This window comes from Trichosurus vulpecula, chromosome 6, assembly GCF_011100635.1.
Source record: "Trichosurus vulpecula isolate mTriVul1 chromosome 6, mTriVul1.pri, whole genome shotgun sequence".
NCBI lineage: Eukaryota > Metazoa > Chordata > Mammalia > Diprotodontia > Phalangeridae > Trichosurus > Trichosurus vulpecula.
In genome coordinates, this window is record NC_050578.1 from 275571674 (window position 1) to 275706098 (window position 134425).

At 56.0% G+C, this 134425-nt stretch overlaps 9 protein-coding genes across 13 annotated transcripts; 5 read left to right on the forward strand and 4 right to left on the reverse strand.

Moving 5' to 3' along the window:
• The first annotated feature begins 6284 nt into the window (after positions 1-6284).
• ZNRD2 (zinc ribbon domain containing 2) lies at positions 6285-8287 on the forward strand. The gene is made up of 4 exons (XM_036765689.1): positions 6285-6370; positions 6520-6671; positions 7468-7552; positions 7838-8287. The coding sequence occupies exons 1-4, from the start codon at positions 6352-6354 to the stop codon at positions 8185-8187; spliced, it is 606 nt and encodes a 201-aa protein (XP_036621584.1). The 5' UTR covers positions 6285-6351; the 3' UTR covers positions 8188-8287.
• Positions 8288-9563: 1276 nt separating this feature from the next.
• On the forward strand, positions 9564-11373 carry FAM89B (family with sequence similarity 89 member B). The gene is made up of 2 exons (XM_036765690.1): positions 9564-9982; positions 10275-11373. Exons 1-2 carry the CDS (start codon positions 9719-9721, stop codon positions 10548-10550), a joined length of 540 nt encoding a protein of 179 aa, XP_036621585.1. The 5' UTR covers positions 9564-9718; the 3' UTR covers positions 10551-11373.
• A 2233-nt stretch (positions 11374-13606) lies between these two features.
• Positions 13607-47175, forward strand: EHBP1L1 (EH domain binding protein 1 like 1). 4 transcript variants are annotated; one of them, XM_036763554.1, is made up of 19 exons: positions 13607-14086; positions 17199-17256; positions 17416-17511; positions 18860-18913; positions 19624-19802; positions 20197-20339; positions 20573-20608; positions 20692-20772; positions 20886-20974; positions 26580-26722; positions 27078-27126; positions 27700-28566; positions 39017-39068; positions 39330-39403; positions 40308-40431; positions 41470-41569; positions 43567-43640; positions 45676-45790; positions 46129-47175. In XM_036763554.1, exons 1-19 carry the CDS (start codon positions 13983-13985, stop codon positions 46226-46228), a joined length of 2538 nt encoding a protein of 845 aa, XP_036619449.1. In that variant the 5' UTR covers positions 13607-13982; the 3' UTR covers positions 46229-47175. The 4 variants fall into 4 exon arrangements, with proteins under 4 accessions (XP_036619449.1, XP_036619450.1, XP_036619447.1 ...); XM_036763555.1 differs by lacking the exon at positions 20573-20608; XM_036763552.1 differs by lacking the exons at positions 13607-14086; positions 17199-17256; positions 17416-17511; ... (4 more) ...; positions 20692-20772; positions 20886-20974 and adding an exon at positions 23612-25849.
• KCNK7 (potassium two pore domain channel subfamily K member 7) lies at positions 46399-51704 on the reverse strand. Its single transcript, XM_036765303.1, has 4 exons — positions 51395-51704; positions 49217-49609; positions 47990-48239; positions 46399-46729 (listed from the first exon to the last, which is right to left on the reverse strand). The coding sequence occupies exons 1-4, from the start codon at positions 51702-51704 to the stop codon at positions 46399-46401; spliced, it is 1284 nt and encodes a 427-aa protein (XP_036621198.1).
• A 1896-nt stretch (positions 51705-53600) lies between these two features.
• On the reverse strand, positions 53601-66111 carry MAP3K11 (mitogen-activated protein kinase kinase kinase 11). Its single transcript, XM_036764630.1, has 10 exons — positions 65066-66111; positions 59927-60107; positions 59695-59843; positions 59393-59568; positions 58410-58653; positions 58005-58118; positions 57535-57670; positions 57355-57446; positions 55431-55790; positions 53601-54852 (listed from the first exon to the last, which is right to left on the reverse strand). Exons 1-10 carry the CDS (start codon positions 65766-65768, stop codon positions 54512-54514), a joined length of 2496 nt encoding a protein of 831 aa, XP_036620525.1. The 5' UTR covers positions 65769-66111; the 3' UTR covers positions 53601-54511.
• On the reverse strand, positions 65803-66774 carry LOC118855219 (collagen alpha-1(III) chain-like). Its single transcript, XM_036765304.1, has 2 exons — positions 66644-66774; positions 65803-66478 (listed from the first exon to the last, which is right to left on the reverse strand). The coding sequence occupies exons 1-2, from the start codon at positions 66772-66774 to the stop codon at positions 65803-65805; spliced, it is 807 nt and encodes a 268-aa protein (XP_036621199.1).
• Positions 66775-68080: 1306 nt separating this feature from the next.
• Positions 68081-86890, forward strand: PCNX3 (pecanex 3). The gene is given in 36 exon segments (XM_036763366.1): positions 68081-68233; positions 68981-69168; positions 69258-69357; positions 69515-69554; positions 69690-69785; positions 69879-70567; positions 70569-71046; positions 71206-71332; positions 71412-71587; positions 71891-71987; positions 72519-72654; positions 72988-73148; positions 73706-73859; positions 74047-74079; positions 74322-74493; positions 74586-74696; positions 74844-74935; positions 75081-75190; positions 75327-75432; positions 75766-75858; positions 76291-76441; positions 77739-77883; positions 78074-78251; positions 78759-78867; positions 79100-79229; positions 79672-79730; positions 79825-80040; positions 81283-81536; positions 83023-83253; positions 83503-83606; positions 83712-83859; positions 83941-84171; positions 85188-85462; positions 85545-85672; positions 85922-86271; positions 86361-86890. Coding segments are annotated over 36 exon segments (6222 nt in total). The 3' UTR covers positions 86562-86890.
• A 1009-nt stretch (positions 86891-87899) lies between these two features.
• Positions 87900-101465, forward strand: SIPA1 (signal-induced proliferation-associated 1). The gene is made up of 16 exons (XM_036764797.1): positions 87900-87987; positions 91115-92101; positions 92709-92839; positions 92930-93106; positions 93759-93933; positions 96925-97028; positions 97331-97488; positions 97727-98309; positions 98502-98776; positions 99161-99388; positions 99554-99665; positions 99775-99892; positions 99982-100083; positions 100357-100411; positions 100653-100731; positions 100819-101465. The coding sequence occupies exons 2-16, from the start codon at positions 91432-91434 to the stop codon at positions 100954-100956; spliced, it is 3105 nt and encodes a 1034-aa protein (XP_036620692.1). The 5' UTR covers positions 87900-87987; positions 91115-91431; the 3' UTR covers positions 100957-101465.
• Positions 101466-105603: 4138 nt separating this feature from the next.
• On the reverse strand, positions 105604-119905 carry RELA (RELA proto-oncogene, NF-kB subunit). Of its 2 annotated transcripts, none has more exons than XM_036764056.1 (11): positions 119498-119905; positions 119299-119325; positions 119026-119177; positions 118651-118799; positions 118285-118376; positions 117122-117253; positions 113188-113292; positions 112875-113087; positions 107468-107548; positions 107303-107386; positions 105604-106914 (listed from the first exon to the last, which is right to left on the reverse strand). In XM_036764056.1, exons 1-11 carry the CDS (start codon positions 119502-119504, stop codon positions 106319-106321), a joined length of 1638 nt encoding a protein of 545 aa, XP_036619951.1. In that variant the 5' UTR covers positions 119505-119905; the 3' UTR covers positions 105604-106318. The 2 variants fall into 2 exon arrangements, with proteins under 2 accessions (XP_036619951.1, XP_036619952.1); XM_036764057.1 differs by having other exon boundaries at positions 107303-107383; positions 119498-119895.
• Between the last annotated feature and the right edge of the window lie 14520 nt (positions 119906-134425).

A 134425-nucleotide genomic window follows, 5' to 3' on the forward strand; every position in this document is an offset into this window, starting at 1 on the left:
GGCCAGATTTCAACTTAGGAAGATGAGGCTTCCTGACTCTAGGCCCAGCACCACAAAGCTGCCCCTCAAGAGTTATGGGGAGTGAAGGGAATGATAACGGACTTGGAAACAGAAGATCTGGCATCAGATCCCACTTCTGACATTTAAAGCTACGTGTGACCCTGGACATGCCATTGTACTTCTCAGGAGCTCAGACAGCTCCCGAAGATTTCTCTATATAGTCATAGTGATGCCCGCAGAGTTTCCCACCGTGGGAAAAATCACACACAGATCTTTTACCCATTCTAACTTTTAAAAAGTAATAACAAAACTGTCCAGGTCTCCTTCTGGTTTGTTTTTTAACCTATCATAGATTTTTCTGGATTTCAATGAACATTTACAAAGCGCCCACTCCGTGCTAGCCAATGTGGCTAGTGGAGAGAGGTGCATTTGGACCTGGGCTCAGAAGGCCCAGGATTCTGTCCTGATTCTGACACTTGCTAGCTCTGTGACCCTGGACAAATCACTTAGCCTCTCTGGGATGCAGTTTCCCCATCTGTCAAACAGGAAAAATTCTCCCACTTACCTCCTGGTTCTGGGCTCCCACAGACTAGATGTGATCTCAGGGCCCTTTAGCATCTCTGTAGCTTTTTATCCCTCCCTCCTCCAGCACACAGTTCCCAGTCCCCAAGCTAGCACTTATTGAAAATAAGGAACACTTATATAGTATAAAGCAGGCTTTATTTCTACCCATGGAAAAGGTAATACTCAGGAAACACTCAGCCCATGAGTTCTCCTTGGGAGGGAGCTGATGGGGTCCTAGGAGGGCAATCCTTAGCTCTGATCCCCTCCTCCCCCTGTACAGTCCTCATTTTTACAGTAGGACAAACCAAGGTCCAAAGACGCCAGGCAGTGGTATAATTGGGATTTGAACCCGGGCTCTCTGACTCCAGGTGCAGGTTGGTTCCGTTCTACCATGATAGGTGTAATCACCAGGATTAGACCTAGACACAAATAACCACAGTGGGAGAGAAAATATGGGAGGGGGGTGTCATTAGGAGTGCATGCCAAAGCATTGTCTCAGACTGAACGGCACCTGAACCTTCCAACATGCTCCTTGTTGAAAGTTCCCCAACGTAGGATTGTCTCTTCTCTTGGGGATGTTGACAAGGGCAGGGTTTTCTGGCTCAGAAGATTTCAGGAGCGACCCGGACCCAACTGAAGGTACCCTGAAATCCACAGGGAGTCCCATCATCTCGTACAGAGAAGGAAGACTGTCTGAAATGGAAAAGGGGAAAAACTCTTGTAGGAATAAGAATAGAAATATGTATACCTTTTATAGTCATATACATACACACATATGCATACACACACATATATGGAATGGAGGAATTGGGGTTTGGGGGTTGTAGCTATCACATGAAAGGAAATCACTCACTTCACAAATGCTGACTGTACCCCTGTCTCCAGGCCAGGTCCCATGAGGACTCAGTCTAAGGCCTTGAAGAAGTTTGCAATCACTCTGGCACAAAGATGTAACTAGGACAGGACAAATGGGACTTTGTCCCAGGGCACTGACCTGAGGTAGAGGTGACCGCCATCCTCAAAGGCCTTCTTCACTAGCCTAAAGTGTAGCTGCGCCTAGAGGCCTGTGGAATGCTGACCCCCTCTTGTGATCTGATCTCCTCACCGCCCTACGCCCCGGGTTATAAAGACTGAGCTCCCCAGTGGACAGCTGTCCCTTATCTGAACCTATGGTCAAACTGACCTCTGTCCCTCTGTCCCTAGCTCCTCTCCCACCCTTAGCTCTTTTATCTCAGGTGAAATAAGACCTTTAGAAGATAGATTTAGAACTGGAAGGACCCTTCGAGACCCCTACCGCAATCCCCTCATTTTACAGAGAAGGAAATGGAAGCGAAGCGGACCCATCAGAATTCCAGCACTGGCTCTTCCACTTCCCAGATGGGGGGCCTGGGCGGACTTGTTCCCTGTGGACAGGAGCCTCGGTTCCTTCATCTGTAAAGTGGAGATAACAGCATTTGTGTAATTGTGAGCATGAAAGGCCTCCCATTCCAGAGCCTTGGAGGAGAGAAGGATCTCTGGAAGGAGCTAAGGATCTTTAGCCCAGACAAGAAGAGAAGACATGAATACATAATCAGACAATGACTTGTCAGAGGGAAGAGCAATTGGCCCCAGAAGGCACCTGGGCCGGGGACCCACAAATGGCTTAACTGTTGGTTATGTCTAAAACCGAAATGAGCTACTACGGCAGGTAGTGAGCTACCCGTCACTTCACTTCCAGGGGAGCCTGGATAACCACTTAGGAACATATGTGGGGAATTCTCAGGCAAGATACAGGTCAGACTGAATGCCTCTGAGGTTACATCCAGCTCTGCAATTCTGTCATTTCCTCCTGGGCCCTGTAGGATGAGGTTAGTTTGGGCAGGAAGGAGGGAAGGCAGTCTCTTGGCTGGGGCAGGGGGTGGGGTGTAAACAAATGACCTGACATCTGGGGGACTATAAGAAGACCTGTTTCACTTGAGTGGAGAATTCTATTTAAAAACAATTAGATTTTGAGTTCTAAATTTTCTCCCTCTCCCTCCCCACCCCCTCCCTAAGGTGGTGTGCAATCTGATATAGGCTCCACTTAGACATTCATATTAAACATATTTCCACATTAGTCATGATGTAAAGAAGAATTAGAACCAAAGGGGAAAACCATGAGAAAAAAGAAACAAAAACGAACACAAAAAAGAGAGTAAACAGTCTGCTTCGCTCTGCACTCAGACTCCAGGGTTCTTTCTCTGCATGTGGACGGCATTTTCCATTGTGAGTCTTTTGGAGTTGTCTTAGATCTTTGCATTGCTGAGAAGAGCTAAGTCCTTGCACGATGGCTGTTACTGCGTCCAGTGTTCTGGTTCTGCTCACTTCACTCAGCATCAGTTCATGTAAGTCTTCCCAGGTTTTTCTGAAGTCCCCTGCTCATCATTTCTTATGGAACAACAGTATTCCATCACATTCACGTACCATGACTTGTTCAGCCATTCCTCAATGGATGGGCATCCCCTCAATTTCCAATTCTTGGCCACCACAAAAAGAGCTGCTAGAAATATTATATAATATAATTATATAAGGTAATATAAATACATACGGGTTCCTTTCCCACTTCTGTGATCTCTTTGGGACACAGTCGGGTCAAAGGGTATGCACAGTTTTATAGCCCTTTGGGCAGAGTTCCAAATTGTTCTCCAGAATGGTTGAATCAGCTCACCCCTGAGTGGAGAATTCTTACAAACAGAATTGGGGAGTCAGATTGGGTGGTGCAGAATTGCGGCTGGTTGTGAATGCCAGGTCAGGTCCACCTCATTTAGACTTTGAGTTGAGGGCCTCAAGGGGTGGGGGGACAGAAAGCCCTCAGACCAGCCCTTGGCCTCCTGGCCAAACCCCTTAGGACTGGACTGTTTGGGGGGGCCTGGGGGAAGGGGGCTAGGTAGAAGCAGTGGACAGACTGGCTGAGGCCCAGGTGGGGCAGACATCTGAATCTCAGCCAGAAGGAATATCTAGGCCTGGAGATTTCTTCTTCAATCTCCCCTCATACTTCTGGGGTAGAAGGTCAGGACCAATGAGAGAGAACAGGGAAGAACAAAATCACAGACATGCATGTAAACCTTCTATGACCCCCATCTTTCTTTTTCCTTTTACTGTGAATTAGGAATTCCCACTGGGAAGCCAGCTTCTCTAGTATCCAAGTTGGCTTCTCAGTGTGAAAGTCAGAGGATCTGGAATCCCAGTTTGGAGAACACCTAGAGTCAAATCATGTTAACTCTAGTAGTGGGAGCATTTATTAAGTGCTTACTGTGTGCCGGGCACTATGCCAATGTCTGGGTGTACAAAGAGAGAACCAACCCCCGGTCCCTGCCTGTAAGGAGCCCCCGTTCTAATGGCAGCAGTAAGGATTCGGGATTTGCCGTCAGGCCTGGATCTGAATTCTGGCTCTGCTGAGGGATGAGCTGTATGGCCTTGGCCAAGTCATTCCACTCCCAGCCTTCATTTTCCCAAGCTTACGGATCAGTAAGGACAAGAACATTTGCTGTCCTTATAGCAAAGGGTCATCGTGAGGAAAGTTCTGGAGGCCTTGACAAGGTCTGGCAGGTGACATCAAGCCAGAATGGCTTCAGGTGGGCCAGTGACAGAGGCCTGGATCTGTTGTCCAGGGAGGTTCAACATTGCCAGGTTGGGATCAGGAGAGCAAGATGTTTGGCTGCCAACCACAATGTCTCTGTCAGGGAAAGGAGGCCCTACATCCATGAAGTCATAGATTCTGGAGGTATTATTATAATTATTTTAAATTTTATCAATTTTTTTTGTTTTTATTGAACAGTATTTCCACCTATAAGAAACCCTCCTCCTGGGAGAATTCCTTTGCAACAAATGTAATGCCTAGGAGCACCCCCTCTCCAACTCTCAGGAGAAGTCTCCCAGAGAAGGCTACCCTAGGTTCAAGATACTCCTGGGTCTGCATCCACTAAAACCGTAGTTCTTGAGCCCCTAGCAATGTATCCAGCTTTATTAATCAGCCAGGAGACACAATGTATTCTAAGCAAATGCATTTAATGACATAGTATAGTAAGAAAAGCAGCTACAAGGCATTCTCCCTCATAAACCCATCGAAACATACCATCAGTGGGAAAAATGGATACAGATGGAGAACGCATGTGGAGAGGCACAAGCGTATGGAACAGCTGTGGTCAAGACACATATCTGGAGGGGCAACTCGTGCCAACAAAGCTGTAGAGTATTGTCATCTAGTGATGTCACTGTATTGCTCCTGCCCTGGATCATCTCCACCAGAAATGCACAGCCCTACTCGGTACACTTCTCTGGGGCTTCAGCTGAAGTCCTTGGCTCCAGGGCCTCCTAGCTTTTCCTCATGAGAAGAGTGGGCTCTATGGCACTCTTTTAGTTCAAGGCCCAAAGAGGCTTAAAAAAGGTGGCTATCTAGAACAGCAGCCAACTGCATAAAGAGGGGAAAAGAAAGACATCAGTTTTTCCCCTTGTGAGTGACCAGTTAAGGTTGCCCTCTAGTCTTGGCACAAAGGACTCTGTCTCTGGCAGGAGATTCTCCGCCTCAGGTGCCACACTTTTAAGAACAAAGAGCAGACACATTCCTAAGTACCTAGTGCCCTCAGGCTCAGGTCTGTCCCTTTGAAACTTTCTGGCTGAACTTCGGTCTCCTTGGGCAACCTCATCCTAGCCCAGGATGCACATTCCCAGCTCTTCCAAGAACTTACTTAGAAGCGCCTCATCCTTTCAAGGGCTACTCACCCAACAACTGCCACGACATTCCGGGGTCCCAGGGCCTCCCACTTTTACAATTCCAATATCCTTCTGCTCTCCAGTATAGGGGTGGGGTGGGGAGGGAAGCTACCCCCTCGTCTCTCTCCCCAGGCCTTCGATGTGGCTTTGAGTTCATCCTCACAGTAGAACCTCCCCCACCAAAACAACAGTGAAGAAAAGCAACCGCTCCATGACCACCTGTGAGAGGGCCTGGAGCAGCCCATGCCCCCCAGGCCTGGGGGAACACTGGAGGAAGGGCCAGGCGGGGCCAGGAGAATGGTGACTAGCCCTGCGGAGGCATCAGCTAGGTGGGCTTCACGGCAGCAGAGTGGGGGGGAACAGTGTAGGATCCCTGCTTTGCAGAGGGGGAAACCGAGGCTCAGAGAGGGCAGGGCACACTGGGCAGGGCCCCTCCCAGAATAGGTACGTGTCAAAGGGAGGATTTAAATCAGGTCTCCCGGACTACAAACCCAGAGCTTCCCCTTCCACTTTATACAGCAGCTCGAAAGCTGTCCATTTAACAGAAGGGGAAACTGAGGCTCGGAGAGGGCAGGGGACTTGCCCAGGATCATCAGACTCCAAGTTCAGCGATGTATACACCAGGCCAAGCTGCCGCTAGATCAAGGCACCCATTTTGCGTAGGAGGCTGTCGAGCTTCCGGCGGCGGTGGAATTAGAACGCCCTTCTCCGCACCGCTCTCGGGCTCTAGAACCAGCCGTTTTCCTTGGGGGCGGGGCTTAGCGACGCGGAGGCACCACGTGGCTAGGTCTCCGTGGCAACGCCTCAGCGCGTCCCAACCTCCCTCCCTCCGGGAGAATCCCCTCCTCCTTCCTTTCCAGCCCCGCGAGAGGGCAGGAACCGTCGGGCCCGGGCGGCTCCGGAAGCGCGCCCCGCCCTCGCCCCGCCCCCTCGCAGCCGCCAGTGGACCATCGGGTAATGACGTCACTTCCAGAGCCGAGGAACGAGCCCAGTGGCCGCGGCGCCGGCGCTTGCGTCACTTCCGGCGCGGTGTTTGTCAGGGGCGGCAACGGCGACATGGCTCTGAACGGAGCAGGTGGGACCGGGCCGGGCCGGGCCGAGGGTGGGCCCCGGGGAGGAGCGCAGGCCCAGGGCCGGGGGCCGCGGAGCCGGCCGGGGCGGGGGGAGCGCAGGGCGCCGGCGGGCCGGGCCTGCTCACCCGCCCCGGGGGCTCTGCGTCCACAGAGGCCGGCGAAGCGGACTGGGAGCCGCCCTCCGAGGCCGAGACCAAGGTGCTGCAGGCGCGACGCGAGCGGCAGGATCGCATCTCCCGCCTCATGGGCGACTACCTGCTGTGTGGCTACCGCATGCTGGGAGACACGTGCCAGGACTGCGGGGTGCGTGGCCGGGCCCGGGCCCCTCATTCGCTCGTGGGTGCCGCGGCGGGGGCGGGGCGGGGGAGGGCGGGAAGGACGGCGAGCGTGCTTAGTGTAAATACAGAGCACGAGGAAATTAGAAATTTGGAAGGGAAATTGGGGGGATCCCGCGGGCTTCCTTATAGGAGGTGACGTTAAGCTGAGCTTTGATCAAAGCTCTAGTGCTGCCTGCCGAGGCTTTGGGGAGCCCGGGCAAAGCTGGTGGCCAGAAGGTCCCACTTTCCCCTCTTTCTGCCTCGGTGTACCCCCTTCTCACCCCCGCCTCTTAGAATCCCCAGCTCCCTTCACAGCCCAGCCCTGGTGCTACCAGCTCAGCGCTCCGAGGTCCAGTGGAAGGGGAGCTGGGATCAGTTTCCACCTTAGCTACTTAGTATCTCTGTGGCGTTGGGTCACCTCTCCCCTCTCTGGGCCTCAGTTTCCTCATGTGTTGGAGAAGAGATGATGACTTCTTCATCCTCCCCTGGTTCTTAGTACTCTATCCCTGTAATATTTGTATGTTTATGTGTGTGTACCCTTTACCAGTCTTTTCTGGGAATCTGACGAGATACAACAATTGGGTCCAGGTGGTTGTCAGCAGATGTGGGGAGGGACCTTAGACTATTGCACACCAGAGCTGGGAGCTTCCTTAGAGTTAGGGGATCACGCTGTCACATTCGAGAGTTCATGGAGCACTAGGAGCAAACAGGCCTAGCGGGGGAAGAGGACTTCCCTAGGACCACACAGAGAGTGGTGGACCTATCTTTGACTTTCTTTCCAGACCATTTTACTCCAAGACAAACAGCGAAAAACTTACTGTGTAGCTTGTCAGGAGCTGAATTCAGATGTGGACAAAGATAACCCAGGTGAGGGGGTCCTGGGGATCCTTAGGGTGAGAGAAGGTCAGAGCCTCTGATGTGGGTATCCCAGAGATCGAGAAGATGCTATTTCTGGGTCAGGAAAGCTAAGGTGATCAAGGGGATGACTCATCAAGTCTGATTCTGGAGTACTGTAGGCAGGGCTGTTTCCTTTCCTATTGTGAGGGAGTCAAGGGGGCTGAGAAAAATGGGGTGATCAGCCCCAATCTGGGGGAGCAGCCCCATAGGGATAATGCTCTGTCAGTCTCCCCTGTGATGTCCTCTTCCTTTTAGCTCTGAATGCCCAGGCTGCTCTCTCCCAAGCCCGTGAACACCAGCTAGCATCCTCAGAGCTCCCCACTGCTTCTCGACCAGCCCCACAGCCCCCTGTCCCCCGGCCAGAGCACTGTGAGGGGGCAGCTGCTGGGCTCAGGGCTGCCCAGGGGCCTTCTTCTGCCTTGGCTCCCACAGCATCTCTGGCCCCAGATGTCCTGGCAGCATCACAGTCAGCTTTGCTTCAGAAACTCGCATGGGCCTCAGGGGAACTGGGCCCCAGCACCTCTTTGGAAGGAAGCATCCAGCTCTGCACTCTGATCCGGGTCTGTGCTGAAGCTCTGCAGGGTATCCGCCAGCTGCAACAGTGAGGGGGCCTGGGAAAGAAGGGCCCCAGGGTGTTGGACTTGTCTAGCGTATGGGTCCAGGATTTATTATGAATAGCTGCAAGAGAAAGGCACAGAAAACATCCTTGCCCTACTGTGTGGTTTGTTCCTTCTCCCTTCTGCCTCAATCCGCCTGTGTCCTGCCGAGCTGCAGCCTCCTTCCTCTGCCTCTCCAATCTGGATGGCGCAGCCTCTAGTGGAAAGGCCCTTTGGCTTGGAATCACAAGGCCTGTGGTTGGCTGCGTTCGAAGCTTTGCTCTTGTGTGACCAGTCATTTTGATTCTGGGCCTCAGTTACCTCACGGGTTAAATGACAGCTCAGATTTGATGATCTCTGGAGGTTCATCCCTGCCCAGAATCTTCTTTCCCATTGTCCCTTTCCTGTTGGAGGTATCCTGGCATACTTGTGCTGGTGTAGGAGATGAAGCAGGAGATGCCCCAGTGGTCTTTAAAGGAAGGGAGAGAAGCCAGGGGGAAACCAGCCCCTGCATGCCCTGGCCCTGTGTCTAACTTTCCTAGGCTTAGAGGGTACTGCTGTAGTGGATGAGGAAACAGACAGAGGGAGATTTTTGACTTGCTGGAGGTTACATAGCCAATGAAAAGGCAAATTGGGGGTAAGATCGAGGGGGAATCTAGGTGATGAAAACAAGATATAAATACTGCCCACCCTCCCCAAGAAAAGGGGCCAGCGTGTGAAAGCAGGCTCCAAGTTTGCACTACTGTGCCAATAGCCCTGGGGATGTGGGTCAGCAGGGCCCCAGATCGGGGTCCAAACTTGCCTTTGGAAAATGAAGGGGGAGCACGACGAACCTAAGGTGGGACAGGCCTCCAGGAACCATGGAGTCCAAATTCAGCCCAGAACAGGATGCCCACATTTTAATGGACGGGGCTCCTGGCTGGAGAGCCCGGTTAGCCCGCCCTCTCACGGTGCAGATGAGCTAAATGGCTCGGCGTGTGTTTTCAGCGTCCTGCAGACCCCTCAAGGGTCGGGCCCCTGGAAGACTTGGGTGAGGCAGCGCTTTGCAAAGATAAAACCCGAGCTGGCCAGGGTTAAGGGCGGGTACCCGTTTGTATCCGAAGCAGTGAGGGCACGAGGGGCTCTGCCGAGCCCCCCTCCATCCCGCCTCCCTCTGTGTCTCCTCCCACCTTAAAGGAGCGGTGTCCTTTTTCCCCTTCTCCCTGTTGGCCCTTCCTTAGGACCTTCCCAAGAAGATTGGAGCTTGGGTGAATTCCCCTCGTTCTTCCCTACCGCCCCACGCTTGCCCCCTGCCGCATCGCAGTACTGTGGGGAGTCCCTCGGACTGTCCGTTTTCCTTTTACGAGAGGCTCCGCCTCCTTGGCCGAGGGGAGGGGGCGCAGGGTGGGGCTTCTCCGGAGTCGAACAAAGCCGGCACTGAGTGGGGCAGCGGCGCCCGGGCCGGGGCCGGGGCCGGGCGGCCAGAGGAGAAGGAGGGCAAGTGGGGGCACATTTTCTCCCCGGCCCGGGGCCCTCCTCGTCGGCCCCCCGCGTCGCGCCCATGAACGGGTTGCCGGGGGGGCCTGCGCCCGCACCCGCGCCCTTGGGCTGCCCGCTGGAGGGGCTTCCGCCGCTGCCTCGGGGTCTCAGCGGCCTCCTCAACTCGAGCGGGGGCTCGTGGAGGGACCTGGAGCGCGTCTACAGCCAGCGGAACCGCATCCAAGACGAGCTGAGCCGGGCTGGCCGCGCCCCTGAGGGACCCTCGCAGCCCCCGCGCCGCCCCGCCAACCTGGACTCGGCGCTGGCAGTGCTGCGGAAGGAGATGGTGCGGGGCAGCCCGGGAAAGGGAGGATGGCGGGGGAAGGACTGGGATGATGGGAAAGCAGGATGGACGGCCGGGATGTGCTGGGATGGGGTGGTTGGGAGGGGGCGGGGTGGGAAGGGCCGGGATGGGGAGGCAGAATGGCCTAGGGTTGCTGTGATGGGGTGCAGGGATCGAGATGGCCCAAAAGAACTGCGGAGGGGAAACCAGGACGGCCTGGAGATAGGCATGATGTCCGGGGGAAGAAGAGGGCATCGCACCTGCTAGAATGCCCACTGGGGTCCTTCCTCCCCAGGTGGGCCTTCGCCAGCTTGACATGTCCCTGCTGTGCCAGCTCTGCTCCCTACACGAGTCCATCCAAGACTACAAGCACCTGTGCCAAGACATGAGCCTCTGCCAGGACATGTCCTCATCTCTGCACTCAGACAGCTCCTACCCTCCGGACACCGGCTTCTCTGATGATGAGGATGAGCCACCGGACTGCAGCCTGCCCCGGGACCCGCCCCCTCTCCGAGTCCCCCAAACTCACAATTCCCGGGACAAGTGGCTGCAGGACTCATTCAGTCTGTGAGGATGCCCAGTCCTGGTGCCCTCTGGAGGCCCATCGAGGCCAGGCTCCACCGGCGGAGCCAGGGCCTAACCTGTTCTGTCTCCCCTAACATAGTGCCTGGCAGGTACACACACACATACACACTCACACACTCTCTCTCTCTTTCTCTCTATCTCTCTCTCTCTCCCTCCCTCCCCCTGAGCCCTCTGATCTCTCACTGTGCTAGATACTGGGAATGGCTAGGGCCCAAAGGTGGGAGAAGCTGGTTTCTCTACTTTCTCTTTCAGTTGCCTCTCTCTCAGGAAAGATACTGACTTGCTGGAGATCCAGGCTCTGATTTATTTCCCACTCACTCCTAGCCCCAGCCATTGGTGGATTCACCCCATCCACCCCCATGCCCTTCTCCTCTGCTGCCCTTCAAGGGCTCCCAGGTAAGCTCAGCTCTTCTAAGGCCCCTCACTTGGGCAAGGGAAGAAGCATCTGAGGGACCTTCATTCTTGGCACCTCAGACAGACCCCAAGAGCCTCTCCTGCCACCAACAGTCAGCTCGGCTTGGGATCCAAAAGGAAGCTAGCTGGCTCTGCTGTGGGGGCAAATAGCAGAACAGCACCATAACCCATTTAATGCTGCTCTGCTGGGAGTAGCATCCAGCAAGCTGTGGGATCATATATAGTGCTGGCTTGGCTATTGGGCAAGACCTGCCCCTCCCCTGCACCCAAGGTCGGCCTTGCTCCCCACCTGGTAATGGGGAAGGTTGGGGCTCAGGACTATACCCAATATTTAACATGGTGGGGCCTCAGCCCTGGGACCCTGCAAAGAAATAAATGGCTCTTGTCTCTGCTCAGTTCTCGTCTTCTGTAAGCTAGGAATGGGAAGAGGTCTGTCGGGACAATGGGGATGAACTGTAGTATATCCTTCTACCAGCAGGTGGGGCTGGAGGAGCACAGCAGGGTGGGGGCTCTCAAGTTGCTTATGACTAGCGGTGTGTGCTACTTGCCAGGCCTGTGTGTGCAAAGCCTTGGCCTGGGAGTCTGGAGGGCTGGGCTCAGATCCCTGTTCTGCCCCTAACGGGATGGTGGGAGCCAAGAAGACCTTTCCCCTCCCTAGGCCCCCCATTTCCTCTAATGTAAAAACGAGTGCCTTCTGGCTAAATTTGACCCCATCTGGAGCTAAGGGGGATGGGGGTGGGGAGGAAGGGGAAGGAACCGTCCATCTTGAGGAGAGAAACTTTCCACCCAGTCTGGGGGTGGAGTTGAAGCTTTAGCTGGGGCTCCTGCTGGGGCAGGAAATGAGAAGGCTACACTCCCAGACCCATCTTTGGGGATGTTCCCCTGGGGAGGAAGGGAGGGAGGAAGGAACCAGCTGAGGGGGCCTTTTTCCCCACCCTATCCCCATCCAAGAAAGGACAGCTAGATTGCCAAGCTGCAGAGGGACCTTGGGGGAAGCCCAGCTCGCTGAGAAGAGGGCAGAACTATGCACTTATGGGAGGGGAGGGGGATGGGGAGTGAGAAGCTTGCCGATACTTAAAATAATACATTCCAAACTCCTTTCTCATTCTGGTCCCTCGTCAAACATTACAGCTCATGAAGTTTCCGAGTTCTCAGAAGTCTGCACAGTTCAACAGTCCCACAGCTGAGCCACACCCAGCTTGGGAACCTCCCCCCTCCCCACACACACACACCAAGAAACAGTGCTGAAGCCCAGCTAGATTTGCCACAAACATTACTGCCCCCCACCCCCACCCCCCAAGTCTTTACACAAACACCACCGGTGACAGAGCTCAGCATTGGCTCTCCAAGCAGATCAAATTAACTCGGGTGAATAGAATAGAGACTGACCAGCAATAACAACTGACATCTTTATATACTCTTTTCTTTAGGCCTTCTGTGGTAGGTTCCAAGGGTAGCAGGGTCCCCATTTTACAGACGAGAAAACTGAGTCTTTAGGGAGATTAATTAACTTGCCCAAGCTCACACACCAAGTGAGTGTCAGAAGCAGGGTTTGATCTCACTACTATCTCACCTCTCTCGGTCTGGATTCTCTTTGGCCAACATGTTACTGTACTCATTCTATGTGTGCAGGGAGCAGGTACCCAATCCATCCATCCCTTCCTCCTCTCCTTAGGGTGTCCACATCATTCTACACTTCCACCTCCTCCCCATCCCCCAGGATAGGGATGGGGATCCTGCCTGAGATTTCCCTTGTAGGGAATTCCCATCTGAGGAAACTCCCTTCACTGATGCAGGTAGGCACCTTCCATGCAACTCTTCCAGTAAGAGATTGCTTGTTCCCTTAGCTCACCAAAAGCTGCAGTCACTTGCCCAGGGCCATCCAAGCAGTAAGTGGCAGAGGCCAGAACCCAGGTTGTTGGCTCTAGGGCAATCTAGCCACTAGACCAGACTTGAACCTCTCAAGGCCACCTGAGCAGTGGGAGATTCACACAAAGTGCCAATCCACAGGAAGCCTACGGGGTGATTCACAGGTGTGACAACCAGCCAAGCACACCCACTTTTCTGCAGACCTCTCCCCTCTTCACAGACACGCAGTCCCTCCCGACTCAGTTCCAGCACAGGATGCCATCCTGTACCCCAGGCACGTCCTAACAACCTCTGGCAAAATGGACAGAAATGACACCGAGCGCAGCTTGCCCTCCAGAATCGCACACGCTCAGCGCCCTCGGTCAACCCCTCCTGCTGGTCTCACTCGGCACTGGGCAGACCCCAGGCAGTCAGTCCCCTCCCGAGCCCACCTCCCAGCGCAGGCAGAGCCCCTTAGGGGTCCCATGACCCCCACTTCGGGGAAGCCCGTACCTGGGCCCGCGCCCACGAGGGAACGAGGGAGCGCACTGGCCACCTCTGACAGCCTGCACCCCCTCCCAGGCCCGGCTACCCGCCTGCCCGCCTGCCCGCCTGCCCGCCCGCAGAATTTACACCACACCTCCCGGCCTCTCCCCTCCTTCTCCTCCTCAGCCTCCCAGGCTTCCAGGTCCCAGGGCCAGGCTCCCCCTCCCCCCCCCCCCCGCCCTGCCCCACCCCCTTCCCCGCCCTCCTTCCGTGGAGGGGGGGGTGCGGCTCCAGGAAACCGGCGCCCAGTCCGCTCACTCCGAGTGTCCCTCAGCTACCCTGGCGCGCGCCCCCAACCCAGCCAGGCGCTCCCAAACTTGAGTCAGAGCAGAGCTCGGTCCGGACTTCGTCCCAGCTGCCCAAGACTAGACTGGACGGGACGGGATCGGACGGGACTAGACCCGACCGAAGCGTACACTCAGGACTGAGACCCAGGACTGTCGGGCCGCGGACTTTGAGACACCAGCCCCTGAGGGGTGAGGGGCAGAGAGTGACCAGGCGCATCCACTCACCCAGCCCGGCCTATGGTACCCGGGATGGAGCCCCGGGGCCCGGTGCGGGCTGCTGACAACTGCGTCTGAGGGGAGGGAGTCAGGGAGGGGGAGAGGCCATGACCTCGGTGTGGAAGCGGCTCCAGCGCGTGGGTAAACGCGCCGCCAAGTTCCATTTCGTGGCGTGTTATCAGGAGCTGGTGGTGGAGTGCACCAAGAAATGGTGAGTGAGGGTATTGAGTGCATGTGTGAGCAGTGTGGTCGGGAGGGACCCACTCCTGCCTTGCCCCTACACACGCACCCCGTGCCCCCTCCCCAGGCTGGCACTGCCCCCTCTCTCTCTGCCCTCACTTTATGTCCCATGCTTCAGCCCCTGGATGCCCTCACTCTGTGCCCTCTCCCCAAGCTAGCCCTTCTCCCCTTCCCCTCCTTAGTGTGTGTGGGGGAGGGGAGAGGGCCCATCCTTACAGCTCAGGGGTCTGTCAGTCAGGGTTAGGTCCTCATAAATGGGGTTCAAAGGAGAGGAAACAGGCTTGAGGAAGGGGACATTTGAAGGGAGGTCCTTATGGAGAACAGGGCTATTCAGTCTAGCATGTGCCCAGCTGCCTTCCAGATGAGGGGAGACAGGGGTTGGCAACTCTGGCCTGCTCTTGCTCCTCAGAACAAGGGCATGGGGGGAGGTGAAAACCCCCAGAACTCCGCAGAACTCTACCTCACTTCTTAAGCCATGCCCCAGCCCTCTGACTTCTTCCTATCATTTTGGCCACAGAAATCCAGCCATCTCTCCGTCCTTTCCTTTGATAGGAATGAGGATTGGTTCAGGGTGCGGCTAGGAAGCAGGAATGGCAAATCTCTGGGGGTCTGGGCTGAAGGGGGGTTGCTGGGTAGCCAAGAATTAAGATCAGAGGAAGGGACGGAGAGCTCCTTTCCCAGCTCTTTCCCCAGGCAGAGAAGGAGCAGAAATGGGGCAAAGATGCCTGGCAGGGCAGGGAGCCATGAGGCTGTGAGATTTCTCTGAAATGCCCTTAAAAGGGGAAACTGAGACCATAGGGAGGTGGGGGAAGAGGAGGAGACCATAAGCTTAAAGGGGACTGGAGAGAGTTTTAGAGGAGGAGGAGGAGGAGGCGGAGGGAAGTGAAGAGCTTTGAACCCCGGGGGGGGGGGGGGGGGACAGAAGCGGAAAAAGGAACCAGCAGCCCAGAGTAAGGGGAAAGGCCCTGAGGAAAGGAGGAGAGAAGGAAGAACAAGAGGGCCAGAGCTCCAAGGGGAAGGGAGCGGGGCAGGGCTCCCATGAGCAGGCCTCAGCCTGCCTCAAGATCCCCTGTGCCATCTCTCTGACTGGGGCCCTCTCATCCTGTGGTCTGGGTGCCCCAGCCCAAAGCAGGGCCAGGTGGCTTCCTGGCAGCCAGCGCCCTCCAGCTGCTTCTTGTCCCCTCGTCATACCCTAAATATACCCTAGGCAGCCCGGGTGTCAGCTTCCCCACCGGAGCCAGGATTAAGGCTGCAGCTGCCGGTACCCTCTCTTCCCATCCTGCCCCTCCATAGGGCTAAAATTAGGCTCTGGAGTACAAGGGGCCTAGGAGGGTGTTGGGTGGGGGGCAGTGCAGGCAGGGCAGAGGAGAGCTAACTCACAAGAGAGACTTGCTCCTTGCTGGCCTGAGAATGTCCCCATCCCCACCACGTAATGACTGTAATTCTGGCTGAGTCACTTCTTCTCTGAACCTCGGTTTTGTGCAGGGATACTGGGAGTATGGTGGAACTGATGCTGAGCAAGGGGCCAGGCCAAGGGCAGAGCGGCCCTGGGGCTGGGCAGAGCCCTGCGTGGGTCTGAGATGTTAGTCCGGATTATTGACTCAGGAGGCATCGGGGCCCTCCTGGAGCAGAGCTTAGGGGTGTCACTTGTCTGTTCCTACCCTGGGGAACCAGCCTAGAGGTCAAAGGATCAGAGGATGTCTGAGCTAGAAGGAACTGTGATCTCAAGTGGCTGATGAGGAAACCGAGGCCACAAGAAGGGCGGAGATTCCTCCAGAGTCACGCAGGCAGGACTTGGACAGAGGCTCCAGACCTTTCTGAGTTTGGGTCTTGCTCTTATCACTGTATGCTCCATATCCACTGTAATACCCCCTACAGGCCATTCTAACACCTGCCTAAGGGTGTGTGCGGAGATGGAGAGTCAGCTAGGGACTGGAGGGGGGAAGAGGCAGGGCTTTGTCGGGTGGTAGCAAAGCCTGCCAGCCTCGGGCTGGGTAAAGAAGCTGAGAGCCCTGCTGGGTGGGCTGAAAGGCAGAGAGAATGGCACCTGCTTGTATCAGCTGGCTGGTCCCTTCGCCCATTCCTGCTTGGCGGTGCCCCAGCCTGAGTCAGCCCAGCTCCACCCTTCAAGGGCCAACAACCACTGCCCCAGCCCTCTCACCTGCCCCCAGCTGAACTTGCCAAACAGAGGCTGCTTCCCTTTGAGAAGCCTTTTCTCTTCTCCCAGAGATGATGGGCATCTAACTTTTCTGCTGCTGAGTTAGGTTCAAAGACCTCCCTCCTCAGTCTGAGGCCCCCCACCTTCTAGCTTTGTCTCATTTTACCCCCCTCCACACACTCGATGTTCTTGCCAAACTGCTCTCCCACACACACATGCCCCCAATTTTCCCACCTCTCTGTGTTTGCTCAGGCTGTGCCTACCTCTCCATCTTTACTGAATCCTTAACAACTCAAATGTCACCTCCTCCTTCCCTGATTCTTGCCCCACCCCCACCTTATAATGCCACAAAGGCAGGGACTGTTTCTTGTCCAAACCTGGCCTCTCCTCTGCGCCCTGAGCACAGTAGGCACCAAGTTTGTAAAATGGAGGAATGTAAGGGGTCAGGACAGAGAATTCTCTTTCCTTCTCTCCTGCAACCAAAGTAGGGAGTCACTTCCCTCTTCTCCAGGAAGAGCCCCTTCCTGGGCTGTTTCTGTGCCATAGTGAGTGGGGCATGAAGCTGAGCAGAATATGAGAAAGGCTAGGCCCAGGCCATCCTTCTCTCTTCTTCTGCCTGTCCCTGTGTGCTGTGGGCTTCTCTCTGGGCCCCAACCTGGTTCCTGCCTCTGTCTGTGGCTGTCTGTGTATCTGCCTGCCTGTCCTCTGCCAGTTCTCTCACTTCCACCCCCTTCTCTTTCTACACTTTGCCCTACTGCCCCCAAGCTCCACCCTACCCTAGGGCCTCCACCCTACAACTGTGCCCCGAGATAAGGGAACCAGCTGCCTGATCCTTCCCTCTTATGATGGTTGGAGGGTGAGCAGGGCATGGGGGGCAGCCCCACCAAGCTTCCTCCCTTTCTCTTTGCTTGGTCCATGCCCACAGGCAGCCAGACAAGCTGGTGGTGGTTTGGACTCGGAGGAACCGACGCATCTGCTCCAAGGTAAGGCTCCCAAGACCCAGGGGTAAACCAGGCTTCCCATTTCTAGATGAGTCTGCATTGCTTCATGGTGCTTGGGTGGGAGACCTGAGAGTTGGAGGGAGAGGCAGGGTTAGGGAGGGAGATCAGAGCTACTCTGGGGGCTCAGAAATCTTTCCACAGGCCCACAGCTGGCAGCCCGGGATCCAGAACCCTTACCGGGGCATGGTGGTGTGGATGGTTCCAGAGAATGTGGATATCTCTGTGACACTGTATCGGGTGAGCCCCCAGCCCTGCGCCCACTCACCCCAGGCATCTAGGCCGGCAGTAATATGGGACCCCAATAGGAGATGGTCAAGGATCTGACACAGCCCTGATGGGGGCATCCAGGAGGCAACAGTGATCCTGACTGAGCTCAACAAGGATTTATGAAGCACTTACTGTATACAGAGCCCTGAGTTGTGATAAGACACAGAACCAGGCTGAATAGGCTCAGCGTCCAGTGGACAAAAAGAATTCTGATTCTTTTTTGGGATTCAGATCTCTGATTTCTGCAGGATAGGAAATTCCCTGCACCAATTAAGGAAGAAAGGGAGGGAGGAAGAGAGGGAAGGAGAAAAGGAGAGAGGGAAAGAGGGAAGGAGTGAGGGAGGGAGAGAGGGAAGGAGAAAGGAAGGGAGGGAGGAAGAAAGGGAGGGAAGGAGGACTTATTAAGTGTCTTAAATTCCTCTTAATCAAATCCCTTCTATGTGCAGGGGGCGGGGCGGTGGGGGGGGGGGGCTGTGCAAAGCACTTTACAAATATGATTTCATTTGCTATCCAAGTCTTTGCCCTTTCATCTTAGATAGATTTGCCCTGCATCACCCCTCCCATGGCAGACAGGATTAGAACCCAAGTCTTCATGACTCCAGAGCTGCCCACTGAGCCTCTCTGCTTCTCATCATTGCCATCACTGACTGTTCCCATTGAACAATTCCATTTTACAAAATCTTTGACCCCAATAGTAACAATCATGATAATGGCTCTAGGATTTTATGGATTCTAAAGCACTTAATTACCTCCCAACCATCCCGGGAGATAAGTGTGTGGGGACTATTTTCCTCATTTGACAGAAAGGGACACTGAGGCGCAGAGCCCTTAGAGCCGGTATCACACACCCCCTGGTCTTGAGCCAGAATGGGACCGCTCTCCTCTTTAAATGTTTCCTTTTGTTTTTCCAAAAATCATTTCCTTTGACCTGTCACCCATCTCCCAGCCCTGAACCCTATCTTCTAACAAAAAATTTTTTTTTTGCAAAAGAATCAATCCCAGTGCCCTCATCTGAGAGTCTACAAAATATTCCGCGCCCGTAGTCCCCCACCTCTGTACGGGGGGAGGCAAGCTTGTTCCATCTCGAGGTCCCCAGAATGGAGACTGGTCATTGACAGTAGCCTAGATTCTTCAAACTGAAGTGCCACTCGGTATTGTGAGGAGTGTGCCACATGGCACTCTTCCCTCTATCTCTGTCTCTTCCTGAGCCCTCAGCTCAGCTCCCTCCCGCTCACCCAGAGCCCAAAGCCCCTGGTCCCTTCCCTACCTCCTCTTTCACTGCTCCTGGCCCCTTATTCTGGCTCCTAACCACCCGCAGGACCCCCACGTGGAGCAGTATGAGGCCAAGGAATGGACGTTCGTCATCGAGAATGTGAGTGGAAGAATCTGGAGTTTGTTGGTTTTTATGTTACTGTATTTATAGCATATCATTCAATCCAGCTCCCCCAAATTAGCTGGCTGCTGTGTGTGAGATGCATTACTGGGTGCTGAGGAGTCCCTGCCCTCAGGGAGCTTCTGTTCTACTAGGTTACTAAACAGCCAAGTTCATAGATTTGGAGTCGAGATGGACCTCAGAGACCATCTGGCCCAACCCTCATTTTACCGAAGGGGAGACTGAGGCAGGAAGGTGAAGTGACTTACAGAGGACGCTGGTTGTCCTCATGGCCGCAGAGCCAGAAGAGCCCTCACAGAGTATTTGTCCCCTGTTCATTTTCAGATGAAGGAAATGAGGCCCACAGGGGCCCTGTGACTTGCTCAAGGTCATGCAGCTAGTCCCCGAATGCAGATCCTGCCGTCAGGGAGCTGGTCACCATGTTTCCCGGACCCCCTCCTCTGGTGTCCATCACGTCTGGCCAGGGGGTGGGGGGAGGCTTGGTCAGCTGGCACCAGCTCTCACTCATCCCGCCAAGCTGGATGGGTCCATAAGGGTCCAGACACACTGGACTGTGACCTTGTAACCAGCTTCGGTCGGTCTTTGGATCACTTTTCAGAGGAGGTAAACGGTGATGTGGGAGCTCCGATGATCTCACTCAGGTGTGGGTAGGCCCGTCTCTGATGTCAAGTCCATCCCTTCTCTCCCAGGAGTCCAAGGGGCAGCGCAAGGTGCTGGCCACTGCAGATGTGGACCTGTCCCGCTACGCAGGGCCTGTCCCGTCCCAGGTACCCCTTCGGTTGAAATTAAAGCCGAAATCGGTGAAAGTACTGAATGCGGAGCTGAGCCTGACCCTGTCCGGGGTCTTGGTCAGGGAAGGCCGAGCCACGTGAGTGCCTTTCCCATGGTCTCCATTCCCTTCCCACCTCGCTTCAATGCATTCAATTCAGCAGGAATTATTAAACGCCCGCTACGTGCCAGGCCCTGGGGGTACAAAAACAAAAATGAACCGAAATGCCCTCAGCGAGCTTCCGTTCTAGTGGGGAGACAATCCTACACAATATGTGCAATCCCAGCGGAGCGTTAACAATCGGGGACCCTCGGGAAAGCCGCCCCCTCCCCCTCATGCGGATGACAGTATTTAAGTGGAACCTGGAAACGCCCACGGGGCACAGGGCGTAGCCTATGCCAAGGCACGTGGAAGGTAGCTGGCACGTGGGCCTGTTTTTGACAGCGTGAGAGTGGGGGAAGGGAAGGTGTGATGACCGGTTTCTGGCCCTCAGGGATGATGACATGCAGAGTCTGGCCAGCCTGATGAGTGTGAAGCCCAGCGATGTGGGGAACCTGGAGGATTTTGCTGAGAGTGACGAAGAAGATGCCGTGGGACAGGGGGCCCCTGAGGCCCGGGCCAGGCTGGCCCAGCCAGGTGGGGTCTGGGAGAGGGCCCGAGTCCGAGTGGGGGCTGAGCTGCTCCTTCTAGCCTTATGGGATCCCTTGGCACAAGGAGCCGTGCTGGGACCTTATGGACCCTCCAGGCCACTCTGGGCCCGGCTCTTCACCCTTTGGGCTGGCCTGGTCCTTCTTTCCCACTCTTTCACTGCTGTCTCTGTCTTGGTTTCTACTCTGCTCTCTCTCTTGGTGTCTCCTCCATCTCTGTAGGTCGGGCTGCAGCCCTGAGGTCAGGGCATTTCCCAGGTATGACCTCAGCTCTCTCTTTGGGGTGGAGGGGCTGGTCTCCTGAGCTGCTCTCATGATCCGACCCCCTGTGCCACCCACAGATCCATCCCGGGAGCTGAACACTGTGTGTGAGGAGGATGAAGGAGGGCGGTCTGGCTCTGGGGCCATCTCCAGGAAGGGAGGTGAGGCCGGGTGGGTGCCCCCCACCCCCAGCTCCAGGAAGCTGGGGCCCTGCTTGCGTGCAGGTGGCTGGGGGGCTGAGCTGCCTTCCTCATTCCGACCCTTCCTTTGGCAGCGGCAGCCTCTGCCCACCCTGCTGTCCTGGCCCAACCTGGCCAGGCTCCGCTGGAGGAGGGTGGCGTTAAGGAGCCTAGCCCAGCCGCTGTAAGTGCCCCTGCCCCTGCCCCTGCGCCCCCTCTCAGGGCTTCCCGGGGCCAGGGGCACAGGGGGCATCGAGGCCTGCCGAGCCTGGGGGGCCAGCCCAGGGATGAGACGGAAGCAGCCGGGGGAAGGATGGGCACTGAGGCCCAGCCGCTCCAGGGACCCGCTTGGGAGATGAGGTGAGGGCTCTGAAGAGAAAATGGTCAACGTCAGAGAAGGGAGCAGGATGGCCACGTGGTGGGAGGGCATGGGGTGATAACGAGGCTCCTTGCTCATAAGCTTCGGTCCCTTTGGACCTGGAAGGGATCCTGAGGCCATGAATCCAACCTGCCCATTTAACAGACGAGCCCAGGGGCTCAGAGTGGGTCCTCTCTGCCTCTCACCCAGGCTCCTTCTCCACCCCCTCCCCCTCTTGCTACGCTACTCTGACCCTTCCAGGAAGTGCAGTTCACCCAGATCACTTCCCTCTTAGCTGGGCTTTGGTGCCAGCCCCCTCTCTAGGCTCTCTTGCCCCTCCTTCTCTGCCCCTCCCTGCTTCCTTCTCTGTGTCTCAACTGGTTTCAAGTGGGAAGTTCTGGGCCCTGGGGTGGGGGGAGGCTGATTTCAGGGTGGGCCTGAAGGGCCAGACCCTCCCCCCATACAGACTCTGAAACTTTGTTCCATCCTGTCTCCCCCAGGTCCCCATGGCAACCCCTCAAGGATTCTCCCATCCCAGCCCCCCGGCTCAGGAGAGTGGCCACTGCCCCCCTGTACCCAGCCCCTCCAACCAACAATGAGGAAGCCCCAGGGGACCCCCCAGGGGAGCAGGCAGGGCTCATAGGAGAGGGAGCCCATCAGCTAGAGCTCGGAGCAGGGAAGAGAGACCAAGGGAGCAACCAAACCAAGGATACTCCCCAGAAGGGAGGAGGAGGAGAAGAGGAAGGAGTGCCCCCCCAGGAGGGTGGAGGGGCCTGGGAGAGGGACAGAACTGGGCAGGCAGCTGTGAGTGCTGAGAACCAGGAGATGGGGCGAGGAGTAGGGGAGGTCCAGAGCCAAGGGCTGAGGGCTGGGGAGGGGGCTGAAGCCAGAGAGGAGGAAGAGGAGGCTGGGAGGGGGCCAGAGGCCAGAGGGGGAGCACTGGAGGAGGCAGCAGAGAAGTCTGGGAGGGGGCCCCAGGCCAGAGGGCCAGAGGCCAAGGAGGCAGCAGACGCCACAGAGGAGGCTGGGAGGGGGCCAAAGGCCCCCACAGGGGCCCAGAGGGAGGGCCCTTATGAGGTCCCCCATGAAGCAACTTCAGGCCAAGAAATTAGGAGGCTGGAGGTTAGGGAAGCAGAGGAGCAAGTAAACAAGCCTAGAGTCCAGGCTCCTGGCCCTGCAGAACCCCAAAGGCCTGGCCAGCATCGTCCAGCTCAGAATGAGAGCCCCGAGGTCCCCAATCTTGTCCATGGAACTGGGCCTGGGGTTGAGGTAGGAGCTACCAGGGACCCTGAGGAGCTTCCCGTGGGCATAGCTTCAGGACAGGAGGACAGTGGGAGAGCAGAGGAGAGGGGCCAAGAGGGGACAGGGGCTCTGGGGGGCCCTACCACGGGAGCTGAAGGCACCATGGCCCAGGTGAGCAAGAGTGGCGCTCATCCAGGAAGCAGGGACAGATGGGTGCATGGGGCCGGGGCCGGGCTAACAGGGACTCTGAGGGGCCAGGAGGAGATTGGGGTCGCAGTAGTGGGGAGTCCCAGAACAGGGCCTGAGGTGGTGGGGATTAAGGAAGCGGGGGCTGGGACGAGGGAGGCAGAATTCTGGATATTGGGGAATAGGGAGATAGGAGCGGAGAGACTGAGGACGAAGGAGACACAATCTGGGGTGTCAGAGACCAAAGAGACAGAGATTGGGGTTCAGGCATTTGAGATAGTGGGTGCTAAGGCTTTAGAAATTGGGGTGCTGGTGACTGAGGAGACAAGGGCAGAGATTTTGGCACCTGGTACATTGGGGGCTGAGGAGATGGAAGCTGGGGTCCTGGGGACTAAGGAGACAGAATCTGGGGTACTGGGGGCAAACAAGACAGAATCTGGGGTATTGGGGGAGAACGAGACAGAATCTGGAGTACTGGGGGCGAATGAGACAGAATCTGGGGTGTCGGGGGAGAACAAGACAGAATCTGAGGTACTAGGGATGAATGAGACAGAGTCTGGGGTGCTGGGGGCTAAGGAGACAGAATCTGGGGTGTTGGGGGAGAACAAGACAGAATCTGAGGTACTAGGGATGAATGAGACAGAGTCTGGGGTGCTGGGGGCTAAGGAGACAGAATCTGGGGTACTGGGGGCAAACGAGGCAGAATCTGGGGTACTGGGGATGAAGGAGACAGAATCTGGGGTACTGAAGGCAAATGAGAAAAAATCTGGGGTGTTGGGGGAGAACGAGACAGAATCTGGAGTACTGGGGGCAAATGAGACAGAATCTGGGGTGTTGGGGGAGAACGAGGCAGAATCTGAGGTACTAGGGATGAATGAGACAGAATCTGGGGTGCTGGAGGCAAATGAGACAGAATCTGGGGTGCTGGGGACAAAGGAGATAGAATCTGGGGTGCTGGGGGTGAACGAGACAGAATCTGGGGTACTGGGGGCAAATGAGACAGAATCTGGGGTGCTGGGGGCTAAGGAGACAGAATCTGGGGTGCTGGAGGCAAATGAGACAGAATCTGGGGTTCTGGGGACAAAGGAGATAGAATCTGGGGTGCTGGGGGTGAATGAGACAGAATCTGGGGTACTAGGGATGAATGAGACAGAGTCTGGGGTGCTGGGGGCTAAGGAAACAGAATCTGGGGTGCTGGGGACAAAAGAGATAGAATCTGGGGTGCTGGGGGTGAATGAGACAGAATCTGGGGTACTAGGGATGAATGAGACAGAATCTGGGGTGCTGGAGGCAAATGAGACAGAATCTGGGGTGCTGGGGACAAAGGAGATAGAATCTGGGGTGCTGGGGGTGAACGAGACAGAATCTGGGGTACTAGGGATGAATGAGACAGAGTCTGGGGTGCTGGGGGCTAAGGAGACAGAATCTGGGGTGCTGGGGGTGAACGAGACAGAATCTGGGGTACTAGGGATGAACGAGACAGAGTCTGGGGTACTAGGGATGAACGAGACAGAGTCTGGGGTGCTGGGGGCAAATGAGGCAGAATCTGGGGTACTAGGGATGAATGAGACAGAGTCTGGGGTGCTGGGGGCTAAGGAGATAGAATCTGGGGTGCTGGGGGTGAACGAGACAGAATCTGGGGTACTAGGGATGAACGAGACAGAGTCTGGGGTGCTGGGGGCAAATGAGGCAGAATCTGGGGTACTAGGGATGAATGAGACAGAGTCTGGGGTGCTGGGGGCTAAGGAGATAGAATCTGGGGTGCTGGGGGTGAACGAGACAGAATCTGGGGTGCTAGGGATGAATGAGACAGAGTCTGGGGTGCTGGGGGCAAATGAGACAGAATCTGGGGTGCTGGGGACAAAGGAGATAGAATCTGGGGTGCTGGGGGTGAACGAGACAGAATCTGGGGTACTAGGGATGAACGAGACAGAGTCTGGGGTGCTGGGGGCAAATGAGGCAGAATCTGGGGTACTAGGGATGAATGAGACAGAGTCTGGGGTGCTGGGGGCTAAGGAGATAGAATCTGGGGTGCTGGGGGTGAACGAGACAGAATCTGGGGTGCTAGGGATGAATGAGACAGAGTCTGGGGTGCTGGGGGCAAATGAGACAGAATCTGGGGTGCTGGGGACAAAGGAGATAGAATCTGGGGTACTGGGGGTGAACGAGACAGAATCTGGGGTACTAGGGATGAATGAGACAGAGTCGGGGGTGCTGGAGGCAAATGAGACAGAATCTGGGGTGCTGGGGACAAAAGAGATAGAATCTGGGGTGCTGGGGGTGAATGAGACAGAATCTGGGGTACTAGGGATGAATGAGACAGAATCTGGGGTGCTGGAGGCAAATGAGACAGAATCTGGGGTGCTGGGGACAAAGGAGATAGAATCTGGGGTGCTGGGGGTGAACGAGACAGAATCTGGGGTACTAGGGATGAATGAGACAGAGTCTGGGGTGCTGGGGGCTAAGGAGACAGAATCTGGGGTACTGGTGGTGAACGAGACAGAATCTGGGGTACTAGGGATGAATGAGACAGAGTCTGGGGTGCTGGGGGCAAATGAGGCAGAATCTGGGGTACTAGGGGTGAATGAGACAGAGTCTGGGGTGCTGGGAGCAAATGAGACAGAATCTGGGGTATCAAAGGCCCAGGAGACAGAAATTGAAATTGAGGCACTTGATCTAGTGAGGATTAAGGCTATAGAAACTGGAATATTGGGGACTGAGGAGACAGGAGCTGGGCTGCTGGAGAATGAGGAAACAGCTGGGATATTGGGGACCAAGAAGGCAGAACCTGGTGGATTAGAAAATGAAGAGATAGGAACTGAGATATTGGCACTTGAGATGCTGGAGACCACAGACACATGTGAGATATTGGGCAGTGGAGAGGCAGGGGCTGGGATCTTGGGGTTGGAGGAGATATTGGGGACGGAGGAGACAGAGGCTAGGATTTTGATGTCTAGAAAGGCGGCATCAGCTGGGCCAGTGACTGGGTGGGCACTCTTGGGTTCGGGGGAGGAGTCAGAAGCAGAGCCAGAATCTGAGGGGTCTATCCAGGAGCCAAGTCCAGCCCGAGCAGGTGGGGGGGCTGGGGAAGAAGCCCCCATGGCCACAGCCACCAGCTACCCTTGGGTGGCCCCAGCTTCAGTGCAGGAGGAGGGGGAGGCCCGGGGCTCCCCTGCCTTCTCTACACCAACACCCCCCAGCCAAGAATGGCCTGAAGAAGACAGGAGGCCTCAGGGCTGGGGGGGAGGCCCGGAGCCTCCCCTGGGCACCAAGGTAGGGACAGTGGCCCCCATGAGCCCTCCTGGCCTGCTGCTTTTTCACTAACCCCCCAAGATCAGGATGTTTGGGGCAAAAGCTGAGCTAACTGGAGAGAATGACTCATGCATGGACGGGATGGGAGAAGAGGTGCAGGCCACCTCTGGCATGTTGCCCCTTCCTCCAGGTCTGAGCTTGCCTGAGAAGCAGGGAAGCAAAGGGTCTCCTTCAGGCTTCGAGGTCTTACCTCTGCCCCTCTTGGTCCTCCCCAGTGTGGACCAGCATGGCATGGATGGGGAGCCTGGCACCTTGACACTGGGTGGCCTTCTGGGTACGGGCTGCTGGTGGCCTTTGCCACTGACTGGGGAGTGGGTCCAGCCTCTTGGGTCAGCTTCCCTGATGCCTTTAGGCCTAGCACATCTGTGCTGGTGACTGAGGGCCCGGTGCTTGGCACCAGTAAAGGATGGGAGGTTCCTTTTGTTGTCCCTGCCCTGGGAGAAAACGATGATCCGCAGAGGTCAGTGGCAGGTCTTCCGTGTAGGTCCTGGACAAGTAGGCTGCCAGGAGCTCCAGGGCTGGGGTCAGTTGGCAGGAGACCTGTTCCCAGGTGGTGCCAATGCTGAGCTTTCTTCTATGTGGTGGGTTGGGAGGTCCTGAACCAGGAGCTGGACCTGCAGACCAGTACCCTGGCCACTCCCGGTCTCCAGCCCTCAGGCGGCTTCTTCTCTCTCTCCCTCCTCACTCTCAGGTCAGCTCCAGCCAGTCCCTGCTTGAGTGGTGCCAGGAGGTCACAGCGGGTTACCCAGGTGTCCGTGTTACCAACTTCACCACGTCATGGCGCAATGGGCTGGCTTTCTGTGCCATCCTGCACTATTTCCATCCAGACAAGATGTGAGAGGCCGGGCACCCAGAAGGGCAGGAAGGCAGGCTTGGGTGGAGAGAATGTTGGCAAGCAGGGAGGGGAACTTGCTTGAATCCTGGCTCAAACGCCCACTGGCCTTGTGATCATGAGCACATGCCATCTCCCTCTGGGCCTCAGTTTCCTCATCTGTAAAATGGAGTTAGACATCTTTGCCCTTTCCACAGTGTCTCTCAGAGGGGTGACATGGGGAAGGCGCTTCGTGGGCCATAAGTGATTCTGTCCTTGTGCTGGGGGTGGAGAGGGCAGAGGGTGGGGGAGAGCAGGTAGGCCAGGCAGCCTGCCCCTGACCTCTCTAACTCTGAGCTTGGCTTTCTGGCCCTGCAGTGACTTTGGAGCCTTGGACCCCCAGAATATCAAACAGAACAACAAACAGGTGTGTATGATGGGGGAGGGGAGCTCAGGTGGATGAGCCAGGGGTGGGGGGCAGTATTGTCCAGTGAAGAGAGCCCTGGATTAAGAGCCAGAGGACCTGGGTTCAAATCCTTCCTCAGCCACTTGCTACCAGGCTGATTGTGGACAAATCCCTTCACGTGCCAAGGTCTCATCTCTTCACCTCTAAAATGAGGGAGGTGGGCTGTATTAGAGCAGGACTCCTGTGGCCATCCAGCTCACCCTGCCTCCTTCTGCAGATGGCCCAGGGAGAGCCCTTGCCTAGGGTCAGAGCCCAGGGCCTTTCTTCCAAATCCGACACTCTCCCTACTGTTCTGCTGCAGCTCCTCATCCTGAGGACAGCGTGTTGGTATCTAGGCAGAGAGCGTGGTGTTTCTGCTAGGGGAGTTCCTGTGGGCCCAGAAATCCCCTGGGTGGTGGTTTGGAGAAAAAATCCCCACCTCCGGTCACTGGGAAGTTTGGGGACTGTTGTTGGAGACAGGGCAAGAGCTCCCCTGGTGGCGGCCAGTAGGCTCAGTCTGGTCCTGCTTACTGCCCACGCCCTTCGCTCCCCCAGGCTTTCGATGGCTTTGCAGCCCTGGGTGTCTCGAGGCTTCTGGAGCCTGCAGATATGGTGCTCTTGGCCGTCCCCGACAAACTGATCGTGATGACCTACCTGTGTCAGATCCGGGACTTCTGCACGGGCCAGGAACTGCAGCTGGTACAAGTAGAGGGCGGAGGCCGGGGCAGCACCTACAGGGTGGGCGGCCCTGAGCCTGAGCTGCCCGAGGCCCTGGGCTCCAGCCACCTGGCCCAGCGCCTTCGAGAGCGTGGCGGGGACGTGGCAGGGGCTGCCCCCACCAGGGAAGTCAGAGGCGAAGCTGGAATCCTGGCTGGCGGGGATGAGACAGATGGCAGAGATGATGCCAACTCAGGTCCCTCGAAGGATCCTGCGAAAGCTGCTGGGAGGCAGCTGAAGGAAGAGGAGGGTAAGGCCAGCCTTCACATTGAGAGCCCAGGGGCTGGAGCAACCACAAAGAGCTCAGGACAGGAGTCTAATGGGGACACAAAGGAGTCCAGGATGGGGGCCCCTCTTGCCCTAAAGGATGCTGAAATGGATGCCACCAAGGCCAAGAAGGATGCTGGGAGCCAGGAAGCCAGCAGCTTGGAGGATGCCAGAGCCAGGCCTGAAGGCCCCGTGGTCAGGACCAGGACGCCATCCCCAGCTGACGGGTTGATGAATGGGACAGGGCCTGGTGCAGTCAGACTAAGGCGACCCTCGCTGAATGGGGAGGCTGGCATGGGGCCCATCCCCCCTCCTCGGGCCCATGGCTCCTTCTCCCACATTCGGGATGCTGACTTGCTGAAGAAGAGGCGCTCAAGGCTTCGGAGCAGCTCTTCCTTCTCTGTGGATGACGCTGACTCAGGGGTCCCGGGGCCCTCGGTGAGTTGGGCTGGGAAGGGGCAAGTTTCACAGAGAGGGTGGGAAATGAAGCCCAGTAATTCATCTATGTATGTATATGTGTGTGTGTGTGTGTCTGTGTCTGTGTCTGTCTGTGTGTCTGTGTGTGTTTGTGTGTGTAGCTATCTGTTTATATATATGGACATACAGACGTGCCACTAGACCATGGTTCACTTAGGGTCACAGCTGGAAGGCACTTGGAGACCACCTAGTCCAGCCCATTTTACAGGTGATAAATGAGGCCTAGACAATTTAAGCGACGCAGGTTGTATAATTAGGGGTTTGAACCCAGGACTTATGATTTTAGAGTCAATGCTCTCTTGCCAGCCCCACACAATTTCCATGCCCATTGTCCAAGATCATCACAATAGCCCTGAGGGGCAAGCAGAGCGCAAGTATCCTTATTTATCAGGTGAAAAAAACTGCGAGTTCAAGGTCACGAATAGCTAAGTGATGTAGTCAGGATTCAAATCTAGGTTTTCTAATTCCTTTAATTAATTAATTTTTCCACCATCCTTCACATCCAGTAATGGGATGGGGTGCATGTGGCTGATAGGATAGTGACAACCTACCTGGTGGGGGTTCTTCCATTATCTCTTCCTTCACATTCACCCGAGGGAGTGGCCCTCGAGAAGGTGGGAGATGCTGAGAACCAATGAAAGATGAGAAATGAGAAGCTCGTGGGGAGCAGGCTACCACGGACTTCTCAAATCAGACTTTGAAAGCCTGGCAGAGCCAGAGCTCCCGGACTGTTGGAGAGGACCAGTGTCTTAGTGGACAGCAGGCTCAGTGTGGGTCTGCCGTGAGACAGGCAACCAGAATATGGAGAGGGACGGAGCTCCCAGGAGGAGGGAGGCCATAGACAATATGTAGACAAGGGGCCTGCCTGGTTCTGTTTGTCCCCCAAGGGCAGGACCAGGAATGAAGAATGGCATGAACATCCATCCTGGTGATTCTAGAACCATCTTAGAAAGGATCGGCTGCCCAGGGAGAGAGTGAGCACTGCCTCACTGGAGGTATTCAAGGAGAGGTGTTCATTCAGGATGTTGCAGAGGGATTCTGGTTCAGGGACAGGGACATCCCTTCCTACTTGGGGGCCCTGTGATTTGGTGAGGAGGATGGGGAAGATTGCCATCCCACGGGGTGCACAGAGGAGCGAGCCCTGGGCCGGGGGCTGGGCAACCTAAGGTCCTACCACCTTCTGTGGGGTCTCAGCTTCCTCACCTGTAAAATGATTGGGGGGGGGGTGATAAGCTCCCTGCCCCCACCTCTCTCACTTACATTCTAAACGGGACCATTCTTGTGGGAGTTAACTTATGAGGGCCCGAGGCCAGGACGATGTAGCCGGAAAGTCAGTGTTTCTGAATGTATGCCTCCGGCAGACTGGCACCCAGTGCCAGGCACTGGCTTCGGGGAGCAGGGGCAGTAGAAAGCTTAGGTGAGACACGAGCCCTGCCCTCGAGGAGCTTATAATCTAAAGTTCCCAGGGGAAAAGCTCCAAGGGCTTGGTGGCCCTCAAGGTCAGTGTGAGTCAGTGTGGGATGTGGAAGCCAAGAACTCACTGTAATCCCTGGAGGAATTAGGAGAGCTGAGTGTCCAAGACGAGGGAAGGGGCTGCCCTCCTCCCTCTGCCCTTGTAAACTCTGGGCTGCAGGGTCATGGAGGGTCCTGGGGCCGCAGCTTGGGCAGAGCCAAAGGACATCTAGAAGAGACAGACCAAGTTGGTGACGGAGCCAGAGGTCACTCCCTACGAGGGTCAGTTAAAGGCCCAAAAGCCAGAAAGCCCAGAAAAGAGGAGGCTGGTTGGGGGGTGGGGGGAGCTGGCAGCTGGGAAGCCATAGCAGTAAGGAGGCAGATTTCAGTTTGATGGTGAAAACTCTCCGGAACGATTTAGGAAGAATTAGGAAGAATCGTCCAGAAGTGGAAAAAGCTGTCTTGGGAGGAGGCGGGCTCCCTCCCATGGGAGACCGTCGAGCCTGGCTCTAGAACTGGAAAGGACCTGAGGGTCTTCCTGTCCAGCTCCCTCGTTCTACAGGGGAAGACACTGAGACTGGGAGACAAATGACTTACCCAGGGTGACATAGGTGATGAGATTTGAATTCAGGTCCTCCAAACCCACTGTATCAGATTGCTTCCCATACTCAAGCAAAGGCTGGATGGCCATTTGTTGGCTGTGTAGTCTGGTGTAATTTGGACTAGACACGTCGAAGGTCTCATCCCGTGCAGAGACTGTGGAATCCTGTGCCTTTGAGCCAATAACCACAACAGGCCTTCAGTCAGGGGCTTAGAACAAGGCCATGGGAGCCTCCCCTGAGGAAGAATCATTGGTGATCCTTGAGGGCAGCGGCTGTCTTTTGCCTCTTTGTATCCTGGGCAATTAGCACAGTGCCTGGCTGGTAGTCTGTGCTGAATAAATGTCTGTCTGTTAGGTGATTGGTGTGAAATGTGGCAGTCATCCTGGGGATCCCTCAAACAGTAATGCCCCAAATGACTCTTAGAACAGGGAATGTCAGAGCCGAGAGGGGCCTGAGGACCTAGAATGTCAGAGGTGGCATGCCCCTCTCTAGTCCCTCGTTATCCCATCTGGACAACGGATCTGGCATTCCATGGTCTAAGGCCCCTCCCAACCCTGACATTCCATGTTCTAAGGGCCCTCCTAGCCCTGATATTCCACGGTCTAAGGCCCCTCCCAGCTCTGACATTCTCTGTTCTAAGGGCCCTCTTAGTCCTGATATTTCATGTTCTAAAGGCCCTCCTAGCTCTGTCATTCCCTGTTCTAAAGCCACTCTCACCTCCAACATTCCATGTTCTTTGATCTAAGGCCTGTCCCAGCTCTGCCATTCCATATTCTCTTCTCTAAAGTATGCTCCGGTTCTGACTTTCCATGTTCTAAGATCCCTTCTAGCTTGGACATTCTATGTCCTATGTTCTAAGACCCCTCCCAGTTCCGACATTTTCTGTTCTCTGCTCTAAGATGTGCCACAGATCTGACATTCTGTGTTCTAAGATCTCTTCCAGCTGCGGCTTGTGTTCTAAGGCCCTTCCCACCATGTTCTTTCAGTTAGTCAGCTAACAGTTATTAAGCTACTTTGTCCTGGACACTGTTCTAAGTGAGCCTAGAGCACTTTTCAATATTCTAAGCTGTCCCCCAGCTCTGACATTCCCTGTTCCAAGCTCCCTCCACCCCCAGCTCTGACATTCAAGTCAACAGCATCTGTTTTCCAAGGTCCATTCTGCATTCTCTATCCCTTGGCCCTCGTAGCCCCAAGATGTCCCACTATGGGAGCTTACAGGGTGTGGCCAGACATCTTGGGGTGTGGACCTTTAGAGCTGTGGGAGTCAGCAGGTGGGGAGAACCACTTTGTTAGAGAGGGAGGTGTTAGGAGGCAGGCCGTGGTGGCGTGGAGGGAGCTCAGGCCAGGCCCAGAGTCAGAGCCTGAGTGCAGAGGAAGGAAGGGCAGGGCAGGTGGCTGGGAGCTAAATTGGGTGACTCAGGGCTGGACCTCAGAGACAAACGGGGACTTCCCAGCGAATGGAAATTGGGCCTGGCCAGCAGGGTGATGGGTGGCAGGGGAACCTGGCAGGGAGAGAGCAAAGCAGATGCAATAGGGCCTCGATTTAAAGGGACCCAATGTCTGGGAATCCGGATTTAAGGAAAAGCAAGTCAAGGCTGATTGTTTGGTTTGTAGAAGTCTTTACCCCATGGAAGGAGCCCCACCGGAGTCACTCTGGGGAGTCGGCCCTCTCCCCACATCCCGAAGCGGATTTGGGTGACTCCTCCAAGTCTGGACTTACTCACACAGCCCATTTCCTAGTGCCAGGGAGGGAGCACCGAGCTTGCTGTAGCAGAGGGAAGAGGAGCTGGGTTCGAAGGCTGAGCATCGCCCCCTTACCCCCTGCCCAGCTCCTTTTTTTATAAGAGGATGGGGTTATATTCTTTAGGTGGTCTCCAAGACTTAGCCTCCTATTAGGGAAGGCAAGGTTTGCCTTGGAGAAGACAGCTCTTTTCAAAGTCCCTTATCAAGCATGTGAACCCTTTTCGGGCCTGGTCCAGTTTCGCTGGGACAATGTAGAGTGCACGAAGGGAGGGGGTCCCCTGGAATAAAATAGAACACGGCGTATTCTACAAGGAGCTAGGGAGTGATGGGGACAAAGATGGAACCTGGACAAGTTGCCCTAGCAAGCAAGCTGGAGAGATCAAGGGAGGCTTCTTGGGCAAGGTGGCATCTGAGCTTGGCCTGAGAGAAAGAGAAAGGTCATAGACTCCTAGACCTGGGGCTGGAAAAGGACCTCAGGGCTTTCTGAGGCAAAGTGCCTCATTTTTCAGGGGCACCCAGGTAGCGCTGCAGTGCAGAGCACCAGGCCTGGAGTCGGGAGGAGTTCAAACCTGGCCTCAGACACATACTAACTGTGTGACCCTGGGCAAGTCACTTAACCCTGTTTGCCTCAAGTTTCCAGTGGGGTCACAAAGAGTCAAACAGCCTCATTTTACAGATGAGGAAACTGAGGCCCAGAGAGGTGAAAGAGCTTTCCACACAGCTCATAATTGGCAGAGCTGGTATCAGGCCAGTTTTTTTTTATTCCGAATCCACTACCAGAGCGCATTTTTTGGACGTGAGACTCTTTAAAATATCTTTTTTCGGGGAGGGGGAATTTTTATATTTTATTTTTCCAATGACACGCAAAAACAATTTTTAACATTTGTTCTTTAAACTTATGAGTTCCAAATTCACTGCCTCTCTTCCTCCCCTCCCTCTTCCTTGAGAAGGGGGGTGATAGTGTTTGGGCGCATTTGGATGTCTATGCAGTGTTCTATACCCATAGGCCCCCACCTGTGCAACGAAGGGAGGGAGGTACATTTTCGCCCATCTTCCATTGCCCCCCAGCCAAACTCCCTCATTATCACCCTTGGATTTGGCATCGTTGCTCTCTCCACCAACGCTGTCCTCATCGCCGTGTACGTTGTCTTTCTGGTTCTGCTCACCTTAGCCTGCATCGGTTCATAGAAATCTTCCCATGCCTCCTTGAGCTCCTCCTGCTCATCGTTTCTTCCAGTGCATTCCATTCCTGTACCACCCCTGTTTAACCGTCCCCATTGATCGATATCTACTTGGTTCCCAGGTCTCTGAGTCCCAAACAAGGTGACACTCTGAATATCCTGGTGTGTCTTTCTTTCTGTCCCTTGGGGCATCTGCCTCGTATTGGGATGTCTGCGTTGAAGGGTTCGAGTAGGTTACCTGATTTTTAGGCCTAGTTCCAAATGGCTTTCCATGTGGTTGGGTGGATTGACAGGCCCCCGGAAGTAGCATCTTTGTGGTTGTATCAGCTTGGGGCTTTTGAGGAGCCCTGTCTTCACCCACCCCTCCTCCCAAGGCCAAGGCTATGGGAAAGAGGCTGAAGAGGAGCCCAATCAGGGCGGGGAAGGAAGCCATCCAGAACTTTAGAAGAAGTGGGATGTCTCCCAGGCTGGTAGCCCAGTGACTTGCATTCTGAGATCTGGAAGGTCCAGGGAGGAATTGGGAACCGTCTGAGTATCAGTTCCTTTTTCCTTGAATTTGTAGCAAGTCTGAGGCCTTGAGCCACAACAACGTTGAGCCACAGTCCCATGGACCACAAGGGCAACGCCGGCCAGGGTGCCCCACCCCCAACCCGAGGCCGCCCATTGGCCAACCTTGGGCTGTGAGGCCAGTCTAATAGCCTGGGAGCGTCTGCCTAGACTGGTGACTTCCACACATTCAGCGCATACACCCAATAATTATTAAGTACCTAGTCCGTGCAAGTCTCTGTGCTCGGCCGTGGGGGGAGTTAGCTAAGTTAGCTAAGCTGGACATGATAGAGCCTCCATACAGTCTAGCATAGACCCAGGCAGCCCAATATCACATGCTCAACACCTTAGGTAGGGGCAGACAAGCTGGTAATGTGAGGGTTGTACCCAGATAATCAGGGAAGGTTTCCTGAAGGGGGTGACATTTGAGTTGGACTTTGAAAAATGAGTAGGAACTGAACCTTCCAGGCAGAGAGCACAGTGTCAGCAACGTCTTGGAGGGGAGACGTGAATGGCACGTTCTGAGAACAGTAAGGAGGCTAGCTTGGCAGAAGTGTGGAGTGAGTGGTGGTGGTGATTGAGATCGGGCTTGAGAGGCTGGGTGGTGCTGGCTGGGAGGGGGCTTTACAGACCACCAGAGAGGCTGGATGGGCAGTAGGGAGCCCCGGAGGATGGTTGATCTGTCCAGAGACACAGATGGAGTCAGGAGTGTTTTGACAATAATTTACAGGATGGGTCGGACAGGGGGGTCTGTTAGTCCAGCTGGTAATGAGGGGGCTGGCTAGAGATGGAATCTGGAGGACTCGGCGGCCAGTCGGAGGAGGAAAGAGCCCAAGATGGCAGTGATGCTGCAGAGACAGCTGCCGACTGGACAGAGAACCAGGTTTGGAGCCCAGGGGCCTGAAGCCAGGCTCTGCCTCTGCAGCATCCTGACTGTGTGAGCCTGAGGCAGCCCAGACAAGAGACAAAGAGCCAGGGCTGGTCCTCTTTGGAAGAGGGAACCTCTTTACCAGGAGAGGCCTGGAACAAGGAAATCATGGGCGGGGGGGAACCTCAGCCCCAATGTGTACATTACACTTTATGCTAGAGGAGAGGGGAGGGGAGGGGAGGAGAGCAGGGGAGAGGAGAAGGGGAGAGAGAGACAGAGACAGAGAGAGACAGAGAGACAGAGACAGAGACAGAGCTAGCTAAGTCTGTCTCAGTTTCCCCAACTTTGAAATGGGGGTAATAACCCCTTCTTGTGAGGATCACATGAAATAATGTTTCTAAAACATTTAGGGCAGTGCCTGGCACTTAGTAGGTGCTTAATAAATGCAGCTATTTACTATGACAATGACCCTGTGAGGTAAATTAACAGACATCATTATCTCCAACCCACTGGGGATCTGCAGTAATCAGCCACAAACTCATTACAAGGCCGTCCCCTTAACTTCTGCTGCTTCTTCTCTCAAAGGAGCCCCTTGGGCCCGAGAAGGCCTGAGATTCCTATCAGCTCCTCCACTCCCTGTTCTGTGGGCGAAGGGTCCCTTCTCAGCTCTGGCATTCTGGGCCCAGTGCTCTAAGGCCCTGCCCAGCTCCAACACACAATGCCTGGGCTGGAGAGGGTGGGTGATTCCAGGTGATTGTGTAAAGACCTCATTGTTAAAGAAGCATTGGCCCTGTGAATGTTAAGGAGGCCTCACCCAGGTCTGGCAGCTGACTTTCTCAATGGCTCTACTGGCACTGGAATGCCAGAGACCAGGAAAAACCCACCAACAGCTAAGGGGCAGCCACAGACTAGGCTTCGGAGGGTGGAAGAAGTGAGACTGACCCCCGCAGGAGCCCAGGCATTCAGCCCCCAAGGCATCCTCCAGCCTCCCCACCTCTGGGGCATCCCAGCATCCAGCTTAGAGGGATGAGGCGCAGCCTTGGAGATGGAGTCTGGTTCCCATGAAAGCAGAGACTGTCCAGGCTGGGAGGAACCTTGAAGCCGACTGGGCTAGGACTAGGGACCGGGATTTCCTTGGTTTGGGAAGTTCGGGGTGAGCAGACGCCCTTTACCCCTTCAGACAGGCACTTTTAGAGCATTATCCTGAGCGCTGAAGGATGAAATTACTTGTTCACGGTCTCTCCCCAGTGTGTGCCGAAGGCAAGACTCAAACGTGGGTCTTCTTGTCTTCAAAACCAGCCTTCTTCTGGAACACAGAACATGGAATGGCAGAGCTGGGAGAGACCTTAGAACATGGAATGGCAGAGCTGGGAGAGACCTTAGAACATGGAATGGCATCCAGCTCCCTGATGCACAGAGGAGGAGCATGGGTCAGAAAGGAAGGACTGGCCAGCCCTTGGTGCCTCAGGTGCTCAGATCTCCTGACTCCCGAGGGCAGTGTTCTTTGAACCTCAGTTTCTTTGCCGGGTCAGCCGCCTCCTTGCATGCTCCTGGTCTCCCAGACAGCTTTGCCAGGTCTCTCTGTGGCGGGCTGCTTCTGAGGCCCTGGCCTTCTAGAGGCAAGGCTGGGTTCTCTCCAGGCCCCACTCCTCAGTCACAGTCCAGGGGAACAGTTCCACATTAAGGGCCAACTCTGTGCCCAGCCTTTCTTTAAGAACTGAGGTCACCAAGACAAACAGGAGATGACCCCTGCCCCAGGAGTTCACACTTACTAACTCTTCCAAACTCAGTTTCCCCATCCATTAAATGAAGGTGATAACTTAATTACCTGCCCACACCCAGGGCTGTCTGAGAATGTAAGTGAGCTAACAGCCCTTTGCAATCTCTGCTATTATGACTGCTGTCCTGGGTCACATGAGGAGGAAGCCAAAGATCTGGCATTTGAACCCAGTCCTCTGACTCTATATTGCCACTGGGTGTAGCAGAGAGATCCTGAGACCAGGAGGAATCTGGTCCTGCCTCAGCTCCCCATAACTCAACCATCGGCATTCTCTCCCTCAAGGTGGCTCGCCTGTCAAGACAAACTGAGATAAAGGATCTGGGAAAGTATCCCTTGGGCCTTCTGCAGGGGCTGGGGCAGAGAGCTCCTCCATATTCTCAGCAGCAGGGAAGCCAGGCTCCATGGACTCAGCTCTGACCCAGACACCCTGCCCTCCTGTGTGTGGGTATGGGGGGCAGATAGCAGCCTGGGGGCTCTGGGTCGTCCAATGGGCCAGCCTTGCCCAGCATGGGAGAGGCCTTGGTGGGTGCCTTCTGACCCTGGGGGACCTCCATCTTCTCTTGGTCTGTTATAACTACATCCTAATATCTCTGTAAGAGATGGCAATGGGGGTGGCAGGGGTGGTCAGGGTAATCTGGGAGAGACAGAATTGGGATCCTGGGAAACAGAAGGGCCGGCCCAAGAGCAGACGGGCTAATAAGTGGTTAAGATGCCTGGCGGGAGCCAATGTTATCGCCCCGAAAAGTCCTATTTTGGGAGCTGGCAGATCCAGTTGGGAGGCTGTCAGGCTCCCGGGCAGATTCTTTATCATCTGGGCTGAGGGCCATGTTGCAGAGATGAGGTGGTGCCTGAGGGAGCAGGCGTTGAGCTCAGGCCGAGGCCCAGGAGAAGGCAGAGAAGATGCATGGCCAGCCTGGCCTCTCAGCCCTGTGGCCCCTTGGGCTAGCAGAAAGCTGGGACTTTGGGCCTTTCCTGGGCTTCGGTTTTCCATTTGTGATTGGTGCCTAGAGTGGATGATCTCTAAGGCCTCTCAATTCTGACAGTCTGCTCTGTGTTCTCTGAAATTCCGTGTTGCAAAATCTCTCCAAGGTTGAACAGTCTCTGATTTTTATGAAATGTCAGGCTGACCCAGGATATCCTCAGAGACACATTTGGAAATACTTCCCTTCTTCTGCACAAAATCGAGCCCCTGAACTAACTTGCCCCTCGCGGCTCTGTCGCTGCCTTGGGCAGATCACTTCCTCCCGGCCTGTTTGCTTCTCTGTAAAACGGAGCAGCCTGTTAGCTGCCTCCCAAGACTCTCATTCTAGCATAGAGCTGGCATGGAGGTTGGGGAGGGAGAAGACGACCCAAGAGACAAGGCCTCCCCAGACCAGGACAGAGGCTCAGATGGCCCAGAGTGAGGTGGAGGCAGCCCTGATGGGCTGGACCTTGGGTCAACTGCCCAGCTCCCCAGAGCCACAGACAGGCTCTATACCAGTAGTGTTTAATGTGCTTGCTGAATGAATACTCCACAGTGTGAATGACCCACCCTTACCAAGTTAATTGTCCCAAGAAATCTTGGAGGTTTCTTGGAAGGTGTGCACTCTAACCCTACCCCCATTTTATAGCCAAGAACACTGAGTCCCAGGTGGCAGTGATAAGCCCAGGTCCAGTAGGGGTCCTGGCCTCTTTCCACGTCCCTAGCTGCTTCCCCTGTCCAGGCTGGAGCCAGAGCTACCTCCTGGAAAGGCTGAGGTCAATTTGTAGAAGAGAGAATCAAGAGAGGCCGTGGAGGGGGGGCAAGAATATTTGGGGCCCCTCGACCTGAGGGCTCCCAGTCCAGTCCCATCTCCATCACAGCCCTCCGCCTCCTCTGTCTCAGAGAAAGCCTTGGATAACAGCTCCTATCAGAAAAGAGAGTTTTGGGGTGAAAAGGTTTGATCCTTCCTATAACCACCTTGTGAGAGAGATTGTACCAAGAGGCCCTTCTAACACTTCCTAGCCGGCTGCCTTGAGTAATACCCTTCCTCTCGGCGACTCAGTCTCCTCCTCTGTAAATTGGGAATAATGATCTTTGCTCGCGCGCTAACCACATGCTAGACCTGCCTTTCTCTGGGCCTCACCTGTAAAATGAGGGGGGACAGCTGGGGTAGATGACCCTGTAGGTGCTTTTTCAGCTCCAGATCTAGAACCCCATGACTCCCTTCTGTCCTCAGCCATTTCTGCCTTTCACCAGGACCCACTTCTTTGTCCACAGGAGACCTCAGCTCCAGATTTTGCCTCTGTCTCTGCCAGCCAGAAGCCCGCCGGTAAGCCTGGGGCTCATGATGCCAGGGAGGGCCTGAGGGATGGGGGAAGAGGCACAGTGCCAGCTCCTGGACCCAACATCCCTAGTGGTCATCCCAGCCTCATACACACTGTCTGTCGCCCACAAACATAAGCTACTGAGATCCTCACTTCATAAGATGGAGTCCCCTCCTGGTCTCCCCAGGCTTCAGGGAGAGATAGGGAGCTCCCTTCAGCCCCTGGGACATCAGGGCAAATGCATTCAAGGTGACCTCTGTTTCCAGACGTGACCCCTCCTGTGGAGGAATCATCGCCAAATCCTGGTTCCAACAACAGCCCTGGCGAGGAGCCTGGGATGGTGAGGAGGGCTGGGTCAGGAGGGAGGGCAGGGGCACAGGAAAAGGAAGGTTCAGGGGTGCCCAGCCCCAAAGCCTAGCTCCCATGTGAGGGTAGGGTAGTGTATTTAAAGGAGGCCATATCTGAAAGGCAGCATTGTGTGGAGGAGAGACAGAGAGACCTAGACATAAAGACACTGAGAGAGACAGAGAGGGAGACAGAGACAGAGAGAATGAGAGAGACAGGAGGGAAGAGAGAGAGAATGAGAGAAAAAGAGAGGAGAGTGACAGACAGAAACAGAGAGAGAGAAGAGAGACAGAGACAGAGAGAATGAGAGAGACAGGAGAGAAGAGAGAGAATGAGAGAGAAGGAGAGGAGAGTGACAGAGACAGAAACAGAGAGGAGACAGAAAGAGAGAGAGAGAGAGAGAGAGAGAAGGTGACAGAGCAGAGACAGAGGGAGGGAGAAAGAGACAGAGAGAATGAGAGAGAGAAACAGAGTCAGAGAGACAGACAGAGAATGAGAGAGACAAGAGAGAGACAAAGAGACAGACAGGTAGACAGACAGACAGACAGACTGAGCCAAACAGAGAGATCCTCAGGAAGCCGTGGGTTCAGGTCCTGCCTCTGACATCCACTGGCTGTGTGACCCTGAATAAATCACTCCACCTCTCACTGCTCTGGGTAGCTAAGAAAAGGAGCTGAGAAGGTGTCCCTTGCATGGGTAGAGAGTCTCCTTGCCTGAGAGCTCCCTGTCTGCTCTCCAGAGGACGCCAGTCATCTGAGAGCTGGAGATGCACCGAGGACCCTGGTCTGGGGGAGGGATGAGGGGCCCCCGGAGCATGGGGGCCCCCCACTGTGCAGAGAGCAGCAGGCCTGCATGTCCCCCCATCCAAGGCTAAGCACCTTCCCTACCCCACCCCTCAGCAGCGATTCCAGGACACAAGTCAGTATGTGTGCGCTGAGTTACAAGCCCTGGAACAGGAGCAGAGACAGATCGATGGGCGGGCAGCCGAGGTGGAGACCCAGCTGCGGAGACTCATGGAGACAGGTGCTGGCAGGGCCCCTCCTGGGGGCCTGCTGTCCCACCCCAAGACCCTCCCCCTCCCCAAGGGGGCCTCAAAGGGAGGGATTCTTCTAGACCAGAGGACACCCACGGCCCCTCCAAACTCTGACATTCCCATTCTAGGCTGTAGGGCCCCATGTTCTCAGTTCCTAGGTACCTTCCATCACTGCTAGGCTGTAGGGTCTCTGGTCTCTATTCCAAGGCACCTTGAACTTCTGACATTTCCTATTCTAGGTTCTGAGGAATTCTAGGCTCTGCCTTGTGCTCTGCCCTCCATGCTGCCCCCTGGTGCCCAGCAGCGGAATGCTAGGCCTGCAATCACAGGGCTGGCTGGCTTCTCTCCCCCTACTTTGATTCATTCAACGACTATACAACAAATGATTCTTGAGCACCTACTGCGTGCAGAGCCTTACTGGCACTAGAGGAGATACACAGTTTCATAAGCCAGTTCCTTCCATCAAGGAGCTTACGTTATTTTCTGACTATAATCAAGGGGTTGCTGATAAATGTTTAACAACTAGCTCTCCTTCCCTAAAAAAAAAAAAGTACACAACACACTTTTAAGTTTAATCTGCTTTATTAACATTTCCTAACATATCTAGAGATAAAAAACGGTAAATCGAACCCACATTTGTAGTTTTTGCCAATTTCCAAGGTGTAATGCGCTCTCACTGAAAATTTGACAATCATCTCCCAGTATGAGCTGGCTCAGGCACACCCCTGATACAACTTACAATCCTGCAGCATCATCAAGGCTTTGCCAGCTGAGGGAGGCTTTGAATTGAGCTTTAAAGGAACCTCAGGAATCTAACAGAAGAGTCAGGGGAGGAAGGCATCCCAGGCAGGGGAATGGTAGAAAGGGCAAGCAAAGTCACGGAGGTGGGAGAACTTAAGTTGCCATGTGTAGCCACTATACTGGACACAGGGCAAGAGGGAAGGCTCTTCATCCCTACCCTCAGGCAGCTTCCAGTCGAGGGTGCATCTGCTCTTCTGGGCAGTTCCACAAACCTGTCCCCATTCCAGGTGCCGACAAGCTGCGGGAGGAGGTGCTGATCCAGGAGTGGTTCACGCTGGTGAACAAGAAGAATGCACTGATCCGGAGGCAGGACCAGCTCCAGCTCCTGTGAGCCCCACCCCCAGGGGGAGGGGGTAGATGAGTTAGTCGAGGCTCCTTCCCTTCTCCAAGCACCTACTGTGTGCTAGGGGTCCCCAGCCAGGCTACACGGGGGCACAGCCCAAGATGCCTGGGTGACCTACTGGGCTCAGTCCTAGGCAACGCAAGAAAGGAAGGGGGGGGAGGGGGAGAGAAGGAAGGAAAGGAGGGAGGGAGAAGAGAAGGAAGGGAGGGAGGGAAAGAGAGAGGAAGGAAGGGAGGGAGGAAGGGAGGAGGGAAGGGACACTGCTAAGCCAGAGGGTCCTGAGGAGGGCAATCAGCATGGGGAAGGGCCTCAAGTCTTTGTTGATGAGGATTGCTGGAAGGTACTGGCCGCCCCCCTCCTCCCAGTAGCTGTCCACAAGGGTTTGAAGGGGGATGAATTGTACTTGACCTACTTGGGGGGGGGGAAGAATTACCATGGCTGGGAGCTGCGTGGGGGGCGGAAAGGATCTGGTGGACCAGCTTATCAGGCATCTTCTGCGGATGGACTCCTGCTACTAGGGAGCAGGGAGAGGAGTGAGTAGAGAGCCTAGAGACAAGGAGGTGGCAGTGGAAACAGGAAGACCTGAATTCAAATCCAGCCTCAGACACTTCTGAGTTGCTTTGAGCCTAGGCAAGTCATTTAACCTATTTGCCTCAGTTTTCCGCATCAGTAAAATGGGGTCAGATGTGATTGAAGGACTGAACAGTGACACCAAAATGAGGTTAATAATAACCCCTGCCTTCCAGAGTTGTTGTGAGGACCCAATGAGGTAATATGGGTAAAGTCCCTTCCCTACCCCTTTATCCGGAGCACCCGGGTTCAAGTCCTGCTTCTGACGATTATTGGCAGCTCTTGTGTGAAATTAGATAGGAGGCGAGACCTGCGCTGAGTGGGACACGACTGCACAACCTCTAACTTGGAATTCAGCATCTTTCCTTCTCGTTACTCTGCCTCTCATTATTATAACTGTCTCCCAGACCAGATGATAGAAACCACGGACACGCCTCACTGCCCTCCCCGTTAGAGAATAAGCTCACTGAGGGCGGGATCGGCGTCTCAGTTCATTTGCTTGTCTAGTGCCTGGCTCATAGTAGGGCCAGGGATCCACCCAGAGCCAGAGCTCCAGGATGAGGAAACTCCCTCCACCAGCGCAGGTCTCGCCTCCTATCTAACTCCTCGTGGAGTTAGATAGGCCCCAGGCTCATATCCAGGCTCTTAATACCGGCCTCCATGAGGTTTGCAAAGCTCAGTACCGACGTGACCTTATTGTGAGGGAGGTGCTATGATTGTCTACATTGTGGGGAGACTGAGGCTGGAGGAAGGGTTGAGTGACTTGCCCAGGGTCACATAGCTAGCTAGTAGGTCTCTGAGGTGTGATTCGAACTCAGGTCTTTTGGACTCCAAGTCCTTTCAAGTGTAGCGCTCACCCGGCTGTATTTACTCCATGTGTGACTCTAGACAAGGAGCCTTCCCCCTCTGAGCTGGACTAGGGATAGGCAAGGGAGGGGCCCCCAGGGCAGGTAAACCTTCTTTTTAATAAAACTTAGATGAATGGATATATTTCGAAGGGTGGGAAATTCTGTGCCCATCCCACAGAAGCATGTCTGTTCAGTGATAAAGGGGCACATCGTACAGTGAGCAACAGATCGTTAATAGTAATGGCTTCCATTTATTCAGCCTTAATGAGTGGAGATTTAGGGACCTTACAGATTATTCCCCATTTTACAGAACAGAACGTTCAGGCTGAGAGGGGAGTGACTTGTCTAGGGACTCAGAAGCATTCCCTCCAGACCCTGCAGAAGATGCCCAACTGCTTGTCCTGACCACCCTTTGTCTGCCCCCCCACTGGCCCCCACTCCCTCGGGCCCCATTACCACCACCCTGAGACATGACAGGAGCCTGGGGGGCTTGGAGGTCTCTGGCACAGCCCGGGGAGATCAGGTGAGCCCCCAGGAGCTGATGCCCCTTCCTCCTGTTGCAGGATAGAAGAGCAAGATCTAGAGAGACGGTTTGAGCTCCTGAGCCGAGAGCTGAGGGCCATGATGGCCATTGAAGGTAAAGCAGTGGGAGATGGAAATGGGCATGGCCTAGGGCTCACACACAACCGCCCCTTCTCACCCCTTCTGCCTCTCATCTCTCCCTTTCAACGTACCTTCTTCCTAAGGCCCGGCTCTGAGAGGTCCACTCTTGCTCAGAAACCTCCAGTGGCTTTCCACTGACCCTTGGACAAAGCCTGGCAGTGAGGGCATGCCACCGCTTCAGTCTGAAGTCATTCTACTCCCTGTCACAGTCAGTCTGCACTCCAGCCAAATGGGTCCACTTGGCTGGTTCCCAATCAGTCAGAGACCATTTATTAAGATCCTACTATGTGCCAGGCCCTGGGCTAATCTCCAGAGAGACAAAGGAAGGTCAAAGACAGTCCCTGCTCTTAAGGAGCTCAGTCTAATGGGGGAGACGATGTGCAAACAATTGTGTACAAACAAAGATATATAGATAGGGTAAATTGGAGGTTCTCTGAAGAAGGAAGCCACTAACAATAAGGTTGGCAAAAACGTCTTGGAGAAGGTGGGATTGTAGCTGGGACTTGGGGGAAGCAGAGACAAGGAGGGAGGGCATTCTGGACAGGGGGCCCTGCAGAGAAAATACCTGGAGGTGGGAGATGGAGGGTCTTGTGTAAGGATCAGCCAGGATGCTGGGTCACCGGATCAGAGCGTGTGACGGGGAGTAAGGCAGAAGAGGGCTGGTGGTGGAGGGCTTTAAAAGCCAAACTGAGGATTTCCCGTTTGGTCCTGGGGGCCGTAGGGGGCCGCTGGAGTTTATCGATTAGGGGAGTGACAGGGTCAGGTCTGTGCTTAGCAAAATAATTTTGGTGGTTAGTGGAGGATGGACTGGAGGCAGGCAGCCCCTCCCCCCAGCAGCTGGTGCCACAGTCCAGGTGTGAGGTGATGAGGAGAGGAGGGGGCATGTATCCAGGGGAGAAATGACAGACCTGGCAACCGACTGGGTATGGGGGGTGAGAAGCAGTGAAGAGTCTGGGAAGACACTTAGATGGCAAGCTTGGGTGACTGGAGGATGATGGGAATTAGGAAAGTGTAGTTGGGACAGTGAGGTGGCAATTAGGAAGAGGTGAGTGAGGGTTTAGGGGAGAAAAGGGAGATGAGTTTGGGACATGTTGAGTCAAAGATGTCTGAAGAGTTGGAGGTGCAATACTGGAGGTCTGGGGAGAGGAAACAAGCATTTATTAAGCATCTACTATGTGCCAAGTGCTTTGCAATTATTACGTCTCATTTGTTCCTTACAGTAAGCCTGGGAGGTAGGTGCTATTATTATCCTCATTTAACATATGGGGAAACTGAGGCAAACAGTTTAAGTGACTTGTCCATAGTGACACAGCTAATAAGTGTTTGAGGCCAGATTTGATCTCAGGTCTTCCTGACCCCAACCTAGCACGCTACTCACTGTGCCCCCACCTGTCTCGGGGCTGGGCAAATCTGAGAATCATTTGCATAAAGGTGAGAGTTGAAAACAGGGATGCTGATGAAAATAGCAAGTGACCTCCTGCCTCCCTGTAGTGCTCTGGCCATCCTCGAGGCCTAATAGGCACTCCTTCCTCATTTCTGCCTGGAAAAGGAATCCTGCCCTTTTTTCTCATTGTTCTCTCAATCTCTCCTGCCTCCCCCTCTGCCCTCCTCGAGCCCTTCCTATGCAAATCTACCTTGTATTAGCCTTCTGTGTCTGTGTCTGTCTTTTTCTCGAGTCCCCCTTACATGGGCTACCTTGGGTTACCTTATTTCTGGCCATATTAATGAACTGTCAACACCCTAAGGGCAGAGACTGTTTGGGGGGGGGTGGTTTTTGTCTCCAGTGTCCAGCACAAGACCCTGGGCAGAGTAAGTCCTTAATAAATGTTGATTTGAAGTGAAGAGACAGACAAGACAAGGAGAGACGAGGCAGGACAGACAAGGCAGACACAGACACATAGACAAGATATAGGGTCACAGGGAGAGAGACCAGACAGCCCCAAGGACCAACCTCGAGGACAGAGCTAGTCTTCTCACCTTCCCTCCTCATCTCTGCTCCCCATCCCCAGACTGGCTGAAAACGGAAGCCCAACAGCACCGTGAGCAGCTCTTGCTGGAGGAATTGGTGTCCTTGGTGAACCAGCGGGACGAGTTGGTTCGAGATCTGGATAACAAGGAGAGGACGTGAGTGCGGCCAGCTGTGCCCCGCACCATCCCTGGGGAGGGGAGCATTGCCCCGGGATGGCATGTGGCATTGCTTGCTCAGACTGGTCCAGATTTGGGTGGCACTGTGTGTGTGGATGGGGGGCGGGGTGATCCCTCTCTGGCTGGTCTGGTGCAGGGTGAAACCTGAAGGAGAAAAGGGCTTCACCCAGCCCGCATCCAGCTCATACACTGTCCTGCGACCCTTCACCTCCTGAACGCTGGACTGGGGAGGGTGCAGGGAACCCAGGAGCAGCTCTGGTAGCTGACCTGGCCCAGGGCTCTGCCCGAGTTCGGACGTTGACCCTTCTTTTTCCCAGAGCTCTGGAGGAGGACGAGCGCCTGGAGCGGGGGCTGGAGCAGCGGCGTCGGAAACTGAGCCGCCAGCTGAGCCGTCGGGAGCGCTGCCTGTTGAGCTGAGCCAGGCCGGGTGGAGCGAAGCTGAACCGGGACAGCTGGGCTGGACCGCGCCGGGCCGCGGACCCCCGTCCAGTCCCTTAGGGTGGCCACTCCCTTTCGGGGTAGGTGGGGGACAAGTGTAGCCGCTGTCCCCGGCTACGGCCACCCGAGCTTCCCGGGGCCCTAAGCCCTCAGCCCTGGGGATCCCCTGCCACCACCCGTCCAGCTGGGTGGGCCAGGGGGGTCTCCCCTCCCTCCCGATCTGCCTGGCTCTTGCAGCTAGGCTGGACTGGGTCAGAACTCAGCAGGGGGGCCTCCCCTCTATCCCGATCTGCCTGGCTCTTGCGACTGGGCGGGACTGGATCAGGCCTCTGCAGCCCAGCCACTGGCCCCCGCGTCCCGCACTCCGCCTTCCTGCACCCGCGGAGGATCTGCCTCTCCACTCCCCTTCTTCTCTGCCCCACTTGTGCCTTTCCGCGCGTGGCCACCAGAGGCCGCCGTGGGGCCTGGTTTGCTGCGCTCCTGGGGCGTGGGGGGGCACCCTAGCAATAGGGTCGGCGGGTCTCCAAAGCCCAGCCCAACGGGCCTTATTTATTGAAGAGTGTGTGTAAGTGTTTGTATGTGTGTATGTATATTTGTGTATGACTAGGACCCTAGGGCGCCCGATGCACTTAGGGATCCTCGACGATCTCCGGTATATTCTTGGACCTTCGCTAAAGGAACGACTGGGGGTCGGGGCAGAGTGGTCAAAGACCCAATCCCCCGGCCTCCATTCCCTTTCCCCCAGCCAAAGACTGGCCCACGTGTGTCTTGTTGATGGTGTCGGGGTGGTACAGAGCCATCAATAATTAGCCTGTGGCCATAACTGGCGGCCAACATCGTCTCCGAAATCCCTCTGTCCCCCGACCACCCCCCAGGGACCGCACCACCATACCCAGGAGTTTGTGCGCAATAAATTCTGACTTGGAGCCCGGTCTCCGCTCCCTCCTTCCCTCCTGCTGGGTTGGGGACGACGCAGCCCAATGGGTTCGTTTGGAGGGAGCAGTGGGCCCAAGGGTGGGCAAGACCGGGGATACAGATTAGCCTGTTCGTATGCAAATAAGGCACTGCTGGGAGGACCTGAGTGGCTGCCCCCGGCCAGTGAAGGAAGTCTGGCTGTGGAGGGAAGGTCTGGTCTGCATCCTAGCTCGGCTTTGGGCCCCTTGTGTGATGGCCGGTAGGTAGGCCAGCCTCCTTAGCATCCCAGCTTCCTCCTGTACAAAACGAAGGGGTGAAGACGGCGGCATCTTCCAGCCCTGAATAACATACAAGAGCTGATGTTCCTTCCAAGGACTTCCCTCACATCAACGAGCGTAAGGGGTATAGACAAGAGTCATTGTCCGTTTTATGGATGAGGGCACTGAGGGTAGCCTGCATTATAAAACTGGATGGCCACGGCTTTGGTGGCCTTGGCAAGTTCAGTTCCTTCCCTGGCCCTGTTGGCTCAGCTGGCAAAAGGGGTCTGTTCTAGTGCCAGATGCTGGGTCCAAGACATTGCTTTTTACTGAGGCCTCCAGGCTGCTGCGGCTGGCCTGGGGGCTTGGATCTGAGAGAGCTGGGAGAGACCAAGCTGAAGACAAGTGGGAAGCAGACCCTTCTTTATTCACACACACACACACACACACACACACACACACACACACACACACACCCATTCCCTGAAGTGCAACAGCATCTCACCTGCTCCCCCAAACCCTGAAGTTCCAGCCATTTTCCAACTTAGCCATGTTGCTCCCACCTCACGCTGTGGAGGATGGGGACACCCTAGGTTCTGTTGGGCAGGTCTGGAGGTTGTGACCTGTTCCAGGGGAGGTGCTGGGGGGCGGAGGACAGTTGCTAAGGGTCAGAACATCTTGAGTCACAATGCCCCTTTGGTCGTCTGGGCTCTCGGAGCCGCTGTAGCTGAAGAAGCCTATGACTGCTTGGATCTCCTTTAGCTCAGAGACTGTCTCCAGAGTTAACAGTAGGGCAAGCAGCCCCAGAAGCAGGTAACCTGGTGGAGAAGGAGAGCGCGAGTGAAGGGGAGAAGGGGATGGGAGCTCTGGGCTGCCAGAGTTCACATTGTTTGCATCCCTGCCTGGAAAGAGCAGCTGGGCTGCTGCCCCAACTTCCTCTCCCACTGTGCCCCTCTCCCCCTTCTGATCTTTGGCTCCTGGGTCCTAGCCTGGGAGAGGCACCTGTCTCCTTGTCCAATGGGCAGCATAGCCCTCAGGCCTTGGGGATGGGGAGCAGGGAGAGGGAGAGGGTCTTCCTCCCCTTCCCCAGCAGGCCAGCTTCTCAGTGGCAGTCACAGAAGGATCGACCCTCGAGGCATCAGTAATCTCCTCTGTCACACCCTGGGCAAGTGCCTAGCTCCCCCTCACTCTACCATTCCTAGCACTGGCCTCTCTGGCTGAGGGGAACAAAATCGATCCCTCTGTCTTCCCCACAAGAGCTTTTTGAGTAGTTTGAAGATCATTATGAAGTCTCCCATAATTCTTAAAAACACTCCAACGGTGGTAAATTGTCTCCCAATGTTAGGAAGAGCCTTCATACTGAAGGATCCCAAAGTAACCCCCTTGGGGATGCTTGGCCACCAAAAGCCAATTATTCCTCACCCTAGGCTTCTTTGTCTTTCACCTCCTGCTTAAAGCAAAGACCCCGAAAGGTTAGCTATGCCACCCTCCCCACCACCCCAGCTCACCTTAGGAAAAAGTGCCAGATTTGGAGTCAAAGGACTTGGGTTCAAATGTGATCTCTGGCACTTATTATGCCTCCTCTGTAAATGAGGGAGTTGGAGTAGATAATCTTTGAGGTCTCTTTCAATTCAAAATCCCAAGATCCTCTGCCACACTGGCCTGCCATGGTGGCTGAATTTCTACCATTAGTTACTTTCGACTTAAGGGCTAAGTGTTCAGTGTAAAGGTGGCTAGATGGCCCCGAGGGTTCCTGGGTTCCCAGCCCACCCTGGTGACCATCTCCTTTACTCACAGATGACAGCCAGCTGGGAGAGCCAGTAGAGGGCAGGGTGACGGTCCTGGCCGGGCACCAAGTCCCCCAGCCCTATAGTGCTGAGCGACATAAAACAGAAGTAGCAGGCATCCAGCAGACTCCAGTGGTCCTCCTGGCTCCAGAGCACCAAGGCAGGAAGCAGGACAAAGATGGCCCCAACCATCAGGTTCAGCAGTGAAGCCTGGAGCCAGGGAATCCTGGCAGGGGCCAGGCCACAGCGGGTGGCCACCCAGCTCACCAGGCAACGCAGCGGGCGCAGCAGGTGCTGGTGCAGGACCGCCACCAGCACAAGACCCGCGGGCAGGCCCAGGCCTGCAAAGCCCACACAGAAGGCCTTCCCACCATCAGAGAGCAGGGCCCTGTGACCATAACCTGGATGGGTGGAGGAGGGGAGGAAAAGGGGAAAGGGAAGACTGAGCAGGTGGCCTGCCAGATGTGCAGGGACTGTCCCCCACCCATCCCATTCCCAGGAGGGCCCTCAATGTTCTGTCATACATAGTCTGAGACTTGCCAGAGCCCTTTCAAGGTGCTCAGCCCCCCAGACCCACAGAACTCCCGCAATGAGGCAAGTACCCTGGCCAGGAAGCTCAGCAGTCATCTTTCCCTCCCTGACTCCTGAGCCACCCTGAACTTCTAAGAACTGCCACTCCCCCAGGTCCCCAGCAGGGATGCTTCTCAGGGAATGCTGGGTATGACAGTTAAATGCTGGGGTGTGCTATCTCCCTCCCTGATGGTCAGCTCTGAAAACTCAGAGTCTCCAAGTTAGAAAGACCTTCAGAGGCTGGAGGCCAACCCAGGTGGGAGCAGGAACGGCCCCTTCGACATCCCTGACAAGCAGCCACACAATTTCTTCTCAAGGACCTCCCAAGATGGGGAGCTCACCACCTGGGCAAGCAGCCTGTTCGCTAGAAAGTTTTTCCCTCTGCCAAAGCCCTAATTCATTATTTGTCTCTGTCAATTCTTCCCATGTCTGACTAGAACAATCCTCCTTCTGCAGGGGTGCCCCGGCACAAAGCTCGGTACACTGTGGGCATTTAAGGAAGGGTGGCTGGATTTGGGGGTGACCTGCCCCACCCCCAACATTGAAGAGAGTCACATGACTATCTCCCAGAGCTCTTGAGCTGAGAGACTTCAGACACCCTCACCTTTGGGTCCAACCACCTGATTTGACAAGTGAGGAAACAGTCCCAGAGAAGGCGATGGTTTGCCCAAGGTCACCCAGCCAGGTCCCAGCCCCTTTGGACTCCAACATTTCACTGGGATATTGACAATTGGGACTCTAAATACAATTCAATTCAGTAGGCACTCTGTCCAGTACGGGGCTGGATGTTGGGGATTAACATTTTTATAAAAAGCAAAAACCAAAACACCATCACCTGCACCTCCTAGTGGCCTCCTAGAATATTTGGAGTCCTGAGGGTCTGAATTCAAATCCTACTCTACACACGCTCTATCTGTGTGACTAAGGATAAGCCTCTTATTTTCTCTGACCCTCAGTTTTCTAATTTGTAAAAACGGAGATGGTAATATCCTGGACAAGAGAAAAGTTGGGGCAGGGGGGACCTGGCAGGGACCATCCTGGCCTTCAACTATTTGAAGGATTGTCACGGGGAGAGGATCAGATGTGTTCTTCTTAGCTCAAGGGGGCAGAGTCAGGGAGTGGGAGTACTGAAGAGGCAAACCGGGCCTTGATCCCAAGAACGTCTCCCCAACCAAGCTGGGAAGGAGTGAGTTCTCCATCACTGGGAGTATTCAAGCAGAGGACAGCTCTCCGAGTGTCAGAGAGCTCACAGGGCCTGAGGACCCTCCCGAAGCCAAGATTCTGGGCAGGGGTCCTACCCTTCTCCAGTTCCACAGGGAGCTGCCTGGAGTGGGTGGGGCTCAGAGACAGGACACACCCTTGTTGGGTGATAAACTGGAGGTACCGGTTGGGGAGCGTCAAGGGTTAGAAGGGTATCCCTAGACACCCCATACTGGGAGCTTGCACGTGTGCGCAGGGGAATCTCTGGTCTTGTCATTGGGCTGTTTTCTCTGGAAGCTCTGGAATAGGGAGCACGTCCCCCTGGCCACCATTCCACCCCATCAGGGCAGCAGGGTATGGGCTCCAAGGATCCAGTCTGGTCCCCTGGCCTCTCCCCTTTCTCAGGGGCCCCTTACCTGTGGTGGTGAGGACACTGACAGCAAAGAACAGGGCAGAGGCAAAGTCCCAGTTCTCGGGCTCAGTGGCATTGCCCAGGGCAGAAACACCATAGTCCTGGGCTCGCAGGACTGCCTCCAGCAGCACCTCCAGCTTCCCTGGGGACAGGCAATCCTGGTGGTCTGCCTGGAAGGCAACCAGGTGCCCCAGCAGCTGTTCCCGGAGCCTGCGCTCAGGGGGACCCTCAATGGCCATGAACACAGCAGACCCCAGCAGCAAATAGGCCAGATAACAGGCCAGGAGCAGCCAGTAGCGGACCCCAGGCCCCATGCCCAGCATCACCCCCGCTCCTGAGATCCAGGAGCTGGGTGAACAGGGCTCTGGGCTTTGAGGGGCAGGGACAGAGAGCAAGCAGCTGAGAAATGCAGCTCCTGGGTGCTAGGAGGAAGACAAGGGCGGTGCCCTGTGTGAGTGAAAGAGAGCCTGGGATGAGGGAGGAGCCTTATGCTTGAGGTGTATGGGTTGGGGATCAGGAGAGAGTGATAGGAGTCAACTTAAAACCACTGAAGCATCTAGAGATTTATGGAGGGAACACAGGGAAGGAGACTTGTCCAAGCACACTCAACCATTAGCAGATCCCACAGGTCCTGGGACTCCTTTCTCTTTTCCATCCCCGTGCTCACATTCTCTGGCAGCCACTTCACCAGCCACAAGAGTGAGGCAGGGGAAAGGTCATGGTGTTTCACAAGCATCCCAGGATCCAGATCTAGGACAGGCTTAAGAGATTATCTGGGCCACCCCCCTCATTGTATAGGTAGGGAAACTGAGAACCAAATAGGCCCAGATCTCCAAGCCAAGCACCCACGGGTTCTACGGCCTTCAACGAAAACCCAGGGCTTACGACATCCCCTGCAACTCCTTCCCCACCCCACGAATCACCAGAATGGTAGCCAAGCTTTAAGGGTTTTGTTATTGGCCCCTTTAGGGGCATGGGTTACTGTCTATCCCCCTGCCTGGGATGCCTTCCCATGTCACCCCAGCCTCCTACAGCCCCCTGATACCTTGGAAACTATCCCAGTGTCCCCTTCTATGGGCTTCCTTTTCCTGATCCCCCTAGCTGCAAATGCTCCCCTGCCTTCCGCTCTCCCTCCTTCTCTACCCCCTGCTCTCTCTGTCTCTCTCCCTCCTTTTCTCTCCCTTTCTCTACCCCTTATCTCTCTGTCTCCCTCTCCCTCCCTTTCTTTCTCTCTCTCTCTCCCTCTCCTCCTCCTCTGTCTCCCTCCCTCCCTCCCTTTCTCCTCTCTGTCTTTCTCTGTGTCTGTCTCTGTCTCTCCCTCTCTTTCTCCTCTGACCTAGCCTCTGCCCTGGGGCAGACCCTCATCCACTCATACCTGGGCTACTGTAGTAGCTGCTGGGGGTGGTGGGGGGGAGGGTCTGCCTCAAGCCTCTCCCCACTCTAGGCCGTCCTCTATTCAGCTGCTAAAGGGATTTTCCTCAAGCCCAGATCTGATTCTGTCACCCCCTACTCAACGAGCTCCAGGGGCTCCCTGTGGCCTCTGTTTGGCCTTCAAGGTCCCCTCCTAACTTTCCAGTCTTCTCACACTTTACTCCCCAACACAGACTCGACCTTGCTGTCCACCTCTGGGCTCTTGGCCTCGAAGGCTACCCCTCCTCCACTCTGACCACTGACCTCCCCGGCCCAACTAAAAACCCACCTTCTCCAAGTGGGCAGCCCCCCTTAACACCCACACCTTCCTCTGGTTATTATTTCCTATCCAGCCTATATTTAACTTGCTTGGTTTGTATTTGTTCAAACGTTACTCCCCTCATTAGAATGCATGCTTCTTGAGGGCAGACTGTCTTGCTTGCATGTTTTTTTAAATTTTTGGAGCTCCAAATTCTTTCCCTACTGGCCCTCCCCCACCCACTGAGAAGGCAAACAAAACGATGCCATTTATACATGTGAAACCGCCCAAAATGGATTTCCCTATCAGCCATCGTGCACCCATCCAGAGCCTGCTTGTAAGCCGCCATTTTGGTCAAGTCTCTTTAGGCACATGGTCTTCCCCAACAGAATGGAATACCCTCGAGGACAGGACAGCTCATTTTTGTCCCTTAGGTCTGATTGAGTGTCCAAAGCTTCTGACAGTCTCCAGGTCTCAGGGCCAAACACATTATTTCCAGAATCCTCTCTGGTAGTCAAACAGAACAAAGCTGAGTCAGAGCCAGTGTAGACAGCTGGAGTTTATTTGGTTTCAGTGGCACTCTAGGGCCTAGAGTCTAGCCTGTGACATCCAGACTTGGGCTGGGAGGTGGGGGGAGTGTTCTAGGAGTCCCCATCTCTGAGCACATGACAAGCTGCATCGGGTCTGCTCCTGCCATCCTTAGGGGAGGAGTGCCCGTTCCAGACACTCTCGGGGCCACTGGCATGGGGAAACACAGTGGGACGCACCCCAAGGGCTGCGGTGGCCCAGTCGCTCCTGGACACATCAGTCCCATCCCTCTCCCTCACTCCCAGGGGCCACAACCACATAGCTCTGCACTCCCTGCCTCCCGCCCCGGGGCCGGGGGAAGGGCGGACAGTGATTCCCTGAGACAGGTTCTGGTGCCCCCTAAACCAGCCAGTTACAGTGTTGAGCCCCAATGGGGAAGAGGGGCAAAGGGATGGCTTCAGAGATCCCCTAGAGACTAGAGAGGCAGGGGTGACCCAAGCTCCCCTCTAGACTCCCTTCAGTCCAGTGTTAAGGCTTCAGGTGCAGCGTAGTGTTCCAGGGGAGGTTTCATCCCCATCTTGTGCCCCTCCCCCTTAAAAAAAAAGGGCCACCTTAGACAGAGACCTGAGACACTCTGGAAGAAACTGAGGCAGCTGGGAAAGGGCCCCAGCTCCTAGAGACTGCTCAGCCCCTTCCAGAGGGACTAGGGGGATAGTGGGCAGGGGCCATCAGCCCCATGGATATAGTGGCCTTTTGGGGATCCGGCCCCTTTCTCCTTTTCCAGTGTATACAGTGGCTCCTGGAGAGGGCCCCCCCTCTTGCTGAAGGTCCCCCTTGGGGGGGCATCCACCTCCCCAGGGCCAGCTCCCTGAAAGGCTCTGAGATGCTCCCACCTCACTGTGGGGTATGCCATGCCCCCCTCACTCAGGGGCTCCCCTCTGGTTCCGTGGCTCCCCAAGGAGCCTGGCCCCCCATGTCTTTGGTCTGGGCTCTCCTGTTCTGGGGGGACTCTGGGCCAAAAGGGTTGAAGGGTGGGGGGTCCCGGAAGGGGTCTGAGTCTGGGAACAGGGTCCAGGGGGCTCGACGTGGAGCAGGCTGTGGAGATGGAAGCGGGGATGGGCGGGGTCCAGTGGACACAAAACTCCAGGGGTCAATGCGGCTCCGGAGGGGTGAAGGCCGAGGCCTGCCGATGAGACCCAGCGTTGGGGATCGGGGGGTGCCGGGAGGGGAACGGAAGGCCCCAGGAGGGGGGGAGACAGCCCCACCTGCAAGGAAAGCAGAGAAGCTTAACACAAGAGAGCATCAAAAGCCCTAGGCCAACAACCCCACCACCTCCCTGAGGCCCAGGCCTTGACCTTCTCATTACTAGAGCCCCTCCAGAAGAAGCGGCAGCTAAAAGGAGCGGGATGCAAAGGGAATCAGTGGGGTGCCGTGGAAGGAGCCCCAGCTCAGAAGGCAGGGGAGCAAGTCTCTCACCGGCCCCATAATTAGGTACTGGGTTAGGTGAGCTCTTTGATGGGGAAGTCCCTGTTCTAAGGGCCCTCTCAGCTCTAGGCTTCTGCATTCCAAGGTCTTGTCCAGCTCTGACATTCTATAGTTTCTTCTAGACCTGACATCCCGTGTTCTAAGGGCCCTCTCAGTTCTAAGCTTCTGTGTTCTAAGATCTTGTCCAGCTCTGACATTCTATGGTCTCTTCCAGACCTGACACCCTCTGTTCTAAGGACCCTCTCAGTTCTGATGTTCTAGGTTCTAAGTTCCAAGTTCCCTCCTCCTTCTGACAAACAGACAACTGTTTTGTGGAAGCTGGGGGTTCAGTCCCTTCCCTAAGGCTGTGCCTTCTTACCCTGTGTTACCTCCTCTCGGCGGGGGCTTTTGGCAGAGGGCTGCCCCCCAGGGGTCCCCAGGTCAAGCAGTGGGGGGCTGGGAGGTGTCTCAACATCTAGGCTCAGTGGAGACGTTGGGGCATCTGGAGTTTTGGGAGAGAAGCGAATGAGGGGGGAGGGGGGTGATGATAATGCCTCCTCGGGGGCAGTGTCTCCCTTGTCCCGGGCCCCACTGCCGGCCTGCTGCAGGTCCCGGCCCAGCCCCAGAGAGGCTAACAGAGCTGTCCCCCTAAGCAGGGCACGTTGGATGATCTTGGGAGTCCCGCTCCGGTCTGAGGGGCCCGATCGCCGATCCTCAGGCTCTGGGGGGCGGATGTCACCTGAGGAGGAAGCACAGAGTTGGAGGCATCAGAGGATGAAGAAAGGAGGCCCTGGGCTGGGGGTGGGGAGGAAGAAGGCAGCAGCAGAAAGGCCTCCCTTTCTCCCCACTCCCTTCCACTGGCAGGTCCCAGCCCCCCTTGGCTACCTGGGCCGACCCACTCCACCCCCAATCACTTCAATGCAGTTCTTCAAGCCTGGGTCTACCCTGGTCACTCCTGGGCTCACGGAGCTGCAGTGGCTCCCTGCAGGTACCATTCAAGGGGCCCCTCCAACATGAGGCCTTTTCCAATCCACTTACACATCTGTGTCTCCCCCTCCCACATAACGACTGTCTCCTCTGCGTCTTATTTCCCTCAAATAGAATGTCGGCTCCTTGAGGGTAGCGAGGGGCTCACTTTTGTCTTTATATTCCCATACACTCAGATCATGCGTGGTATACAGTAGGGAATTAATAAATGCTGGCTGAGCTCAATGGACTTGATTTCTCTTTGAATCACTGGAGAAAGGGACTGAACAAGGATGACCTCCCTCCCCCTCCAAAATGGATTGATCTCTAAGCCCCCAGCCCCTCCAGGCAGTCTGTTCTGAGCAGCCTGGCCCCTAGCCTGCCAACACTGTCCATAGTGTTGAATGTATGAGTCCTGTCTTCCCATGGAGCCTGTGGGGAACTCCAGGAGGGTGGGGATAGAGGTTTTACATTCTCTGGCCTCATTGGGCCTCCATCCCCACTTTGGTTCCTACAATATTCCCAAGCACACAGTAGGACTGACCCAGCCACTTGGCTCCCAGCCTCCTCCCCATAGTTCCATCTCCCTCTCTCCAAGGACAAAGCAGGTACCATGCTCCGGAGAATTCCTGCCTTCTAGGAGCCACGAATTACTGGGGGAACACCAAGTTATCATGAAGGTTTCCCCTAGGAGGTGACCGCTGAGTTAGTCCTTGTGAAGGCAGGCAGGACTTTGTGCAAAGGCATGGAGGTAGGACATGACCTTTACAGGGAGGGCAGGTCAGTGAGGCTGGCTGGAGTGAAGGGCTTAGTAAAAGGGAGAAATGTGGGTAACATTGGCAAGGAGGCTGGTGCTGGGGTATAAGGGGCCCCTTCTCCCTTCTGGGGCCTCCTCTGGCACACAGAGCCCGAATATGCCATTTTGGGTCTTACTCACTCATCCTTCCTCAGTCCAAGTATCGGCTCTTCAACAAGACTGAGGACTCAAGCCTTATTCCCTGTGGCACTGCCCCAGGCACACAGCAAGGCACTTGACCCGGCCTAGTGGGTGCCACTGTCGCTCCTCCTCCCAACCCCCTCATCCTCAGCCATCACCCTGAAAGAGATGTTCTATTCTTCTGGCATGGGGAGAAACAGATGGGGCCTGTATTGGTTCGACCTCTCTGGTTCTACCTTGGGGACACAGTTTTCTACCCATCAGATGGTGGGACAAGCGCCCAGGATCCCCCAGCAAGTATCAGGAACATCTTCGTGGGCATCCAGGATGGGCCAAAAGCTATTAGTGGGAGCTCAGAACTGTCTCCTGGAGAAGTCCAGCAGATGATGAGAATGCTCACCATTGAGTGTGGGGGGTGTGGATGGAGACCCCAGGGGGGATGAGTCATTGGAGTCCAGGTACCAGGTTGTCTCATCCATTCGGGACCGCCTCCTGGGGAAGGGAGAACAGGTGAGCAGCAGAGACTGGGGAGGGGGTGGAGGAGGCAGCAGGTGGTCCGGGGCCTGATCAGGACACTCACCTCCCATTCTGAGCCTCCCCTGGCTTAGGGGATCCAGGTCCCCAGGCCCAGCATGGCCGCCGCTCCCCATTTCCTGGGTCTTCCAAGCGTCGTGGGGATTGGCGACCCCAAACCTGCCCTGTGTCTGCAGCTTCCACTGAGGAGGGAAGAGGAGACTCAGGAACCCCACTCCCTCCCCCAAGGTGGGCTAAGCAGCAGGAGTGCCAGGGAGATGCTGCCCTTTGGGGCAGGGCAGCCAGGGCTGGCATGGCAGGGGGAGAAGCCAGGGGCTCCAGCGTTGGGAGGAAGGCAAGCCCTGCTCCCCACTCCCTATGCAATCTTTTGCACAGCACAGCATGCTGTCCCACGGGACAGTTTCCCCTACCAGTAGGGCTAACATTCAGAGCCCAAGATTTCCTGCTGGATGCAAAGGGGAGAGAGCTCAGCTTGGTGGGTGGGGATGGACACCTGGGGGTGGGCGTGTCTCTTACACTGGATGGCCCTGAAGCGTGGGAAAGTGGGCGAGTCTCCCGCTCCGACCTCAAAGACGTTTTTCCTCCTGTCCAAGCCAGGAGAGGCCTGCACCGTGATCCTGTGCTTGAAGTCTAGGAGTGGCCACAGGGAGAAAGACGTGACCAAGACAGGGAGAGCTCAGGCTCCGAGGGCCCGCCCCCACCCCACCTGGAGCCACTCAAAGGGCAGCATGCAGATAAAGTCCTTCTAGGCCCCGCCCCACTCCCGGGAGCCCCACCCTCCGCCCAGAACCACTCACAAGCCAGCATGCAGATAGTCCTTCTAGGCCCCGCCCCACTCCCAGGAGCCCCACCCTCCCCCCAAGAGCCACTCACAAGGCAGCATGCAAAGAGAGGCCTTGTGGCGAAGCCCCGCCCCCTCACCGAGAGGCATGCTGATCCTCTCGCCGCCGTCCCGCGCCCGCAGCTTGCTTCGCTTGAAGGTGCCCCTGCGGCGGCGCACGTGCGGCCGCTCTCGATCCACTTGCTGCAGGAGCAGGGTCAGCTCGCGCTCGAACACCTCCAGCTCCCACTGAGCCAGCAGGTGCTCGCGCCTGCGCAGCTGCTCGGCCTGGGAGCGCTGCTCCCGAGCAGCCCGGGTCAGCTCCTCCTCGCGGCTGAGCAGCTCCTAGGGGCGGAGGGCGGGACGTTAGGGACCCCGGCGGGCGGGGGGGGGGTGCCCTTCCTCTCCCAGGACCCTGCAGCCCCGCCCCCCAGGAGCACCCCCTCTCCTCCAAGACCCCGCAGCCCCGCCCCCGGAAGAGCCCCCTGGAACCACCCCCTCCTTCTCCAGGGCCCTGGGGTCCTCCCCAGACCTCCTCCTCCCCTGCTCCCACCCAGGCTCAGAGGTGGAGGGCTGGAAAAGCTGCCCGCTCCTCCTTTTCTAGCAGAGGACGCTAAGGCTCGGGGTGCCCGGCCCCACCAAGGTCACAGCAGAAGTCAAGTAGCAAAGGGCACATTTGCACCGAGGTCCTCCGGCTGCCGTTCCCCTCCCAGGACCCAGCTGCCCCTCTCTGGTCTCAGACGCTCCTCCCCTGGCCTTGTAAGGACCCAGGGCTCTTGCTCCTGCCCTGTTGGCTCCAGGGATTCGGGTATCCTCTTCCTAGGTACCCTGCCCACCCCAGCCCAGGGGCTCCTCCAGTCTCCTTCCTTCGGGGGAGCCAGCTGCCCCTCCAGACCCACTTAGCTGTGGCAATATGGGCAGCCCCTGTCCTGGGTCCAGCCAGCCTGTCCTCACCAGGAACCTCATCATCTGTAGTCTCCCCCAGTGGCCCCCTTTCCAGGGACCCAGGCATCCTGCATTCAAATCCTGACTCTGCCCTGGCCTTGGTTTTCAATCCTCCCATCCCCTGCCAGGGCGCCAGCACCTTTTCCTTTGCCCGGATCTCGTCGAAGAGACCCTGGATCTCCCGCTTCCAGCCGTCCTGCATGGAGTGGAAGGAGTCCCGGGGCATTTCCCTCAACACCTGAGCTTCCAAGGCTGACAGCTGTTGCAGGATGACTGAAAAGTCTGGCCGGCGGTGTGGGTCCTGTGCCCAGCAGTCTTGGGGGAAGGAGGAAATGGGAGGAGAGGAAGGGAGGCTGTCTGTCTTCCCGCCCCACCCCCAAGCCCTCTCCATCACCATCATAACCTCCCTCTCCCCAATGCCCGCATGCTGGACTCCCTTACCGGCCATGAGCTGAGCAAAGGGCTCCGGGCAGGTAGAGGGGATGGGCAGGGTGAGTTTGTTCACAGCCACTCCATAGGCCACAGCCAGGCCATCGATGCCACGGTAAGGCACCTCCCCAGTCAGCAGCTCCCACAGCAGCACCCCAAAGCTGTAGGCCAGAGGAAGAGCCTGAGTCAGTCTCCCACCCTACTGGCATCCCCCTCCCCCCTCCTTTGGTCAGGGTCCTCAGACCTCCAGACATCGCTGCCCTTGGAGAAGGTGGAGGCCTTGATGACTTCAGGGGCCATCCAGGCATAGGTGCCTGCGGCACTCATCTGGGTGGTCTTGTGCCACTCTCGGGCCAGGCCGAAGTCAGTGATCTTCAGGGTCTTGTGTTCCACGTCATCCCCCTCAACGGGCTGCAGCAGAAGGACTGGGGGGAGAGGAGAGCCCTGTGAGTAGGGAAGGGTTCCCAGAGCACATTTCTGTGCTTTTACAACAAGCTTCAGAGGGCAGAGCAGAGGAGGGGAGCCCACCTGTCTGGCACAGCATTGTAGTGAGGATTTTGTCTGGGGATGGGATAGATGTCAGATTCTGGGAGACTCACTGAGGCAGAAGCCTGGACTAGTCACCCAGGCAGTAAGTGGCACGGATGGCCACCACAAGACTTCCTACCGTCTGACCACGCCTGCCACTGCCCTGCTCAAAAAACCCTCTGTGCCTCCCTAGGGACCCTAGGAGTAAACGCAGAGATGGTGCTTCACAGTCTGCCTCCAGCTGCCCCTGCTAGTGTGACCGCCTTCTTCACCCCAGACTGGACCAGCTGTGATTCTGCCATCTCCTGCCTCCACTTATTTGGCTAAGCCAATCCTCCATGTCTGGAACGCACATCCTCTTCACCTCTGCCCTCTAGATGCTCCCTCATGAGGCCTTCTCTGAGCCCTGGAGACCCATTTGGCTGTTTTGTATCCCATTCTTCCTCAGACTATCCTAGGGGACATTGTCTGATTTCTCCTTAGCCCCTGCCACTGCCATTTTTATTTATTGTGGAAAGAGCACTGGCCAGCCTTTGATCTCACCTCTGGTACATACTAGTGTGACCCTGGGCAAGTGCCCAAGGCCCCTTCCTGGCCTCAGTTTCCACATCTGTAAAATGGAAGGGGGGGGACCACAGGGGAGGCATGAACTAGGTGGTCCCATTCAGCTCTACAGCTAGGCAGGAAGACTGGAATTCACATCCTGCCTCAGATACTTACTAGCTGTGTGATACCAGTGAAGTCACGACCCTCTGTCTCAGTTTAATGATCTTTACAATGGGGAAAGCCTGACAGTTGCAGCTTAATTAGGAATGATTAAAAGCCAGGACATTTCTTTAGAGCTGTCAGGTTTCCAAAGAACTTGGGCATGTGATGTCCTGGGGTCTGAAGGCAGCCCTGGGGTGCAGCCTCCTCTGTCCGGGCTGTGGAGACTGGTTCCCCTTTTATGGAGGACGGAACTGGAGCTCCGTGGGTAGTAACCTGCCCAGAGCTGAGACCCATCGAGGGCGGGTCTCCCGAGGAATTTGAATCCAGGCTTCCCTGACCCCAAGCTCGGTGTTCTCTGATGAAACTAGACCCAAGGAGGGGGATTCCTTTTTACCTCTAGTTCATTTCATTTCCTGTTTCCTCCTGGGCTTCAGCCCCACCCTCGGGCTGTGCCTTAAACTTTGGAGAGGCAGTCAGGTACTATGGGAGGAGCCCTGGCTCAGAGTTCAAATCCCATCTGGATGTTCCCTAGCAACCTTGGGCCCGTCCCTTCTCCCTGGGCCTCAGTTTCCCCATCTGTAAAAGACCCAGGAGCCAGGGAACTCCTCTTGCCCACCACACCATTCCTTCTGGCTGGCACCACCTGGAAGGGGATGCTTTTAAGTTTCCTGGGGCCTCTCCATCCCATCTCAAAAGCAGAGAGGGCTAGGGCAGCTAGGTGGTACAATGGATAGGGTTACTGGCCCTGGAGTCAGAAGGATCCGAGTTCAAATGCAGCCTCAGACATTTACTAGATGTGTGACTCTGGGCAAGTCACTTAACTCCAGTCCACCCCCCCCCCAAAAGGCAGAGAGGTCTGGAGCAGCTGGGGCCCAGACAAGTCAGGGGACTCTCCTCAGGTCACGCAGGAAGCACAAAGGAGAGCCTGGACTCATCCCAAAATGGGCAGGGCCGTGATCACATCCAGAAGGACCCAGTGACCAGTGGCGGGCAGGCACCCTTCATGGCCCCATCCCTGAGCTGCCCAGCAGTCCTAGCCAGATCCCAGGGAACTCGGAGCTGGAAGGGCCCTGGAGACCAATTTCTTCTCTGGAATATAGCTCCCTGAGGACAAGAATCACTTCATTTTCTGTCTCGTTAGCCCCAGGGCCTGGCACCTAGTAGACACTTAATAAAATTCTCATTGAATTGAAGTGATTGGAGCTCTCTCGCTGGATAGATGAGGAGACAGAGGCCCTGGGCTGCCCAGCTCAGACATCTCTATTTCCTGTCTTTCTGGGCTTCCCTGAGGGGGTCTCATGGCCCAGCCCACTCAGCCCAGCGCAAAGGCCCCGCTCAGTTCCCAGCTGCTTCCAGAGCCCTGGACTTGGCCCCAGTTGCTCCCCTGTGGCCGCCCACCTCTGTGGGGCCCTAGGCTGGCTCTGTCCCTTGGGCCCCATCCAGACTTCTTCCCCTTCCCTTCCCAGTCCTCCCAGCTTCCCCTTTCTAAGCAACCTCAGTCAGGAAAGTCAGGGGGTGAGGGGAGCAGAGCTGGCCTGGGCTGGGGCAGCCCTGGAGAGCTAGCTAGTCCTGTGACTCGTGGGCCTAGAGAATTCCCTCCCTCCTTCTCCCCCAGCCAAGGCTCACAAGGACCCCATTGTCCAGGGCGCTACAGGAAAATCAGCCCATTGTTTTCTGCCATGTCCCCCCACCCCTGGGATAGAGATTCCCCCCCCCCAGTGCACTCAGGACTCCTGGACCCAGGACTGGGGAGTCTAGGAGGAGGCCCAAGATGCCTAGTGTTATAGGGGCCAAATCACAGCTCAGAAGCCCATCTAGAGGGGGTTTGGCCAGGGGGGTGCTGCTCCCGGCTCTCCCCCCAGTCCAGCCACCCCCGCAGCCAGCTGGGCTTGGAGAGGGAGAGGGAGAGAGGAGGCCAGGGCAGGGACAGGAAGCCCGTTCAGGAAACGCAGGAAGTAGCAGGGAGGGTGGGGAGCAGGGGCTCAGGCCATTGTTCCATTTTCTCTGTAAAGAGAACGGAGGAAAAACAGAAGCCAGGAGTCCCCTCCCCCCCAGCCAGGGGTCTAGCCTGCTGGGGAATCCCCCCTCCTGGCAGGACACAGGGCTCTGGTGTAGGGGCGGCAGGGGGGATAGGGACCTTTCCTGGTGTCCATGGACTCCTTCCCCTCAGCCTAAGAAGCCAGAAGTGGGAGGGGGAGGCTGGAAACTGGGCCCAGCAGAGATACAGAGACAGGAGCCCAAAGGGACCTTAGACATTGTCTGGCATCAACGTCTCCTTTGACTTTGGGGAAACTGAGGGTCAGAGATGTTTGATGGTCCAAAGTCACCAGTGGTTAGTGGGGATTGAATGAAGGGCCTGACTTCAAACTCTGTGCTTACCCCCAAACTGCCCTGAGCAGGGGCCCATCTCTCTGTGTTTTCTCCTGATGTAGCGATGGTGAGTCCCTCATTCGGGACAGAAGTACCTAGAGCTCAGCTTCACTGGGCTCGGGAGGCCAAGGGGCTCCTCTCTGCTAGCTGCCCAACCATCCAAGCCTTCAGGCCCCAGCTCCTCGGCCTGGTATCCTGACACCTGATGTCACCACTCCTCAATATCAGCCCTCGGCCCCAGTCCAGACTAGACTCCTCACCCTCCTCCCCTCTCTTCACCTTCACTGCAGAAACATTCTACCCTCTTTGTCTTCCTGGGTCCCACCCTAGCCCTCCTTCTTCCTAGAAGCCTTCCCTGGCTGCATGGGCGCCAGATGGACGGATGGAGGGTCAGCATGACACACAGTACACTTCCACACTGTCCCATACATGGGTTCATCATCTGTCCCCAGGTACACCGAGGGCAGGCCCCAGCATGCCCCAGGCAACAGTAAGAAGTCCAGCCTTTCCTCGCTGACAGGGACTGACCTCAGCAATTGCCAGATCTAACCAGCTGAGGAAACTAGAGCCCAGAGAGGGAAAGTAACCTCCCTGAGGTCTCAAGGCAAATCACTGGCAAAGTTGGCCAAGGACTTTATTCTTCTGCCTTCCAGTCTAGTGCCCGTAGAAACAATTTTGGGGGAGATATGTGAAAATATACATTCAAGAAACAATCGCTCATTTAAACTGGGCACGGAGTGGAAGGCAGTGGGGGAACAGACCAGTTTGCTGTCCTACAGGAGTAGTCTAGCAAGGAAGACTAGACCTAGGCAGCTAACGGTCATCAGGACAAATCTGACAGATGCCACAAGACAGGCCAAATGGCGGAGTTGGTGGGAGGGAGGGGAGGGAGCACTGGACTGAGGTGGTCATGGATGAGGCTGCACTAGGACCTCTCTTTAAACACTCTTTCACAAAGCTCCACAAGTCATGCTTAGGGGCTGAGACTTTTGGGTAGAGACTGTACTATTCAGGGAAACAAATAGCCATTTAGGCCCCTGCCACATTCAAGGCCCTGCCTTTCACTGGGACAGCCCTGCTCCAGGCTGGTGTTTGTGGCTGTCAGGGGGGAGGTTAAGAAGAGAAGGCTGGGCTTCTGAGGCAGACTATCAGCTCTGGTCCAGCCCCCTCAAGCCCCGATAGCCTCGCTCTCATCAGACAAGACCCCTGGACACCCCAGGAGGCCTGCCAGGCCCTTCCTCTCTCTCTCTGCCCTCAGTGTCTTCTGCTGGAGGAGGGGGCAGGGTGGATCCTCCACCTTGGACATTCTCTGATGTTATGCCTAGGGTGGGGTGAGATGAGGGGCCAGGCTTCAAGCCTGGGAATATCTCTAGTTTTGGAGTCAAATGAGTGAAGTCCAGAGTAGCCCTGGGAAAGTCACTTCCCCCTCTCTGCCTTACTGTCTCCTCTGCTAAATGGGGACACAGGGGCCCCACTTACCATTTAGGGGACAGAGAGGAAGGGGAATTACAGTTACTCTCAGTCCATGACCCTGGGAGCTGAGCCGTGGGAGCCCCAGGCCCCAGCCACCTTCCTTCCAACAACTCTGTCAAGGGGCAAGATTTAGAGAAAGCTGCTAGCTCTCTCAGCGTTCCAGGTGTCCGGCCCCTCTCCTGATTGCAGGCCAGTCCTTCCTGACAGGCCTAGATCAGCTGGGCCCATGGGCCAGGAGAGGAGGGGCCTGGGGTGGGCTGAGGGGTCCAGGGGCAGGGCAGGCACGGGGAGGTTGGTTACTCACTGTTGTTAGACTTGAGGTCCCGGTGGATGACCGGGACGAGAGCCTCACAGTGCAGGTAGTGCATTCCCCTGGCTATCTGCACCCCCCAGTTGACCAGCACGTGAGGGGGGACCCTGCGTCCGGCCAGCGCCCGGCTGAGGGGTCCTCCGGCGGCGTACTCCATCACCAGGCACAGGTTGGGCTCCTCCAGGCAGACAGCCTTGAGCGCGATGATATTGGGGTGCGCCAGCATGGCGAAGAGGCGAGCCTCTTGGCGGACGCTCTCGGCCGTCACGCTGATGTCCTCGTCGGGGTCCTGGCGGGCAGCCTTGACGGCCACGAGCTCGCCCCGCCAGCTGCCCCGGTACACCTTGCCGAAGCCCCCCACTCCAATCACCTCCTCCAGGCGCAGCTCCTGGAAGCGAGCCACCTCGGGCTGCGGGGCGCTGCCCCGGGACACGTAGTTGGAGGGGAAGATGCCCACCTGGTCGCCCACCTTGCCTGCCCACCAGCCCTCGTCCCCGGAGATGGCCGCGTCCCGGGACAGCACCTCCACCCGGTCGCCCTTGCGAAGGGTCAGCTCGTCGTGGCCGCTGGCCTCGTAGTCAAAGAGCGCCGTCCACACCGGGTTGGAGTAGGCGGTCTTGGGGGCGCCCTCGGCCCGCCCCACTCCGTTCCAGGTCCCTAGGGGACTCTTGAGGAGCAAGTTCTTTAGGGGCTCCATTCTGGGGGTGCCCCGCACTCATAGGCTCATCGGGCTAGAGCACACGCCTCATTTTAACAGATGGGGAAACCGAGGCCCGGAGAGGCAAGCGACGTGGTGCCGGGGATCGGGCTCTCCGCCGCCCCCCCCTCATCGCGAGGTTGGGGAGGAGGGCCGCCCCCTGGGGAGGGGGCTCTGGCCGGCTCAGGGGCGGGGCGCCCGGGGGCCCCGGGGGCGCCGCCTCGGGACCATGGGGGACGCGGGGCTGCGGCGGGACCCTGGCGCTGGCTCTCCTCCTCCTCTCCTCCGCGCCCCTGCCGCGCTCCCTCCTTCCTCCCTCCGAGGTCTCTTTGTACTTTGGCCCCGGGGCGGGAGGCGGCGGCGGCGGGGGAGGAGTTTCGCTTTTTTCCGCTCTTCTCCCTCCTGCAGGAAACAGCATCAGATGACGCTGGCCCCGCGGGGCGGCCCCGGCTGGGGGACCCCGAGCCCCGTGCGCGCCCCCCCGGGGATCCCGCGCGGACGCCGTTCCGCCGTGAGCCGCCCCGCCCGCGCCGGCCTGGGGGAACCGGGGGGAAACTGAGGCGGGGGAGGGGCGGGGGAGCGCTCGTGCGTTGGCGTCGGCCGGGACCGAGCGCGCGCCCCTCCGCGCCCCCGGCGCCGCTCTAGCTCTTTTTCCGGGCTCCTCCGAGCCTTCGGAGAAGGGGCCGAGGCGACACCGACAGCCGCCGCCTCTGCTCCGCGGAGGAGTGCCTGTCTCTTTAAGAAAGTCGACGCCATCTGCATTCTTTTACTTCTGCCTGCTCTGAGAACTTTCGGCCTAGGCACTAGCCGGGTCTGGGCCGTGACCTAAAAAACGGAGGCGACTCTGGCGGGCTCATCCCAGTGACGTTACCCACCTCCTCGGGGCTACAGAACGGGGCGGGCCGGAGGGGGGATGGTGCCGCCCTCCTACCCCACCCTTTACGTCCCGAGATCTCAGCCGTCCAAGCGCTTCTTCCTGGAGGATGTCCCATTGGCGAGACTGCATGTCAGTTTTTCCCTGTAACCCAATGGTTATCCGGTTCTTGTCTAAGCTCCGCCCCTCGAGCTCGGCGCATCCTCTGCTTCGGCTTTGCGCGTGCGTTCCAGCAGTCCCACCGAGTTACTGTGGCTTTACTGGTTCCCACCCCCAAGCTGTCAGAGCCCGAGCTCTCAGCATCTACGCGTGCGCTGAATTCTCTGCTCCTGCCTCTGCGGCTCATCTTTATAGCATAAGTGAACTGGATCCACAACAGACCTAAGAGAGCAACTAGTCTAGTTCTGACCTTCTTGTTTGACGTACGGGGAAACTGAGGCCCAGAGAAGTTTCCCCCATTCATTACACAATTCCTATCTTATTTAATCCTCACAGCCATTTTTTGTGCCTGGCGCTATCATTATCCTCATTTTACACATGAGGCCCATAGAACTTGTCCCAAGCGAATCCTAGTGCTCGATTCTCCGCTAGGATTTCAACAGGGGTCTTCCTGACTCCGTTGATACGTATCTTGTACGCACGCAGTTGTTTGTTTGATGGTCCTCCCCCGCCCCCCGTTAGAATGTAAGCGCCTTGAAGGCAGCGTCCCTGTTTTTGCCTTTTAATTCCCAGCGCTTAGCAGAGCGCCAGGCACGTAGACAAATGTTTGTTGGTTGACTGCTTCCTCCAGGTGGAGTGACAGGCCCCAGCTATGCAGCTTCATAGGCAGGTTTTAGTCCCTAGCCGGCCAATCGCTTCTCCCAGGCTTTGCTCCCATCGCGCAGGCGCTTTAGGTGCCTCTCTCTTCCTCTCTCGGTCCCTCAATATTTCTAGCCGGGATTGCTCCTCCCCCGACCCCCGTCTGACCCCGCCCAGGGATCGCGGCGCTCGGCGAGGGGGCTTGCGCACTACTGTCCTCGGCACGCTGGCGCGTGCGCAGTCCTTCGCGGCGAATTTTCCCTTTCCGGGTCCCCCCTCCCGGGTCCGGCGGGCGCATGCGCGTCCGGCAGCTGGCGGCTCGCGGCTCCTGCTTCCGGCCTTCACCGCCCCCTCCCCACACCCCTCCCCCCCGCCGGGGCCGGCACCGGGAGCGGGAGCATCGTAGGGGGCGAGCGCGGAGGCCCGGGACGCGCGAGCTGCGGCCGGCCCGGCGAGCGGCGGCGGGTCCTCCGGCGGGCGGGGCGGGGCCCGCGCGGCAGGGGGGGCGGGGGGGGCCGCGGGCCCCGCATGCGGCGGGCGCGGCGGGGGGCGGGGGGGGCGGCGAGGGGCCGGGCGCGGGGCTGCCCATGAGGGCCCCGGGCCCGGGCCCGCGGACGGCGCCGCCCCCCCCCGGGCGGCCATGGGCTCCCAGGTGCTGCAGATTCTGCGCCAGGGCGTGTGGGCCTCGCTCACGGGCGGCTGGTTCTTCGACCCGCACCAGAGCACCTTCTCCAACTGCTTCCACCTGTACACCTGGCTGCTGCTGCTGGCCCTGCCCTTCCTGCTCTACATGGTGAGCGGGGAAACTGAGGCACGGGGGGGCGGGGACGGACCGGTGCCACGTGCGCGCCCGCCGGATCTGAGCACCTGGCGGTACACCTGGCCGTGCGCCTGGGGGGAGGGGCTGCTGCTGGTGCTGCCTTTCCTGCTCTGCATGGTGGGTGGGGGGCCGCGAGGGGGCCGGGCCGAACTGCCTGATCTGTGCACCTGGAGAGGAGGGAACGTCACACTGGGTTGGGGTGGGGGGGAAGAGAAAGTGACTGCTCTCACGGGTACACCTGCTGCTCTTCCTGCTCTGCGTGGTGGGGGAGGGGGACCTGCTTGATCTCTGCACCTGACTGTGTACCTTTGCGGGGAGAGCTTCCTGCTCAGCGTGGGGGACCAGAAAGCCTGCTCCCACCTACTGCCCACCGGACCTATGCCTGCCTGTGCACCTGGGGGGAGGGGCTGCTGGTCCACATGGTGAAGGAGAGGGAACCTCAGACAGGGCTGGGGGGAGCTGACAGCTCCCACCTGTACACCTGGCCAATGGTGGCGCTGCCCTTCCTGCTCTTTGTGGGGGGGAGGATGGGGTTTGGAACTGAGGCACTGGGGAGACTGTGGCATGGGGCGCTAGGGAGGGAGGAGGAGCGAGGAAAGGCTATTGGGGAGTCGAGGCTAGGCCTGTCCCTTCCTCTCAGCGCACGAGCCGCAGGCTGGAGGGGGCAGGGGCAGGGGCAGGCCAGGGCGGCCCCACTCAGCACCCCTCCCACGTTCTCAGGTCCTGCCCGCCAGTATGGTGGTGGCAGCCGTGTACTGCCTTGTCGTGGCCATCATCTTCACCACCATCAAGACGGTGAACTACCGGCTCCATGCCATGTTCGACCAGGGGGAGATCGTGGAGAAGAGGAACTCGACTCTGGGGGAGGCTGAGGAAGAGCCTGCCCCTGGGGACAGTGATGTGCCCAGGTAGGATGGGCTGAGCAGGAGGGTGGAAAGGGGAGAATGGCACCCGCTTGGTGTGGCGGGGACTGACCTACTTGTCCCCAAATCATCAGGGATCCTGGCGTGGAGATGACAGTGTTTCGGAAAGTGAGCTCTACGCCCCCGGTGCGCTGCAGCTCCCAGCATTCCGTGTTCGGTTTCAATCAGGTCACGGTGAGCCAGTCTGCCCCGAGTTCCTCACCGGGAACGTGGATCTCTGTCCTGTGGGCTCCTGGGGCTTTCTCCCTTGCACGTTCCTCCCTGCTCTGGGGACTTCATCCGCATAGCTTATCAGTCGTTTCCTTGAACCCACGTCTTTCTCCTCCATCAGGAGCTGATTCCCCGGATAGAGGACTCTGGGCCTCTGAGAGGTAAGAGCTTGCCGCTTCCTCCACGATGGCGTAGCGACCCCCTGGGGCAAGTGCAGAGGCCTGGTCCTGGGTCTCCTGCCCTCCTTGGAGCATTTGGAGGGGTCAGAGCTGATGAGCCCCCCGTTCACATTGCAGACATCAAGGAGCTGGTTCGAGAACAAGGAAGCAACAACGTAATTGTGACTGCAGCCGATCGGGAGATGCTGAAGCTGAGCTCTCCGGAGAAGCTGAGTGAGTGAGCCTGGAGGGGTGGAGGTGGGGGGCCTGGGCCTCAACTCCCCTCCCAGGATGCGTGACAACTCCTCTGGCTTGTTTCCCTTCTAGTTGGAGATCTCCCCCAGACTCCCCCAGGGCTTCCTCCTCCAGAGCCTTCACTGCCCAGTACAGACTCCTCAGAGCGTTCTCCCCTGGCTGGAAACAGGGGGACCCCCTGGAGTGGAGAAAGTGTGGCCGACACTCCCATGAGTCCCCTGCTCAAAGGGAGCCTCAGCCAGGAGTTGAGCAAAAGCTTCCTGAATCTGACTCTTCCCGACCGGCCACTTGTGCGCACCAGCAGCCGCAAGGAGAAGCGTGGGGGGGCTGGCTATCAGCCCCTAGACCGTCAGGGTTCTGGGGACCCTGTGCCCCAGAAGGCTGGCTCCTCCGACTCCTGTTACAGCGGTACCGACAAGGAGACCCTGAGCAGTTTTAAGAGCGAAAAAACCAACTCCACACACCTGGACAGTCCCCCCACAGGCCATCCCAGGGATGGCAGTGACACAGATCCACCATCGGAAGGTGACCTTCCCCCCTCCCCGGATGCCGGTGTCCCCTCTGATGATACCCTGCGCTCCTTCGACACGGTGATTGGAGCTGGGACTCCACCAGGGGGCCCCGAGCCCCTCCTGGTTGTCCGGCCCAAGGACCTGGCCCTGCTTCGACCGAGCAAACGCAGAACCCCAATCCGCCGGCATTCCCCCCCAAATCGAGCTTCCAGACGCCCTTACCCTACCCCTGGCCGCCCCCTGCTGGAAGGGGGGGGGCTTTTTTGAGGATGAGGATACTAGCGAGGGCAGTGAGCTAAGCCCTGCATCCAGTCTTCGGTCCCAGAGACGCTTCAGCACTGACAGCTCCTCCTCCACTTCCTGTTACTCTCCTGAGGGGTCCAGAGGGGCTGGGGGTGGGCCCCGGAAGCGGCGGGCTCCCAGGGGGGCTGAAGAAGGGGCCACGGTGCCTCCCAAGCGTCCATATGGAGCTCAACGGACCCCTAGCACCGCCAGCGCCAAGACACATGCCCGGGTGCTTAGCATGGACGGGGCTGGGGGCGACAATCTCCAGGCTCCCCTGGCAGGCTCCAAAGCAGAGCTGGAGGCCCAGGCTGGGGGTGAACCTGCAGTGGCTTTGGCCTCCTTGCCACCGTCAGACAGCTTTGCCCTAGGGAGCCGAAGGGGACCCTCTGCTAACCAGCCAGGTTGGCGGGGGGAACTCCAGGATGAAGGAGCAGTCGGGGGTGGTGAGTGAAGGCCGTGCAGGATGGGGGAGGGGGTGGGGGAGATTTGAGTGTTTGACTTGGTCTGTGCCAGAATCAGACCTGTCCAGGGCAGGGTGAGGACTGCGCTCTTTGAACCCAAGAGCAGAGGGTAATACCTGGCTCTGTGGGGTTCTTTTGGAGGGGCTGCTGAGGAGGGCACCAAGCGGGACCGGTCGAACAGTGCGTGGCGAACTCAGGCGATCCGGAGGCGTCACAATGCTGGGAGCAATCCCACCCCGCCCTCCTCGGTCATGGGTTCTCCCCCCAGGTAAGCTGGGCCCATCTCCCCACCTCCCAGAGAGCCCCTGAGCCTCCCACGGGTGCTGATGTGTGCCTCTGGCCTCCAGCCTGCAGGAAGTCCAGCGAGGCCGAGCAGCCTCCCACTCCCGAGCCCTGACCCTGCCCTCGGCCCTCCACTTTGCCTCATCTCTGCTGCTGCCCCGATCAGGAGCCAATGTACATGAGGCTTGCACCTTTGATGACACTTCGGAAGGTGCCGTGCACTACTTCTACGATGAGAGTGGTAAGGTCTGGCCCTGGGCCCCCTGACAAAGCCCCTTCCTCATAAGGAGCCTTCTAGGTGGGGCCTGCCACTCAGTACCCACCCCCCTCGGCAGAGGAAACTGCCTTAGGACCATTATGTGGCTCCCTCCCTTCAGGACATGAGGAAGTGAGTGCTGGGACCCTCGGGTCCTCTGGTGGCATCAACCTGGAGGCCCATTTTCTGGTCTGACCCTTCCCTGGGCATGCAAGTCTCTCCTGCTCTGGAAGGCTTTGGGGTCAAGGCCCCATCTCTTTGATGACATTCTCTGTTTCTTCCTCCCAGGGGTGCGGCGTTCCTATACCTTTGGCCTAGCTGGGGGTGGCTACGAAAACCCTGTGGGGCAGCAAGTTAGCGGGGAGCAAGGGACCAACGGGGCCTGGTGAGTGTCTCCCTTGTCCCACTCCATGCTGGGCCAGACCAAAATCTTCCTTGCCCCACATGCACATGGGGGCCATGGCATCTCTCTCTTTCGGTCAGAGGCTAGCGTCTCAAATTCTTCATCCCCTCTGAGAAACTCCTTTGGGACCCCAATACCTAAAAGGTCTAGTCACCCTAGCACACGAGCCAGCTTGTGCTTGGATGAGGGGTCAGGGATGGACAGCCAGAGGAGGAGGAGGATGGTGGCAAGGTGGACCTGTCTCTCCCCATCCTTCCCAAGCCTTCCCATCTGTACTGTCTTAGTTACCTTGCCTGCCACGGCGGTCAGGTGGTGCTCTGGGTGCCAGGGAGGGAGTCACGCTCTTCCCCCAGCCTTTGTCCCCCAGGCCCTGAGCTCTGCTCCCTCTTCATCCCTTCTCTGTCCCTGTTTTTCTCTATCTCTGTCTTACTATCTCCCCCCCACCTTTTCCTCCTTCTCTCTTCTTCTCTTATCTCTCTCTCTCTCTTTTTTTCTCTCTCTCTCTCCGTCCAGGGACCGCCACTCTCATTCCTCCAGCTTTCACTCTGCGGAGGTCCCTGAGGCCGCAGGAGGTCTGGCTTTGCTACAACCCCGTCCCGTGGTGTTGCAAGGGATGCAGGTCCGGAGGGTGCCCCTGGAAATCCCCGAGGTGAGAAGGGAGTTGGGGCTCAGGGGCCTGAGTCTGGGTCTGGAAGGAGATGGGGGACAGGTAGAGGCTGAAGGGCTGAGCTGGGCCTCAGAGCCCTCGGGCTGTGATCCTGTGAGAGGCTCAGACAAGCCAGGCCCCTCCCAGAGCTGGGGACTCCACAGTGCAGGCTCAGCCATTTGGGAAGGCCGTGGGGTTTTTCCAGATGTCGGTTGGCCTGAGCGTCTGCCAGTGTTCTACAAGTTTTTGGTACTGAGGCAACAGGGGGTTTCGCTAGAACTGTAGGTGGCTGGGAAGGACCCCCTTGGGCCTAATGTCTGTGGGTGGTGCCAGCAGTTTGATTTACTGGACCAAGATTCCCTGCATGAGTCCCAGGAGCAGACCCTCATGGAGGAGGCGCCCCCCCGGCCCCAGCACAGCTACAAGTATTGGCTCCTCCCTGGCCGCTGGACCCCCGTGCGTTACGAGCGGCTGGCCCTGCTGGCCCTGCTGGACCGGTGAGCCCCCCTTCCACCCCCGCCATGCTCTGGGAAGGAGTCCGCTGTACAGGGGTCGGTCTGGCCTCTGAGGGAGGAGCAAGGATGATGGCTCTGAGGAGCTGAGCCGTTAATCACCTTGTGCCTCAGTGTCCTCGGCCTTTGGTGGTCAGCAGGCTTTGGTCTATGGGCTAGGCATGGCACGCAGGAGGCGGGACTGACCACGGGACCCAGGGCCACCCTGGCCTGCTGGCCTCTGCCCCATAGCATACCTAGGGCCTGGTTTCACCTCCATTCAGCAAGCCTTCACAGAATCCCTGCTGTGTGCCTAGCACAGTGTTAGGCGTTGGGCTCACTGTGGCACCTAGCTCCTGGGATCCATTTGATAACTGCTTGTTGACAATGCAGAAGGAAAACCTCCCTGGCGCCCGGCACCTTCCATTCGCCCGGGATGTGGTAGTCCGCTCTGCTCCGAGGCAGAGGGTTTTCCCACCAAAGTGGGTTCTGCCTCCAGGGGAGGGGATGGGAGGGGGCACTGGGCCATCAACACAGGCCCACTGACACGGCGACCCCCACAGGACCCGGGGGGTGCTGGAGAACATCTTTGTGGTCTGGCTGGGCAGCCTGGTGGCCTTCCTGGGGTACCTGCTGCTCCTCAAGGGCTTCTTCAGGGACATCTGGGTCTTCCAGTTCTGCCTGGTCATCGCCTCATGCCAGTACTCCTTGCTCAAGGTCAGACCCCACTCCTCCCATCCCCCCAACTTTCATGCTGCCGTGAGCCCTGCCGACCCTGCTCAGCCCAGACCCTCCTCCCTGACCTCACGGCCATCCGTTAGCTTAGCCCCCAGACCCCCTCCTTTGCCTCGATGCCATTTCCACTGGATAGGTCTCTTGGAAACCACGGTTCCATTTCTTGCAGAGTGTCCAGCCTGATGCTGCCTCTCCCATGCACGTGAGTACCTGCCACAGTCAGGTCCTTTTTCTAGTCACCAGCTTAGGAAGTGAGTAGGGGGTCTAAAGTTGGAGCTATATTTGATGGGGGGTTGGGGTACCACCTGATGCCTGGGCCTTGTCCAATGGGGAGCGGGCTCAGACTCGGATAGGGTACCACCTGTGCCATGGCGTTGTCCGGCGTGGGTGGGGATGCTTATGGGTCAGGAGGGTTCAAATTCCAGGAGGTGCCTCTTTCTCTAGGGTCACAACTGGGTGATCGCCTACAGCAGGCCCGTCTATTTCTGTTGCTCCTGCCTCCTCATCTGGCTGCTGGATGCCCTGGGCTCGGCCTTGCCCTTCCCTCCTGTCTCCCTCTATGGCCTCACTCTCTTCTCCGCCCCTTTCTTCTTCTGTGCCCGTGACGTTGCCACTGGTGAGGAAGCCGGGGAGATGGCGCTCGGGTGGGGGGAGCTCCTTCAGGCTTTGGGGCAGAAGCTGACGGCCCCCTCCCTGATGTCCCCGCAGTCTTCACCTTGTGCTTCCCTGTCGTCTTCCTCCTGGGCCTCCTGCCTCAGGTCAACACCTGCCTCATGTACCTGCTTGAACAGATTGACATGCACGGCTTTGGGGGCACAGGTATGCTGGGGCACCCTGGCCCGGGTCCCCAGAGGTGGGGAGGGGGAGGTTCAGGGTGGGGTGGCAATGGCTGATAGTGCCAGGGTGGGAGGTGCTGGAGGAGACCTAGGCCTGACTCCACCCCCTCCATCCCCCCCCCCCCCCCAGCAACCACCAGCCCCCTCACTGCTCTGTACAGCCTCCTGCGGAGCCTCCTGGCGGCCGCGCTGCTCTACGGCTTCTGTCTGGGTGCCATTAAGGTAGGGTTGGAGCTGGTGGGGTGGGGCAGCAGTGGGGGAATTGTGGGAACAGCAACAGAGGACCTGGGGGGGCCTCAAGTCTTGGCATCCCTGGCCCTTTCTCGAGTTCTATCCCTCCATCTCCCATCTGCTCTCCCCACTGCAGGCACCATGGCCAGATCAGCATGTGCCCGTGCTCTTCTCTGTCTTCTGTGGCCTTCTGATGGCAATATCCTACCACCTCAGCCGCCAGAGCAGCGACCCCACCGTCCTCTGGTCTGTGCAGACCCCCCCCCAGTTCCTCGCACTCCCCACACATCTAAAAATGCCAGTGCCCCTTGCCCCCTTTTTCCTGTCACGCACCCCTAAGCCAAGGGGCGTGGCTGGGCTCACCCCTTTCATTCTCTACCAGGTCCTTAATACGCACCAAGCTTTTCCCTGAACTGGAGGAGCGCAACCTAGAGACCCCCCATGCAGAAGCCCCAGACCCACTCCCTGGCAAACTGCGACAGTCTGTGGTAAGACCGTCAGTGTGGCTGCCAGCATCAGGGCCCCAAATAGAGAGACTTTGGAGAACTGGCATGTTGTGGGCAGCAGGGTAATATGGCAAGGACTTGGAAGGGTTCAAGAAAGGTCAGGAGGATGAGCGGGTGGGAGGGGAGGGTGAGAGGCTGATCTGGAGTTTGGGAGGAGAGCAGCAGAGGGGACAGGCAGGCTCCAGTCAGTGGCAGAGGGGTGGGCACATGGGTGGGAGGGGCAGGATCCAGTCAGTGGCAGAGGGGTGGGCACACAAGCAGGAGGGGCAGATTCCACTAAATAGCATCCCTGTCCTGCACACCGCCCCCCCCAAGTTGGAGATCTTGCACTCAGACCTCGTAATGTGCCCAGTGATCGCCGTTCTCAGCTTTGCCATCAGCGCCAGCACCGTCTTCATCGCCCTTAAGGTGGGTGTGGGCCCACAGTCTAGCCCCACTCCATTGTGGCCTTGGGCTTCCCCATTCTGCCCTGTCGCTGGCCCCGTCTGTACACTCTCCCCTACCTCTTTCCCAGTCCAAGGAACAGGAGAAGGACTGACCCAGTAACTTGAGTAGTTCAGGGAGCTCCCAGGTGAGGACTCTCCCTCCTAGCAGTCCAGGTCAGCTCTTCATCTGCAGTTTGGTCCATGAGCTGCTTTGAAGCGCTTTGCCAGGGTCACCCATTGCCCGAATGGGTCAGAGGCACCAACTCTTTCCACTCTCACTTCACAGAAGCCAACATTTTCTGAGTGTCTGCCATTGGCCCCCCTGCTCCCCCAGAACTGATTGGCCACCTAAGAGGGCAGCTGGGCCCACAGGCTGGCGGTGGCTCCTACCTGACACCTTGTCTTCTCCGTGCAGTCTGTCCTGGGTTTTGTCCTCTACTCCCTGGCCGGCCTGGTGGGGTTCCTCACCCATTACCTCCTGCCTCAGCTCCGCAAGCAGCTGCCTTGGTTCTGCCTCTCCCAGCCTGTTCTCAAGTCCCAGGAATACAGCCAGTTTGAAGTGCGCAGTGAGTACTGCCTCCGATGCCCAGCTCTGCCCACAAGTAGCTTAGGCCGGCCCACGTTTGCTCGGGCACCCCCCTAGAGCCAGGCACGGGGCCCACAGAGGCAGGAGGGAAGAAGGACCTGCCCTCCCAGAGCTTCTGCTCTCTTTAACCCCACCTGATACCAGGTTCCTCATCTGTAAAAACTGCAGGTTGGACTCAAGGATCCCTGAGGTCTCTCTGTGATTGTAAATGCAGTGGCTGATTTCTATCAGCCTTTTAGGTCTCCTCTACCTTCTCTCTCTAGAGTGCGCCCCAAAGCTGCAGAAAGCCCCATAATCCCTCTTAGCTCAGGAACCCTTCTGATCTGGGGCCCTGGCACAGAGCTCCCCCTGCCAGAAGGGGCCTGTGATCTGAGTGGCCCCCAGACACCCCATCCACATGTTCCCAGTGGCCTAAGAGCTGATTCCTACCTGTGTCTGATGCTTTTGGATTCATGGCACAGTGGGGGAAATCTCCCCCTCTTCCCCTCCCGTCCCCTCCCCTGTGACAGGGACCCCGCCCAGTAAGGCTGGTAAGCCGGCCCTCTGCCCATCTCGGTTCTACTGCGTTGCTGGGTGCTCAGTCACCTGGGGCTCTGCCAGCGGTGTCACCACGTCACTGTGTCACCATCTGGCTGGTTCCCTGGCCCCGGTCTCTCTCCATCCTCCCAGGTGAAACCCTCCAAGGGTCTGTAACCTCGCAGTCCCCCTTGGCTGCTGCTTCTCACTCTTTGACCACCCAGTTCTGATCATTTGCCAAGTCTTGGCTAGCTCAGCTTCCAAAGCAGTTCTCACTGCCCTCCTGGGGCCATTTGTTCCTTAGCAGAGTAGCTCTCATCTCTCCCCCCAGGAGAATGGAAGCTCCTTGAGGGCCTGGTGCATCCCCAGGGCCTAGCATAGCTCTGGTCACATAGTAGGTACTTCATAGTGGTGGAACCTGGTTTGAACTTGGAGAGCCCCTTGGAGAGCTGGCAGGGGCTTTGGGTCATCTCAGGGAGGAGATTCATTCAGGGCCTGGGGTCCCTGACTCCAGGCCCAAGGCTTTTGCTGGCAGCTGATCAGCTGGCTCTTGTAGCCCGAGATGGAGCTTTTGTGGAAGAGGGCAAACATCGCTCCCATCAGCCCCCGAGGTCACTGGAGTAGAGGGATGAGGCCTTAAATACCAGTGTACACCCTTCTCTGCCAGCTCAGTGACCCTGGGCATGCCACTTAGGACTTGCCTTGCCCGCCTCACCTCACGCAGTCCAGGCTTTTGCCCAATGGGCTTTGACTCCCCCCAGGTGCAGCGCAGCTCATGTGGTTTGAGAAGCTGTACGCGTGGCTCCAGTGCATGGAGAAGTACCTCATCTACCCGGCTGTGGTGCTCAACGCGCTCACAGGCGATGCCCATGCTGTCAGCGGCCGCCCAGACAAATTCTGCCTCTAGTGAGGAGGGGCCCTGGGTGGTTGGGGGTGAATCCTAGGGCTCTTTGGGGGATCCCTACCTTCCCCATCCTTGTCAGGGATGGAGTCATCACGAGCCTCCCTGGGGCTGGGCTGGGTGATCTGCCACAGACCATGGGGGCAGGTGGACGAATGTGGCCCTCATGCCCCGCCTCCCACTCCCTGCCACCAGCTGTCGGGCCCTCCTGATGACTGTGGCTGGATTGAAGCTCCTGCGCTCAGCTTTCTGCTGCCCGCCCCAGCAGTACCTGACCTTGGCCTTCACGGTCCTGCTTTTCCATTTCGACTATCCACGCCTCTCCCAGGGCTTCTTGCTGGACTACTTCCTCATGTCCCTGCTTTGCAGCAAGGTAGGGCCACCACCTCTGGGTGGGGCTGGCAGAGAGGGCCCAGCTCCTCCAGATCTCCACTCTGCCCTGCCCCAAAGAAACAGGAACAGATGTCACCACCTTCACCTAGAGGACCATAGGCCATCCTGCCCCCCTTCCAAAGAGAGCTCTGATGAGCCAGGCCAGCCTTGAGAGATTGGCCCCTTGGACATGCAGATGCCCCATCCCCCATGCTTTCCGCCCTGGGCCAGAGAAGGAGGGCAACAATCCCAGGCCCCCCATCTATGGTTAAAGCCCTGAACAACGGGGTTCAGGGCCTAGGTGGCCCTTTGGTCAGACAGACTAAAGGTATTGCCCTCTGCCTCCTTAGAGCTCATCCTGGCCAGTGCCTGGATCTCATGGGCTGGTCCAGGGAGAACAGGCAAGGAGACAAGAGAAGGCAGCCCCAGCTTGGCCAGCCTTGTTTGGGGGCATGGGTGGAATGGTGCGCCTGCTAACCCTGTGTTTCCCTGTGCTCCCCCTCTCCAGCTGTGGGACCTGCTGTACAAACTCCGCTTCGTGCTCACCTACATCGCCCCTTGGCAGATCACCTGGGGCTCGGCCTTCCACGCCTTTGCTCAGCCCTTTGCTGTGCCCCGTACCCTGTGGGGAGGGAGAGTGAAGGAAGCAGCAAGAAGGCAGGCAGGGGGTGGAGAAAGGCTTGGAATGGGGCTGGGGGAGCAAGCAAAGGCTGGGGGGGGATAGAGGAAGGCCCAGACAGGGGTTTAGGGGGGTAGGGGAAGGCTTGGAGGTGGGCTACGGGGGCAGGGGAAGGTTGGGGCAGCTTCTATGCCAGTTCTTCCAGTTACCACCTTGACCCCTGGCTGCAGACTCTGCCATGCTATTTGTGCAGGCATTGCTTTCTGCTCTCTTCTCCACCCCTCTCAACCCTCTGCTGGGTAGCGCCGTCTTTCTGATGTCCTACGCTCGGCCCCTCAAGTTTTGGGAACGAGACTACAAGTGAGTGATGGGTTGGGGCAGCCTGGGCATTTCTCCCCTTGGAGAAACCAGGGCTAGATATTGCTGATTCCTCACTTCAAGGAGTTCCCAGCCTGGCTGGAAAATTTGGAGCCATAAGCCAGGGCAAGACGAAATGGGGTCTGTCCTACAGGGGGCGTGGCATGAGGGTGCAGGAGTGGCAGGGAGCAGGCTGAGCACAAACACAGACCCAGAACTGAGTAGGCTTGTGGTGAGGATGTGAGGCTGGCTGGCACAGCTTGGTTGGGTAAACAGGAAGGTTGGGGGGCAGGTAAGCCTGGTTAGAGTGGGTCAGCGGAGGTGGAGTTAGGGGTTGGGCCTGGGGGTACAGCTGTGAGCTATGGAGATTATGGAGCAGGAGCAGGGTTGTCCCCTTCTCTCCCCATCCGGGAGGAGTGCTGATGCCTCTGCCTCTCCCCCACAGCACTAAGCGCGTGGATCACTCCAACACCCGCCTGGCCACCCAGCTGGATCGGAACCCTGGTACGTACCCGTTCCCTGGCCATGTACAGCGTCCTTAGGGGAGACTTTCGGCGGGGAAGGTGTCCCCTCACCTGTTTGCCTGTCCCGGTAACAGGTGCCGATGACAACAACCTCAACTCCATATTCTACGAGCATCTGACACGCTCCTTGCAGCACACGCTGTGTGGTGACCTGGCCCTTGGTCGGTGGGGCAACTACAGCCCTGGGGACTGCTTCATCCTGGCCTCTGACTACCTCAACGCCCTGGTGCACCTCATCGAGGTCGGCAATGGGCTTGTCACCTTCCAGCTGCGGGGCCTGGAGTTCCGGGGTGAGCTGCTGTGGGGCCTGAGGGGTGCCCTTCAGAGGCCTACCTTCCAGGAAGGGGGCTGAGGGCTGAGGGGAGGCAGGCCTGTAGGCTGTGGGGCGATGGCAGGCTTCCATTGGTACAGGGCCTTCTTAGCTGACAATTCACATAGTGTGAAATCTAGGTCCTCCAGAAAAGGTAGGGGTGGGGGTGGGGGGGGGAGATAACCCTGTTCATGTGTTGTAAGGCTGAGACCTCTAAGAGACACACAGTCCATGCCTCCTGAAGGGGGGGTGAGGTGGGGCAGGGCAGCCATGATGGAGCCAGACTTGGAGGGTTGGATGGCAAGGTTGTTCAGGACAGGCGTGTAGATGTGACAGTATCTATGGTGTGTCTGTATAGGCAGAGGGGAGAGCAGCTCCTTGGAGCAGTCAGTAAGCATTGATTAGGCGCCTGCTGTGTACTAACCTTTGGGGATGCAAAAGAAGGCAAAATATAGTTCCTACCCTCAAGGACCTCCCAGTCTAATGGGGGAGACAACATGTATATAACTACATACAGATACAGCCTGGACAAGATCAACTGGAGAGAATGGACAGGAAAGGTGTAGAATGAAGGGGGACCAATGGGGAAAGGTCTCCCATAGAAGGAGGAGAAATGCTCCAAATCAGATTCTTTCATTCACGTGAGCTCTTGTCAGCCTTTGTTTCTGAGAAAGAGGCTCCGCTCTCTGCCTCTCAGGGCTTAGGATGTGGTCAGGCAGGCCTGAATGCTCAGTGGGTGAGTGCAGAGGGGTCCATGAGGTCACCTACTCACAATCATGATCCTTGAATTCACTGGGGCTTGAGGGGTCACGAAGCCCCAGCCAAATGGGGATAGAAATTCCCTTCTGGCTGCCGTAACAAGAGCTGGTGATGGGGAGTGCGGTACGGATCAAGGCGGTCCATTCCTCCTCTGAATAGTCTTTAATCATTAGGAAGCTGGAGTTGGAAGCTTTGCCCCTGAGGAGGGCAAGCAGACTCCATCTCGTCCATCTGCCACCTGGGCGCCCAGCAGATAGCTGAAGGCAGTGTGCTCCTCCCCCCTCCCCCAGCCCTGTCTTATTTCACATACGGGGAATCTGGAGCTAAGAGAGGCCATGGGGCTTGGCCAACATCTCCTGGCTAGTTAGCAGCACCAGGGCTGACGGAGGAGAGCCAGGCTGGAGAGGGAGGTGGCGGCACCCTGGAAGCTGGCCGCCATCCTCAGTCCCCACTCTTCTTGCAGGGACCTACTGCCAACAGCGGGAGGTGGAGGCCATCACAGAGGGTGTGGAAGAGGACGAGGGCTGCTGTTGCTGCGAGCCGGGTCACCTGCCCCGCGTGCTGTCCTTCAACGCCGCCTTTGGGCAGCGCTGGCTGGCCTGGGAAGTGACCGCCAGCAAGTACGTGCTGGAAGGCTACAGCATCAGCGACAACAACGCAGCCTCCATGCTGCAGGTGTTTGACCTGAGAAAGATCCTCATCACCTACTACGTCAAGGTACTGGCTGCAGGGCAGGGTGGGAAGAGCGGGGTGGGGGAAGGAAGCTCCTGTTGCCTGGGTCTGTTTGCACAGAAGTTGAGCAGTGTGTTCAGTCACATTCCCTCCCTTGATCTCACAGCACCCCCCGGGAGGAAGAGGCTTAAATTAAAAGGGCACGCCAGGCAGCCCCGGAGGCCCTTCTGCCTCTGGGTTGAGGACTGTCCGCTAGAGCCCTATCAGTACTTGGGAAGAGTTATTACACCTCTCCCACGCCCAGCTGGAAGCTCGTCCTGTCCTCTTTCTCTCGCGCCTGTCTTTGGTCAGCAGTGGCCCCCATCAGTGGCTCTTGCTGCCAAGGCCCAGTGCGGGGGGGTGGGGCAGGCATTAGAGGTCCAGGTCCTCAGCGCTGTATCTCTCAGGGGAGCCATTTAGACTCTGCCTCAGGTGGTCAGCCGTTCACCGGGCCATCCCTCTACGTCCTGGGCTTGTGGCTGCTCCGTAGGGGGTGATGACTGATGAGGTGGGTGTTCTTTGGCATCCCCTTTCCTGCCTGACCCTGGTGTGCCTGGCTGCCTGGTGCTGCTGTATGAGGCCCCAGCTCAGAGCTGGCCATCCAAACCAGGGTTCGCCCAGCCCCAAACCCAGCGCCACTGTGGCTTCAGAGCATCAGACCAGTTGCTGTCCCATTACCTTCAGCTGCAGGGGCTTCTCAGGGGTCTGAGGCCCACTGATCCAGCTGGGAGGGGCCTCAGAGGTCCCATCCCACCTCCCCATCTTACAGGTATGGGGAAATAGGCCCTGAGTCCCTCCTGAAGGAAGGGATGAGGCAGGATTCAAACCCAGGGCAGTGGTACCCCCACTCCTTCATAGACTTTAGTGGGCAGATTCACCAACAACAGCCAGCCCAGCTTCCCTTTTCTCAGCTCAAGCCCAGGTAGTTTTCAGTGGTTTAGATGATGCCTTTCTCCTCGTGCTCACCTGTTAAATGGCCATCACACCCTGCCAGGGCGGGGGGAGGGGAGGGAGGGCTACATGAAGGAGGAAGAAGCTGCAACTTTGGAGCTAATGTGTGTATGGCCCTACTGTGGTGGGCACCTCATTTGATTATAGGTAAGACTGGGGTATCAGAAGGCGTGGCCCCAGATGATGATGTCATCTTTTATCTTGCAGTGGGAGGCCTCCCCTGTTACCCCCCTACCCCTCTCCAGGCCTGAGCTGGCGTCAGGCCTCCAGATATCCTTGGCGATGCCTCTGAGGCTTAGCCAGAGGTCACGGAGAAGTGGGTTTTGGAGATGAAGGGAGCCAGGCCAGAGCCGCTGGCCCTGTGGGTTGGGCTTCCACACAGGCCGGCGGTTTTCCTGGGGGACAGGCATTGCGGACCCACTTGGATACTAGCAGCCACCTCCCAAATGATGTTGAAGGGCCACTTGGTCTGCGATGGCGTCTGTCCCCCTCGCTGTCCTCCAGCGCTTCCCCTAACCCCCTGTACTCCCTCTTTCCCAAGAGCATTATCTACTATGTGAGCCGCTCTCCCAAGCTGGAGGCCTGGCTGAGCCACGAGGGCATCGGGGCAGCCCTCCGGCCTGTGCGTGCACCCGGGTATGCCGACTCGGACCCCACCTTCTCCCTGAGTGTGGATGAGGACTATGATCTGCGGCTGGCCGGCCTCTCGCTGCCGGCCTTCTGCCAAGTCCACCTTGATTGGATCCAGTACTGCGTTGCTCGACGGGGCCAGGTGAGCTGGGGTGAGGGGGTGGGACCAGGAATCAGCCAGCAGCCCTGAGGGGGCTCGCCCAGCGTCTCCTGCTGTCACCAAGGGGCTAGATTTGGCTCAAATGTATTAGGCACCTGTTGTATGGGGTGGTCCCCATCTCATAGACCTTAGAGCCTGTGAGGAAGAGGCACGTTCCCCACTGGAGCATGTTTGGGGTTTGTCCTTTTCTCCCTGAGGCCTGAGTCTTGCGGGGGCGGGGTTGTGTTTTAGCCCATGGAACATGACTGGAACTCTCCTCTCGTCACCCTGTGCTTTGGGCTGTGTGTGCTGGGCCGCCGGGCTTTGGGGACGGCGTCCCACAGCATGGCAGCCAGGTGAGTTTGGTTCTGGGAAGCCCCTCCTGGCCCCGCCCCGGTCCCCCGTGGCCCCCGTTCTTCCTACTCACCTGTGTCTTCATTGCCCTGCCCTCCCTCCCACAGCCTGGAGCCCTTCCTCTACGGGCTACATGCCCTGTTCAAGGGAGACTTCCGCATCACATCCCCACGGGACGAGTGGGTCTTTGCCGACATGGACCTTCTGCACCGTGTGGTTGCCCCGGGGGTCCGCATGGCCCTCAAGCTCCATCAGGTTTGTGGCCAGGTGCTGGTGGGTGGGAGGTGGCTAGCCTGGGAAGGGACTGCGGCCCGACACCCTCTCGCTCATCCCCAGGACCACTTCACTTCTCCCGACGAGTACGAGGAGCCTGCCGTGCTCTATGATGCCATCGCAGCCAATGAGGAGCGCCTGGTGATCTCACACGAGGGTGACCCAGCCTGGCGCAGCGCCATTCTCAGCAACACACCGGCCCTGCTGGCACTGCGGCACGTCATGGACGACGCCTCGGACGAATACAAGATCATCATGCTGAACCGCAGGCACCTCAGCTTCCGTGTCATTAAGGTCTCTGCCTTCCCAGGCGCACGCGTGCAAACCTAGTCATTCAACAGACGCAGCTCCCACCACAAGCCGTCCAGCATAGGCAGGTCCCCCCATCCCGTCCCGTCCCGTCTCCCCCGCCCCCGGCCTGGAGGACAGAGGAGAGGTAGACGAGCGGTCCATCCACAAGCACTTAGCACCTGCTGTGTGCGAGGAGCTAGAGACAGATGTCCTCCTGCCCTCTGTGGTGCTTGGTGGCCAGAGGGTTATCAGCCGAGGGCTGGCAAAGTCCAGCCCTAGAATGTTACAGATGAGGGAACTAAGGCCTCGTAAGGCCTAGAGCACTTCCATGACCTGCCTAGGGTCTCACAGTGAAGGTTCTGGGCAGGATTTGTAAAGATCTTCCTAGTGCCAGGTCCAGGGCCCGGCCCCCGTGCTGCCCTTTGTGTCATGGGCCAGGGGTCCCAGGAGGGGGGCGTGCCAGAGACCCCGCAGCCCTCCTCTGTGCTGCCTGCCTCCCTTTGGGCGAGGCGAGGCTGTGTCGCCTTTCTGCCTTGTCGCCCTTTGGAGGCAGCCTAAGAATACGTAGTGTGTAGCGTCTTACTAGGTTTCAAGTCCTGGGTTCAAATCCTGCCTCTGACACTAGGTGGGAAGCCCCTGCCCCTCCATTTCTTTGTCTGTAAAATGGGGGTGGTAATGCCAGTAGCCTGTTGCTCATGGGGATGAGGCTCGAATGAGGATCAGGACCACTCAGGAGCGTTCTGGTCATGCTTCCTGTAAACATGTGTTTGAAATGGCAGAGGTGAGGAGGCCACCGAGCACAGCACCTGCCTCGGGAGCCTTGGGGGCCGGTGTGGTTCCCAGCCTCCTGTGCCTTGGTGTGAGCCCGCATCCTGTAGGGGGAGGGAAGGCAGGATGGGGGCTCCCCTCCCCCCATGCTCCCACCCTCCTTCCCCTCTCAGCTAGACTGCTCATGGGGCCCCAGACCGGACCCTGTGCCCCTCTCGGGGCATCCTGACATCTGGTGCTCTGTCCTGTAGGTGAACCGTGAGTGTGTGCGGGGCCTGTGGGCCGGCCAGCAGCAGGAACTCGTGTTCCTCCGTAACCGTAACCCGGAGCGCGGCAGCATCCAGAATGCCAAGCAGGCGCTTCGGAACATGATCAACTCATCCTGTGACCAGCCGCTGGGCTATCCCATCTATGTGTCTCCTCTGACCACATCCTTCGCTGGCAGCCACCCTCAGCTGCACGCTCTCTGGGGGGGGCCGGTCAGCCTCCAGGCCATTGCCAGCTGGCTCCTGCGCAGTTGGGAGAGGTGAAAGAGGGGCCCGAGGCTTGGGGCTGTGAGGGGGCCCGGCCCAGGCTGGCCTCTCTGAGCCCCGTGTCCTCTGCCCTAGGCTTCAGAAGGGCTGCGGGGCTGGCTGCAACAGCGGGGGAAACGTGGATGATTCCGATTGTGGGGGAGGCTCATCCTCCCTCAGCAATAACCCTCCGGCTCCCCACCCCACCCCCGAGACCCCCGCCGGTAAGGAAGCTGCTGCTTGGTGGGATGGGGGATGAGGCCTGGGGTGGAATTCAGAGAGCCAGGTGGGGTCTGAGAAGCCCACTTCCTCTCCCTGACTCCTAGCTACTTTACGGATGAGGAAATGGGCCCAGAAAGAGTCAGTGCTTTGGCTGGGCAGCAGGCAAAGGCAATGGGATGGGGACCTAAGGGAAAGGGGCGAGGAAGGGAGGGCTTGTCTGGTGATGCTCCAATGTTTGATCTGTCTGGCAGCCCGAGAGCAGCCCTTCCCACTGGGCCTAGGTCTGGGCTGGACATTACGGCCGACCCTGAGCGGGGCTGGAGACGGCTTTTCCTCACGACGACGGAGAGAGGGTGGGCCACCTTCCCTCCAGTGGCCTCCACCCATGGGTGCTCCTCGACTCCCAGGACCAGCTCCTTCCCCCGTGCCTGCCTCTCCTGCCCCCCCTGAAGGCCCCCAGCCATCCCAGGCTGGCACACCTGCCCCCTTCAGCTACGAGGGCCTCAGTGGCAAGTGGAGCTTGGGAGGCAGGAAAGGTCTGGGAGGGTCTGATGGGGAAGCGGCTTCAGGGAGCCCCAAAGGAGGGCCCCTCCGATCTCAGGTAAGGCCACAGGGGACAGGGTAAGGGTGAAACAGCCCAGGGGCCTTTGGAGAGGCCAGGCTGCTGAAACCTTCCTCTCCCTCTGTCAGGCACCCAGCACCGCCCCCTTGGACCTCGGCCTCAGCCCAGAGGTCAGCGCTGATGCTTCCCCACCTGGCCCTGCCCAGGATCCTTCTCTATCAGCCAGACCTTGTGAAGCTGGGACCCCTGGAGGTGGGGGCAACTGGCTGGCCCCTACAGAGGAGCAGGAGAGTCCAGCAGCCCAGCCCTTACTGGAACACCAATACTGACCAGTCCTGACCCTGATGGAACTGAGTGCTCGGGGGCCCAGAGCCCAGCCTCAGCCTCAACTCGCCAAACCGATGGGCTGGTCCCGTTCAGAGCTCTGGAGCCAGGGGGCAGGGCCCTCTTCGCTGGGGGCCGGGACTCGGGACTCAGGGGCCCCGCTCCTCACGGGGTGGAGCCGGGGCTCGGCCAGGGAGGGAGAGCTGACGCCCCCATCCTGCCTCACAGGGCCCTGGAGCTTGGGGCCGAAGTTTGGAAAGAAAGCGGGGCGGGGGGGATCTTTTTTTTTTCTTTTTTTTTTTCTGCTTCTGAGACACCAGAATTAATAACACTATTTTTGATTTTGGTTGGAGTGTTCTTTGGTCATTTTGTGGGATGAGAAAGAGGCACAGGAGAGCCTCAGTGAGCGCTGGTGGGGCAGGGCCAGTGGGGGCAGGGCAGGGGTTCCCAATAACTCCCCAGAGGATGATCCTCCTTCCCCTCCCTGCCCCTCGACCAAGGTACGGTGGGGGAGGGGGCGTGGGGGGGGGCTGAGGATTCTGCACCTCGGGGACTGTGGGATCTCAGTGACTTGTGGGTCGCAGCCTGGCCACAGAACACCCCCTGTTCGTTGGGATCATTTCAGAGATGCTAGGGGAGCCCCTAGCTTGGCCCCTTCTGATGGATAAAGAAGAACCCCAGTCAGTCAGTAAACATTTATTAAACACCTGCTGTGTGCCGTGCTCCGGCCATACAGTAGACGACGGGCAGGGGACGAACCGCAGCAAGTACAAGCAAGCTAGAGGCAGGAGAAGTTGGAGATGAGGGCGGGCCCTAGCATTGGAGGAGGCCACGGGAGCCCTGGAGCAGTGAGGACTGAGAGTATCTTGGGCAGGGGGGACAGCCGGCCGGAGCCCTCTGCTGATCCGCAGAGGCTTGGCTATGAGACCCGCGACTGAGGGAGGGGTTGCTGAGGACCGCCACCTTGGGAAGGAACGCCCACACTGCCCAGTTCCGAGAGCCATTGGACTCATTGCGTGTGAACGGGAAACGGGCCCGGAGAAATGACGGGGGCTTGCCTCCCGGTGCAGGGTGCCCCGGGAGACCTGTCCCAAGGCCACTTGGTGACTCAGAGGCTGCAGGCCAGGGGCTCCCGGGTGTTTGTGCCCTTCCCACTGGGCCGCACTGCCCAGTCTGGATGCCCGCCCTGGGGTCCCCGCTCCCGGGCTGCTCCCTCCCTCCCAGCTTGCCCGTGGCCGTGGCCTTGAGCCGAAGCCAGCCGGGCCCTCCCGCTCCCGCGCACGCTCCTCCCTCCCCGGCCCAGGGCGGGAGATGGGGGGGAGGGGGCCGAGGCCCCGCCCCGAGGCGGAGTCAAGGGCGCCGGGCAGGGAGCGGCGCGCGGGCAGCTGGGCCGGCGCTCAGTGGCGGGGCGCGAGGGGGGACCCCGAAGAGGTACCGCTGGGGCGCCCCCGGGAGCGGGGCGGGGGGCGGGGCTGGGCCAGCCACGGCAGTGGGGGAAGGGTGGCGTCCAGGGCCGTCTAGGGGGGAGCCCTTTCTTCCTCCCCCCTCCCAACCCGGAGAGCGGACAGCCTGTCGTGGGGCGCCCGGGGCTGAGTAACCCCGAGGACTGAGTAGCCCGGGGCGGGGGTGGGGGTCCAGCGAGGGGGGTAGGGCTTCTTTACCGCTCCCCTCCAGCACGTGCCCCTCCGACCCCTACTCACGGCCCCCAGGCGCCGGCTTTCACCCCTGCAGCCTCGCTGCTGGTCCTGATGCCCCTCTGCCCCCTGTGCTGCCCCCCCACCCCCTTCACCCTCCTCTGCCCTCTCTCCTGCCCCTACTGCCCATCTGCCACCCCCCTGCTGCCCCTCTGCCACCTCCCTGCTGCCCTTCTGCCCCCTGTGCTGCCCCTGCTGCCCCCTGTGCTGCCCCTCTGCTCCTCTGCTGCCCCCTCTCCTGCCCCCCACCCCCTTCACCCTCTTCTGCCCTCTGTCCTGTCCCTACTGCCCATCTGCCACCCCCCTGCTGCCCCTCTGCCACCTCCCTGCTGCCCTTCTGCCCCCTGTGCTGCCCCTGCTGCCCCCTCTGCTGCCCCCTCTCCTGCCCCCCACCCCCTTCACCCTCTTCTGCCCTCTGTCCTGTCCCTACTGCCCATCTGCCACCCCCCTGCTGCCCCCCTGCTGCCCCTCTGTTGCCCCTCTGTTACTCCTGCAGCCCCTCTGCCCCCTGTGCTGCCCCTGCTGTCCGTCTGCTCCCTCTGCTGCTCCTCCGCTGGCCCTCTGAAGGGCCTGCATGGTTTTTTTCAAGTTGGTGGTTTCTCCGTGCCTGGGCCAGGGTGGGAGTGGAGGCAGCAGCCCATGGCCAGTCCAGGGCCTGTCCACCACTCTGACCCCTTGATCTCCCCATTTCCTTAGTCCACTCTGTCCTGTCCAGCCCAGCCCCCACAGGACCCGCCTAGCCTAGCTTGGGGAGGAAACATCTGTCCAACCCTGCTGGCAGCTGGAACTAGGGTCATGACCTCCAGATGTTCGTTGAGAAGGATCCAGCTCCTCCTCTCAGGGCTGAGGCTGCCAGGATTTCTGCATCTATGGGGGTGTCAGAGGGATGAGCTCTTGGGGGTCCTTGGCTTTGCCAGGGTTGATGGACAGGGGGTGGGAGCCCTAGCTCCCAGCACTCCCCCAGGCTTTCTCTCCCCCACCCTACTGGGTGACACAGGCTGCGTGGAATGTCTCATGGCCTCAATGGACCCTGTGTGGGGCTGGGGGACTGAAAGAGACAGGGGCCCATTGAGCTCCTCGGAATCCCAAGAACCTCAGCTGCCCCTCAGACCTCACGCAGAAGCAGCCAACATTTGGGAGCCAGCAGGCGACCCTCCCTCCAGGAGACCCCAGTGTGGCTGCCAGGGGCCCCCGGTCACATGCACAAATGTTAGGAGCCCCTGTCCTTGGCCACTGGCCCCCTGCCCACCTGGCCCTCCTCCCTTCTCCCGGCCTACTGCCCGATGGGAACCGAGCCTCTCTTGCTGCCCCCCTGGAGCAGGGCTTGGTCACACTCAGCTCTTCCCTCCTGCACATGGGTTGATGAGTCCACAGCAGCCTCATATCCTGTGACTGGGGAGACGGATGTCTCCCCTTTCCCAGGCTCTGGCCCCTGGTGGTCCCGTCTCCTCCTCGTCTCGGGGCTCCTCCGTGGTTTTCTTCACAGTCAGAGTCCTCTCCCAGCCCCCAGGCCCCTCAAACCCTCATCCCCCTACCCTGGGACCCATGGCTTCATCTCTCATCCTGACTCACCCCTTTTTTCTCCCCACCCCTGATCATCAGGTCTTCCTTGGGCTTGAGTTGGTGACCATAAGTAGGGGTAGGGAGGTGGGGGACAGGGACCATGGGCCAGGGGAGGGGGATAGTTTGTGCCCCATGACTGTGGTTCAGTGACCCTAGTACCTTCCTGAGGATGTGGTGGGGGGCAGGAGGAATGTGGGGATCTGGAGCCAGGGGCCACTTCCTGTCTCACAGGAAGGCTGTGCTCACTGGACCAGCCACGCTGCCTGCCAGGGCCTCACCGCCGCTGGGCTGGGGACCCCTGGCCCACCCTCCCCAGGTAGCAAGGGCTGTCCCGGGCTGGGGGGTAGGGAAGGTGGAAGAAAGCACGTGAGGGGAGAGGGCCCCTGACATCCCAAGAGTGAGCAGGAGACGTTTCTTGGCCCTTTGGCTTGTCCCCAGGCTTTCGGGGGTCTGGTCCTGCTCAGGACTGCAGCCTTGCTTAGGGTTGAAGAGGAAAAGGGAGCGGCTGGAAGGAAGGGCCCCAAGGGACAGGAAGTCCTCCTTTTGTCAGGGCCCCGGGTGGGACCCAGGCGTCCAGGCCGGCTCTCCTTGGCCCTGCACCCGGCTGACTCTGGCTCCCCGGCATCTCCCAGCCCCAGCTCTGACCTGAGCTCTGCCTCTCTGTTGGGACCCCCTTCCTCAGACGGGCCAGCCCGAGTGGGGACGCTTTCCTACTGGGAGGGTCCCAAGGTCTGGAGACTTGAGCTCTGAGTTTGGGGGACCCTCTGGGCTCCAGCCTAGGATACCGGCCGCCACCATGAGGGCGTGGGAGGGGTGAGCACCAGGCTCCCCCTCGGGGAATCATGCCCCCATTGCCTTGTGACTGGCTTACAGAATCCTAGATTTAAAGCTAGGGAGGACGTTAGATGTCATTTGGTCCAAACCCCGCATTTGTCAGAGGAGAAACTGAGGCCCAGGAAGGCTAACCACATCGCCCGAGATGGCACAGGTCCAGGCAGGATTGGGGTCCCTGCAGGCCTAAGATCCCTGACCCTATCCTCCATAAGATTCAGCTGAAACTTTAGGCTCTGGAGCCCCCAGACAGACCAGGACCCCCCCCTCCCCAGGGAGGAAATGCGGGGGAAAGAGGAAGTGGCTTTGATGAGCCTGGGGCCCTGGAGGAGGGGGGCCGGAAGCAGACCCTGTCATGGGGGAGGGGAGCAGGGCCGGAGACTCAATTTGGGGGAAGTGAGGGATGGGTTCCTGTTTTCTCACTGGGTTGCCCTGGTTCCCTCCACTCACCGGCTGTCCCCTCTCCTCAGACAGATGAGCTTCCCCTACTGATGGGCTTGGACCCTGGATGACGGAAGGTCCAGCCTCCTGCTGCTCTGCCCTGCTCCTGCTGTCCGGCCTGCCCTTCCCTGGTCCTGGTGGTACCCACGGAGAAGCAACAAGTCTGGGCACACCTCCTTCCCTTCCTTCTGCTCCATGCGAGGCTTCCCAAGGCCACTTTCATGGCACCTGCAGAGGACCAGTGACTGGTGGACAGTAGAAGGGGTCAGGGCCACCACCAGGCCCCCAGCCCTGCTCTGAGGCCAATGAGGCCCACTTCCGGGGGGCCTAAGCTCGTGGGACACAGATGTGGGCAGGCAGACCCGAGAGCCCCCAGCGGGGCTTGGTGTCCGTTACGCAATCTGATGACCTCTTTGTCCGAAGGCTCCGACAGCCAGCCCGGCCGGCCCTGACCCCTCATACCTTTGAGCCCAGGGGTTCTGGTGGGGCTGGGGGGCTGCTGCTTCGGAGTGGCAGCGATGCTGGTGAGGCCCGGCCCCCACCCACAGCGAGCCCCCGTGCCCGAGCCCATAGCAATGAGGAGGGGGGGCGTGGAGCCACCCCCACCCACCTTTTTGCCGACCCCCTGGCCTTGCTGGGCCTGCCGCCGGAGGGAGAGCCACCCCCTGAGTTCCCCCCAGTCCCAGAGCCCCGCTGGTTTGCACACTATGATGTCCAGAGTCTTCTCTTTGACTGGGGAGCTGGGATCAGGGACCCACCCCCTGAGACCCCTCCCACCCCTGGCCCCGCTCAAGCCTCCGGCTCGGACCTGCTTCTGGGGGCTCCTGGCTTCGTAAGCGAGGTTGGGGGGGAAGGTGAGCTGGGCCTTGGGGGGTTGCTGCCCCCTGCATTGCCCCCCATGCTGCCCAATGCTGCCATCTCCATCCTGGAAGAGCCTCAGAATCGTTCGGAGCCCCACAGCTTAGAGCATACTGACTCGGGGGCTGGATATTACCGCAAGTACTTCTATGGCAAAGGTGAGAGGGACCAGAGGGTAAGTGGACAGGGAGGTCTAGGGCTTAGGCACTTGTCATCATTCATAAAACACCGGGAGGCACCTGAGAAAGAGAATGTTAGAGGTGGAAGGGACCTTAGAGCATAGAACGTTAGAACATGGAATGTCAGTGGCAGAGGCCTTGGAACATGGGATGTCAGAGCTGGGGGGGACCTTAAAAAGGGGATGTCAGGGCTGGGAGGATCTTAGAACAGGGGATGTCAGAGCTAGGAGGGGCTAAGGACAGGGAATGTTAGGGCTGGGAGGGGCTGAGGACAGGGAATGTCAGACTAAGAAGGAACTTAGAAACCCCATCCAACTTCCTAATTTGATAACTAGAAAGACTCTGGCTCCCAGAGAGGAGGTGATTTGCCCAAGGTCGCTGGCCCAGTGAGTTCATAGCAGAGCCCCGATGAGAGATTAGAACTCAAGACTCAGGGCTTTCTTTTCCATTGCTACCTAGAATCAAGGGATAGAGGGGCAGCCTTGAGTGAAGCAGCCAGAGCTTTGGCCTGACAGGGCAGGGCTAAGGAATGAGGCCATGCCCTGTGGATGCATGAATAACCACCCTGCCTCCTCCCGCCCCCCAGAACATCAGAACTTCTTCGGGATAGACGAGACCCTGGGCCCTGTGGCTGTGAGCATCCGTCGGGAGGAGAAGGAGGGCAGCGGCTCAGCCAGCCCCCAGCATAGCTACCGCCTCATTATCAGAACAACTCAGGTGGGGGGCTGGGGGATAGAGGTGGTGGTGGTGGAGGGGGTACTGGCAATGTGAGTGCTGGCCTTAAGAGGTGGTTGCCCTCGCCCTCAGCTGCGGACCCTCCGAGGCTCCATCTCTGAAGAGGTCCTGCCACCTGGCCCACCCCGAGGCCTGTCCCCCAAAAAGCTCCTGGAGCACGTGGCCCCCCGGCTGAGCCCCACCTGCCTGCGCCTGGGCTCTGCTTCCCCCAAGGTGCCTCGAACCCTCCTCACCCTGGATGAGCAGGAGGTGAGTATGATGTTCTGGTCCTGCCCCGACCTGCCCAGCTCTGGTCTGACCATTCGGCCTGTGCCCTTGAAGAGCTCCGCTGGGCCCACGCTCGGGTTGAGGCAGCGGTGACCTGCAGGATGTCCTGCCATGGTGGCCCAGCAAAAAGCCCCCTTCTCACTCCTCCTGGGGCCCAAAGGCTTCCCTTGGGCCCCAGGAGAGTTGGCCATGGGTCGATTTCAGACCACTCTGTGGCATATGTGGGGTCAGCAATTCATGGGCCCCTAGGACCTCTCAGGCCATCATCTCTGGGGACTTGGGAACATTTTAACTTGGGCATGAGGCTTCCACAGAGGGGACGGAGCCCAAGGCAGGATGGAGCTCCTAAAGCTGGTACAGGCAGGATGGGGCGGTGGACAGAGACCTGGATCTGAGTCAGAGGCCCCGGGTTCAAATGTGGCTCTTGCACTTATCACTCTCCTCCCTGGGGCAAGTCGCTTTGTCTGCCGGCCTTGTCTATAAAATGAGGAGGTGGAAGCAGACAGCTTCTGAGGTCTCTCCCTGCACGAGCCCTCTGGATGTGGTCCTCACCCAGAGAGGGACCCAAAGACACAGACAGGGAAGTGGGGGAGGTGGCCAGGGGCTCCTGTGACCCTCCCTTCCCCTTTCCTAGCTAAGTCTCCAGCGCAAGGTGGGCATTCTCTACTGCCGGGCTGGCCAGGAGACGGAGGAAGAAATGTACAATAATGAGGAGGCCGGCCCGGCCTTCACCCAGTTCCTCAACCTCTTGGGGGATATTGTGAGACTCAAAGGCTTTGAGCATTACCGGGCCCAGCTGGACATCAAGAGTGAGTGCCCATCATCCCCTACGGGCCCCCCATCTCAGGGATCCTTGCTGGCCCTAGCCTTAGGGGGAGGACCAGGTGTGAAGTAGCTGTGTGACCTTGGCCCGAGTCACTCCCCCTCCCCTGCCTCAGTTTCCCCATCTGTAATATGAGGGCATTGGACTGGCTAGGCTTTGAGGTCCCTTCCAGGACTGCTGGTCTGTAGGAGGGCAAGGACTTTCCACACTGGAAGTTCACTATGCTAGTGAAACCACAGGTCTGGACCAAATACTAATACCAGTATAATTACAATCCAGATAAAGGAAACAAGTGTTTATTAAGCGCTTACTGTGTGCCAGGCACTGTGTGCTAAGCACTTCATGATAATTATCTCTGATCCCCACAAGAACCCTGTGTGGGAAGTGCTGTTAGAGGTGAGAAAACTGAGGCCCGAGTGGTTCGCTGAGTCACCCAGAGGCCCACAGCTGGGAGGTGTTGGAGCCAGCCCTCCCGAGTCCAGGTCCGGCCCCCTTCCTCCCTGCGGTTCCCTCTCTGGGGCCATCTGAGCCTTTAGGGACCACGGAGGAGGAGGCTGGAGAACCGTGCCTGGGCAGTCAGAGCCGGCAGGAAGACAGAGAGGAGACGTCAGGGTCAGGGAGCCCACAAGGGGGAGTGAAGTGAGGAAGGTGCAGAGCCTTCCGTGAAGGAGTGGGAGCCTAGAAGTTTGTGGCAAGAGCCCAGACGAGAGGGGATGGACTGGGGAGTGTGTGTGGATGTGGATGGATGGGGAGGAGACCCAGGATGTTGGCGCCTGATGGGATGGTGGGGGGTGTGATTAGGGGCCAAGGATGACTCGGGATGAGTCTGAGCGGCCAGAGGAAGTGGACAGCAGGGGCCCTCGATGGAAGCGGGGAGGTCTGGAGAAGTGGGGAGGGGTGTTTCAGGTGAAGATACCGGGAGATGTGTTCAGGGTGAGAAGCCGTCGGGGCCTCCGGGTGGGCAGGACAGCTGGTGACCTGTGGGAGTGAATGAGATCACCAAGGGAGAAGGTGCAGAGAGGGAAAGGAAGAGGGTCCAAGATGGAGCCATGGGCTCCAGCAGTGCTTGGAGGGCAGGGGATTGATGGGGATGCAGGAGAGGAGCCTGAGAAGGCGAGGTCAGAGGGGCAAGACGGGAGCTGGCCAGAGCCTTGTCACAGGAACCGAAGGGAAGAGAGAGGGCAGCGAAAGCTGCTAGCAGTGGGGACGTCCCTGATAACTTTCCAAGGAGTGGGGCCTGTCATGGGACAGAGAAGCAGGTGTGTGATGGGAAGGTGGAGGCAGAGGGGGGATGAGCAGGGAAGGGGGGGATGAGCAGGGAAGGGGAGGACAGCAGAAAGGATAGCAGGAAGAAGGGAAGCTTTTTTCAGGATGAGAGATACCTGCGTGGGTTTGTAGGTAGCAGAGAAGCTAGTGAATCAGACAGAGAGAGAAAGAGAGAGAGAGACACAAACACACAGAGACAAAGACAGAGACATAGAGAGAGAAAGACACAGAGAGACAGAGGGAGAGAGAGACAGACACAGAGATGGGGGAGAGGGAGAGACAGAGATAGAGACACAGAGAGACAGAGAGACAGGGGAGGAGAGAGACAGAGACATAGAGAGAGGAGACAGAGAGAAGGGGGAGAAAGAAAAGAAGAGAGAGGAGGGAGAGATGGATGGAAAGAGAAAAGGGGAGAGAAATGGGGGAAGGGGAGACAGAAAGAGCCTTCCTGAAGATAACCCTTCCCCCAGCCCACTCTCTGGCAGTCTCTCAAGGGCAGGACCACATCTTGAGGAGGACATTGGCAGTGGGAAAGCAGCCAGAGGCCGAGGACAGGAAGGATGAAGGCCCTGGGGCAGTGCCCAGTGAGCTGGCTGGAGGGGATGAGGGGTCAGGGGCTGTGAGAGCGTCTTCAGGGTCTCAGAGCCGGCCTGTGGAAGAGGGCTTGGTCATCCCTAGGGACCTCAGCCGGTGCAGGGACCAGGAGTGGGCCCTCATGCTCCTCCCACCGTGGCTGGCCCAGGTGGGCAGCGTGGCCTGGGGGTGTGGGCTCCAACTCACTGGATGGCCCTTGCTGGGGATGTTAGTGGGGGCTCAAAACTGCTGGGAAGCAGACGCCATGTCCGTGGGGGGCCTTATGGGGTGTAGAGCAGCATGTGCCTGGGATTCCTCCTTTAGAGATCCGCCTTTGAGACCGCAGGCTGGAATGTCTTGGATCTGGGGGGGAGCTGACCATTCCTGGGTGTGCTGGTGACCGGATCTGGGGCCAGGCTGTTCTCCCCGTGGGACAGAGCCAGGGCCCTGCAAGTCTGGGTGTCTGGGAGCCCAATCCCACCTCGGACACTCTGGCTGTGTGATGTCTTGAAGTCCCTGCTCCTCTCTGGGTCTCAGATGAGCCTAGATAGCCCTGAGGTCCCTTCTAACTCTGGACAGGTGACCCGACAGCCCTGTGACGCAGGGTCCTGTTTCCAAATGCCTGGCTGACATATGAAGAGGGATGGAATGGGGGGTCGGCGTTCATCACTCCCTTGGGTCACTCTTGGTGGCTCATCCTTACTCTGGTCAGAGTCGGTTTCCTCATGAGTCCCCCTCCCCCATTCGGTCCTCCCTCCTTCAAGGCTCCAACATCCTCTTTTCCTTCCTATTTCTGCCCTCCCTCGGCTGCCCCCTGTCTCCTGCCCCTTGGGCTGCTGTAAACTTCCCCGTGCTTTCTCGGATCCTTCCCCGGCCCCTGGCCCCATCTCGGACTCCTTTCCTGCCCTGCTGTGTGCAGGGGAGGGGCTCTTGGCAGGTGGGAGGAAAGCCAGTGCAGTCTGGATGCTGCCCCGGGGTGGGGGAGGGAAGCAGCAGGGACCTCAGCCCCCTGGGACTGCCCTGGGGTGGTCAGGGCCTAGTGGGAGGTGGGAGACATTGCTGATGAGCTCCTTCGTAGTCCTGGGCCCAGGATGCCCCAGACCCTGAGATTCCCCTCCCTTCCTTTCCTTGGCCACAGCCGACTCCACGGGGACACACTCTGTCTACACCACCTACCAAGACCACGAGATCATGTTCCATGTCTCCACCATGTTGCCTTACACCCCCAACAACCAGCAACAGGTGTGGGAGGGCGCTTGGCCCGAATCTGGCTGGGCGGGCTGGGCCCCTGGCCTGGATCTTCACTCCCCTTCTCTTTGTCCTTCAGGCTGGGCTTGGAGGGAGGCAGTGGGTTCTGGGAGAAAGAGCCCAAGTCTAGACTGGGAGGAGCAGCTTCAGCTAGGCACAGTCTGTAAAAAAAAAAAGGAGGTTGGACTGGCTGGCCCCTAAGGTCCCTCATTTTATGCTGGTCCTCTGACTGGGGGGGTTGGAGGGAGAGCTTTGCTCCCTCTGGAGCCACCCCCACCCCCAATCTCGTTCCCCAGCTCCTTCGGAAAAGACACATTGGCAATGACATCGTGACGATCGTCTTCCAGGAGCCCGGGGCCCGGCCCTTCTGCCCCAGCACCATCCGGTCTCACTTTCAGCATGTCTTCCTGGTGGTCCGGGCCCACGCTCCCTGCACCCCCCACACCTCCTACAGGTCTGTGGCTTGGGGTGGGGGGAGGTCCTAGATGGCATCGGGTCCCAGAGCCAGCCATTTCTTAGGGAAGATGTCAGTGGGAAGTGACCCATCGCCCAGCCTTGTAATAGGGGAAGGGTTTAGGTTAAACATCCAGGATTCCATGAGGCTGTGCTGAGGCAGCCTAGGCCCCCTGCCCCAAAGCTGGCGGTGGACCCTCCCGAGCTGCTGACATCCACCTCCTTTCCTCCCCTGGCAGTATGGCTGTGAGCCGGACCCAAGACACGCCAGCCTTCGGCCCTGCCCTACCCCCTGGCGGGGGGCCCTTCCCAGCCACCCCAGCTTTCCGGGCCTTGCTGCTGGCCAAAGCTCTCAATGGCGAGCAAGCCGCCAGCCGGGCCCGCAAGTTTCACGCGATGGCCACACGCACGCGGCGGGACTACCTTCTGGAGCTGGCCACCAATGAGGTGACCACAACTTCCCTGGACTCAGCCTCCCGCTTTGGCCTTCCCTCCTTGGGGGGTCGAAGGCGTGAGCGACCCCGGGGCCCAGGCAGCGAGCTGCAGGCTCAGGGGGCTCTGGTATGGGGGGTGCGGGCTGCGCCAGGGGGCGAGGAAGGGGCAGCTGAAGTCCCCTGCCTGCTGGGGATCTCCGCGGAAACGCTGGTGCTAGTGACTCCCCACGATGGCCGCGTCATATTCAACTGCGCCTGCCGAGACATATTGGCCTGGACTTTCTCTGACCATCAGCTGGACCTGTACCACGGACGAGGGGAGGCACTGACTTTGCGGGTGGGCGGTGCCCCTGGTGAGGCTGTGGGGGAAATCGTGGCCAGGCTGCAGGTGAGGCTGGGGACTGGGCAAGGGGCATGAGGGCGGCTGGGCAAGAGGTATGGGGGTGGGGCTAAGCAAAGCTGAGCACTCCACCCCCGAGGTGAGGGGGAGGAGAGGCCCGCAGGGGGCCAGGGAGAAGCCACTCTTCAGCCCTCCTGGGGCTTCCCAGACTCGGGACCCTGAGAGATGTCTCCCTTACAGCTGGTGAGCCGAGGCTGTGAGAGCCGGGAGCTGGCCCTGCCCCGCGATGGCCAGGGCCGGCTGGGCTTTGAGGCAGATGAGGACGGCTTTGTGAACCACGTGGAACGGTTCACTTTTGCAGAGACTGCTGGGCTGAGGCCCGGGGCTCGACTCTTGAGGGTCTGTGGCCGCCCCCTCCCACGCCTGGGACCTGGGGCTGCTGCTGCCCTATTGCGCTCGGCCCCCAAAGTCTGTGTCACCTTCCTGCTTCCTGACGAGAGTGGCCGGCCCCGAAGGTCAGAGCGGCCATAGGGCTCCCCAGGGTCAGAGGCCACAGGCCCCTGGCCCCCTACCCAGATCCCTCTGTCATCTGTCCTACACCTGGCTAGGAATCCCCACGAAGGCTCTTTAGTGCCTGCATGATTTCCCTGGGGGGAGAGTGGGGAGCCCACGCCATAGTGGGGTTAGCTTACACCCAGAAGAGAGCAAGGCCTTATGGGAACCCTCCACAAGGGCCTGGAAAGTGAGGGAGGGGCTTGGGGGCTAAAGGGGATCCAGCCCAGGTGGGCTCTGGTTGGAGGGCCTCTGCTGTGTACTCTGTGACCCTGGGCCAGGAAGCGCCCTGGCCTCTGTTTCCCCTTCTGTGCACAGCATCCCCTTCCTCTCCTTTCTCCCCACAGGAGTTTTTCTGAGCTCTATGAGATGTCGCTGCAGGAGCCTAGCCGGCGGGGGATCCAAGGGTCAGGGCCTGAAGGGTCCCCAGGGGCAGGTCTGCGCCCAGCCACAGTTCAGATGCTGCACACGCTGCATCTGCAGGATGGCTCCCCAGTGCTGGGACCCCCTCCAGGCCTCCCTGAGGAGAGGACTGAGTTTCTGCGCAGTCAGAGCGATGACCCATCTCCCCAAAGGTCAATGCCTGCTCCTTGCTGAGCCCCACCCCCCTTTCCTCCCCGCTGGCCTCTGTCAAGCTCTCCCCCACCTCTCAGTCCTGGACTCTGGGCTTATCCCCAGTGCAGGGTAGCAGGAGGCATCATCTCTTCTCCTCCCTCACCTTTCCCTCCCTGCCTCCCCAGCTCCCCGTCTGATGGGGTCCCGGTCCTGCCAGATGCCACTCCAGACCTCCTCCTGGTGGCTACCCCTAAGCCCCCCCAACCTGGTCAGGCTGGGGCAGGGACTTCGGACCAGGTAAGAACCAGCCCAGGGCCAGACCCCCTCTGAGCTGCCTGGGGGTGTGGTTGTGGGGGGACGATCTGGGCTTCTGTGGCCTCACCATGCCCCCCTGCCCCCGCCCCAGGCTCTCTTGGAGGCTGCCATCGGACAGGAGGCCGAGGAGGACCCTGCCCCGCTGCCCACAGAACTCAGCGACTCCTTCTTGCCCAGGACCCTCTCGCTGAGGAATTCCATAAGCAAGAGTAAGTCTGCCTTCTGACCTCCAGGTGGGCTGAGGGTGTGGCTCTGGTGGGAGAGCTGGGCCCTCCTCACCTGCCCCTTCTGCTATCAGTCCTGTCTGAGGCTGGAAGCGAACCCCTGGAAGAAGAGTGGAAGTCCATCTCAGAGATTGCCTCCACCTGCAACAGCATCCTGGAAGCGCTATCCCGGGAGGGTGAGCTGGGCCTGGCTTCCAGGGTGGTGATGCTGGGAAGTCTAGCCTGCAGTGCATAATGGGGGGCCTGCTCTAGAAGTCAGGAGACCAGAGGTGAGTCTTGGCTCAGCCCCAGAGGAGCCTGGTCTCCTCCCTTCTGCTCCTCACCCCTTCCTTGCTTATCTGTAAATGGGGCTGTACAAAGGTGGGGGTGGAAGGGGGATTAGAAGGAAAAGACTTTTATAAACCCTGAAGTTTCAAGGAAGGAGCATTGACGTGGCATTGTCATTCTAGGCCAGCAGCTACCAGAAGGTGGAGATCCCCAGGAAGCCACCAAAGCTGAGCCTGAGTAAGGATACAAGTGGGGGCCCAGATCCTCTCCTAACCCAGGACTGAGGCTCCCTGAATGGACCCATGGCAGGGGAGGGGGAAGACCTGCTCTCTCCCATTGGTCTTGCCCAATGCCACCCCCAGGAGGGGATTTGGCTTCTAATACCTGGGTTTAGGAAGTGGCTCAGGAGAGCTGGGAGTGGGGAGGGAGAAGGCCCTGAGGCAGGGCAAGGCTCCTCAGGTGCCCTCCTTGCCCACAGCCCATCCCCTGGAAGCTTGTCTGAGAAGGTCTCCCACTTGGAAGCCATGCTGAAGAAGCTTCAGGATGACCTACAGAAGGTGAGGAGGGAGGGAGGGTGGCAGGCCCGGGAGGGTGGGACCAGCCAGGAAATCTGGCAGCCCCCTCCATGCTGCCCATCCCTACAGGAGAAGGCAGACAAGGCAGCCCTGCAGGAAGAGGTTCGGAATCTTCGCCATAATAACCGGAGGCTCCAGGCAGAGTCCCAGAGTGCTGCTGCCCGCCTGCTCAGGGCCTCCCAGCAGCTGGGAACCCCAGGTCCCTGACCCCAGCCCCACAACCAGGCAGAAGTCACAGCACACCAAGGAACCAGAGCTGCCCTGGATCCCCTCCTGCCTTGACCTGCCTCTCTGTCACCACAGGGGGCCTCTCCAGCTGGACAGTCCCTCTCCATGGGCATAGGGGGCCACTCCAGCTGGACAGTCCCTCTCCATGGGCATAGGGGGCCACTCCAGCTGGACGGTCTCTCTCTGTGGGCATGGGGGTCTGCTCTGGCTGAACAGTCCCTCTACATGGGCATAGGGGGCTGCTCCAGCTGAATGGTCCCTCTCCAATGGGCATGAGAGGGGAGAAGAGATGCCCTGCTGGCCTCCCCAAGAAGCCTCAATGGCTTTTTGAAATGGGAGCAATCCTTTGTGTACTTTGGGGTGAAAGGACCCCCATCAATCTCCTGGCCCTTCTCAGGCCCCTCCTAGGCCTGGCTTTTTCGACCCCTCTGTAAATATTGTTCAGCAGAGGCATCCTTGGCATGAAAAAGTAAAGAATGGACACAAGACAAATAGCAGTGGATGAATGAAGAAGAAATGGGAGGAGGGTCTGCCCTGGGAAGATGGTCTGGGGTGGGACAAAATGGCATGGGCTTCCAAGGCCAGCCAGCTTCGTCTGCTCCTGCCACCTCTATCCTCCAGGCCTGGGCCCCCCATGGCAAACCCAAGGCCTCTGCCTCTGAAGAGTGTGCCCGGATGGAGGCAAGCGCAGGGCAAGGAGAGAGGTCTGGAGAAGGCCAAGGGTTGGCAAGGATCATAGGAACATGCGTTTAGAGCTGGAAGGGTTTTCAGGACAAGCCTCTGCTTTTCCAGAAGGAGAAGCAGACCCTGAGAGAGCAAAAGACAATGTCCGTGGTTATGTGAGCTGAGTGGCAGGGCAGAGATCCGGACCCTGTCTTTGGACTGCAAAGCCTGGCTAGCCCAGGCCCTGAGGACACATGGGTGGGGAGCACAGAGAGGGTGAGGCTGGCAGGATGCCCAGACAGAAGAACCCCAGGCTATGCCCAGCCCTGTGAAGGGGAGATTGGGCAGCCATCCCCCCCACGCTCCTCCAGAAGGTTCTGGAAGCTTCTGCTCCTTCCCCAGGACCTCTCCAGGTTCCTCGTCCCCAACAGCTCTCACTCACCATTCTGTTCTAGTCTGGCCCCAGAAACCAACCTCCCTGCCCCCGACCCTGGCATCATCCTTAGTCTCCTTCCAGTTCAGTGGTCTGGCTCTGTTGCTGACCCTAAGGGCAGGACTACCTCCCATGGTGTCACCTCAAAAGGAGCTTTCATCATTCAAGAAGGAATTTGTCTAAATACTTCTGGGCTCCAGTTATAGTCTCTCAGCCTGGCCTGCCTCTGGGGGCAGCTTGGCCCACACTGGACTGCCTGCTCCCACTCTGCAAGGGACACTGGCCTTGGACCAGTCCAGAAAACGCCTCTGTCCAGCTTTAAAGGGGCACCCCACTGTATTGGTCCAGAATTAGGAATGCAATTAGCTGCACATTGTTAACACCTCAGTTACCTCCTCCCCACTTTCCATGCTGTGACCTGAGAGGCCTTTTGTGCTTTCCTGGGCAACCTCAGTGTGAAGCCCCCAAGGGAGAGGAGGAGGGCTTTTTCTTCTCTTTTTTGTCCAAGCCATCCCAGGGCTGACCCACCCAAACACCACTGGGAAGCTGGGCACCCAGGGAACAAACGGCTTTATTTACTGGGCTTCTAGTCACAACGGCCTTGTTGGGAAGGAAATGGCTCCTGAGGGGAGAACAGGAAGGAGGGCAGGATGGCTTATCTCTGCTGGAAACCTGGGTTCTTTGTCATCTCAGAAGGCACAGGGGAGGCAGCTGGAGTCTCGAACCCTACTTCATCCTGGGGTGGGGGGCAGAGTGAGCTGGAGTGGGGTTGGGACTCCCTCTACTCACTGGAGGCTCCAGAGCGCTCCTTGTCCTGAATGAGCTGGAAGGGAATGCTGGGGCCCCCCTCATCCTCCAACCCCTGGAAGAGCTTCTTGGCCTTGAAGAAATGGTGGACATAGCAAAGCTGACCCCTGGCAAGGCCCAAGTGACAAGCCATGGCAAAGGCAGAGGCCTGGGAGACCTGGGAGCTGGTGGATTCTTCTGAGGGAGTCTGGGCTAACTCATCCCTGACCAAGACTCCCCTCTACTGGATCCCCAACAAGATGGCGGCTGGCCAGCCTCAGCCTGAAGACCTGGTGAGAAGGGGAGCTCACCCCCTCCAGGACAGATCCAACAGCTACAAGGTCATTCTTTACAAGTCTCAGTTTCCCTCTTTGCCCACCCCCCCATGATTTCTAGTTCTGCCCCCTGGCTCAGTCAGAAGGAGACTAATCCCTTTTCCACATGACATTCCAAATACTCAGGCATTTATTTACCTTCCATCTAAGTTTTCTCTTCTCCAAGGGAAACATCCTCCATTCATTCAATCTTTCCCCATAGGCAAGGCCTGATTTTGAAGCCCTTCAGTGTCCTGGCCTCTTCCTCTGGACTCTGCTCCATTGAACCCCAGCCAGTGGAGAGCTGGGCTTGGCGTCCCCTAAGCCTCCAGCTCCTTCTGCACTAAGTCACAGCCGCTCGAGGGGTGGCCCTGCTGTGACCCACGAACCAGGCTCTCTTCCTCCCCATCATCTAGAACCCTGCTGGTTCCTCCCTGCTGGCTTGGCTGGCTCATCTCTCCTGCATCTCCAGGGTCCAACCCCTTGGTTTTAGCCTCAGAGACGCCTTCCAAGGTGGCAGGCCTATCTTCAGCGCTTCCCTTAGCCCATGGCTGTCTTTGTTGGGAGGAGTGGGGACTCCAGAGGCACCCCAATCCCCCTGCAATGAGGCCAGCGGAGTGAATTAGGGGACCCGGGCAGAATCACCAGATGGTGAGCCCAGAGGCCACAGGCACATTGGCTGCCCCACACCAGCCCACAATCCTCTCTGCTACTTCCCAAGTCACTGATCATGGAACCTTGAGACCACTGCCCCCCAGGACAGTTCATTCCTTTTGGAAGAGCTTTAACTGTTAGAAAATGGATTCCCCTCGTTCAGTGGCCGGGTGACCCTGAGTAGTTCACCCTCGCTGGAATTCGCTTTCCCCTTTCAGCTCTGACATCCTGTGGATTTTCTGTGCAAAAGAACATAGCCAGAATTCATGCTCTGAAGCCAGCTGTGGATTCTGTGCAGCCCACTCAGGGTCTGTGAGCCTCCATTTGCTCATCTGTAAAATGGGACAGTAACACCAGCAGCCTCCCAACTTTAATGCATGAGAAATGGTTCTGTTATCTCTTCTGGAGGGGAGTGACTTTGGACAAGTCACTTTCCCCTCTCAACACTCGGGGCCCAGTGGGTGGGACTGAGACACCAGCAGTAATGATGATGGTGGTGACAAAAATAAGTGCATTTCCATGTCCACCGAGTGTTAAGGTTTACAAAAGTCCTTTCATCACCACAACCTAGCAAGGCAGATGGTGCCAGTATTCCTAGGCGGGAGTCCCTGGGTTCGAGGCCTGCCCCCGACCCTGTGCCCTAGGCCACCGTCCCCGAGCTGCAGAACACAGGTCCAGGCCCTACCCCTATTCCATAGAAGGGGATCCCGAGGTACAGATCAGGGGACCTGTCCAAGGTCACACAGCCTCCAAGTGCCATGGGGGATGTCCCCATCCAGCCCCCTTGGGGGCCACTTCCCTTCTCCAGCCCTTGCCTGGCTGGCTGCAGGTAAATTAAGCTGCTTTTGAAGGAGGGAAACTGAGGCACAGGGGTGGGGGTGGGGCCTCTGGAAACAGATGGGCCAGGGATCAGGGCTCTGGGCTGAGCGGGGGGCAGGGCCACATGAGGACACGCCTCCAAGATAGAAGACCTGCGCATCTCCGAGAGCAGGAGCCTGAAAGTCCTTGTCCTTGCACCGCGCATGTCCAACTTGGCAGAGCAGGGAAAGTAAGACGTGGCCCCGCCCCCCAGGCCGTCAGTGCGCATGCTCAGCTGTTTCGCACGCCCTAGCGTTCCTTCTCCCGTGCTCATCGTGGGTCTCCTCTCGCGGGCACTTCCCGGTGAAGGGCGTCAGTGAAGTGACCGCCTCCGCCCCACTCAGGGAGCCCGGGCCGGTAGAAGCAGCTGAAAAGTGAGGTCTCTTCACGTTTCCTGGCGGACTGTCAGGCACCCCTTCCCCTCCCCGCCTTCCCGTGGTAGCACGCAGTACCAAAATAGCACGCATGCGCGAGCACGGAAGGCTGTCTCACACGCACCCGTCTCCTGGGGGGCGTGGCTGACTTTTTAAAACACTTTTTTTGTAGACCGGAGGAAGGTACCAGTTGTGCAGATGTACCATTGCGCGTGCGCCAGGAGCCAGCCCATTAACAGTAGTCAGCTGTCAATTTCGACTCTTCCGGCCTGGGCTCCTGAGTTTGGGCTGCAGGGCATCTACGGGTGCGGCTCATCCCATCCCCCACTCTGTTTGGGATAACCCCTGTCCAAGCTGCCTGGCGGGCGGTGCGGTGCCTGCCTTCAAGGAGGTTCCACTCTCCTCCGGGAGCGAACCGAGCAGGGCGGTGGGGGCAGGGCGCAGCCCCAGGGCTGGGGAGGGGAGCTCCGAGAGCTGGCCAAGGCCGTATGACCCTTTGTTGGGGGGTCTCGAGACTGTGACTCAATGGAGCCGGCACACGGAAGAGCTTGGAGAGGGGTTTATTAGTTAAGAGTAAAAAGAATACGGCGTCAGCCCCTGGGGCTCCCAGCCCACCCCTCACGGTCCCCCACCACTGGAGAACCCGCCAGTCTTAAGGCACTTGAGGGAGGGGGCACATGGCCCATGCTGGGCCTCCCCCTCCAAAAGCCTAGCAAGGGTGCTGCTCCCCCAGGCCACACACACCCGGAGCCGGAGGGACCTTGGCAGAGCTGTCTAAATGCTGTTAAGGATGCTGGTGTCAGGTGCAGGGAAAGGAAGGGGAGCTAATTTGGCCCACAGTTTAACCAAAACCCCAGTGTAAGGCGCTTAGGGATGGGGGGGTCACTTCAAACCCTGTTGTGTAAGGAGAGGGTAGGACAGGACCCGGTAGGGGGTCCCCCTTATCCTCCAGCCCTCCATTCCCAGGTCTCCAAGGAGCCACCAGTCGGTGACTGGGAGCCGCAAGCAGAGATAGAGGACAGGGAATTTGAGTCCTCCCCAGCTCCCCACTCACCCCCTTCCTCAGAGGAGTTAATGCTTTACTTAAGCACCTCCAAAACAGAGAGAGATACTGCAGATAAAATATTAAAACAGGGTTCACTCCTCCCATCTCCAGGGAGACAGCTCCCCCAGAGAAATTCAAGGGGGTAGGAGCAGCATCAAGAGGTGTCCCCTCCTGGCCCAGGGCTCGGGGGACCCAGGACAAGTATCAGCCCCTCTTAAGAGCTGATCTGACTCAGGAAGGCTGATAGGTCCATATCCCCCATGGAGGGGAAGACTTCATCTGCCCCCACCAGACCGTTGGAGAGTGCGGAGGCCCCTGGAGGGGCAGGGTTGGGCTCAGGGGGCCGCTGAGGCCCTGTCATAAGGCGGGTGATTGACTCGGGGTACTCCATCAGCATGGGCTCCCCAGAGGGCCCTGGACCTTCCAGGGGCCCAGCTATTCCCTGGTTCAGCAGCTGCTGGAACTCAGAGTTGTCAATGGCTGCAAGGTTGGTGTACGTACTGTCAGGGTCACCCAGGAGCTCGGCCAGATCTCCATCTGTATCAAACTGCAGGCCCAGGAGGGCCTCAGACAGAGTTCCCTCCCCAGCCTGGGAGAGCTGGGGCGGGATGGGGGCAGGGGCTGTCACGGCTGGGGCTGGAACCAGGGGAGGAGTAGGCGTGGGGGCAGGGGCCAGAGATGGGGCCGGGACCTGGCCAGATGAAAAGACCACGGGAGAAAACTCCTCCAAGCTGATGGTACTGAGGGACGCGGGGAAGGCGTAGGGCTGGGAGACGGAGGAAGGTAGGCCAGGAAGGACACCTGGGTGGACTGGAGAAAGAGAGAAATAACCATCAACCCGGCCCAGCGATGAACTCCGTCCTCCCTCCCTCCCTTGTGACTGTGCTCCTTCTCTCCTTTCCAGCCCGATGAAGTCTCGCCCTTTGGGAACCCTTGCCTGGGGGAGCCATGTTCCTTACTGTCAGTCAGCGCTGGCAGGGATCTCGGGGAGGCTGCTGTGTCCATTTAACAGATAGTGCTTCTCCACAGGCCCAGGGCAAATTACTGCTGTGACAAACCCCTAACCCAGGTCGTCCAAGTCCCAAAGCCAACTTCACCTGAATCCCAGGCCCCAACAAGAGTCCTCTGGCCCTTGGGTCTGACCTTCTCTGACCCCTCCTGCCTGGTCTAAGTGGCTCCAGGGGAACACAGGCCTTACCTGGGGGCTTGGGAGCAGAGGCTGTGGTACTGCGGGAGGGTACCGCGATGCGTCTGGGGGGCGTCCAGGCGTCAGAATTGCCTGCTGGGTGGAGAGCAGACATTAGCCCTAGGAGACTTCCCCAGCCTCTCCCCCGAGCCCGGCTCCCCTGCTGTCAGGGCTCACCACTGAAAGGACTCGTTTTCATGATGTTCTTAAAGGTGCCCAGCGTCCTCTTGCGCTTCTCTTCGATTCGGTGTCGATCATCTGGGAGGAGAAAGGCCAAGTGGATCCCACAGACCCCCTTCGGCAGGCTCCTCCTCCCCAGGCCCCCCAGAAGGGAGCTATCCAGCCCACCCTTCTGGAGATGGGCTTGGGCTTCACTCTCACTTTTCCTAGGAGAAGAGGCCTTTACCACTGAAGCCCAGAAGCACTGAATAGGCAAATCAAGAGGGGGTCAGTCTATCTTCTGGGAGTCCATCAGTCACTACACATGCATTTACCAAGTGCTTACTGAGGGCTGAGCCCTTGACTTGAGGAGTGGCAAGGCATACTGGGGACACCCCTAAAATCTGTCCCGCTTCTACCTCTTGGATCATGTGAGGGGACTTCCCCTCATGCCACACAACTGGTAGATGTGTGTGGCCTTTTGCCTCTCCTCTTTACTCCCCGACACCCTCCTGATACCTACAAGAGCTTGTTCAGCAGCTATCATGTGCTCAGCCCTAGGTACAAGAGGGCCTGAAATGCCAAACAGGAGCTCACCGCCGATTCTAGAGAAAAGGGGGATCCAAGAGATGATGTGCCCAAACCTACACTTAGGCAGCAATGGGGAGAGAGAGGCTGAGGCAGAAGGAACAATGAGAACGAATTAGGAAAACTTTGTCCTGGTGAGAATACCTGGACTGCCCCGTCCTCTGGAGGGCTGCCAGATCTCTCACTGCGGGGTGTGTTCAGGGGAGTCCTTTCGTCTAAGTGGCCTCAGGGCTGCGGAGGTCCCTTCTACCCACCAGAGTCAGGGGAGGTGGCCCTTTGACCAGCAAGAGGACAATTAGATACGATGGGGGAAGGGGAGTGAGAAGTAGAGAATGACCCAGATTTTATGAACCAGGGTTGGCAAAGAGAAGACGGGGCTGTACGTGCCAAATAGGGAAGTTTGGGGGGAAAGCCAATAATTGTGTTTTGGCCATGCAGAGCTTGAGATGCCCATAGGACATCCTGTTGCAAAAGCCCAACAGGCAGACCGTGATGGATATTAGGGCTAGCACTGCAGCCCCGAGAGTCAGACTTATACACTGAGTCAATAACTGACCCATCCAGGGGAGCTGAGGAGCAAGCCAAGACAGTGACTATGGAAGGAGAAGTGGGAACCCTGGGGGTTCCTAAGGAGGCACGTCAGCCAGGGAGGAGGCCAAGCTTCCATTACTCCTCAGCTGGTCTGCTCTCGGACCCCGTGGACCAGTCTGGCCTGCCTCCAACATCTTCCCCCTTCCAATCTATCTTCTACACAGCTGCCCAAGCAATCTTCCTACTGCAAAGGATGGACCACATCACTTTCCTGTTAACAAACCTTCAACATGTCCTATATCCTGCCAAACAAAGTCCAGCCTTTGGCTCCCGCTCGCTGTTCCCAGCCTAAAGTTCAACAGAATTCAACAAACACCAATTAAGTATCTACTGTGTGCAAGATGCTGTTTTAGGCACAAGCTCCCACAAACGATGTGTAATAAAAGGTGGGCTTGGGAAATCACAAGATGCACAACCTCCATTCTGCATCTACTTCCTCCACGAGGAAGATTAGACCAAACAAGAGTGGGTAACATGTAAGATCCAAAGCCCCCAGGCCCAGTGGAGCTCCACGGTCAGGTACTAAAGGAGTGGGTGGATGCCCTCCTGAGCATGGGGAGGTGCTGCAGGACTGCAGAAGGCCAAAGGGAAGAGCCTGGAGTCTGGAAACTAAAATCAGTGAGCTCAGCTGCGGTTTCTGGCATGTCAGGAACCACCGTGTTCGTAATTCCATTTAAAGTTACCATGGGCATTATAAAATATCTGGGAGTCTGCCTACCAAAGCAACCCAGGAAGTATATGAAAACAACTAAAAAACACTTTTCATGCAAATAAAATCACATCTAAATAACTGGAAAAGTATTGGTTGTTCATGGGTAGGCTGAGCTAATATAATCAAAATGACAACTGTACCTAAATTAAATGACTTATTCAGTGCCACACCAATCAAACTACCAAAAATTATTTTATAGAGCTGAAAAAACCAATAATTCATCTGGAAGAACAAAAGGTCCAGAATATCAAGGGAATTAACGAAAAGAAATGCGAATGTACCAGATCTTAAGTTGTATTATAAAGCAGCAATCATCAAAACTACTTAGTACTGGTTAAGAAACAGAGTGGTGGATCGGTGGAACAGGTTAGGTAAGCAAGACATAGTAGTCCATGACTATAGTAACCTACTATTCGATAAATCCAGCGACCCCAGCTTCTGCGATAAGAACTCACCATTTGACAAAAACTGCTGGGAAAACCAGAAAACAGTATGACAGAAACTAGGCATAGACCAACATCTTATACCTTATGCCAAGATAAAGTCAAAGTGGGTATGATTTGTATATAGAGAACGATGCTATAAGCAAACTAGGACAGCATGGAATAGTTTACCTGTCAGATCGGAGGGGAAGAATTTATGACCAAACGAGAGAGAGAACATTATAAAATGTGAAATGGATGATTTTGATTAAATTGAAAAGTTTTTGCACAAAGCCAATGCGACCAAGATTCGGAGAGAAGCAGAAAGCTGGGAAACAATTTTTACAGCCAGTATCTCTGATAAAGGCCTCATTTCTAAACCATATATAGAACTGAATCAAATTTCTAAGAATACAAGTCATTCCTCCATTGATAAATGGTCAAAGGATATATATGAACAGGCAGTTTTAAGAGGAAGAAATTAAAACTATCCATAGTCATATGAAAAAATGCTCTAAATCACTATTGATTAGAGAAATGCAAATCAAAACAATTCTAAGGTACCACATCACACACATCAGATTGGCTAACATGGCAGAACAGGAAAATGATAAATGTTGGAGATGATGTGGGAAGATTGGAACACCAATGCACTGTTGGTGGAGTTGTGAACTGATCCAACCATTGTGGAGAACAATTTGGAACTATGCCCAAAGGGCTATGAAGCTGCTTACCTTTTGACGCAGGAATACCACTCCTAGATCTATATCTTGAAGAGATCATAAAAATGTTGTAAAAGACCCATGTGTACAAAAATATTTCTAGCAGCTCTTTTGGTGATGGCCAAGAATTGGAAATTGAGGAGACGTCCAGCAACTGGGGATGGCTGAACAAGTTGTGTTACATGAATGTAATGGAATACTATGGTGCTATAAGAAACAATGAGCAGGTGAATTTCAGAAAAACCCGGAAAGACTTGGATGAACTGATGCTGAGTGAAGTGAGCAGAACCAGGAGAATGTTGTACACAGTAACAGCCACACTGACTAACTTTGATAGACTTGGCTCTCCTCAGCAATGCAAGGATCTAAGACAACTCTGAAAGACTCATGATAGAAAATACCGTCCATATCCAGAGAAGAACCCTGAAGCCTGAATGCAGATGGAAGTGCACTGTGGGCTCTCCTTTCCTTTTGCTGTTTTGCTGCTTCTTTCTCGTGGGTCTTCCCACGTTCTAATTCTTCTTCACATCACGACTAACATGTTTAATATGAATGTACAAGCAGAACCTATAGCAGATTGCACGCTGTCTTAGGAAGTGGGAGGTGAGGGAGGGAGAGAAAATTTGAAACTCAAAATCTTATGGAAATGAGTGTTGAAAACGAAAAATAAATTTTTTTAAAAAGGAAAAAAAGTTTTAGTTTTAAGAAAAAAAAAAGAGGAAAACTCCCCATGCTAAGGCAAAGGAAGCATTGAACTCAGGCTGAATGCTGACCATCAGCGAGCCATCCCTCCTGCCCCTTCTCAGCAGAGGTGAGGCTCCAGGTACAGACTGGGACATGGCCAAGGTGTTGGTTGGTTTGGGGAGTTTTATGTGCACGGCTATGGGAGGAATCATGGGGGAGTGATAGCAATGTAAAAGATAGAAGACATAGATAAAATTTCTAAAACTAGGTCATGCTTGACTAAAATCACTTCCTTTTCTGGTAGAGCCTTAGAATGGTCCATCGGGGAAAAGCTAAAGACATACAAAGATGGGGCAGCACCTGGGATTTCCTTGGTGAGGAAACTCCCTCTATTGATGCAGGCCAGTGCATTCTCTGCAATTTGTTGTCTGAGAAAGTTACCAAGACCACTAAGAGGGAAGTAACTGGGTCAGGGTCACACAGTCAGGAGGGCCAGAGCAGGCCTCAAAGTTCCCACTCCACCCCAGCTGTCTCTACACAGATGTGGAGATGACCTAAGTGACCTGCCAGAGCTGGGAGGGACAGCCAACATATTGGATAGTGGGACTCGGAAGAGAACAGGAACTGGTATATGCTTAACACCTTGGAATTGGTCAGTCCACTTAGCATTTACTATGTGCCTACCAAAGTGTGTCACAGCGATGACCAGCCTGGTCACGTGGAGTCCTACACTCAGCTTCAGCAGCCTGGCAGAAAACCTCCAGGAAACTCAGTGGACCCTAGCCTTCCACACCAGGGTGCACACATGACTCTCCATCCCCTAGGAATGTGCCCCCCTCCTCGCTTCACCTCCCCCACCAAGCCCTCCCTCTCCAGCCCCTGAGCTTTGAGGTCCTCTCTCTTCCCTAAAACACCCCACCTCTATTCTGTGAACAATCACAAAAGTGGCTTCTCCTGAGTAGGTGGCCAGGCTCCCTGAAAGCAGGGACAGCTCCACTGTCTTTGAATACCCCACACAGGACACATGTAACAAATGCTTGCTTGTTGACTGATTCAGACCTCCGAATGCAAGAGGGGCCTACACTTTATTAGGAAGCAGCTGGAAGCAGGGACTTTTGAGCAGAGATGAGAGATCAGTCTGACAGTGAGTTGAAGGAAGGCCCTTGGAACAAGCAAGGCAGGTGGGTGTGGAGAATGGGGATGGATGCCACTGTGGGAATCACCAGGTGGTCCTGGCATTGATCAGCTCTGACAAGACAGAGTTTCAAGGAACTCCCAACGTTTTGAACTAGAAAGGCAGGATGATGGTGGTGCCCCTGAATGCAAGAAAAGGGTGGGGAGGAAGAGGGGCACAAGGGGAGAGGGGGAAAAGGAAGAGGAGAAGGGGAGAAGGAAGAGGAGGAGGTGGGGAAGGAGGAAGAGGAGGAAGAGGAGGAGGGGGATGTCAGGAGAGGAGAAGGAAGAGGAGGAGGTGGGGAAGGAGGAAGAGGAGAAGGAAGGGGGGGGCATCAATTCTTCTCTGTGCACTCCTGCAGAGTTTGCTTTGAGAAGCTTTCCCAGGCATGAGAATGCTCCAAAGACATGATCATGGGCAGAGCCCTGGCCCCTGTCTGGCCACATGGGAAGTGGACCAAGGACTGCAAGAATTTTCCTTCGGCCCCTAACCAGGCAGGGCCCTGCCTGCTCAGAGAGCACAGCCCCCGTACCTGTGTCTGGCAGATACTGGAACTCCATGGGCTCGCTGAGCTCCCGGTCGGACGGCCGCCGAAGCTGCATGTGGACCCGTACCGGGGCCTGTAAGGTGGGCTCTGCGTACGGCGGCGTGCGGAACACGATAGCCACCTGCCTGTGCACGTCGGCCTGCGAGAAGGATCCACGTGCCTCCCAACCTGGCCCCGTGAAGCACACCTCGATGTCCTCTGTTGGGGACAGGGCAGGTGGAGGTGTGGCAGCCTCTCCCATGGCCTCTTCCTCCTCCCCCCCAGCCCCACCCCTGCCCGGTACCCAACCGGCACTGACCTTTCTGCACCTTGTCGCAGAGGAGGAAGATCTCGTCCCCACCCAGGCAGCTGCCTGAGTTGCGGTTCACACGGCAGATCTTCAGCTCTGCAGTGTTGGGGGCCCCTGAGGGTGCAGGGAGAGCAAGAGGAGCTCCATCAGGCCCGGCCTTCTACAGGGTCACGTCCCCTGCAAGCCTGGCCCCCCGGCTCACACACAACCTCGGAACCAGAGGCCACATGCAACGCCCTCTTCTCCCCATCCCAGAACCCAACAACAGCATGCCTTTGGTCCCACCTCGTCTAGCAGCCTGCCCCCTCTATCGTCCCACCCTCGATCTAATCTTTCATCTCTTCTGCTATCTTCTCCTACCAGTTTGGTGGGTCGGTGGAGAGTACTAGAGTTAGGCTCGCCAAGCCCTGAGTTCAAATCCTGCCTCAGACACTCATTAGCTGTGAGAGCCTGGGCAAGTCACTCCGCCGCTCTTTGCCTCAGTCTCCTCAACTGTAAAGTGGGACAATAAAAGCACCTGCTTCCCAGGGCCTTCGTGGGGTCATTTGTGAAGCTCTTTGGGAATGTCGAGGCGCTACCCGAATGCCAACCATCGATCTATAAGCTACCCTGTACTACACTGTTCTGACCACACCCTTCTGCCACACGTGTGTCTGCATGTACCGTTGGCCCCTCTCTTACACCGTGAGCGCCCGGCGACAGGACTCGCTTCCCTCTATGCCAGTGTCCCTGGTCCGCAGCAGATGCAACCACCCCCTGCCCAGGCCTCTGACTGCTCCTTCTCAGCATCCTCTGGGTCCCACCTCCCTACTGCAGATGGGCCCCCAAGGCTCTCTCCTGCACTCCTGGTGATCTCGTCAGCTCTCATGGGGTAAGCTATCTCCATCGGTGTGTCCAGATCTAAACTCTTCTCTGCTGAGTCTCAGTCCTGAATCCTGAACCACCTACTAGACATTTCCAACTCAGACACCTCAAACACAACAGGTTCAAAACAGAACTCATTATCATTATGGGCAAGTCCCATCCTTTCTCCCTACCGTGACTACCGCTGGGCTGGGCACCATCATTTGTCCAGCCACTCAGGTTCTCGATCCTGGGGTCACCTTCCATTCTCCCCTCTCCCTCACACAAAAGTCAATCAGTTGCCAAGTCCTGTTCGGTCTCGTCCCACAACAATTCTCACATGTGTTCCCTTCTCCTTAACCCCACAACCAGTCAGCTTCTCATCGGCCCTCTCTCAGTGTATCTTCCTCACAGCTGCCAAGGCGACCTTAACAAAGCACACACCCACCTGACCACGTCGCTGTCCTGCTCTATGAGCTCTGCTCCTTTCTTTCTGCCTCTTGGACCAAATACAAACTCCTCTGCTGGCGCGAAGGGCTCTTCATAACCTCGCTCCAGCCTGTCTACAATCCCTGTTTCCCACAAGCTTCTCCCCAAACACCAGCTCCCCTCTGCCACACAACAGCGCCACGTGTGCTCTGTGCAGATGCTGCGTTGACTTATTTGTGTACGTGCTGCCTCCTCCCCAGCAGAGATGGTTTGGGTTTTGTCTTTGCTTCCGCAGTGCCCAGCACAATGCCTGGCACAAAATATTTAACAAGGTCACAGATCTGGGGCTAGAAAGGACCATGGAAGAACATCCCATCAAATACAATCTCATTTTACAGATGAGAAAGCTAAGACGCAGAGAGGTGAAGAATCTGCCAAAGACCACACACCTAGTCAGTCTCTGAGGCTGGATTTGAACCCAGGTCCTCCTGACTCCAAGTTCAATGCCCTGTTTCCCATGACGCACCTTTCTCACTAACTCAACGACGCTTTCTATGTCCTGCAACGGCCTAGTTCAGGTCCTTGACCATTCCAGCCCTCAGCCATCTCCTCCAATGCTCCAGAGCCAGGACCAGACACCGAACACTTCCTCAGACTGGGCCCTGTACTAGCCTGTGATTACTTCATGGCCACAGGTCCAGCTTCCCAAGAACCACACTGAGTTCCTGGTGCCTGGCCTGGACAGGGCCCATTCTCCCAGTCAGTCCGTAAGCTCCTGAGGGGCAAGGATCGGATCTTCTCCCTCCAGGCTCTGTACGCTCTCTGGCCGCTGGCACGCGCTGTGTGCTGTGGAGCAGGTGCTCACTGCGGACTTGGGGGCGGGGGCCCAGGAACCTCCAAAAACTGGCTCGTGGGTAGCAGAGCCAACAGTGGAGAAGCGGATGGAGCTTGACCGTGGGCTGTGCGCTCTCCAGGAGCCTGATGCCGCCTGGCCCACCCTGAGCTGCCTCTTCTCCCCGCCCGGGGCCCTCCTTTCTTACCCTGCACTCACTGGCTCCGCTCAGACCCCTGAATTTGGATGTTGTCCTCCCCTACGCACCATCACGAAGCAGCCCAACTGCCAGGAGCGGTCTACACCTGCTGTCTCTGCCTCCAACCTGGCAATCTGCTTCTGGGTCCACCGTGCCGAGGAAATCCACCTCTCAGAGCCCCTTGACTGCCCGGCTCCTAGACCTGGTCCTAGGCCTCTGGACCCGTGTGTACCATCCTGAAAATGTCCTCCCTCGTCCATCCCTCCTTGTGAGGGTCCCTCCCGAGGCCCTGTCCTGGGCCATCTGTCATCTTTATCTCTTGTGGAGACGTCGCTGCTCCCAGGATTTCAGACTATCCCAATCCGGACGATGCCGGGATCTCTGACTCACCCTGTCTTCCAGTTCCACGCCGCCCCTTAACGTACCTGACACTCACCATGTCCACTGTTTTCCCACCAGAGCTGCCCAACCATGCGCCTGACCACCTAGACTCCAGAGGTGGGAGTCCTCCCTGGCTCTTCCTTCTTCCTGGCCCCTTATCCATCTCCTTCTCTCTATGCTCAGTCGGTATCACAAAATCTCTTCACTGGAAGAAACTCATACACAAACAACGATGCCCAGGGAGCACTCCTATGACCTTTGCCTGCCCAGACAGCCAAGGATGGGCTACTCTGGGCTAATTCCTATTAGGAACTTGTTCACTGCATCAGGCCTAAATGTGCCACCACATGTGCCACCATAGGTACTCCTAGCTCTGGCCTCTGGCAGAGCCAGGGAGAAATCTTATCCCCTTTCCTTATGGTACAGTGCAAAGAATGCTGGTTCTAGGGTCCCAGGACCTGGGCTCAAATCTTACCCTTGAACCTTATTCCCTGCATGACAACCCCCCCCCCATTTTGCTCAGTCTAGAGCCTCGCATGCATGATGGCTCTGGCACCAGCCACATTCAGGTATTCTCTTGCCATCTCCCCTGGAGCCTCCAGGCCCTTCCCTTTCCAGTCCAGCCTCCACCCAGCTCTTATCACAGGAGGCACAATTCAGATTCCCTTGTTCCCCTGATCTTCCAGAGGATCTCTTTTGCCAAGGAAAGAAAATCCACCTTCTTAACCACACCCAGTCTGGCCCCCCGTTATTTACCTTCAAACACTCTAGCTTCTGGCCAGGCTGGGCTATCACCTGCTCTGCACCCACGTAGACAGGTCACACACCACTTCCTTTAAAGTTCTGCTAATGCATCCCCTTCCACACCTCCCAGACCCCCCGTGAAGTTTTCCCTGAGAAGCCCAAGCTGGAAGCACTTGGTCCAGTGTCACGGGGCCCTCAGGCACTCATCCACAGCCATCCTTTGCCCCTCTAGCTTGCATCTGCTCATCTGTGAGCATGCCACGCTCCCCGCCAGTGGCACCCAGATCCCAAGAAGGCAGAGACACTATGGCACTGTTGACTTCTGGAGTCCCAACACCAACCACTACACGTTCCTTGCCATATCTTAATGTTGGTTGAAGTGAAGTGACTGGACACCCTCACTACTCAGTTTCTCTAGGTCCCATCTACACACTCTCCTTCTGGTGCCTGCGGCCTATCCCTCCCTCCAGACACGGCCTGGGGGCCAGATTCCCTTTTCCCTGCCTTTCACTCACGGTTATCATAGATGGGATGGGAGAGGACAGGGGGCAGGACAAGGGGCCTGCCTGCAGAGTCCCGGATGGTCACTTGGAAGCAGAGCCGGACAGCATTTAGGTCGTAGTCTCCACGCTGTTCTTCCAGGGGCACTGTGGTAACAGGGAAGGGTCACAGGGTAACGAGGCTCCCCCTCTGCGGGAGCCACATAACACTGCTGAGGGGCCAAAGGGAACCCGGGACGACACCGATAAAGGGGTGTGAGAACAGGGCCATGGAACGAGGAATCCCAGGGCTAGACCTAGAAGTGGACAATCTAGGTAACCAATCAAGGTAAAAGGAGGAAATCTTTTTAATGACGTTTCAAAAATGTACACGTTATGAAGATCAGAAAAAAAATCACTCTCTAAAAGAGAGTAAACTAATTTGGGGCTAGGGGTGGTGCTGGGAGCAGGACAGAAAGAAAAGGTCTGAAGGCCAGGAAGACAAGAGGCAAACGCTACCCAGCACAGCACAGACGACAAAGATAGGTGTGCTGGTGCATTGTTGGTGGAGCTGTGAAGTGATCCAACCATTCTGGCTTTCAATTTGGAAAGAAGAAAAAGGACTAATGGTCTGTGGCCTTTGACCCAAAGATCTAATTACTGAGACTCCACAAAAAAGCTACAGAGAGAACCAATAACAGGTGTTACATAATCCAAAATATTCATACCAGCTCTATAGCTTTAATGAACTGGGGGCTCATCAACCAGAGACAAGCTGAAAAAACTTAGCGTATGAATGCGCTGGAACATTACTATACAACAAGAAATAACAAACATAAAGAAGTTGGAGAAACGAGGGAAGATTTGTGTGAACAGATGTAGAGAGAAACAAGCAAGCCCAAGAGAACAAGACATCACATGAAGCAAACCAAGGCCAGAGTGACTGAGCAGCAAAGGAGGGGCTGGCACCAGAGGAGTGGGGGGATGCCGGGACAAAATACCGCTCTGTCCCAAAGGCAGGTCATTTAGGAGGAGGGGTGGGAAATGACAGTGATGCTGAAACAAGGGGCAACACAAAATGCATTTTAAAAGGCTCCTGAACCACTGCTGTGGAGCTAGGCAGTGAGAGGGAGAAGCCTGGGAGTGAGGAGGGGAGGCAGGGCTGGGCTGCCGGGGGCCCTGGCCAAGGAGCCTCTCACCATTGAAGGGGTTGTTGTTGGTCTGCATTCGATGAGCAATGGCCTGTTCCAGATCTCGCTTCTTCACACACTGAATCCCCAGGTTCTGGAAGCTAACACCTCACACCTGTCAGCCTGCCTGGCTTCCCACACCCCGGGGCCTGCCCAGCCCAGTCCAGCCCTTGGACATCCTCTTTGGTTCTCCTCTGCCCCGCCCCCCCCCAGTTGGGGGACCCCATTTCTACTGCTCTGTCCTGGCTACCTTGCCGGGTCCTTCTGGTTCCCCCTCCCCAAAATGAACTAAGCACTCAGAAGGACCCCTGCCCTAGCCCTGCCCTGACTCCCCAACACCTCTTGGGTCCCCGGTGCAGAGATGGGCCTTCTCACCTGTGGATGCAGTGGTCAGGGCAGAGTTCCGCCTCATAGAAGCCATCTCTACAGTCCTTCCCCACCAACTCATGAGGATGAGGTCGGTGAGGGGGCTCCTTGGTCACCAGGGAGATGCGGACAGTTCCTGGTCCTGTGTAGCCAACGATCTGGGAAAGGATTGGAGGCTGAGTCATCCCCCCTTCAGAGAAGGTAAACATGGGGGTCCCAGACCTATCAAGGGACATCTATCCCCCTTGGAGCTTGCCTCCTGGTAGGGGCTGGAGTTGTGCACCCCGGGTCCCCCCCTCCCCCTCCAGTGGAGGCTGCCCGTACCCCCTGCCCCCGGGGATTCCCCCTCCAGTGGGGGCTGCGCGTGCCCCGGCCCGGGCTCACCTTGATGGTGGGGTGCGTCTTGGTGGTGTCCGTGCTGCGCTCCCCGGGGATGCTGCCCGCAGACCGGCCCTCGCACTTGTAGCGGAAGCGCATCCCCCGCTGCTTGGGCTGCTCGATGATCTCCACGAAGGGACCCCGGGCCGGGGGCGAATCTGGGGGGCGGGCGGGGGAGCACACACCGCGGACTCAGGACCCCCGGCCTCCGGACCCCAGGAACACCCCCGGACCCCACTCCCAGCCCCCCCCCCGCCCCCCAGCGCCGCCCCCACTTACCCGAGGCGAAAATCATGGGTAACAGGTCTGAAAAGAGGAGGGGGCGCAGGTGAAATTAAGTCAGGCACCTCCCTCCCCCGGCCTGCCTCACCCCCCCCACGCCCCGCCCCGGGAGGGGGGGGGGCGGCCAGACTGGCCTGGGGCCGGCCCGCTCCAGCCCCCTCCCCCTCCCCCTTCCCCGGTCAGAGGTCAGGCTCACCCTCCATGGCCAGGGTCCTGGGGGCGGGGCCGGGGTCGCAGCTGGAGCCCCCACGGCGCGGCGCGCACCCTACGCCCGAGCCATTCGCCAGAGGCGGAAATGCGCCGCGCGCGCTCGCGGCGTCACTGCTCGGAATGCGGGGCCGCGCCTGCGCACCAGAGCCTCACGGGCCGCGCGCGCCCCGCGCGCTCCCGCCCTCGGGGGCGGGGCGGACTGAGTGCGCAGGCGCTGGGAGGTGGCAGTCGCGCAGGACAAGGCCTGGGGGCAGGGAGGCTTCAGATTCCGGCCCGTCGCTCCGCGCTTCGGTTTAAGTTTTTATCTAGCTCTACAAATCGCTTTTCCAAAAGTTCAGGCCGTCGCCCCGCTCCCATCCGAGGCGGGGTGGGCGGGGCAGGAAGGCTGCTGCCCTGATTGGCGGAGAGCACGAAGCCGCTGCGTGCTTGCGTCATGAGTTCCTGGAGGAGCACGTGACCCCAGAATGCTCTGGGAGGGGCGAGAGGAGGACCGGCAGGCCTTGGCGTGTAGGGGAAGCTCGAGTCCATGAAGCACCTACTGCGTGCCGGGCACTGCTCACTTTGGCGTGAGGAAGAGGACAACGCAGGGAAGGGCCCCTGTTAAGCGTAGGGGCAACCATTCCCAACCTGCCCCCCGCCCCCGCCTAGCTTTCCCGTTAAGACTGGACTCCGTCCACCTAGCATTTGAGTCTCACGATTCCTCCACGGGACAGTGAAATCACTGCTGAACCCCACGGCCCCACACCGCACTTTTGACTTTTCAAAAAAGTCTTGTTTAAAATTCTGAATTTAATGAGAAAGAGAGAGAGAGGGAGGGAGGGAGGGGGGAGAGAGAGAGAATACACTTGCACACACAGAGTAGGACAGAAACAAGAGAATTGCATGTGAATTCATGGTGTCGTGCACAGCTTACGTTTTGAAAAGTCTGTACTAAATTTACTGAATTACTTTCCAAGCTGTCCTTGCTTCTCCAGGCTTCATTCTACTCTCTTCTGTGCATTTTCAACATTACTTTAGTGACCCTCTTTTCTTTCTTTTCCTCTTTTCGGCAGTAGCTGTCTCAAATAAAACAAGACACATCCCTGGAACGCTTAAACACGGTGGAACCCAAATCCATCCATTTGCCGTTTCCAGCCCCGTCTTGCTCTGCACCATGGAGAGGTCATTACCTCTGTCAGGAGGTGGGGAGCCTGCTTCCTCCTCGACCCTCTGGATTTCTGGTGGTTCATGGTGTTGAGCAGAGTTCTGGAGTCCTTCAAAGTGCCTTCTCTTTACAGTAGAACCCTGGGTTTGATTGGAGACTCAGCTCCAGCACTTGGGGCTTTTCCTGGTCCCCCTTCTGGGGAAGCGAGTGCTTCTCCTCGAGATTACCCTGTACGTGTTTTGTGCATGTTAGAATACAAGCTCCCTAAGAGCAGGTACTGTGTCCTTTTCGATTTTGTATCCCCGCCCAGTGCTTGTCATATAATGGACATTTAAAGGATTGTAGAAGCACAGTCCTGAAGAGCCTGGAGAATGTACCTGAAAGGGGCTGGGGGGAGGGGGAGTGCGGTGCTGTGGAAGCAGAGCCTGCTTCTGTTTTCCTCTTCCTTTTTCCCGGGGCTGTAAGAGATGGCCTTCTCTTGGGAAAGGGAGGAAGTACTGTGGAAAATGAAAGTGATCTAAAAAGATGTCAATAACATCTTTAAGCTGAGGGAACCGCTGGTTGATTGCTTGTTTCTGTCCGCTTCTTAAAGCTTTCTATCCTGAAGCATGTCAGCCATCACTGACAGAGAATGCGCCCTGTTGAATCTCTTTTCCTGGATCCCTTTTGAGTTTTGGTGAGGCTGTTCTCTCTTGGTCCTCTTACCTGTTTGACCACTGCTTCTCTGTGCTCTTTGCTGGCTTATCATTTCCGTCATGGTCCCTAACTGTCTGTAGGTATCCCCTGAGCCTCTGTGCTGGGCTTTCGGCTCTCTCTACACCCTCTCTCTTGTTCTCATCATCTTCACTAGGTTCTAGTATCATCTTTATGCTGATCACTGGCCAGAGTTGAGGGGATAAATGGAAAGTCTTGCATTTGGGCACAAGAAATCAGCCCCACAAATATAAGAAGATAGAGGTGTGGGTGGAAAGCCATCATTCTGATAACAGTCTTGGGGTCTGAGTGACCTGCAAGCTCAGGATGATGTGGTACCCAAAAAGTCAGTGCCATCCTGAGCTGTAGTAAGAGGGGCCAAGCTCCCAGGGGCAAGGAGGTGACTGTCCCTGTGTCTTCTGCCCTGGCATCATCTGGAGGGTTGTACTAAGTGCAGGCTCCCCAATGTGAGAAGGACATGGCTAAGCTGGAGAGTGTCCAGAGGGAAGTAGTCAAGGACCTGGAGTGATGCTATGGTGGGATCAGTTGAAGAAACTGGGAGTTGTTTAACCTGGAGAAGATGTGTGGGTCAGAGACCACTACTCACATTAAAAATAGACAGAGACCATTTTTGAGAAAAGGCAAAAAAGAATTTATTGCTTTGTCATGAGAAAGGACACGCCTCAGTGTGGCCCAAGATGATGCCAGCACGTGTGTGTGTGTGTGTGTGTGTGTGTGTGTGTGTGTGTGTGTGGCATACAGCTCAAAGCAAGTTATATAGACCCTAACACAGAGTTCCCCCACCCCCTACTGGCTTCTCTTCCCATTGACTGGGTTTTGAGCTCACATTCTAAATGCAGACTCTTTTCCCAGCAACAGAAAACAAAGAGCAAAAAGACAGGCATGAGACCAGAGACTAGTATTCAGCAAAAAGCGAATAAAAGCTAGATAAACAGGACCTTGCAGGTGTCTGTCTACTGATGTAATTTCTTATCTCTACTTTCTCAGCAGAGCAGTTTCTAAAAATATAGAAGGGGTGCAGGGTAGGGGTGGATGGTAGAAGAGGTAAGGTCTTGTCCCATACTGAGGAGGCTTCACTATTTCAGCATTCCAGTCAAAGAGAAGTCAGAGGAACATGATTGGTATGTTCAGGGATAACTAGAAGCAGGAAGAAAGTGGTTCCAAAGAGGCAGATTTAGGCAGAGGTCAGGAAAAATCTTCCAGACAATCACAGCTGTTCCAAAGTGCAACGGACTGCCTTGGGAGGAGGAGGTGAGTTCCATGTCTTAGTAGGTCTTAAGGCAGTGGATGCCCACTTCCCGAATATACTCTCATTCCTTGATGTAGGGGTTAGACTAGAGATCTAGTGGCTGAGCTCCCTTCCAATTCCCAAATTCTGTGATTGATCTCCTAAAGAAGGGCTGCAGAGGAGAAATCAACAAGAGGTAAAATCAACAACCAGAGCCTCCACTTCTCCTAAATGTTAGGGCTAAGGATGAGCTATCCCAAAGATATATTTGTTGATGGGTTTCTAGGTAAGTCACTCCAGAAAAGAACTGTAGACAGTCTGGCCCTGGATTTAGTAGCTACTATGAAAAAGAGACTAACAGTGTTCAAAACTGTGCAGGAAGGGTGAATCCAAGGAAGGGTATGTTTTAATGTAATTCTTCATAAATCTGCAAATTTGGGGGGGAGATACCTCACAAAGTCACCCATGAAGAAGGAGACTTCAATCCTCTCTTGGGGCACATAAATAGATGCTTTTCCCAGCTCTTATTGCAAAGGGGTTTTGCTAATGCAGAAATTACATTTATTTTAAATTTTTTCTAAAATAAACTGGTGGAAAACTTGGGTTTTCTAACCAATGACTGTCAGAAGGAAAAGGTGAACAATGAGATAGCTATGAAATCTTAGGTTTTCATTTTCTCATGTAGACCTGGTTGGATTTAATCAGAGCTTAAGACTGGGAATAGAGAATATCAGTACTGGGAGGAGACTTAGTAAATATAATATAAAATATCAGAGCCTAGATAGACTTAATAATATAGGGCCCTTTCTTCAGTTATGTCCAGTTCTTCATGACCTCATTTGGGGTTTTCTTGCCGAAGCATGGTTTGTCACTTCCTCTTCCAATTCATTTTACAAATGAGGAAACTGAGGCAAATAGCATTAAGTGACTTGCTCAAGGTCACACAGCTAAGTGTCTGAGGCCAGATTTGAATTCAAGAAGGTGAGTCTTCCTGACTCCAGGTCCCACACTCGTATCCTCTGTGCCACTTTGCTACCTGAAAAGGCCCTTAGCATATGGAATATCAGCGCAGGTAAGAATCAGAGAACATCTAATATCAAATGTCAGTGTTGGGAGTGACCTTAGAACATGACATATAGAATGTCAAAGTTTACATGAACGTAGACTATCAGAGCTGGGAAACACCTGAGAAAATAGGACATCGGATGTGACCTTTGATGGTCAAAGCTAGTAGGGGCCTTAGAACATGGAATGTCAGAGTTGTGAGTGACCTTAGAACACAGAATGTTAGAGTTTACCAATGATGTCTTAGCTGCCAGATCCAATGGCCTTTTCTCAGTCTTCATTCTCCTTGGCTTCTCTGCAACCTTTGACAATATTGGTCACTCTCTCCTCCTTGGCACTGTCTTCTCTCTTGGTTTTCAGGACACCTCTCTCTTGGTTCTTTCTGACCACTTCTTGTGTCTCTTTTTCTGGATCCTCCTCCAGATCATGCCATCCTACCTAGGTGTCCTGGACCCACTTCTCTTCTCCCTACTTCACTTAGTGATTTTGTCAACTTCCCTGGATTTAATTACCACCCCTATGCTGATGATTCTTAAATTTACTTATCCTGCCTCAACGATGCTGATTTCCAATTTCATATCTCTGACTGCCTTTCAAGACATCTTGTTATGGTTGTCCAGTGGACATCTTAAACTCAGTATGTCCAAAACAGAGCTCATTATCCTTCTCCCAAAACCATTCCTACTTCCTACCTTCTCTGTTACTGTAGAGAGCAACACCATCCTCCCAGTCCCCCAGGCTCCCAAGTTAGGAGTTATCCTGGACTCCTCACTCCTGCTTTCTCCCCTATCCAATTTGGTTCCAAGGCCTCTTGATTTCACCAATGCTATATCTCTTGTTGATTTCACCTCTTATTAATTTCTCCTCTGCACTACCTCTTGTTGATTTCTTCCCTGCCCCACCTCTTGTTGATTTCACCTCTTAATTGATTTCACCTCTTGTTTTCTCCTCTGCAGCACCTCTTGTTGATTTCACCTCTTATTGATTTCTTCTCTGAAGCACCTCTTGTTTTCTCCTCTGCAGCACCTCTTGTTGATTTCACCACTTGTTATTTCTCCTCCGCATTACCTCTTGTTGATTTCTTCCCTGCACCACCTCTTATTGATTTCACCTCTTGCTGATTTCTTCTCTGCAGCATCTCTTGTTGATTTCACCTCTTGTTGATTTCACTTCTTGTTGATTTCTCCTCGCAGAACCTCTGGTTGATTTCTCTTCTGCAGCTCCTCTTGTTGATTTCACCTCTTATTAATTTCTCCTCTGCACTACCTCTTGTTGATTTCTTCCCTGCCCCACCTCTTGTTGATTTCACCTCTTATTGATTTCTTCTCTGAAGCACCTCTTGTTTTCTCCTCTGCAGCACCTCTTGTTGATTTCACCTCTTGTTGATTTCTCCTCTGCATTACCTCTTGTTGATTTCTTCCCTGCCCCACCTCTTGTTGATTTCACCTCTTATTGATTTCTTCTCTGAAGCACCTCTTGTTTTCTCCTCTGCAGCACCTCTTGTTGATTTCACCTCTTGTTGATTTCTTCCCTGCACCACCTCTTATTGATTTCACCTCTTGCTGATTTCTTCTCTGCAGCATCTCTTGTTGATTTCACCTCTTGTTGATTTCACTTCTTGTTGATTTCTCCTCGCAGAACCTCTGGTTGATTTCTCTTCTGCAGCTCCTCTTGTTGATTTCACCTCTTATTAATTTCTCCTCTGCACTACCTCTTGTTGATTTCTTCCCTGCCCCACCTCTTGTTGATTTCACCTCTTATTGATTTCTTCTCTGAAGCACCTCTTGTTTTCTCCTCTGCAGCACCTCTTGTTGATTTCACCTCTTGTTGATTTCTCCTCTGCATTACCTCTTGTTGATTTCTTCCCTGCACCACCTCTTGTTGATTTCACCTCTTGCTGATTTCTCCTCTGCAGCACCTCTTGTTGATTTCACCTCTTGTTGATTTCTCCTCTGCACTACCTCTTGTTGATTTCTTCCCTGCCCCACCTCTTGTTGATTTCACCTCTTAATTGATTTCACCTCTTGTTTTCTCCTCTGCAGCACCTCTTGTTGATTTCACCTCTTATTGATTTCTTCTCTGAAGCACCTCTTGTTTTCTCCTCTGCAGCACCTCTTGTTGATTTCACCACTTGTTATTTCTCCTCTGCATTACCTCTTGTTGATTTCTTCCCTGCACCACCTCTTATTGATTTCACCTCTTGCTGATTTCTTCTCTGCAGCATCTCTTGTTGATTTCACCTCTTGTTGATTTCACTTCTTGTTGATTTCTCCTCGCAGAACCTCTGGTTGATTTCTCTTCTGCAGCTCCTCTTGTTGATTTCACCTCTTATTAATTTCTCCTCTGCACTACCTCTTGTTGATTTCTTCCCTGCCCCACCTCTTGTTGATTTCACCTCTTATTGATTTCTTCTCTGAAGCACCTCTTGTTTTCTCCTCTGCAGCACCTCTTGTTGATTTCACCTCTTGTTGATTTCTCCTCTGCATTACCTCTTGTTGATTTCTTCCCTGCCCCACCTCTTGTTGATTTCACCTCTTATTGATTTCTTCTCTGAAGCACCTCTTGTTTTCTCCTCTGCAGCACCTCTTGTTGATTTCACCTCTTGTTGATTTCTTCCCTGCACCACCTCTTATTGATTTCACCTCTTGCTGATTTCTTCTCTGCAGCATCTCTTGTTGATTTCACCTCTTGTTGATTTCACTTCTTGTTGATTTCTCCTCGCAGAACCTCTGGTTGATTTCTCTTCTGCAGCTCCTCTTGTTGATTTCACCTCTTATTAATTTCTCCTCTGCACTACCTCTTGTTGATTTCTTCCCTGCCCCACCTCTTGTTGATTTCACCTCTTATTGATTTCTTCTCTGAAGCACCTCTTGTTTTCTCCTCTGCAGCACCTCTTGTTGATTTCACCTCTTGTTGATTTCTCCTCTGCATTACCTCTTGTTGATTTCTTCCCTGCACCACCTCTTGTTGATTTCACCTCTTGTTGATTTCTCCTCTGCAGCACCTCTTGTTGATTTCACCTCTTATTAATTTCTCCTCTGCACTACCTCTTGTTGATTTCTTCCCTGCCCCACCTCTTGTTGATTTCACCTCTTAATTGATTTCACCTCTTGTTTTCTCCTCTGCAGCACCTCTTGTTGATTTCACCTCTTGTTGATTTCTTCTCTGAAGCACCTCTTGTTTTCTCCTCTGCAGCACCTCTTGTTGATTTCACCACTTGTTATTTCTCCTCTGCATTACCTCTTGTTGATTTCTTCCCTGCACCACCTCTTATTGATTTCACCTCTTGCTGATTTCTTCTCTGCAGCATCTCTTGTTGATTTCACCTCTTGTTGATTTCACTTCTTGTTGATTTCTCCTCGCAGAACCTCTGGTTGATTTCTCTTCTGCAGCTCCTCTTGTTGATTTCACCTCTTATTAATTTCTCCTCTGCACTACCTCTTGTTGATTTCTTCCCTGCCCCACCTCTTGTTGATTTCACCTCTTATTGATTTCTTCTCTGAAGCACCTCTTGTTTTCTCCTCTGCAGCACCTCTTGTTGATTTCACCTCTTGTTGATTTCTCCTCTGCATTACCTCTTGTTGATTTCTTCCCTGCCCCACCTCTTGTTGATTTCACCTCTTATTGATTTCTTCTCTGAAGCACCTCTTGTTTTCTCCTCTGCAGCACCTCTTGTTGATTTCACCTCTTGTTGATTTCTTCCCTGCACCACCTCTTATTGATTTCACCTCTTGCTGATTTCTTCTCTGCAGCATCTCTTGTTGATTTCACCTCTTGTTGATTTCACTTCTTGTTGATTTCTCCTCGCAGAACCTCTGGTTGATTTCTCTTCTGCAGCTCCTCTTGTTGATTTCACCTCTTATTAATTTCTCCTCTGCACTACCTCTTGTTGATTTCTTCCCTGCCCCACCTCTTGTTGATTTCACCTCTTATTGATTTCTTCTCTGAAGCACCTCTTGTTTTCTCCTCTGCAGCACCTCTTGTTGATTTCACCTCTTGTTGATTTCTCCTCTGCATTACCTCTTGTTGATTTCTTCCCTGCCCCACCTCTTGTTGATTTCACCTCTTATTGATTTCTTCCCTGCAGCACCTCTTGTTGATTTCACCTCTTATTAATTTCTCCTCTGCACTACCTCTTGTTGATTTCTTCCCTGCCCCACCTCTTGTTGATTTCACCTCTTGTTGATTTCACCTCTTGTTTTCTCCTCTGCAGCACCTCTTGTTGATTTCACCTCTTATTGATTTCTTCTCTGAAGCACCTCTTGTTTTCTCCTCTGCAGCACCTCTTGTTGATTTCACCACTTGTTATTTCTCCTCTGCATTACCTCTTGTTGATTTCTTCCCTGCACCACCTCTTATTGATTTCACCTCTTGCTGATTTCTTCTCTGCAGCATCTCTTGTTGATTTCACCTCTTGTTGATTTCACTTCTTGTTGATTTCTCCTCGCAGAACCTCTGGTTGATTTCTCTTCTGCAGCTCCTCTTGTTGATTTCACCTCTTATTAATTTCTCCTCTGCACTACCTCTTGTTGATTTCTTCCCTGCCCCACCTCTTGTTGATTTCACCTCTTATTGATTTCTTCTCTGAAGCACCTCTTGTTTTCTCCTCCGCAGCACCTCTTGTTGATTTCACCTCTTGTTGATTTCTCCTCTGCATTACCTCTTGTTGATTTCTTCCCTGCCCCACCTCTTGTTGATTTCACCTCTTATTGATTTCTTCTCTGAAGCACCTCTTGTTTTCTCCTCTGCAGCACCTCTTGTTGATTTCACCTCTTGTTGATTTCTTCCCTGCACCACCTCTTATTGATTTCACCTCTTGCTGATTTCTTCTCTGCAGCATCTCTTGTTGATTTCACCTCTTGTTGATTTCACTTCTTGTTGATTTCTCCTCGCAGAACCTCTGGTTGATTTCTCTTCTGCAGCTCCTCTTGTTGATTTCACCTCTTATTAATTTCTCCTCTGCACTACCTCTTGTTGATTTCTTCCCTGCCCCACCTCTTGTTGATTTCACCTCTTATTGATTTCTTCTCTGAAGCACCTCTTGTTTTCTCCTCTGCAGCACCTCTTGTTGATTTCACCTCTTGTTGATTTCTCCTCTGCATTACCTCTTGTTGATTTCTTCCCTGCCCCACCTCTTGTTGATTTCACCTCTTATTGATTTCTTCTCTGAAGCACCTCTTGTTTTCTCCTCTGCAGCACCTCTTGTTGATTTCACCTCTTGTTGATTTCTTCCCTGCACCACCTCTTATTGATTTCACCTCTTGCTGATTTCTTCTCTGCAGCATCTCTTGTTGATTTCACCTCTTGTTGATTTCACTTCTTGTTGATTTCTCCTCGCAGAACCTCTGGTTGATTTCTCTTCTGCAGCTCCTCTTGTTGATTTCACCTCTTATTAATTTCTCCTCTGCACTACCTCTTGTTGATTTCTTCCCTGCCCCACCTCTTGTTGATTTCACCTCTTATTGATTTCTTCTCTGAAGCACCTCTTGTTTTCTCCTCTGCAGCACCTCTTGTTGATTTCACCTCTTGTTGATTTCTCCTCTGCATTACCTCTTGTTGATTTCTTCCCTGCACCACCTCTTGTTGATTTCACCTCTTGCTGATTTCTCCTCTGCAGCACCTCTTGTTGATTTCACCTCTTATTAATTTCTCCTCTGCACTACCTCTTGTTGATTTCTTCCCTGCCCCACCTCTTGTTGATTTCACCTCTTAATTGATTTCACCTCTTGTTTTCTCCTCTGCAGCACCTCTTGTTGATTTCACCTCTTATTGATTTCTTCTCTGAAGCACCTCTTGTTTTCTCCTCTGCAGCACCTCTTGTTGATTTCACCACTTGTTATTTCTCCTCTGCATTACCTCTTGTTGATTTCTTCCCTGCACCACCTCTTATTGATTTCACCTCTTGCTGATTTCTTCTCTGCAGCATCTCTTGTTGATTTCACCTCTTGTTGATTTCACTTCTTGTTGATTTCTCCTCGCAGAACCTCTGGTTGATTTCTCTTCTGCAGCTCCTCTTGTTGATTTCACCTCTTATTAATTTCTCCTCTGCACTACCTCTTGTTGATTTCTTCCCTGCCCCACCTCTTGTTGATTTCACCTCTTATTGATTTCTTCTCTGAAGCACCTCTTGTTTTCTCCTCTGCAGCACCTCTTGTTGATTTCACCTCTTGTTGATTTCTCCTCTGCATTACCTCTTGTTGATTTCTTCCCTGCACCACCTCTTGTTGATTTCACCTCTTGCTGATTTCTCCTCTGCAGCACCTCTTGTTGATTTCACCTCTTATTAATTTCTCCTCTGCACTACCTCTTGTTGATTTCTTCCCTGCCCCACCTCTTGTTGATTTCACCTCTTAATTGATTTCACCTCTTGTTTTCTCCTCTGCAGCACCTCTTGTTGATTTCACCTCTTATTGATTTCTTCTCTGAAGCACCTCTTGTTTTCTCCTCTGCAGCACCTCTTGTTGATTTCACCACTTGTTATTTCTCCTCTGCATTACCTCTTGTTGATTTCTTCCCTGCACCACCTCTTATTGATTTCACCTCTTGCTGATTTCTTCTCTGCAGCATCTCTTGTTGATTTCACCTCTTGTTGATTTCACTTCTTGTTGATTTCTCCTCGCAGAACCTCTGGTTGATTTCTCTTCTGCAGCTCCTCTTGTTGATTTCACCTCTTATTAATTTCTCCTCTGCACTACCTCTTGTTGATTTCTTCCCTGCCCCACCTCTTGTTGATTTCACCTCTTATTGATTTCTTCTCTGAAGCACCTCTTGTTTTCTCCTCCGCAGCACCTCTTGTTGATTTCACCTCTTGTTGATTTCTCCTCTGCATTACCTCTTGTTGATTTCTTCCCTGCCCCACCTCTTGTTGATTTCACCTCTTATTGATTTCTTCTCTGAAGCACCTCTTGTTTTCTCCTCTGCAGCACCTCTTGTTGATTTCACCTCTTGTTGATTTCTCCTCTGCATTACCTCTTGTTGATTTCTTCCCTGCCCCACCTCTTGTTGATTTCACCTCTTATTGATTTCTTCTCTGAAGCACCTCTTGTTTTCTCCTCTGCAGCACCTCTTGTTGATTTCACCTCTTGTTGATTTCTTCCCTGCACCACCTCTTATTGATTTCACCTCTTGCTGATTTCTTCTCTGCAGCATCTCTTGTTGATTTCACCTCTTGTTGATTTCACTTCTTGTTGATTTCTCCTCGCAGAACCTCTGGTTGATTTCTCTTCTGCAGCTCCTCTTGTTGATTTCACCTCTTATTAATTTCTCCTCTGCACTACCTCTTGTTGATTTCTTCCCTGCCCCACCTCTTGTTGATTTCACCTCTTATTGATTTCTTCTCTGAAGCACCTCTTGTTTTCTCCTCTGCAGCACCTCTTGTTGATTTCACCTCTTGTTGATTTCTCCTCTGCATTACCTCTTGTTGATTTCTTCCCTGCACCACCTCTTGTTGATTTCACCTCTTGCTGATTTCTCCTCTGCAGCACCTCTTGTTGATTTCACCTCTTATTAATTTCTCCTCTGCACTACCTCTTGTTGATTTCTTCCCTGCCCCACCTCTTGTTGATTTCACCTCTTAATTGATTTCACCTCTTGTTTTCTCCTCTGCAGCACCTCTTGTTGATTTCACCTCTTATTGATTTCTTCTCTGAAGCACCTCTTGTTTTCTCCTCTGCAGCACCTCTTGTTGATTTCACCACTTGTTATTTCTCCTCTGCATTACCTCTTGTTGATTTCTTCCCTGCACCACCTCTTATTGATTTCACCTCTTGCTGATTTCTTCTCTGCAGCATCTCTTGTTGATTTCACCTCTTGTTGATTTCACTTCTTGTTGATTTCTCCTCGCAGAACCTCTGGTTGATTTCTCTTCTGCAGCTCCTCTTGTTGATTTCACCTCTTATTAATTTCTCCTCTGCACTACCTCTTGTTGATTTCTTCCCTGCCCCACCTCTTGTTGATTTCACCTCTTATTGATTTCTTCTCTGAAGCACCTCTTGTTTTCTCCTCCGCAGCACCTCTTGTTGATTTCACCTCTTGTTGATTTCTCCTCTGCATTACCTCTTGTTGATTTCTTCCCTGCCCCACCTCTTGTTGATTTCACCTCTTATTGATTTCTTCTCTGAAGCACCTCTTGTTTTCTCCTCTGCAGCACCTCTTGTTGATTTCACCTCTTGTTGATTTCTCCTCTGCAGCACCTCTTGTTGATTTCACCTCTTGCTGATTTCTTCTCTGCAGCATCTCTTGTTGATTTCACCTCTTGTTGATTTCACTTCTTGTTGATTTCTCCTCGCAGAACCTCTGGTTGATTTCTCTTCTGCAGCTCCTCTTGTTGATTTCACCTCTTATTAATTTCTCCTCTGCACTACCTCTTGTTGATTTCTTCCCTGCCCCACCTCTTGTTGATTTCACCTCTTATTGATTTCTTCTCTGAAGCACCTCTTGTTTTCTCCTCTGCAGCACCTCTTGTTGATTTCACCTCTTGTTGATTTCTCCTCTGCATTACCTCTTGTTGATTTCTTCCCTGCACCACCTCTTGTTGATTTCACCTCTTGCTGATTTCTCCTCTGCAGCACCTCTTGTTGATTTCACCTCTTATTAATTTCTCCTCTGCACTACCTCTTGTTGATTTCTTCCCTGCCCCACCTCTTGTTGATTTCACCTCTTAATTGATTTCACCTCTTGTTTTCTCCTCTGCAGCACCTCTTGTTGATTTCACCTCTTATTGATTTCTTCTCTGAAGCACCTCTTGTTTTCTCCTCTGCAGCACCTCTTGTTGATTTCACCACTTGTTATTTCTCCTCTGCATTACCTCTTGTTGATTTCTTCCCTGCACCACCTCTTATTGATTTCACCTCTTGCTGATTTCTTCTCTGCAGCATCTCTTGTTGATTTCACCTCTTGTTGATTTCACTTCTTGTTGATTTCTCCTCGCAGAACCTCTGGTTGATTTCTCTTCTGCAGCTCCTCTTGTTGATTTCACCTCTTATTAATTTCTCCTCTGCACTACCTCTTGTTGATTTCTTCCCTGCCCCACCTCTTGTTGATTTCACCTCTTATTGATTTCTTCTCTGAAGCACCTCTTGTTTTCTCCTCTGCAGCACCTCTTGTTGATTTCACCTCTTGTTGATTTCTTCCCTGCACCACCTCTTATTGATTTCACCTCTTGCTGATTTCTTCTCTGCAGCATCTCTTGTTGATTTCACCTCTTGTTGATTTCACTTCTTGTTGATTTCTCCTCGCAGAACCTCTGGTTGATTTCTCTTCTGCAGCTCCTCTTGTTGATTTCACCTCTTATTAATTTCTCCTCTGCACTACCTCTTGTTGATTTCTTCCCTGCCCCACCTCTTGTTGATTTCACCTCTTATTGATTTCTTCTCTGAAGCACCTCTTGTTTTCTCCTCTGCAGCACCTCTTGTTGATTTCACCTCTTGTTGATTTCTCCTCTGCATTACCTCTTGTTGATTTCTTCCCTGCACCACCTCTTGTTGATTTCACCTCTTGCTGATTTCTTCTCTGCAGCATCTCTTTTTGATTTCACCTCTTGTTGATTCCTCCTCTACAGTATCTCTTGATTTCTGCTTTGCCCCACCTCTTGTTGATTTCACCTCTTGTTCATTTCTCTGCAGTACCTCTGGTTGATTTCTCCTCTTCAGTATCTCTTTTTGATTTCACCTTTGTTGATTCCTCCTCTACAGTATCTCTTATTGATTTCTCCTCTATACCACCTCTTGTTGATTCCACCTCTTGTTGATTTTACCTTTTGTTGCTTTCTCCTCTGCAGCACCTCTTGTTGATTTCACTTCTGCAGCATCTTCCCATTATACCCTCCTCTCTTCTCATCACCACACATCTGGATTATTCCACTAGCGGCTGATGAGTCTGCCTTCCTCAGGTCTCTGCCCACTCTAGTCCATGTGCCATTCAGCCACTGAAGTGATTTTCCTAAAGAACAGGTCCTGCCCATGTCACTCCCTACTCAGTAAACTCCAGTGGCTCCCTGTTACCTCCAGGATCAAATATAGATTCCTCTGTTTGGTGTTCCAAGCCTTACCTTTCTAGTCTCCTTACACCTTATTCCCTGACTTGTGCTCTTTGATTCCATGACACTGGCCTCCTTGCTAGTCTATGAACAAGAACCTCCAACTCCTGCATTCAGGCATTTCCTCTAGCTGCCTCTCATTCCTGGAACACTGTCTCTCCTCATCTCTGACTACTGGCTTCCCTGATTCCCTGTATGTTCCAGCCGAAAACCCATCTTTGACAGGAAGCTTTTCTCTTTCCCTCTTAGTTCTAGTGCCTTCCCTCTGTTAATTATTTCCTATTTATATGGCATGTTTGTACACAATTGTCTGCATGTTGGGAAAACCACCTTAGATTGTGAGCTCCTTGAGGGCAGGGACTGTCTTGCTTTTCTTTGTATCCCCAGTGCTTAGCAAAGTGCCTGGCACATAGTAGGTGCTTAATACATGTTTAATGACTATCTGAGAGCTTACAACATAGACTACCAGAGCTAGGAAAGACCTTAGAACCTCAAATGTCAAAGCTCAAGCTTTGGCTTTAGCATAGAACACAGAATTTGTTCATCAGGTAGGATGGCTCTGAGAAAGTTTATTTAAGGTGGGAGAGTCTTTAGAACACAGTAAGAGGGAGCACGGTATGTGAGAGCAGAACATGGAATGCCTGAGACTGAAAGGAACTGATCTCAAACATGGATGGGTATTACAACATAGACATGGACCATTAGTGTGTGATGGGAGGGACCTGAG

Bases quoted from the DNA above. Each gene is read 5' to 3' on its own strand.
- ZNRD2 (XM_036765689.1), top strand. The intron at 6,672-7,467 runs GTGCGTGGCCGG...CTTTCTTTCCAG, and splicing joins ACACGTGCCAGGACTGCGGG to ACCATTTTACTCCAAGACAA. The intron at 7,553-7,837 runs GTGAGGGGGTCC...TCTTCCTTTTAG, and splicing joins TGTGGACAAAGATAACCCAG to CTCTGAATGCCCAGGCTGCT.
- FAM89B (XM_036765690.1), top strand. From the start codon at position 9,719: ATGAACGGGTTGCCGGGGGGGCCTGCGCCCGCACCCGCGCCCTTGGGC. The intron at 9,983-10,274 runs GTGCGGGGCAGC...CTTCCTCCCCAG, and splicing joins CAGTGCTGCGGAAGGAGATG to GTGGGCCTTCGCCAGCTTGA.
- EHBP1L1 (XM_036763552.1), top strand. From the start codon at position 23,717: ATGAATGAGACAGAGTCTGGGGTGCTGGGGGCTAAGGAAACAGAATCT. The intron at 26,723-27,077 runs GTGAGAGGCCGG...CTGGCCCTGCAG, and splicing joins TATTTCCATCCAGACAAGAT to TGACTTTGGAGCCTTGGACC. The intron at 27,127-27,699 runs GTGTGTATGATG...TCGCTCCCCCAG, and splicing joins TCAAACAGAACAACAAACAG to GCTTTCGATGGCTTTGCAGC.
- KCNK7 (XM_036765303.1), bottom strand. From the start codon at position 51,704: ATGGGGCCTGGGGTCCGCTACTGGCTGCTCCTGGCCTGTTATCTGGCC. The intron at 48,240-49,216 runs GTGAGTAAAGGA...CTTCTCCACCAG, and splicing joins CTCCCAGCTGGCTGTCATCT to GTTACCTGCTTCTGGGGCTG. The intron at 46,730-47,989 runs GTGAGGTGGGAG...CCCACGCCCCAG, and splicing joins GTGTCCCCATCCTCCACAGC to GAGCGCAGCAAACCAGGCCC.
- MAP3K11 (XM_036764630.1), bottom strand. From the start codon at position 65,768: ATGGAGCCCCTAAAGAACTTGCTCCTCAAGAGTCCCCTAGGGACCTGG. The intron at 60,108-65,065 runs GTGAGTAACCAA...CTCTCCCCCCAG, and splicing joins GGACCTCAAGTCTAACAACA to TCCTTCTGCTGCAGCCCGTT. The intron at 54,853-55,430 runs GTAAGAAGGCAC...CTTTCCTTGCAG, and splicing joins CCGAGAGGAGGTAACACAGG to GTGGGGCTGTCTCCCCCCCT.
- LOC118855219 (XM_036765304.1), bottom strand. From the start codon at position 66,774: ATGCAGTCTCGCCAATGGGACATCCTCCAGGAAGAAGCGCTTGGACGG. The intron at 66,479-66,643 runs GTGGGTAACGTC...TCCGCGGAGCAG, and splicing joins CGTTCTGTAGCCCCGAGGAG to AGGCGGCGGCTGTCGGTGTC.
- SIPA1 (XM_036764797.1), top strand. From the start codon at position 91,432: ATGTGGGCAGGCAGACCCGAGAGCCCCCAGCGGGGCTTGGTGTCCGTT. The intron at 92,840-92,929 runs GTGGGGGGCTGG...CCTCGCCCTCAG, and splicing joins TCATTATCAGAACAACTCAG to CTGCGGACCCTCCGAGGCTC. The intron at 99,666-99,774 runs GTAAGAACCAGC...CCCCCGCCCCAG, and splicing joins GGGCAGGGACTTCGGACCAG to GCTCTCTTGGAGGCTGCCAT.
- RELA (XM_036764056.1), bottom strand. The intron at 118,800-119,025 runs GTGAGCCCGGGC...ATCCTTTCCCAG, and splicing joins AGACGCACCCCACCATCAAG to ATCGTTGGCTACACAGGACC. The intron at 107,387-107,467 runs GTGAGCCCTGAC...CTCTCCACCCAG, and splicing joins GAAAACGAGTCCTTTCAGTG to CAGGCAATTCTGACGCCTGG.